The sequence below is a fragment of the Chelmon rostratus genome, chromosome 4 (genome assembly GCF_017976325.1).
Source record: "Chelmon rostratus isolate fCheRos1 chromosome 4, fCheRos1.pri, whole genome shotgun sequence".
Taxonomy (NCBI): Eukaryota; Metazoa; Chordata; class Actinopteri; order Chaetodontiformes; family Chaetodontidae; genus Chelmon; species Chelmon rostratus.
Genome location: NC_055661.1, coordinates 24,791,361 through 24,931,984, shown reverse-complemented (window position 1 = coordinate 24,931,984; position 140,624 = coordinate 24,791,361). Strand labels below are relative to the sequence as shown.

Here is a 140,624-nt window from a genome sequence, read left to right as displayed (position 1 = left end):
TGCTTCCATCCCCTGCCTGGCAACCGATCCAAGTCTGGACCACCTGCGCCTGGAAACGTGTTCCAGTGGAGCTCTGGCCTCTGGTCTCCAGTTTTCTGCAAGCCTGGAGCAAGGCATCATCATCCACAACACACAAAAGGCCTACGAAGGCTGCTATGTGTGCACAGGAAGACTCAGGGAAGAGTACGTCAGATCGCATGACTACTACCTGACGGTCAAACCAGGTAAAGTGGTGAAAATGCATTTGTGTGCATGCATGGTAAAGCTCCCTGGAAATCCAGTCACGTTTGTTTTGATTTCCTTTCAGTGCCCGTTGCTCCTCCTGTGATTGAGATGCAGGCACCCAAAAGAGTGATTCTTATCCGGGGTGAAAGTCTCTCCCTCACCTGCAACACCAGCAACGTCAACGGGGAAATCAAGCTAAAGTGGGTCACCCCGCCTGGCTCGGTGAGACCCTTCTGCTTTTTATTTTTTTTTGCTGTGTGCTGCTCTGTTGGTGGCAGATTCAGTTGGAAAACACTGCACATGGAGTATCTGTTGTTGTCTTGGAGGATTAAACAGGGCTTTGGTCTGTTTAAACACATATTTGACCTAAAGGTTAGGAAGAGTCAACCACTAACTCTCAGTTATCCTCAAGGTTAATACCCACCACCAGTGTTTTCTTCTGAATCCATTGTAAAACATAAATCAGCTTTAATGTGCATTTAGGAAATGCTGTGAGTCTTAATGATAACTAACGGCGAGCTGCATTGATTATTGTCTGAAAATTGATCAAAATTAAATTACCACAGCTGAGGGTCTTAAAGTGTCCTCAACGAGAAAACACAAGTGACAATCATGAGAAAAGTGTCGTTCTAATCCTCAAGTTTATTTTATTGTTTCAAATTCAACTTTTCACTGAGTGGTTTTCTTCCTGCGCACCTGGTGTCAGTGGTTGTCTGTTCTTATGAAAGAGAGCGAAAGGGGTCAAAGTTCATGCTGTCTAAGCCTTAGCATCTTGGCTGCGTGTGTACAACGTGCACTAGCGTGTGCATACGTGCGTGTGTGGGCAGCGGTGTGTGCGCGTGCAGGCAGTTGTGCGTCTGTGTCAGTATTTGTGTGCTTGGTGAGGATAGACACGCAGACGGGGTTAATCTCTAGAGATCTCTGGGCGTTGACAGGGTGCCGTCTGGTATCCACAGCAACCAGCAAAGGTTGACGGTGCTTCACGTATCCTGACGGAGCACTTCACCCACGTGCGCAGCGCCACGTTGCACATCGCAGCGGTCCGACCTGAAGACGCCGGGAGGTACCGATGTGAAGCTGAGAATGAAAAAGGGGTCAGCTCGCAGTCTGTGTGGCTCGATGTTTATGGTGAGTACATGAAGAGAAACTGCAGTTTGTAAACTAAAAAAGTGAAATATGTTAAAAATGAACCGGCCAATCTGGAGTCGGTCATTTTCAATAAAAGTGATTATCAAAGCAATAGGAAATAGGAAATATGCTTTTTCACTTTCTTGCAGAGAGTTAGATTTGAAGATATATATCACTCTCATGTTTGTATGGTAAATATGAGGCTATACCCAGCAGTCTGTTAGTTTAGCTTAGCATAATGTTACTAAACAGGCAAACAGCTAGCTTGGCTCTGCACAAACATAACAAAATCGAGCTACGAGCACCTCGACAGCTCACTAATTAGCATGTTCTATCTTGTTTGTTTAATAAAGTCACCCAGTTAGCTGTTCCCTGCATTTTCAGTCTTTATGCTAAGCTAAGCTAACCAACTGCGTCCTTATATTTAACCGCCAAGATGCCGAGAGGTATCGATCTTCTCGTCTTACTCTCTGCCAGAATGTGAATAAGTGTGTTTCACAAACTGTTAAACTCTTCCTCTACATGCTGTATGTGGGGTGATTAAGCATGTGTGCCTGTAAGTCTCTGGACGTACACCACTTAAATCATTTTGACTCCAACAACTATAATCTTCATTTTGCTTCTGCAAATCCTCTGACAATATCTCACTTCCTGATTTTTTCAGAGAAAGGATTCATCAACTTAACACCGGCAAGCAATAGAACCATCCAGGTGCGTTCAGGCGAGAGCTTCCCCTTAAATGTCGACATGGAGGCTTATCCAAAGCCGCACACCTTCTCCTGGAGCTTCATGGGCCACGAGCTGAGAAACACAACCGACCATGTCATCACCACACAAAACCATGAATACAGGTGGGAAAACACACTTGCTTCAAGTGCCCCAGTTTTCCCACATAGGTGAAAATGTTTGTCACATCGTTTGGTGGAATTTAACACCTTTTGGTTTGGCTGCAGGTCGGTGGAGGTGCTGATGCAACAGCTGCACTTGTCACAGCTCCCTGAGAAATACAGCTGAAATTCTAAAAATGCTCAGGGGCTCATATTGAAACGGGAACTGTCAGAATATAAATGGCTCTCACAGGAAAAGAAAGCGTGAAATATCAGCAGTGTTACCTCTGTGCCGCAGATTGATCCAATCCAAGGCTGCATGTTCATCTTAATTCCTTTTAGCTCACGGTTCATGGTGTTTGTTTTTAATATCGCCATAATGACCTTTAAACCTGTGTTGGACTCCCTTAAGCAAACTGTACATGAGGGAGCACAATCTCTTTATACTATACTCAAAATCAATAAATCCATATAAACGTTTGGAAAAACACTTTATGTCTCATGTAGCCTGGAGTATAACTGGAAATGCTTTGCATTTTCATGAACAGATGTGCATAAAAGCGCACAAGACGAACAAAAGACTGGTTGTGGTCTAAAATGCAAATATCTGAGCGTTTCAAGTTCTTTCTCAGGCAGCAAAGGAAAATTTGCTCTTTCCCGTCTATGCACAGCTAAAGCATTAAAAGAAAACATGTCTCTTAATAAAATGCTAATTGCATCCATGCTAAAGGAGAACTTGCTTTGCGTTTAGGTACAGCAGCGAGCTGAGGCTGGTGCGACTGAAAATGTCAGAGGGTGGAGTTTACACCTTTCAAGCCTCCAACGGTGACGCATCAGTAAACCACACATTCACCATCTTTGTGATCAGTAAGTGGGGTCATAGATTTCTTTAAAAGGTTTTTCATTCCCTTAAGCTGCACAATGAATTGCATTAATCCATCTTGCATTAACCGTTGGTAGTGGACATATGGGAATAGGTCTCACTGACCTTTTTCTTTGTGTCATGAGGTCTTGCTCTCTATCACACCTCACCCTGTTTCACTGAAAAGCTCTCATTCTTCTCTCTCCTGACATATTCTGACATTAACATGTGTTTGTTAGGTAAACCAGAGATTGTATCCCATGAGGGCCCAGTTGATGGACAGGTACGCTGTGTGGCGGAGGGGTTCCCTGCCCCTCGGATCACCTGGTACTACTGTGAACAGCCCTATGCCAGGTGAGGTTTTTTCTCTGTCGGCTTCTTACGATAAGTTATTCGGTGCTACACAACTGCCCTCCAAAGGCAGTTTCGGCTGTTTTGTTGTATTTGTTTGTGCTATACTCACTGGCTGGGAAATGTGATGTAATATGGCCCTGCACCAATCAAAATGTAGTAATACCAGTTGACTGAAATCTGGCCAATCAAACCACTCCCTCACACTCCTGATGAGTTTTTGATTAAAAAAATGTTTGGTAATAAATTTTATTAAAGTTAAATTTTTAATTTAACATTATTATGATAGGAAATATGGAAGATTTGTTCAGTTTTCTCGGGGCTTAAGAAAAATAGAGTATATATGGTTTTGTATCCCAATCAGAAAAAGTATCTGCTTTTCTGCATACTCATTGGCAAAATCTTCTCTTAACATAAAAAGCAAAGACAGAATATGCTGGCATGGTGTAATAACTGAACTTTGGAACTGCAGCCCAAAGCAGTCACATGGATTGGAAACTGATATTAGGCAGACTTGTCATCAGTCAAGATGAAAGAAAAGCAAAACTGCCAAACCAAAATAAAAAGCAGCTCTGTCATCTGTTATCTCATAAACAAAATGCTGTGAAGCAAGCCAGTTCCTCTTTTGACGTTTGCTAACAAATATCATGACTTTTGCAATGGCAGTGAGGCGTGTTTGTCAGGGTGCTCACCTGTAGCCGCAAGGTCGTGTTTCAGTTGTGGAAATGGTGTTAATATGGGGAACTTTCACACAGTTCTGCAATTTTCTTGGTGCTTTGTCAGATATTTTCCTCCATGCACAGACATAGCACCACCCTTTCATTGCAAGTCATCCACCCACCATTGAAGATCTGTACTTTATTTGTAGCTTCACATTCAGACTCTTACAGAATTCATATGTAGCGCGTCTCGAGGGTCCTAAAGGTCACACTAAAGACACATTGGATAGAGTCAGGAACAGTGATGACGGTGGAATGACGGATTGTGGGATTTGAAGGGCCTGACTTGTGATTGGTTGACAGTGATAAGATGACCCCCATGTGACAGGGGATTGTAACGAGTTGACTTGTGATTGGTAGGGGCCCAGGACATCTGCCTGGATACAACTGGATGCGGCTCATGTCGTGTCAAACATAAAGTGTGTCGAAGGAGGAGCACCTGGTTGCTATAGCGACACCAATCCCAAGCAGCACAGGCAATGAATCATAAGTGATTATCCAAACTTTAATTATAATTAAATCCACTTAATACTCATTACATGCAGGCACGCAAATGTATGTACAGAAACAGAAAGTAATGTGACCCGAGTGAGCCTATAACAAGAGAGCATCTAGGTAATAACAGCTGCTTTTAATGGTCTGTACAGTGAAATAGGGGGGCCAGGGCTGTTGTTAAACATTTCACCTTTATGTCATGGGAACAGCAGGAATTTGCTTTTGTTCTTATGACATCGGGTGAAACTTACTGCTGGCTGTGTAGTGACATATAAGGACATGCGTCTGTGGTCCTGCATATTTTGTAAAGCTACCTTGTTCGCACTCACACAAGTGTTTTCAAGACACAGGAAAGGAATGTGTGTCTTGCAGCGTGCTCCTGACAATTGATGAAAACCTCCGTGATCCCGTCAGCCCTTTGTCAACAGTGTGTAATCATCTGCCTCCAGGTGCTCCCAACAGGTGAATGCCACCCAGGAGGAGCAAAATGTCATCACAGTCACCCTGTTCAGCCCCATGTTTGGGAAGACGGAGGTGGAGAGTCGGGTGAACATCAGCAGGGGACGGTTCAGTACCCTGGAATGTGTGGCTACGGTGGAGGGCGAGCAGGCCTACACACTCTTTTCCATCAGCGGTGAGTTGATGTGCACGCTCATGTAAGTAAAGCAGGACACAGTTTGTGAGTAAGTCTGCACACAGCTAAAAAGGGGCCACGTGATGTTGAAGGGGGCGCCTGCCGGTCCCGTGTTTTGTTGCTGAATTGATGTAATCCTCTGCTTGTCCTCACCTTCAGATTAGAATTAATCGCAACAGTCAACTGGTACAAGAGAGGAAGAACAGACATGAAAATCTCCCTTTTTCTGATTGCAAACCTTCATCCAGCTGATGCTAATTTCATTAAAACTTAATAGAGCAATCTCAGTGATGTTTAAAATTCTGTGACTCCCTGCTCCTTGCAGTGAAAAACAAAGTTATGCTAGCAGCTGTGCCCCTCCATAAACCCCACATGCAATATAATCCTCAACTCCAAATATTTACTACAAGCATGATTCTGGCACGGATTAACCCATAAATGTGGTCTTACTACAAGTTTGGTCGTCTGTAATCTGTTAGGTAAACATTAGCAAGAAGAGATACCTCAGACACGATTGGCCACGATAAGATGTTGTCACTTACAGATAGGAATTAGCTTTAGTCCATTGTTTACTTTATGACTCCAAATCCGCCCAGTTATAACGGCCTGCCCATCTGCTCTACAATGTCCCCAAAGTGGTGTGAGTGCAGGATCTGAACGCGCAGCAAAGCCGTCCCCGTCGAGACCCGAGTTTATGCAGGAGACGGGGGGCTACAGCGGGTATGTGGGCGAGCTTTATGAGGGAGGAGAGTGTATGAGGCCTGGCAGGACAGGCCTTTGGGAGCGTGTGCCCAGGATTTATGCGCTTCACAGAGTAACAGCAGACCAGGCGGAGGCGCTGAGAGTGTGGAGCGCAGTAGGAGTCCTGGCGGTGCTGGGCGTTCTGGGGCTGTGGGAGGCTTGGAGGTGTCAGTGAGCTGCAGCAGAGAATACACAGAGCTTTAGAAACCACTGACAGGTTTACAGGGGATTAGTTCCTGCAGACTCTGCATTCTCAGATTTGAAGTGGAGAGAAAGCTTCTTATCTCTAAAGAGCTTATTACACCCCACTGTACAGAGGAGCAAAACAATAAGGCATCACAAACAGACAGACACAAAGGAACACGTAATTACTCACCACCACAGCTGTAAAAGCAACAGCAGTGCGGTCGAACACGACACAATCAGAACTGATTTTAAGCAGTTTAAGCAATAAACTGCAGCATTTGCAAACAAAATAAAAAGCAGAACAGTGTGTAGATATATATAATTGGATTAGTTTGCTGTGATTTCACCAAAGTGGGCTTCACTGTGACTTAGCCCTCTCTGGGCTTTACCTTAATGCCCCTTTGCAATGTCATTTAGAGTGTAAACATGACAAACCATTGAAAGAGTCACAGACTGACTCTGTTGTCGCTGCTCTTGTATCTAACATGATTGTATCTGTCTCCCTGCAGAGAGAACTGTTCCCCATGATCTATTCACCCCCCTGCTAATTGGCTCCGTATCAGCAGCAGGCATCCTCTGTCTCGTCCTTATCATGCTGTTCTACAAGTACATGCAGGTAAGGCAGCAGTGCTCCTTTCGTGCAAGGCGCACCCTCTTTTACCAAAAGTCAAGAAAAAGAGTGGAGCATGTTGAAACTCCATGAGGTTACTTGTAATTTATGTTTCATTGTTTTTCCACCTGCATTCCTGCCAGAAACCCAAATACCAGATTCAGTGGAAAGTTATTGAGGGCATCCATGGAAACAACTATGTGTACATTGACCCCACCCAGCTGCCGTACGATCACCAGTGGGAGTTTCCTCGAAACAACTTGCGTTTTGGTGAGCGCCCTGCACTCCCTTTTCAAAATTACCTGCCGTGTGTGCTGCATAGAGGCCTCTATGATTCCATTGTGCTAGTTATTGTTCTTCTGATATGCTCAAATTTACATCCTGCTTTTCAGGTTTTATCTGTAAATCATCACAGGAACAGAGTGATGTGGAGATAAATGTTTTTTTTTTGTCAGTAATAAGGCCAAACAGTGCAGTCGGCATGACATCACCGCTGCCTCCCTCGGGCTACTTCATGCTGATTGACAGACGCTCTGTTTTCTGTGTATATGGACACAGCATTAAGGTTTCAGCCATGAGTGTGGTCATGACCGACCAACCAGTTCCACAGCTCATTAATGATGAAACCCCACTCCCTCACTGCAAACATAATATTGTTGACATATTCTGGGTGTTGTTTTTGACAAACCTCCTTAAACAGGATCCTGCGTGTCCTGGTGACTGCGTACACAGCCCGGGGGCTAAGACTGCTGTTGTCCAAGAAACGCTGGCAGCGGGCCAGTTTGTGGGAGGGAAACATGATGGGGAATAACAGTTTTGTGTCTGTCCTCTTGTCTTCAGGGAAGACGCTGGGATCTGGTGCATTCGGAAAAGTGGTGGAAGCCACCGCATACGGACTCTCCAAAGCTGATTCAGTCATGACGGTGGCTGTGAAAATGCTGAAATGTAAGCGTGTCGACACACATGCAAATGAAGTGGGACTGGCACAGCGTAGCTAATTTGACGATGTGACAAATGTGCATAGTAGCGGTGCACCTTTCAAGTCGGGAGTAATAAATAAATAATTTGCCCGCAGGTGCTCAGGCAGCTATTATGTGGATATTTTCATTTGGTGACTTGCACACTGCTGCCAAATCAGTGTATTTGATAGGCACTTTTTTATTTTGATTAGAGTCCTGCACCCTCATCATAATATGTAGTCATAGTTCAACCTGAGGTAATCGTTATGTTATGTTGATTATGTTCTAATTTGTTTTCCCCCACAGCAAGCGCTCACTCCACAGAGAAAGAAGCACTGATGTCAGAGCTGAAAGTCCTCAGTTACTTGGGAAACCACATGAATATTGTCAACCTGCTGGGAGCCTGCACTGTTGGAGGTGTGTGTCCTGCATTATCGTTTCAAGCCTGCGGAAGGGAAACTAAAAACATCAGAGATTCATGTTGCTGCTGTCACTGTTGTGCTTTATTTTACCAAATTACTCAGCTTTTTACAAAAGCCACGAGTCACACATTTGGAAAGATCATTGTCATGAGCGACGTGTCCTTGTCTTCAGGCCCCACGCTGGTGATCACAGAGTACTGCTGCTTCGGAGACCTCCTTAACTTTCTACGCAGAAAGAGGGAATCCTTCATCTGCTACAAGCTCGAGGAAGACTGCTACTACCGCAACGTCATGCCGCAAAGAGACGCAGCTGGGTCAGGTTCTTTTTTGTGTTAAGAGCAGTTTATTGTGTTTGAAAGAGAAAAGAGAGTACTAGTATTTACTATCCAGAACGTGCGTAGGAGGAGGGTATTTGGACAGCAGCGTGCCTATGTGTGGCTGTGCTCAGCTGAGACCAGACTGCTCCTTTCCTCTTCACAGCGACAGCTTGAACGGCTACATGACCATGAGGCCTTCTGCTGCTGGCAACCCGCCGCTCGGCTCATCCTCCGAGAAGAGGCGCTCACTACGCAAAGGCAAGCGAGCCAGCCATTCATCAAATTTCACTCCTAAAATATTCAGAAAAGCAGCAAGACTTAGAAGCAGAATAATTGTCAGCCCGTTTGTCCTCTCAGGTGGCTCCTACGTCGAAGCGGATGCAGAGAGTGAGATGTTTGACGAGGACGGCCTGTCTCTAGACACCGAGGACCTTCTCAGCTTCTCGTACCAAGTGGCCAAAGGCATGGAGTTCTTAGTCTCCAAAAATGTGAGTGCGAACTCCAGACATCATACTTGATTTTTGGGTTAAACTGATGCGAACTTCTGCAAACGACAAATGCAGGACACGGATCGTGTTGTCACAGCTAGTAAACGGATCTAAAAAGCGTGTTGGAGCATGCTCTTGAAACATTTAGATGTTGTGGAGGCAAGATACTGTAGCCAGTGAGCTCATGTGTCAGTGTCAGTGGTTGAGTGTTACAGATTCAAATGTGGACATTCAGTACCAAACTGCATTAGAAAAAGCACTTAGTCAGAACATATGATTGATTGGTCATGTACTGGATAGTGTAACGTGTGTCATTAGATACTAAAGGTAGTGGTGCATTTGTTTTTCAGTGCATCCACAGAGACCTGGCTGCCAGAAACATCCTCCTGACTCAAGGAAGAGTGGCAAAGATCTGCGATTTTGGCCTGGCCCGAGACATCACCACAGACTCCAACTACGTAGTCAAAGGCAATGTAAGTCTGCGCTAAAGGTGTGACACTTGGGAGTTTGAGACGGATACATCCAGTGGTGGCATCCTGGTCTTAAATCAAACCATGTTTCATGGTTTGGAACTGTCTCAATAAATTTGCAAAATAATGAATTACTTTGTTGGTGTGGCCGTGTTTAGTCCATCACATCTTTGCATGCTGGAGCTAAGATGTATGCTAACTGCATTCTTAGAGACTGTTCTAACTCACTAAAATGTAAATTTACAAGATAAAGATAAGGCCTAATTTCCAGACGTCAAAGGCACACAGTTTAATCTTGATTGTGATTTGCAACATATATATTCACCTTTGTTCCACAAGCTATCAGTAAGTTCAAACTTAGCCTACTTTCAACGCAGGTGTCGATTCAGTGTCACTCAGTTAAAGCAGGTTGCAGCACACGTCCTTATGTTGATTAAGTTGCCACTAAATTTTCAGACAGTGCAAAGTCACAGGTTGAACTGTTGCATTTGTAATTGATCCAACTGACTAAGCTAGCGTTATCTTGCTAAGTAAAGTGAAGCGTGGATAAACATGGAACACCCTGTGGTTCATGCACTGACTTGACACTCGTTTAATAACAATGTAAACTGTTAAAAACGAAACAATATACCTCACATTATGAAGACATTATTCCAAATGAATGTCTGAATGGTGCTAGCTAGCTTAGCATTATCAGATATTTTCCCCTCACTCTAAATTTATGGAGACATTTCTTCATATATTAATAAATAATAAAGACGACATAAAAAAAAAGGTCATATCAATGTTGGAACGCCAGTGTTGCACGTCTTACTTTTGTGTACTTACCTTCAACTTTATTTGTGTCGTACTTTTCCAAAAATCAAGGTGCAACTTACCTTTTAGCTTATTTAGTTTTTTCTCCACTTCTGCAGTGACCTCAGTTGTACTGTGCTGCCTTGTTATTCTAATACTTTATTCAAATCATCTGCCTCGGGACACAACGTACTACACAGTATTTACCAAATGTCACCAGCTGGGGATTAATAAGGTTGATCTTATTTTATCTAATCTTAAATCGCTTGTCAGTGTGGCTTGTGGCCAGAAAATATTTAGTAAATTACTATATGCAAATCGTTTGATGTGTGTGTCTTTGCATTTTTTTCCGTAAGTGTTGGGTATGGGGGTCACAGATGGAATGAGTTCTGCGTGTTCTTAGATCCTCAGGTGAACAGTGTGCAGGTCCGACACTGGCTGGTTTGATCCCAACCACAGTAAATAATAATAATAAAAACATCCCTGGGGAAAGGTGTTGGACAAGGGGTTCACCTTGCCATCTGCTCACTAAGTGCTCTCCTTTTAGGCTCGTCTACCCGTAAAATGGATGTCTCCAGAAAGCATCTTTGAGTGCGTGTACACGTTTGAGAGTGACGTGTGGTCCTATGGCATCTTGCTTTGGGAGATCTTCTCACTGGGTATGTCTATCCGTCCCTGTGCGTGTGTGTGTGTGTTTGTCTGGCTGTCTGTGTGTTTTCGGAGGTGCATAATGTAACTGAACCTCTCTCTGAATGTAGGGAACAGTCCTTACCCTGGTATGCCTGTGGATGCCAAGTTCTACAAGCTGATAAAAGAGGGATACAGAATGGATGCTCCAGAATTTGCACCCAGTGAAATGTGAGTTTTTGCTGAAATGATATACGAGTGTGTTGAAGTCAAATGCGAGTGTGCGTCACAGGATCACAGGAGAAATGGTGGAATCGGATAGAGGGAGGTGATGAGGCTGCAGTGAATGCTATGTGGGGAATTTGAAAAGCAGCCCGCTCTCATCCTGTTGCATTTGGCTTTCCACATGCTTTGCAAAAACTGATATGTTAAAACTTTTAGGTGGAGCATAAAACAGAACATACACACAGAAGAAAGAGGATGAAGACAAATAAAAGTGTTTGTGTGTGCGTATGCTGCTGTGCAGGTATCAGATAATGAGGTCCTGTTGGGATCCTGACCCCTTCAACAGACCCCCCTTCAGAAAGGTCGTGGAAAGGATTGAACAACAGCTTTCAGATGCCACCAAGCACGTAAGTCGCACCGCTTTGATGTTGTTTTTGTTCGCTAAACAAGCTTAAAAATGTAATTCCTGAAAAACAATGAACTGGGAGCCGCTCAGCAGGATTTTTGAGTTAGCAAAACAGAAGCAACTCCGGGGTGGTAAAAGGATAAAAGCTCATTTGATGGGGTCATGTGACAGGAAAATATGCTAACGCTAACCACTAAACCAAGATTAATGGCCACCAGGCCCATTTCACGCCAAAATCTTCTTCTTCTGTTTTCTTCTGGGCTTCTTTTTTATGCTAACACATAGCGTAGAAATAGGCCGGGGGCCTCTCGCGGCACGAGCAGGTGTGTTTGAACTCTTAGCTCTCACCCCCATTGCTTCATGACTTCCCTCTTAGACTCCAACAGCTCTGGAAGTTCGGCATTAGCTTCAAAGGGACAGGCGGACATTTTCAGAAATGCACTGATGTGCCTTCTTGGCGAGAGTTGGGTGAAAAAAATCAATACTGCTCTCAAGTTCAATTAGAATTTGCCAGGAGACTAAAGAAACATCTTCCTTCGCTCTCCTCTAAAGCTCGTAAATTAACACGTTCCGTCTTGTTCGTTTAATCCGCGCAAACTTGAACTTGAATAGATGACAAGCTGTGGTTTTGCAGGGGATTGTGTGCTGGACTTTTCTACGCCGCCGCTTGTGGGTTTTTTTTTTTTACTTTTTGTAGGCGATAGATTAAATAGACAAGATGAAACGTGTTCGAGTGAACTTTATACGAGCTGGTTGATGAATTATTTTTCTTGCGCGGCTGTCAGACTGGTCCAGAATGAAATATGTCAACTGCTATAAATGGATTGCCATGAATTTGTGCTGCGAGTTCAAAATAGCTACATTTATTTAAACTCACAATGGTGAACAGGGTTTTGCTTTGGACAGACAGGTTAGTTGTTGCCATCTGATTCCAGTCTTTATGCTAAGCTAAGCTAACTGTGCTCCCTCTCCCCTCTTTCTCTCCACCACTGCTTCCTTCACATTCAGATTTACCTGAACTTTAGCTCCAGGCTTCCTGTGGCATCCAGAGCCAGGGAGGAGCCCAGTTCTCAGAGCACGGCTTGTCACCATCTCGACTCAGCCGGCAGTAACAGCCCTGCGACCCAGCCCTTACTGGTCCAGCATGAGGTCTTCCTGGAGGGGACAACCCTCAGAGCCCAACGGGTGTAAGGACCCACCCAACCTGTCTGGCTGCCTCATCAAGTGCCTTTAATGTTCCGCCACCAACCACCCAACCACTACACCCGCCCACTGTCCCTGTACCAGCAACATTTGTTGTAACGTGTTGCAGAAGAATGGTAATTGCCATCTTTTACCAGAAAGAACAACAAAAGACAAATGGCTTTTATCATTGGTATCGCTATTATTGCCTGCTGATTACAGGGAAGACAGTCGGACTAATGCTCCCCTGCCCATCGCAAAGAACTGTTCAGGCACCGGGGAGGATGGAGGGACACCAACTGTTACTCTAAAACTGTCATTAAGTACATTATTACGCTGTTATTTTTTTTCTTTCTTTTATTTTTTTTTGAGTCAAATTTTTCCTACACATTTCATAAAAGGTTGTTTGGTTTGTTTTTTTTTAGCACTCCATTTTGCATTTTGTGTTTTGTTATTCTTTGTTGCTCTTCTGTCCTGGATATTTATGTAGCGTTCTTGTTTTGGTTGGCTGTTGCAATTTGGAGGCAAAAAAAAAAAGCACTTGAGGCACTTGAACTTCACACCATTACACACACCACACAATGCAGCTTATGTTACTTTTTACTCTTGTTTTGTCAGTATTATTTCCAACTGTTCAGACCTGTTAATGAAGGAGATATTTTTCGGGGGCCAATTTAAATTGAAATAGCAAGACACTGGTATATAAGCTATTAGACAGCATGGTCGGTCATGCCTCCAGTCCATAAGTGCTTCAAGGCGATTAGGAGGTACATTTCTGCTTTTTTTAACGTTGGAGCTGTTAGCACATGACATGGATCGGCCCATGATTACTTTACACGCACAGTTGTCTTCAGAGATGTGGTGTAGACACGGTACGCTAGCTTTTCATTTATGCGCTTGTTGACTGTATATGTGTACATATCTGTAGGTAATATTAGTCATTGATAAACAGTGAGATGGGAAGCGTCAGAGTTAAACATTAGACAAAGGAGACACTCTGAGAAGCCTGTGACTCCTGCTGTTCATCCGGGCTTTGTTACGTAAGCATGTAATGATGGTGTATAGTTTCACTTTTTGACAGCTGGACTGCTGGAGAGCCTTCTTGTAAAGGTGTAAATAACTGTTCAGGTTGATCGCATTGCTCTCCTACCACATCCAGTGTAGGATCTTTGTTTACAAGCATGAGACAGGTACTGCCATTTCTGAGGTGCGTTTTCTCGACTTTTGGCCTTCTTCCTCTTCGTGAAGGACCAGGAAACAGGAACCTTTCTGTTTTGGCTGACAGGCAGTTGCTCATGTGGAATGCCATTACTTGGACAGCGATGTTCCCTGAGGTGATGAAAAGAAAAGAAAAGCGGAGGGTCTTCAAGGAGCGAATGACGAGCCGACACCGGGGTACAGAGCTCAGTCTCAGCGTGTCGGTCATCTCATTGTTCTCCGACCAGTAGCTGGCTTCCTAGCAGTCCTTCTCTTCTTTGTATCCAGCTGTTTCCTCCATCACAAGTGGGACTTTCAGCACCTCTCCACCAGTATCACTCCAGATCATTACGACTCCCCTCAACCCACAGGTGGATGTTGCTGTGAAAAGCACCAGGAAAGTGTCCTGTTTGTGTGTATGAACGTGTGTGTGTGTGTGTGTGTGTGTGTGCAAGCACGCGAGCATGCACATCTCCTCCTCTTTGTGTGCATGTCTGTGTGACTGCAGAATTAAAAGAATCACTGTCCAGAGGTGCCACTACTAAAGATTCATTAGTCATTTAGGCTACTAAAACCCCACAGTCTTACTGCTCCGTCTTTTTTTGTAAATATAAATGTGCGCATATTTTAAAGTAAGGTTGATGCTTTTGAAGATGTTTATCTAAATGAAGATGTGGTACATTGACGCAGAATTTGTATTTTCTTACATGTGCACAGATTTCCGAGTGCAGATTCAACTGGAAAAGCTGCTTGTGTCTCGGTCACCACAGTAACTTAAATGGATGCGATTCACTTGGGCTAATGTTTTGATTCTGGCTAATTTGTCATTTCAGTCATGCCGATTCACTTGGGAACTGCCTCAGCTTAACTGCTCCTAATGGTCATATCTGATCCACAATCTGGACAAGGAGATGTTTCAGAGATTATTTTTCATTTCATCGCTCCCCTTATATCCAAGACATTTCCCTGCATTTTGCTACATATTTATTAAATCTGAGGCTTTAGTGTTACTGTGTAAATTTGATGTGTTGCTAATACATGTGTCAATGTAAATAAAATTGTGTATGTTGAATTCCCAGAGAAACCTTTTTGGTCCCTTTTTACATCCTTGACACACACCAAACGTCTCACACCAAACATGTCATGGCCGACATGTGACAGTCAATGTATTTTCCCAGTTGCAGGGTTGTGTGTGTGTGCTGTGAAGTGGAGCTTCACTTGACCTCACTTTGGCCAAACTCAACTGCAAAGCGCAGTGATGGTCGACACGCTAGCTGATTTTTTTTTTTTTTTAAATTTAGCCATCCTTCCCGCTCTGCTCTAAATCACTTGGCGCCAGCCCAGAAAGGGACATCTGGTCGTGAGGGGAAAGCCGCGAGGAGGACAGCGGCGCTCGGACCAGACGAACCCGGCGCTCGAATGCGTGGGCAGAGTCCATTGTTTCAGGATCTGACCGATACGAGACAAGCAGGAAATCCCACCATTGAGTAGAAAGGCTGCAACCAAATGTTTGTTCATCAGACTTGAGGAAGTTTTATACGAATGAAAAAACCAAAAGAGAGGGAAAGGCTGTGATGGAGCTTTGCACTGATGAGGCCATATAACTGCTCTCACAATATGAAATGCTACTTGTTGCTACACTCATAATTACATTTACGTATTGATCAGGTCTGTTTCTCATCTTGCGTTCAGGATCAGCTGGCCTAAGGAGCAGCTGTTTTCACTTACAGCTGCTCCTTTCATCCCAATGCAACAGTTGCATGTGTTTAAAATAAGATGCCTTTGACCCCTGATTAGACTGTTTCGACATAAGACGTATCACCTGTCAGGGCTTTTCTTCATCCCAGCTACTGTTTTCTAAAACAACAGTGGCTGATCGCGTTCGGCTTTCGTGCTTCAGGTTTCCTCGAGGGTTTCTAGGTGTGCGCCGGGCTGTCCTCTCAAGAACAAAAATGTTCTTGTCGTCGCAGGCTTACCGGAGCATTATGATGCCATAGTTTGTTTGCTTTCTCAATTATACGGCACAGCCATCAGTCATCTCTTCACAGAGTCTCTTTTCTGTCGTTCCCTCAGAAAGATGCAAAGCTGGGACATGCTCCAGCACCGAGAGTTGACTAATTTCTCTTCTGTTAAATAAGACACTTAAAAAAAAAAAAAAAAGAAATTTAAGCAAGATGTGTATGTAACCCTGTTTTCTGTGCAGTTGCTCAACTAGCTGCGGTTCCTTGCTGTGGTTGTAAATTTGATAAGCATGTCACTCTCCTTCCACGCTGTTTGCCGTAAATCTCTCAGTTTAACATGAAACACCTCCTGTATGTTTTCAAGGTTAAGGTAAGAAGGAAGCAGAGAGGCTGCTGCACTGTGTGCAGAGATTAGAGGCCGTTTCCCAGGACACGAACACAACTGTCTCTGCTTTATGGTTGTCTGTCATTTCTAAATTCCCAGATATAAAAGAAAATTGCAGCAAACACACAAGAGAAGAACAAAACTGCCTTCAGTTTCTGTGCGGTTTCCTAGTCATGCGTGTTTCTCTGGTGAAAAGAATCATTTAGCAGTTTACCTCCAGGGCCTCTATTAGTTAAGTGTTTTTCTCCAGCATCATGTGATGCTTCATGCCTCACCATGTGACGCTTGAGGTCCGTGTTATTACTACATAAAGAAGATAACATCAAGTCTTCAGTTAGAGAAAAAGGGGTTTTCTTGGTGTACCAGCACACTCTCCCGTTCCCACTGGCCTCCCACGGCTTTGCTCAGCTGAATACCACCATTGTCACAGACTCTGTCCTACACTGACCAGCAAACTGTAACTTCAGGTTTACTCCTTGAAGCGAGAAGAATTGAAGGAACACATGTCAAGACAACAAACCAACACAAAGTCTTTCAGTTATTTTTATTGTGAACTTTTAGCAGTTAACCGATGTGCTGGGGTGAGACAGAAAGGCAAGATGGGTGCCACATATGGCTTACTTTTCGGGTCACCGCCACTTCCCATATTTGCTCAAGCTGCTCAGGAAACATGCCCCCCCTGTGTGCACCCTGACAGAGCCGAGGTGGGGTGCTGCTGTTGCCTGCCAGCCTTTGGCAGCGAGATACTCAGACCGCAGAGGGAACAGACAGAGATGGTTAGGTTAGGAGTAGTGTGTGTGTGTGTGTGTGTGTGTGTGTGTGTGTGTGTGTGTGTGTGCAGAAGGTGGGTAAAGGATGTGCGTGTATGTGGAGGGGGTTGTTGAGGGGCAACATTTTATCTAAGGTACACTGCACTTCCTCGTGTGTTCAGAGTGAACCTTCTGTTCCCAGCGCTGGTTTCAGGTCAGTCTCAGGCTCCATTCAGTCCCAGGACGGCAGCTCTCAGGACTCCAGCAGATGGCCGCCATGACTCTGCTGCAAACATAAAAACACTGAGCAAACTTCATGTACAAACAACTCTTTCATACTTTGTTTGACTTCCAACGGTTTACAGTGGTTTCTCATAGCATATAAAGACAACATAGATGTTGTCTTGTTTGGTTGAACGGGTTGGATTTACAAGAGTCTTGGAAATAGTTCAACATTTTGGGAAACAGAACAAACTTAGTTGTTGTTGTCTTGCCAAGAGTTTGGTGTGAAGATCAATATCAGTCCCATATCTGTAGGTTCCTGTTCTTACCTGTCCAGGACTGGTTCTCATTCAGCACATACATTTACCACATTACTTACACAACTGGTTTATCCATCCATATACATACATACATACATACATACATACATACATACATATACATATATGTATGTACAGTTCTGATCAAATGGACAAACCAGTTGTGTAAGTAATGTGGTAAATTTATGTGCTAAATGAGAATGTATGTATGTACATACATACTGTACATATGTGTATGTATGTGTGTGTGCATACATACATACATACATATATGTATGTATGTATATGTATAAACACACGCATATATTTGTGTGTGTATAGATAGATAGAATGCATAGAATGCACTCTGTTTGCATTGTTGGAGGGAGCCTGAAAGAAATTATTACTTCACTGTAGTTGTTGTGTATATGACAGAGAAAGGAGCTGAGGGTCAGCTGGCTTCCTCCTCTGAGCGCCATGACTCCCTGTACAAAATTTCATGGCAATTGATCTCAACGGCTATTTGGAAAAGTTCGACCAGTCTTACGAGGACTTAAAGATGCACGAACATGCACACTTAAGTGGGAGAGTCATGTGTGTTTACCTCTTTTAAAGGTGACTATACATGTCAACATCCTCACACAGTCGAGGTAATCATTAATCTGACCCGGCAGGCTTGATGCCACGTTATTTGTGTCAGCACACAACAAGGCACCATGGCAACCTCGAAGCACTTTTTTAATTGGCCCATATTTCTGGAGGTGAGCCAATCATCTGAGATAAAGGATTAAAGGATAACTTGTAACAGCTGTCATTTAACTCTATAATTCAATGTTGTGATGCTTGTTTCTGACAGTTCTCACGCTCAAGCTGTGTCATAGAATGAGTCGACTCCCATATTCAATCTTTACGGTGTCAACAGACCTCACGCTGCCATTTCATTTGATTAATTTGCTTCTATTGTGTAGCTTTAATAATATTATCATTGTGTGAAACTCCTCTTCACATACTGATTTTTCACTTAGCTTAAAATGACACAATATAAAAGATCCTCTCTGGTTTTGTTATTTTATGACCCCCCTCGCCTACACAAGACTTTTAGCTGTTCTCACAGGGCCGGTTCCTCTCGTCAAACATTCTTCTGAGCCTCTTTGTGTGCTGGAACATTCCACTGGGCAAGAGGATATCTCCTGTCCAATCATCAAATATTTAACTGCTGCTGCAAGGCTGACAAAAGCAAGGTATTGAGTTCATTTTAATCTCCAGTTTCCTTGGATCTGGTGCATAGATCATGGCGTTTTCCCAGAGTTAACCCTGCCAAAACATGCCATTCATTCCATTTCAAACTATTGTTCACTCCGCAGTTATGTCTGATCTTGACTAGGGAGACATTGTGCATCCTCGTGATGCAATTAAACCCAGCTGATCACAGCACATTGTGATTCATCACTAATTGCTCTGTGTATTGGAAAACTGGCCCTGCTTATTACAAGAGGGAATATACTTTTCACGCTGTTCATCTGTAAAGCTCGGCTGTCACATCTTCACATCTCCTCTCTCATTCTAGATTTACAATTATGATACACGATCCAGTGATTACTGAACCTTGGATATCTTTTATTTAGCCCTTGTAGGGCCGGATTTCTACTGTGCACCTTCAAAATGCAGTGAAGTGCAATGTATGTCTATAAGCATTTTTCTTTGTTCTAAGACCTCTCTTGAAATAAATCTTGATCTCTGGTTAAATAGTGGATCTGTACAAAATAGTTGGGTCGCTGTGTAAAACAAAACAGAATGCGATAATTTCCTTATCCTTTTTGACATAAACTCAACTGAAAACAGTACAAAGACAATATATTTAATGTTTTCATCATTTTCTTCATTGATTTTTGTTAATATCTGCTTATTCTGAATTTGATGCAGCAACATATGTCAATCAGGTCAGGACAGGAGCAACAAAAGACTGGGAAAGTTGTGGAACGTTGTTTGGAACATTCCACAGGTAAACAGGTTGATTGGTAACAGGTGATAGTATCATGATTGGGTATGAATCATCCGGGAAAGGCTCAGTGGTTCACAGCGAGGATGGAGCGAGGTTCACCACTTTGTGAACACATGATTGGATAAATGAGATTAATACATGGACTCAGGAAAACCACTGATGGTAAAATACAGTTTGCTTGTAAATCACTGCATTCTGGTCTTATTTATGTTTTATACAGAGTCCCAGCTGCTCTGGAATCAGGGTTGTAAATCGTATGTACACTATGTACATACATACATACAGTATATTGCCATATGTTTTAGCAGCTCAGGTGATGAGCGCATTGGATTGTGGGATTTCAGACAAGCTGTTTACTCCCTCAACCCCCTCACATATGGTCTTAATGAGAGATGAAATCTGGGAGAACATGCATGACTAGAGGCAGGAAATTAGGCTGTAAAGGCCTTCAGTTAGATTATAGACATGAGCAGTTATCTGCTTCAAACCACATTCCATAGAAAACTCACGCGATTATTTTGTGAAATGATTGTTTCTTATGTCACTCATTTTCCTCTTTTCTACACACTGTTTATGTCTTCTCAGGAAGGCTCAAGCAAAGAACTTCAGCAGTGTAATATCAGTTTGCAGGGCTGGACTCGTTTTGAGAGTTTCATCAAAAGAAGCTATGATTATAACAACACAGAGAGAAACAAGATGAGCATCTACAGCCATGCTGGAGACTCTGTGAGGCAGCACTTAGGCACAATGGTGCTTTGACTCAGCCAAGACTCTTTTTCCTGATCTGAAACCCAGGTGGTTGCCCTCGTTCCAGGGAAAGAATGTCCCATCCATGACCTCTGCATTACCACTGAGAGCTCGGTGGTGTCCCTGGCTTCGATGTGGATGTCACACTGGAAGACAAGCTGTCCTTTGCCGCCAGCATTGCTGTGATAACCCAGTCCTGCTCCACACCATCAGGAGGATACATCTGCTCCTCGCCCAGAAGGCGGCACAGGTTCTGGTCCAGGCTCTTTCCGTCTCGCGCTCAGACTACCGCAGCTAGCTCATGGTCGGCGTGCCTGCGTGTGCATCCGACCCCTGCAGCTCATCCAGAATGCAGCAGCCTGGCTGATCCTCAACCTGCCCAGGTTCCCCCATGCTACGCCGCTCCTTCACACCTTGCACTGGTTGCCAGTGGCTGCTCAAATCCATTTCAAGGCACAGGTACTTGCTTTCAGTGCCACGAATGGCTCAGGCCTATCCTGCAGCTGTAATATGTGCCAAATTGCACTGTGGGACTAGTAGCAGACAGAAACTACTTTTTTTTTACCACTGTGGGAATTTTTGAGAGAGAAGCCTGTTTCACAACTGTTGTGCATGTGCCGCTTCCAACTTGATGTTATAGAGCACTAAGAAGCTGTGGATTTTCTCCCCCTTACATTGTAAATACGTAGTTGAAAAATCAGTGATTCAGCTCTGCTCTTCAAGCACGAGGAATATTTTATTATGATTTGTGTTCTGTGCTTCTAACCGGATTTGGACATAGATTCTGGGTTGACTGACAACCAGGCAGGTCTATTACTGCCTTTTCTTAACAAAGGTCCTTTAATCATACGACTCATAGGAATCATAGTGCGACGACTCCTGCATGTATTGCAAAGTAAGTACGTTTTTTCAGGTTAAAAAAAAAGGTTTATTAAAATGTATGTAAAAAACAAAATAGAAACTCAATAGAAAGTCAATGGTAAGATAGTGTAAAAGAAAAAACAGCTATATATTTTTAAAGTCAGTTTTAAGTCAGTTAAATGTAAAATACTAAATGAAGTCAGCAAAAAGTGTTTCATTGACAGAACGAAACCGTAAATTTTATTGACAGTAAAAAAACAAAAAAGGTAATTACACACTACCTTAAGGGCAACCCTGTTGCCAACTGTTTACAAGTTGTTGACAACATTTTCTCATTATAGCATGACGCTTCATCCCATTAAAGAGGTACCCTGTTGTGCAGCACCTCTCAGGTCTGCTGCTGGAGAACATAGAGGGGCCACATTTCAAAATAAGAGTTTTCTCACATCTGCTCAACAAAACAAGAGGAGGCCCCTTTTATGTTTCTCTGTAATATTCCACACAAAAATGGTTGATTGATGTCTGCGCAGCTGGCTCGTATCACGGTACCGAGTGAACAACTTGGTGCAGCTGCACAGATGAAATGGCGATCCTCCATCTGCAAAGTTTGTGACAACTGCAATTACCTGTCTGGAATAGGCGTCACATACCAGACATATATGCATAAATCTGTGAGGAGATTCTGCATGTTTTGGTTGAGACGGGGTCAGGGTATCTGTCTGCGCTGAGGCTCTCGCGCTGAAGCACATGCAGTCATTTGCAGAGGCTTGGAACAAGGCCCGAGGCGGTGTCGTCTTTTGTTCCGGTGTTGTTCGTGAAGTGGATGTTAACAGGCACTGACAGATTTTTGTTATCACAAGTTCTATATCTAACCCCTGTGTGCTCAACCACAAACAATTCGGATGATGCAAACAATGAGGTTAGCCCTTTCGACATGATGTGATAACTATCAACTTCAGCAACATTTTTTTTTTTGGCGATTGTGGTTTTGATTGCTTCATTGTGAGGTGAGATGTGCTGAAATGCAGAACTGAACAATCATTTTGAGGATCTCTCTCTTTTTTTTTTACACAACAAGCAAGTGCACACATGCATGGTTGAAATATTGAGCCCTGAAGCTAGTCTAGAGGAAAATGTGTAGAGAAGAAAGTATTCAGCATGGAGTTACACAGGTTTTTTCATAACTACACTCTGCCCCGAATAAACTTCTTGAACATGAAAGGAACCAGATTTCAGGATATTTCTTCTCTATTAAATAAACCTCATTATTTTACCTTTTAAAATCCCGCTTAAGCAGGTTATATCCGACTATTCATTATTTTCAACGGGACATTATACCGTCAGTCAAGCTGGATTTCTGTGTGTTTGAGGGTCAGAGCTCCAGTCATTAAAGTGGGATTTAAGGTCAGCTTCATATCAAAGTCGATGCCCAGTTTAGGAAATGATGAACAGAGATGTGACAGAGGAATGTGCTCTTTATCTGCTTTATGTCCTATTTCCTGGATCTGCAGTTGGATTGTTTAGTTTCCTGGAAATTCTGTCAACTGCTCATAATTTAGAGGCAGTAACGGAATATTTTCTGTTTATCTGGGGTGTTATTATAAGTGGACTGCAGGTATAATGATCACATCCCTGAAGGCAGACTGGCCTGAGGACAGTCTTTGTTATTTTAGGGATCCATGGTTAAAGCTGGCTGAAACTCCACGGGATGTTTGCAGGTCACTGACCAGAAAAGGCATCTCTCTGCTCGAAGTTTGAAAACAGATGTCTATTGGTTTTGTTTTCATTTAATAAAGTTGGATTTTGGAAAACACAAAATAACTAATAATTAGTCATTTTCACTTTCACACATACTTTTCTGAAAAGGAGCTTTGGCCCAATCAGTAATTTTATCTTTGATGATGACAAATCAGCCTCAGTTTTTTGTTGTTTTTTTTTTTGTTTGTTTTGTTTTTTTTTTGCTTGTTTGATGGATTTGAAGTTTTTTGGAGAAAAGTTGAATTGTTTTAATCCACTTTTTCACATTTTCAACATTTTTAGTAGAACATTTCGAGCCTGGAATTGAGGCCAGACAACTTGAGAGGATGGGAGTCTCGTGCAGGCCTCCCACTGACCACAACCTACACAATGCTGTTATCTCTTCACCTTGTACTGTCCGCACCAAACATCCTGTTTCTGCATTCATTATTTTGAGAGTAAGGATATCAGTCTTCCTTCCCTTTCTATCCGAGCTGTTTACAGCTAAACAAACATCCATCCACATATTCCCTCTCGCTCTCTCAGTTTAAGGCATATGATCACTCAGATCGCTGTGCTCCCTCCGCTGTTCAGTAAACCGTCGTCCTTTCACATTTAAGTTCAATCAGAGCAATCTCATGTATATTTCCAAATATGGCAAACTGAGATTCTCCACTTTAATGCCAATAGAAAGCCCTGTTGGTGTGAGGCATTCTTTATGCATCTGCCTATTACAGCATACAACAGGCCTTCTGGACCTGCCTCTTACAGCCTGAAAGCAAAGGTGTAGCTAACAGCATGGCTCTACTCCATTAGGTGCACTAATAAGCTGTGCCATTAGCTAATAAGCACATTACAATATATTACTACTCATTAAGTCAAGTCAAATTCACAAAGCATGCCTCAAAGGGCTGTACATAAAATGAAAACAGCAATGAGCAACATTAGCAAAACACACAAAAGAGCTCAGATAAACTACACACAAAGCATGACACATACAAAAAAAAAGTCATGAGCAGCAGTAAAAAACAGAAATAAGCAGACGACTTATCAATTGAACCTGTTTTTCCTGATGTGATGTCTGCCACGTAAACTACACAAATGAAGCCATTACTCATCAGGCTTCCTTTGAGCTGATGGGAGATTTTTGCCTCTGGGGCTTTCTGGGAGAAAAATGCAGGAAGGAGGTTGTGCTCATTTTTGACTTGCTGGTGTCAGACCTAGTTTACTTACTATTTGCAGTATTTGTAGATTATTGGGTGGTCTACGACTTTAATATTAGTCAAGCACAAGCCTCGATGCTAAATGGTAGTAGCACTCGTGCCTGCCTCTTTGGTGTGTTGATAGTGTGGTGCAGCTGGGCTCTGGCGGGTCTGTGTTGGAGCAGAAATGATGGCCTGCTGTGTGTGGGTCTGACTTACTGGCAAGTTTGCTCAAGAATACTTTGTTCGTGACCCCCGTCTGAGTTGTTGTGCTGTGCATGTCCGATGAGCTGGTGTGATGGCGCTGATTTATCATCATCTACAGACAGCAGACAGCCCATTAAACAGACAAGATACTGTACAGATTGCAAGACTTCAGTTCACTGACACACACGGCTGCGCTGCACTGGACTGCCTTTACGCCCTGCAGGAAAAGTTGACCCCTCCAGTAGTCTTGTATAATTTGCACTGTGACAAATTACTTGCAGCACCATACTCACACATTCCCCCATTTACTGTTGCAACGACAGCACATGTCAAAAAAGGGGAAATAAGTATAATGAACAGAAATATGAGAGCTGAACGAGAATCCTTTAGAAAGCATCCAAATTCGAAATGAAAGAAAAAGAGACCGGAACAAAGAGCTGCATTATGCAAAAGCATGTGTGCTACAAATAAACAGATGCCTACCAGTCAGTGTGGCCGCTGGCCGCTCTGTTGCTAAGCTTTAATATCAGGGGGGTCGTACTCAGTCGCTTGAGGTAGCACACAAGCTTCGGACCAGTCAGTTGTCAGCTGACGCTGGGAAGGACTGAGCAGACTACTAATGTACGAGAATATCATCTTTTCCAGTGCTCATTCTTGCATTTTCTGCCATTTCTTGGATGCATCGTTCAATACTTCAGGCTGACGCGGTCTTTTATTCTTTGACTTTATTGTCTCTGTTTGGAAAGTCAAACGTTTGGAAAGATTTCTAGCATTTGCAAAGACTTTGGGGGTGTTTTTTAGATAGCTCACCGTGCACCGAGCTTGCACCGGCAGTGTTACGTTTTTTTCCCCACCCGCATTCTGCAAAGAAGGCGGCAAGTACTAGTCAATCAGAGGCAGAGTAGGGCGGGTCTTAAGAGGCTGCGCAACTGCCTGTGGCTGTGAACGAGGTCATTTGGTGTGCAGATGAGAGGGCACTTCAGCGTTTTCAAATAACTCTTTTACACAGACAAGTGTGCAATTGACAAGTGACCATGCAAAAGGTTGCCGACCCCTGGCCAACAGTCTGGCCTCCAGTCTAATGTGCACCTTCTTCTCAAAAGTGTAGCATCAAGTGCCACTTAGTTCTGTTAATAGCAGTAACAATTACAGTAGCTAACACAATGTTTTCATCATGACAATCTTGAATACAATATGCATTTCATTCATCAAGATCATATTAAAAGCGTAAGCAGAAAACTACACAGGACTCGACTTAAATCGTCTGCAGGAGAAAGTGAATAACGAGCTACTGACAACTGCATGAGGCTCCTGCTGTTTCCAGTTGCAAAGACACAGCTGCAGTACATCTGTTAAAGCAGTGATTTCACACTAACAAATGTCTAAAAGTCTTGGTGGTAAGACTTAGCAACTTAAATAAAGGCAAAGAGGCAAGAGCAACAACTCTAATAGCAACAGCAATCATTGCAATTTAGCACACTTCTTTTAACGTGACTTCCTGGAGGAATATCTCTGTTTGACCTGTTTGATGTTGTCAGGAACATGTTCCAAGCTGAAGAGAACAGCTCTCATCATGTCCTTTGTTGGTGCCAGCTGATTAGCCTATACCCATGACAAAAACCGGTACATACTGGTTTTTCACAGAAGAAGTGTGGTCCATTATTCCATGACAGTTTGAATGAGTAACAAAAGACTCACCTGTAGCCTCCTGTGCTGCAAGCTTGCACATGTTAACTTGTTACTGTCTTCCTAATGATTTCTTAGCTACAGTAACAATGGCATTAGCTTGCTGTATTTAGCCAGGCATTTAGCTTTTGGGAATGGAGCTCAGCTGGTTTCTGGTAACATTACATAAAGCTCCTTTAACATTAAAGCTCAGGCTTGATGACACACATACAAAGTTGTTTTCAATCATCCCGAGTAAACGGAGAGAGCAGACGCTGAAGATGGTAGAGCTGGGCCTGATTTTTAATGGAGACAGTTTCAGGCTGATATGTAAAGCAGGGGGAACCAGCCGATTCTTCCAAATACCAGTTGGCACCTAATAAAGCGATGACAGGTACAGTGAAATGATCGAATCGGTCACATTTTAGTGAAACCACACCTGGCAGACGGAGCGAGGGAGGTGTTCGTCAAAGAGGAGTCTGCGTCAAAGACGAGAGTCAGGTACGACGAGTGAGAACACCTGGGTGGGTATGTGTGGGAGCTGAATGAAAATGAGCAATATCACAAGTCAGCATTCTGGTAGAGAAGCCACACATCATCACAGTTCCACAATATAACGGTGCAGAGAAACAAGAAGCATGCACAATACAACACAACACTGTAATTTCAGCAACATGAGAATAAAAGGGAAATAAATCTGATAATAATAATAATAATAATAGTATAGTCTCATCTCGCTCTCCTGACATTAGGCTTTCTATTACAAAAGCAGCTCGTACTGTGTTTACCTAAAAAACAACTTTGAGCCTGGGGTACCTGCTAATTCGTTTTTTTTTTTGTTGTTGTTGTTTTTTGTTTCCTTCTAAACCCCTAGAAAGGATAATCACTGAACAACAAATTAATATATATTCCAGTAACAGGCTATTAAACCCATTTGACGCTGGCTTCAGGTAATTCAGAGAACTGCAGTCTAAAAGGTTGCAATTAACATATTAAGACTCATCTTCCCCACACAGCTGTAGTTCCTCTTGATTCACTTCCTCCAGCAGAGCTGATCGAAATGTCCATTGGAATTGCCACACATGTGACAGCTGCACCTGCGGGAACGCAGAGGTTTCTATCACGAAGTCAACTCCAGATGCTCTGGAGTTAGCACAGTTATATGTGACTGCGATGCTATTTTCCAGCACTAAAGGAATGATTATGTACAGTCCAAAAATATGTTAAAAGCACTAAATCCTAGAAGTATTAGCCCAAAGAAAGATTTGTATGCTGCTGTCATGTTAAAGAGATTTCGACATAAACATGCCATAGGCTTGATATGCAGCAATATCAGTTCATAAATCATTTGATTCAATGACTTTCTCTTGATTTCAGGTCCAGCTTGCTTTGAGGCCTTTCCCTCTGTGTGTTGTCCCTGTCGCTGCTGCTGCAGCTTCCCTGCCATGTTTCCCCTCTGAGGGCAGAGAAAACACACATCTGCAGTGTAGCTGGGGTATGACGTGAGTGTCCGGTGAGAGCGGCGATAACCTGAGAGGGTCTCCTTCCTGTACAGCTGCGCTCGACCGGCACAACAACACTTGTGAATGAATTATTCACTGACGACACGTGCACATACGCTCACACACACATCAGAGTACCGGCGACACAGATTCTTCTTTTCCTTGATATGTAGTGTAGTCACTGTAGTTGGACGTTTACCATTTTTCAAAGGAAGGAACCAGCAGTGTTATCATGACAGAGAGAAAAACATCCTGAAGGTTAATACTTACTTTCCCCCCACCAGCACTACCTCAGGCTTTTAATATCCAACAGCTGAGTGACCTCATGAGAAATTTGTGAATGGACGGTCCGGCCGGTGCTCTTATCTGGCTCTGCAGCTTTCAGCCCCTTGTAGGACTTTTAAGACACAATAACAGTGAGGCAGCACATCCTGTTTCGCTCAGTACATAATGGATAATTGTGCAATCAGTTGTTGTGAATACACGCTGAAGTTGCGTAGGAATCATTTCAGTTCGTGCCCTGATACCAGCTGCAGATAGCTGCACTTACACCAGCAGTGTTTGGCCGGAGCTGGGCCGTTTGACTCATGTCCTCATACAACACGCTAATTCAACTAGCCTTTGCAAACAAAGTGATGTAGATAAAAAGCAGCAGGGGAAATCTGAGGCTCCGTCGTGTTAAAATAAACTTGTGTTAAAATAACCTCCTGACAGCTTGCTCATGGTTGATCCAACACACCTGTGAACGTTTCAGCATTTTTATCTCTCAGATGTCATAATGGTGAAGCATTTGAATGGACAGAACTTTTCCATTATATCCATGTTTTCCATTCCAAAAAAAAGAAGCCCTTTTTATAAACTATTGAGCAATACATCTCTATATCTCTGTAATGCAGTTCATTACTTCAGTTTTCACGTTGCACTCTATGCTGTTCATGTGATACCGTCTACGGTGTGTTACTATCAGGTGTTTGTGTGTGTCTTTACACACCTGCAGTTAGAGCTAATCTATAATCTGAAGAATCTTTGGTTAGGAAAGGTCAGATGGCCTGAGGTGTTCTCACCTCCTTTCACCCTATGATTGACTGCAGACACTGACAGTGTCTGTCATCAACCTCATACACACAAGACACTGATTGATGGATGGGCGTAGCTGCACACATCCTGCCACAGGCACCAAGACGGATCACTAATTTGTTTATCCGATGTCACCGATGATATGATGACTGCAGAGATGTCTCTGCGTTGTTAGGAGATAAGATGTTTCATAGCATCTCAGAGCTTCTGTGTGAACTTTGGATGCTTCAGATGGAGACGTTGATGTTGCTTCTTCTTGTGAATCTAACGGTCATTAGTTAAGGTGTGCAAATGGGTGGATCTGAGATCTGATAGTAATTACATAATCATCGTTAAAATAAGATAGAACAAGGATGAAAATAAAAATAAAGAAAATGCATAAGATGAGATAGAAAATAAAACCGCAGACTAAACGTAGAGCACATAGAATGCATAAAATCAAGTAAAACACAACAATTTAAAAGAAGTGCAGCAGTGCATCATCAAAGCTATTTAGAGGCAGAAGAGATACGTTTTTTACTTTTTCGATCTGATAAGGTGGAGGCACGTAAGGCAATCAGCCTTAAGCCAGAGCTCATCAGCATATTAAGTGTTAACTGTTGAAACAGCACAATGCAAACGCCTCCCAAGCAGGAACATTTGTACCCCAGGAGGCATCTCTGCAGTTGTTTGGAGGTAAGTGTTAGCTGTAACACCTGAATTTATGCAAAAAAAAAAAAAAAAAAAAGTAAGCAAGCCAACAGAGAAGCTGAAATAGCTTTGAGCTATTGATTAGAATAAATACTTAGGTGATTAGGTGAAGCTAAAAGTGAGTAGCGTTTGTGAATGTTTACAAAAGGGCAGCTAACAGGACTTGATAAACAGTTCAAAAAGTTCTGTGTAAATAGTTTGAAGGGTTCATTAAAGTGGTGGATAAACGTTGAAATAAAGGGTCAAAGTGCCAGTGAAGGGGTGTTTGAGTTCATCTGACTGGACTGCAGGCCTACACGTATATTTGGGATCATAATGCTTACCAGGCCAGAACTACCACAGAGCACACATGGATTGTGACGTTTGATGTGCGTGTTTTCTTCTCTTTTCTTCTTTCCTGGGAAATATTGATATTTACATTCACACGAAATACAATGCTGCGTGAACCGAGTGACCTAATGTGCTGCTTTTTATAATGTATGAGGATTGATGTGAAAACCACTTGCAATCAAATAAATAACAATCAGCGGCTGTTGCACTGTCAAATTCACAAACCACAGGTATGACTAAAGATGAAATGAACCCAGATCATGTATGAGCAGCAATCGAGCACGCATGCTGTGTCGGAGGAAGAACTCTCCCTGCGACCCAGCAGCGGAGTCTGAAGGCAACTGGCAGGTCAGACTGACGGGCTGACAGTAGCAGCGGTGCCCAGAGGCTCCGGCAGACCCCCATATCACCTCCTCCTGCCAGACCTCCGCAGTGCCCCAGGCATCGGGTAAATCATCCAATTTGTACGTCCCTTACCGTATCATTACCACTGTCTGTTTATTGTGCTTCAGTGGGTGCTTTAATCATCATGTTCTAATGGCATAAAATCATCTCAGCTGTCTCTTTTCACTGCCTCGACTGCGTTGACGAGCACGCCGGCTCTGAGGCGAGCTCTCCCCTCCCCTCCTCTGAACACCAAATGCCACAGGAGCTGATTTTCCGCTAAATTGTTGTTGTGTATCGCAGGAGTCAATCTTAACTGCCAGGAAGTGAGTGACAGCTTCGTATAAGCGGCCTTCCGAAGCTTAGGGCATACGACAAGAATATGAGATAAGACTGCGACGGGCCTGTCAGCGAAAAAGGCATATCAATTAAATCGATAGGTTTGTGTGTGTGTGTGTGTAAGTGTGGTGGTGTGTTAAAAAAGCAGCTAAGCCCCTGTGTTGATTGGTAGTTGTTATTTTTCTCAGTTTTTGAAGCCAGCTTCGGCAGTTATTTGTGAACTGACAGAAGAAATCGCAAGTTGTTATCTCCGTGTGACGCACTGATTGAAATCTGACAGCTTAACAAGCCAGTCTACCTGCTCCGTGCTGATGTTTGTATGTCATGAATGTCTCTTGGATTTCAGCTGATCTTTTCTGACGTGATTACACAGATGAGTGGAAAGAGCAAAGCAGAGTTAGCCTACACAACGCACTATTACCCCGTCTCGTTTCTGCTCACATACCAAATGTCACATACCATCGGTGTTAAATTTAGGGCGTGCCATCAATTGCCAAGAGATCCTGCTTGCTGCTCTGCCTCTTCGAGATCTCAGGCTTCAGCAGAGTTCAGGGAACTGATGTTAGAGCGTTACTACCCCTTAGTGGTGGGAGCTGCGGCTTGAAATGAAGTCAGATGATCTCTGCGTCTCATCCCCGCAGTAGATCATGTGGAGATATTTAGGTTGGAGCTGGGCTGTGTGAGAACTTTGTGTAAGTTTGTTCAGCGATCACATTTGTATACACTGCTGTGTGTGCTGTGGTGGTTCCCGGCCTCCGCAGCCACTTCAGAGCTGCAGCAGGCTTTCACTGACACCAAACCTCATCATCCAAAGACGTGTTCATTTGAATAAATGTCAGACTGGATAATATTTAACACTACTAATCATATAAAAGTGGCTATTCTTATTTCTAACTGCCGCTAAGGTTGGTTTGCATTCACTCTGGGAGTGGAAGAAACTGGAAATTTCAACTATTTATACACTAATTTTTTTTAGCTATTTATCCTTTTTTAACTATTTCAACCATCTGCCTATTAACCTATGTGCTATTTCAGTCCATTACTAACTGTTTAAACTTCTTGCTAACGTTCTCCTGCACTCATAATGTCGTGTTCATGCATTGCAGCAGACTCAATGTGTGCATATTTCTATAATTATTATTTTATTGATATCTTTAATAATATAATACAACATAATGTAATTTCTAAATATATGTATAATTAATAGTGTTAGCTACTGAGCTAATCCACAATGTCATCATGTGCCCTGGCACCTGGATCATGACGATGTGTTCAGGAGCTGAGCACCTATAACCTCTCCCTAGTTTGTTGCCCTTTAAAATCACTACTTAGACCACAGCAGCTGTTAACAATCATGCAGCAGCTACCGGGTACTTGGGTGGGGACGGTCTGTCTGTCTTGTCTGGCTCCGTTTGGTGTGCTGGCAGCCTGGTTGGCTGAGTTTGTATTATTATCCTGAGATGGTTTGTGAATGCCAAAGTATTTCCTGCCAGTTGAGAGCTCTGCCTTTCAGCATGTCTGTCCATTCCTGAGGAAATTAGACTGAGTTCCTGCAGTTGAAGATATGTCATCCCTTTGTGCCAGACACAGATCCCCAGACTGGGTCTGTTTTCTCAACACATCAGCAGAAATCAGTGACATGAAGCATTAGTCTTATAAATGGTGCTTTTAGATGTTATGTGGCAGCTTCACATTTGGCAGATACCCACTATTTAATTGTTTGACAAGGTGACTTGAGGGAAAACAGGTGTGGGAAAACATAGCATATAGTTACACCTTGGGTACAGCAGAGGGCACTGTTGCTCAGTTATCACAAAACAAAATCAATACTGACATCTTTATATTAGTGAGGGTGATCTTTTAAAATTTTAAAGCTTCACAGACCATCTCTATTTATTTTCAGTAAGGGTTTCTCAAGCAGCTGTCTTAGATTTGCCATTTATAGTTTTACTGAAGCTGCAATGCATTAGAAGCATTAAAAAAATCCTCTGTCCCTGTCTTGAACACACCTACACACACATTAAGCAGACTTCCTGGACTCCCCCAGCACTCATGGGGAGGCTCTGCTAAATTTACCCCCCAGTATTACGTGTGGAAGTGTGGAAACAACTCTTGAGAGGCTGTGAGTCGTTTCCGCTCCTACGCTATAATTAGCTGAGTATGTTGCCCTTAATTGCAGACACAATAGGTTGTGTTGTCATGCACCCACTCACACTGAACAGCACCTTTAAGTTGTAGGCAGGGCAGCCAGTCGCAGGAGTGAACCACGGTGTGACATAATCCTCAAACAAAAGGCATCAACATTAACGTGGACAAGATAAACTCCAAAGTTTTACAGTTTTCATAGAACATTCACAATCAAGCTGTGGAAGATTGAGGTTACACGGCATCTCTCAAGTGGAAGTGTGACCATCATGCATGAAAAAAACATCCATAATCACATGTGGAGGGTTTTTTTTCCTCCTAAGCTTTCAAACCAGTTTTTAAAATGTGCACTTTACTTTGTTTGTTGTCATAATGGCTCACGCTGGCCTTGGCAGGGCTATTATGGGCAGCTGAATATAGCTAAGAAAATACCCAAGGTTGGACATTGTTCCTATAGGATACACACACACACACACACACACACACACAGAGAAAATGACCAAGGCTGAGAAAGTATTGTTTTCTTTGCATAAGACCCAGAGAAAGGAAATGAGAGGTGCATGATACAAAGAAACAGACAAACACTCCCATGGATTATCATGTTTAGGATAAAGAAATAGTGACGAATACAGCAGACTTTCCATGTCAGACAAAAGTTAAAAGTAAAAAAAAGCAACACAAATCTTAATCTGTGAGTATTTTTATTTTATAAAACTAGTTACATTTATTGCAGGTTTAGTAATACACTTTCAATAAAATACTGTAAGTTATATGCATAAAGTAACTGTACAAATGTGACTCGAGAGAGAAACATTGTTCTGACTGATCTGTGAGAACTGCCTCCTTACCGGGCATTTAGCATGCCAGCAACATTTAAAAAAGAGAGAGAATGAAAAGGAAAAGAAAGAAAACATTTGCTGATTCAATTATCTAAAAGTTCCAGAAGCCATTTCCTGCAATAGAGGAAGTGGGTGGATTGCGCCTCAGGAAGTAGGCGTGTCCTCGTGTCTCGGCTCCCCAGACCTTTCGCTCGCTGTGTAAACATGATAGCATTCCTCCGGCTGTCCAAAGAGAGCTGCGCTTACAAACTTATCATACAACCTTCATTTTTCCCCGATGACTTGTTAAGTTATCTCTTGTGAAAATATCTCCGTGCCACAGCGGTGACCCAAGCTGCTCTACTGTATGTGTTGTCATTGTTCCTAAAGTGTGAAACCTGTGGAAGGTAAACGAATGCTGCACAGTGAAAAGACTCAGGGTTAAGCAGTTGGGGGGGGGTCAGACAGGTGGCGTGCTGTAGCGGATCTCCACGTTGAATTTGTCAGGGGTCTTTTGCAGCGGAGGCTTCTTCAGCATGTTGTGCTTCATGATCACCTCCTCATTAGCGTAGATCGGGGTGTCTGTGTCGTCAGAGTGGTACCCTGACTGGTATCCGCTCGTCTGATTGGACGACTCCGAGGCCAGAGACTCTTTGCTCTTACAGCGCAGCAGCTGGCTGCAGAGAGGAAACAGGAAGGGGCATGTTTAGATTTAAAAGAAATCAAGAAATGGAGTTTTTATATGAGTAATAGTAGGCAAAATGTAATGCGGGTTGTGTGCTGATGCGCAGTCCTCACCTGAAGTTGGGCGTAGTTGACAGCTGTCGATTCAAACCCTTTACCTCCTCTGATGAGAAGCCCATACCGCTGTCTGTGTGACCCTCCTGTAGAAGTGGCAAAAACTGAAGTGAACACTGGTGATAGGGCTGAAATTATGTGTTCTTACATGATTCGATCAATCGTTTCCTGCCCCTCGCAACTTCTCAAAGCCCAAGATTTTATTTGTCAGACTAACAGTCCAAAACCCAAAGACAAGTCAGAAAATCCTCACAATTGTTGCCTGAAATGTGACTGAAGCAATGAAATAAATCTCCAAAAATCAACTAATCGTTTCAACTCAATTGCATAGATGATGAATATTTGGTGATTCATTTTTCTGACAGATTAATCAGCAGATCATTTCAGCTCTGTCTGCAATGACTGACTTATTTCATGTCATCCAATGTCAAGCAAATCATCTTTAGTTTTTTATTTCAATGAGGCATTAATTGTAACGAAGCTACAGAGTCATGAAAAACATGAAAAGCAGTGATTCTATAATGTTCTGTGACAGCTGTAGTTTATGTCTTGGGTTTAAATAAAATGTGAAAAAGAAAAGAAAAAACGTTTGTGTATCAGTGAATGGATGAGAAAATGACTGTACATTCAGCTGCTAGTTTATAAGGTACACCTGTACAATATAATCTGCAATCCAGGCAAACACCGTTATTATATTCTTTTTTACATTAAATGCATTTATATATATTTATATATATATTTCCTAATATTTCATGCAAATGTAGAGAGATGTTTCAGTAGAAAGAAGTTCACATCTGGGCACATGTGTTTTGTGAACGTGAGCTGCTGTGCAGACTCTCACCATGACACTGCTGTGCGCCACAGGGATGTCCTCAAACGTCTTCACACTGAGGGGACGGCTGCACCGCTCACCCTGCTGGGACGGTCTGCACAGAGGAGACAAGTGATTGAGCCAGATTCACCACTGAGGATTTCAACTTTTAGAAGTGACAGCGGAGAGTGAGATCGTCATGCTGACCCCAGAGACGGCGGGTTGTCATAGTGGAGCTGAGCTTCCAGGATTTCCCCGCTTTGGGGTCTGCTGTAGGGGTTCCTGGGGTCAGGGGTCACTGGGGAGCCGTCTGCCTCGCTGCCTGCCGTCAGAGGGATGTAGTCCTTCCCATCCTGGAGACAGAGAGAACTCCAATGATATCACCTCAAATCCACACTGCGTCAATTAATTCAACACAACTGAGAACAGATATGAACTTACAATAAAGCAAGAAAAAAAAACAATCTGCAGAATGATCAATTAGTGATACTGAGTAAAAGTAAAAAATAATAATTCAATGATAATGAAAGTAGCAATAGCACAGTGCAGAAATAGTCCCAAATTTTACTTCGTTAAAAGTACAAAAGTAATAGCGTATAATAGCAAAATATACAAAATGATGTACATATTTTTCATAATAATGTTTTTAAACTTCATTTTATTGGATTATGATTGTTGATGCATTAATGTGTACATCTCTTCAATTAATATTGCAGTTGGTAAATGTAGTTATTTTGATATATACTGATGTGCATACTGCTGGGTAGCTTGTGAGTTTCCTCCTGGGGCTCAATAAAGTCTAATAATAGTAACTAATAATAATTGTGGTGGAGTAGAAGTATAAAGTAGCAGAAATCGGAAAAACAGCAGAAGTATCTAAAAAATTGGACTTGAGTGAATGTACCTGTCACTTTAATATTTACTGTGATATTAAATGTATTCCAGTCATTACTTGTCCTTGTGCTGTAATCAGCTTTTTCCTGATGTAATTCCGTTTTGTTTTTTTTTTAACGTTACCTTCAGGTAATGACTTCCTAAATTTCCCAGAATGACTTGGCAATCCTCAGCGAATGGGAGTTAGCTTGTTGCGATCAGCTGTGTGTTATTCGGGTGTGCAGAGAACACTGACAGCTATAACAATAGCAAAGTGAGGGCAGGGGCTGAGAAATGTTGCCAGGGAATTAGTTTATCTGCCTCCTGTGGGATTGAATTCTCTGTCGAATGTTGAAAGAACTTCTGCTTTTTTCTATGTGACTCACAGCTGGCAATATTCTGATGAGCTTAAATGTTTTCTGTTGTTGAACTACACTGTAGCTGCGATTAAAATAACTAAAGTCTGAAGTTGTTCATGGACACAGAAGACATTTGTGTTGACCCAGACCGACCTGTTGAGCGCTGGCCTGCAGCAGGTTGCCCAGATGTTCAACCAGCTCTGCAAATGTTGGCCTGTCTGTTGGACGATCCAGCCAGCAGTCCAACATGGTCTGATATCTGTGAAAAAAAAAGTAAATTCACCGTAAGACACTGGAGCCAGTTACATTTCTATGATATGCTTAACTTTCCCCTCACATCTCAGTGGTGGCGTATTCTGGGGGTCTCATCCTGGTGCCCTCCTTAAGCCTCCTGCAGAAAGACTCATCGATGCAAACGCCTGGATAGGGAGAAGCTCCTGCAGGAGATACGAAAGAAGTGACATTGGAGGTATACAGGGGTGATTATGTGTCTGGTTTAAGGTGTGCTAGTGATTAGCAGGCTTACCCAGTGAAAAGATCTCCCAGAGAAGGACCCCAAAGGACCAAACATCACTTTGTGTGGTGTACACCCGATCGAAGATGGTCTCAGGAGCCATCCACTTCAGAGGGAGACGTGCCTGTAGCAGGATGATGTAAATTTCATTCCCTTACAGAGCTTTCAAGTGCGTGGTTGATCATCTGTGTGTCAGTTTGGCGGACTCACATCTCCCTTGCGGACGTAGTCAGGGTCTTTGTAGACATCTCTAGCGAGGCCAAAGTCGCAGATCTTCACCACATTGTTCTCTGAGAGCAGGATGTTTCTGGCTGCCAGATCTCTGTGGATACACTGCGGAGCAAACAGAAAGACATTCACATTCACATGCAAAGAGCGATTATTATTCCCAAAGTTGGATGTCTACATGCATACACACAGATTTCTAAATAATTGTAGTTTCACCTTGCGGGAGGACAGGAACTCCATGCCTTTGGCCACCTGGAAGCTGTAGCTAATCAGGTCCTCCATGGTCAGATGGTCATCGTCTGAGCTCTCTGTGGTCACATGGAGCATTTTACAATCATAAATGTGAGCTCTGAACAACATTAGAGGAAGCTGTTGCATGAGTGAAAACTGTCATTCTGAGTCGTCTATACCACCTTCCTGGGTGTCCACGCTGCTGCCTGAAACCTTGTCTCCAGTGCTGGAGCAGACAGCCGTTCCTGTGCAGATGTCCAATTGGGCAATCTTCCCCAGACCCAGATCCCCTTCGGTCACGTCCTCCTCTGCAGACACCCACCTCTGGCTATCCACCCGCTTCCTCTGATGACCAGAACACAGACATCAGCGAAGGAATAAAGTTAGGATGATGAGAATATTTCAGTCAGGTAGCAGGCTTTGTTTGTATGGACCACAACGTCTTCCATGTTAGAGGAAATCTGTGCGACAGAACTGGAGTGCATTGCTGTGTAATGGTCTGTGGTCAATGATATGACTGTGTGCAGCGGTCTAACCACATCAGAGGGTTGGCTGCAGTTTATTGGCTGCATGAAGGTTACACATCATTTACCTTGTATGGGCTGTACTCTCCGCGCTTGCTCTTCAGGTAGCTGGAGAGGTTTCCATGCTTACAGTACTCCACAATCACCATCAGTGGCCCTGCAGAGAGTAGAAGAGCAAAGAGGATCAAAGTGAGAAGGATCAAAGTACTCATAACTCTACACTACAGGACCACAGAGGACATCTAGAGGCCGATTTAATGAGAACTGTGAGGCATATTAGAGAGAAAGGAAAAAAAAATACCAGCCACCTCAAATAAACACAGATAAGCTAGTGTTTTAAGTGTAATTAGGTCACAGAACGCTTGTTAAGTTCCATCACAAGCTCTCATAAAGAAGAAAATTACTCAGGAACACAAAAGGGGACTAAGTAGATGACAACTCGCCTCCAGGCTTCGTACAGGCTCCCAGCAGGTTGACGACATTCAGATGATGACCAATGTGAATGAGGATTTTCAGCTCTGACATCAAGGCTCGGTACTCACTGGATGTAGCTCCCTCTGGAACACAGACAGATCAATTTAACTGTGTGTGTTTGAAGGTTATATGTACAGCCTGTGCGCATGTAAGGGGTCGGACAAAAAGGGAGGACGAAATACAAACCTTTCAGCATCTTGACTGCAACAGTGGTGCATGTGGTTGCTTTCTCAATGCCAAAGGCGGCTGCTTCGACCACCTGACCAAACGCTCCTCGTCCCAGTGGGTCACCTTCAAAGCACAATGTCTGTCATGAAGACACCTTTGCCAATGCCATCATCAGTGGATCAGACGTCATAGGATGTGTTCATTATTTAGCCATGTTAGTGATATGGCTCTTGTGATGGCAGCATCAGTCTGTCAATCACTTTTGTCCTGACTGAAATATCCAGACAACTGTTGGATGGATTGTCAAGAAATTTACATACATACATTCATGACGCCCAGAGGATGAAACCCACTGACTCTGGTGATCCCCTTCCTCTTGTGCCACCATAATGTTGATATTTGCGGTTTTGAGTGAAATATCTCAACAGCAATTGGATAGATTGCACGAAATTTGATGCACGTGTTGATTTTCCCATCACCAGGTCAAAATTTGTCTGATATTTTTTGGTTTGGTTTATGAGTTAAATGCCAAATATTAGCATTCTAACACACTATATAGTGAACATGTTAAACATTATACCTGATAAACATGTTAGAATCGTCATTGTAACCATGTTAGCTAACATTAGCATTTAGCTCAAAGCACCGCTATGTTTAACTGCAGAAGAATTCGACTTTCTCTGTGTAGACTCTACTGGATTTCTTCTCCATGAACACGACTTAGTTGCAGCTAGAAGTGTCGTTCTTGGATGAGTGTTGAAATGTAGCTGGACTCTAGACATTAGTTTGGGGTATTCAAAACTTTCATCTTATTAGCATTGTTCGCGCTCGCTATATCTGCTAGGGTATGCACAGTAAATTAAAAAAAATGTTATGTTCCTGCCATTTTGATCCTTCTCAAACATCAAAAAACAATATAGCAAGATAGCTAGCTAAGAGTTAGCCATACTTACAGGGGCAATGGTGACTGTGCTAAATGCTAACATCAGTATGCTAAGATGCTCACATTGACAGTGCTAACATGCTGATGTTTAGCATGTCATGTTTACCGTGTTCACCGTCTTAGTTTAGCATGTTGTTGAGATATTTCAGGCTGGACCAAAGTGGACCGACAGGGACACTGTGTTTTTTAACTGTGAGCTGGGACCCCGACCCTCCTCGGGGCCTCTTCAGCGATGCAGATGCTTCTTGCCATCTGCAGGTTTCTCTGGATTGAAGCATAGCTGTGTCTCACCTAGCTTCAGTCTGTCCCGAGGGAACTCCCATTTGTTAGCATCGTACGTGAGCCTTTCACACTGCTCGTCCATGGGCATGTCCTCTGAGTCCAGGATCATGGACAGGTAGCCCGTCTTCAGATCCCCGCCATTTGGCTGAAACAGTGTGAGAGAGAGAATATGTGTGAATTACAGATCGCTGTGCGTCTCAGTTCTTCTCTTTCATTGCAAGTAAACTGTGCAGCAGTTTTACAGTGACTCTGGTGCCCCTCCAGTAAAAGGGGCCCAATCTGTGCCACGGGTCTACGTGACTTATGGGAGCAGAGAGTGGCCTTGTTGTTCCTGGATACAAAGGACAGCGGCCACCAAGAGCCAGACCAGTCGCTTCTAATCAGTCATACACCCCCACAGTGTGTGTGCTTGTGCGTTAGTGTGTTTTAGCTGTAAACCTGTTGTTTTTTTTTTTTTTAATTCATTGTCGGCTCCCCTGTGGGTAACCGGAGGGAAAATCCGAGGAAGGAAAAGTATGGCAAAGAGAGGATGAGGATGAGGAAGTTCTTACTCTCTTTCTTCCACGGATGACGAAGACGATCAGTAACCAGAAAAACATGGCGATGACCACCGACCCAATAGGAACAATCAGTTCCACATTAGTCTTTTCCTCTGCGCCTGGAATAAACACGACAATGTGAGTTGCAGGAGTATTCACAAACAACCTCAGAATAAAATGTATCAAATAACAGATCACGCAACTAATTTGGACCCCAAAACGTGGGACAGTCGCAGTGGAATGTCGTTTGTAAGTTCGGTGGCGTGCCTTGGCAGCATTGCATGAAGTTCAGACAGGTTTGTTATTGTCTTTGGCATGTCCACATGTGTATATGTGTGTCTGTGTTTGGTTTGGAGGAAGGAGACTGTTGGAATCTGGGCTGTAAGCAAACTGATATTTTATCTAGTCATAACAAATGGTCAAGACTCAGCACGAACAACTAGTGCCAAAGACAACTTGGAAAAGGCCCATCAGAGCCGTAGTGTGTGTAACTACAAGCTGTAATGAACCGTCTCTCTCCGCTACGTTTCAGCTGAGGGGCCGTCTGAAAATTAACAGGGGATAAGAGGGGATCAGAAAAGGAGAGAGTTATGTATGTTTTCTTTTCACTGAAGGGAGTATAGTCTAAAATTTTGGGTCATTTTAGAGGTTATTTCAACTTTTTCTCATCCCACGTTTATTCCTCCCTTATGAAATATATCATAATTTCAAAAGATATGACATATTTCCATCAAAAATATCCTAATTACTTTGAAGAAACATGCCCATCTATGCGACTCAGGCATGATGTAATTGATCTGGCATCTGATCTCTCATCAGCTTATTGTATATAATGTAAGATTCAAGCACCCCAGTAAATTTCACAAACTCTCTAACTTTTGAACGACGTGCTCTCCCTGTATGTTGCTCTATAAACTCCCTCGTATACAGAGATTTTCTTGTTAGCGGCTCTGTCCTCTACCCTCCCTCGTTAGCAGGGCTGGCGCCTCAGCTGAGAGCTACCGTAACTGGGTCTGCATTCTGCTGGCGAGGACCAGGTCACGTAGACCCTGGTTCTAGTTAGCGCATTTGTTTGTTTGTCGCTGTGTCTGTGATCAGGACAGAAAAAGGGCGAACAGCCGAGCAGAGGCTGGAGCTGGGGCAGGGCTGGCCTCTCCCTTTGTCCTGCAGTCTCCTCATTGTTTTGGATTTAGAAACTCCCAGGAGGATGTGTGCTAACTGGGCCAACTTCCTGTCATGAGGAAGTTATTCTTACTCTGCGCCTTTGATATCAAAAATGTCGTATGTGTGATGCGAATTGGTGAAACCTTGAGGATAGATATAACCACAGGGTCTTTGTGAGCATTGTGGGCCTTGCCAAGAGGTCAAGGCTAAACTCTTGTGCATGAACTGTGAACAATATATGATTTACTATCAGTCATGGATGGATAACTGAACCGGGCCATGGTCCTACAGGGTGAGTGCCAGAGCCTCTTTTTTGAGTAAATCTACACTAAATTGATGGCTACAGAGATATAAAAACCACTACACAGAGACACAAAATGACAGCAAAGAGTGGCAATATCACTACAAAGGACACAGAACAACTAAAAGACACTCAAAAGAACTACAAAGAGAAGCAAAATGTCTAGGAGACACAGTATGACAAAAATGGACACAATCAGCTACACAGTTAACTTAAAATGTACAAAAACATAAAACAAAACAAAGAGAAACAAAAAGACCAAAAATAGAAACAAAACAAGCACAAAGACATGCAAAACAACTACAGAGACACAAAACACATACAATAAAGCTCAAAGTACAAAGAGAGGAAAAATGACCACCAAGAGACACAAAAATGACTCCAACTGATTAAAAAGACTAAATGATTAAAATAACCAAAAAGAGATGCAAACACATGTGTAAAACAAAAAAGGTACAAAATGACTACAGAGAGACACAGAAAAACTACAACAAGACACAAAACAGACACGTAAAGACTACAGTGAGACACAAAACAACAGCAGCTTTAAGTCTGGAGGGGGGGTTACCCCTTTGCAGAAGGGGCGGGGGGCCTCAAGACGCTGAAATACAACGTCATTCTTCACTGTAGTATTTTAGTATAGCAGTTACTGACCTTCAGTCATCAGAAAGGCCTGCGAGGTGTCGCAGCCACGGCTGTTACAGGCGGTGCAGGTGTACCGACCGCTGTCCTCCTTCTTCACACGCTGGATCGTCAGAATGTGATTGTGCTGGCTCAGAATCACACCTGTAAACACGCCGTGTTGTTTTTTTGTTTTCTTTATTGCCGTGACTTATGAAGTGAGAGTTTTCGTTGAAAAAGCCATGCACGTCTCACCTGAACCCTCCACCACGGTGTGGTTGTTCTTGGTCCACACCACCGTTGGTTTTGGCATCCCAGCAGCATCACAGCGCAGAGTGATCGTTGCACTCACGTTAACTTTCTGATCTGTTAAGTTATTGAGTATCCTTGCAGCCTCAAGACCTACAATCAGAATTGAACAATATTCATTTCAAAAACACTAAAATATATACATAAATCTCAGTCTTAAAACATCTGGAAGAATCAGTTCAAGTCTTGAGGCAGAAGGAAATTAGCATGTTTCAAGAATTTTCCTCAATCAAATGCTCTGCTCTTAATAATAATACATTCTGCATGGTCTAAAGATAGTGACACTTGTATTGAGACCAAGCCCTTAAATGTGAATAGTGCAACTGTGCTGAAAACAATTAAAATAATCTCCCTCTACAGGCATTAAACACCACTTAAAGATTAAAAATATGGTCAGAAAGTGCCTCTTAATCTATGCAAAGCACAAACCTGTGAGATTTATGTCAAACATCAATAAAAAAAACTGGGAGTTGTACATTTTTGCTCACTTTTGAGAGAAAGGCGGCGTAGCAGGCAGGTTCTCTCCTGCGTCTTGATGTTTTCCACCTGACAGGCATACAGACCCTCATCCTGACGGGATGCATTGGGCAGCGGCAGCTCCAGGGTCACGTTGGTGCCCTGCAGGCTGGGCCGCAATCCATGCGACAGGGGCCTGCCCTGCAGCGTCAGGGAGCGACAGGGCTGCACCGACACAATCTGCTCGGACTCCGAGACGTTGGCCACGCGGAACCAGGCAAGGTTGCCATAGAGCAGCCGGTCCGCCTTACACCGCAGGACCACATGGTCCTCCTCCATGGGCTCATTGGATGGAGACACGCTCACCTCAAGGCCACCTACAACATACAGTCGGACACATGCGCAGGAATGAGATCTGAATGCTGTCGTGATTACAGAAAGAGCCCACATGAAGCAGAAATGAGGACGTACGTGTCACATGGAAGAAGATGATGCGTGAGTCCTCTCCTACTTTATTGGCAGCCATGCATCTGTAGAGTGCATGGGCCTCAGCTTTCTGAATCTTCAAAGAGCTCATGATTTTCTGGGGAGATTAATGGAATTTGTTAATAATTTCACAATAAATGCAGTCAAAATGCCACATCCACCGTTTGACTGGTGGACTGCAATTATTTACCGTTTGGGCATGATCGGTGTCAATCAAGCTTCGTTCTACAGGGTGGTGACCGGTGCTGTTGCTGATATCTCTCCAGCCTGTACACTCTGCCAGCTGGGTTTCAGACTCTATCAGCCCTGACCTGTTGGGCAAAAAGAAGCAGAGATGCACTTGCTTTAAAACTTTCCTCACAGAGACACTGAAGCTCCGTTTGCTCGTGTCAGTGTTGCAGAAGCTGCTCTTTCACTCTGATGCACCAAACACGCACTAAATCACATGTATTTGTTTTTCATGTGTTCCTTTTTCTTTTCCTGTATTTGCTGTGTCACGCAATTCTCTTTTTTTAAAGCCGTCAATCCAAATTAAGAAACGCGGGAAATGCTTGTTGAGTATTTTCTGAAATAAATTTGGTTTTGCGATAACGAGCGAAGGAAGGCACGCAAGATGAGGCGCAGCCTCAGCAGGAAGAAGCTCTCTTTCTGACAGAGAGCGGGACAGGAACAACAGGAAACGCAGCTCGGGCCTGAGGAAGAGCTCTGATGTGTCGGCAGAAGATAAGGAACCTGCTGACGGTCTGCACACACCCCTCCTCCTCTCGATCAACACTCGCCAAATCGCTGCATACCTGACGCTGACGTGTCGCAGCCGAGACCTCCTCTCTGCATACACCTTAAACAGCTGATCCAGAGAGGCGCACAGCTTGCAGAGCAAATCTCTGATTGCACAAAAATTAGTAAACACATTCTGCAGGAATAACTGACGCCCTTCTAAAAATGGACATTGTGAAGCGCATGAATCACATCCGGCGATCTGCATCAGGTCAGAGTGCTTTCTCATTGTCTCTTCTCTTGTTTTTGTCAACATCACGAAAGCAGCTATTCCTCTCCTGAATCAACAGCCTGTTGACAATGAGTGACTGGGAACAGTGCGTGCATGCACAAAAGGAAGTTTGCGCTCTCTCTCCCCTTCGCTCACACACACACTGAAGAAAGGGGACGTACTGGAAGGCCTCTGGACAGTCCTCTTTGGACATCCACTGCCACTCGATCCGTGCAGGGGTGGGAAATCCACGAGCAGTGCACCTCAGGGTGGGGCTGCTGCCGTACGGGTAGACATCAGTGTCCACCGCCACCTCCTTCTCAATTATGTGAGGAGGCACTGCAGAGGAAGACATCGAGAGTAATCTTGAGCAACAGGCAGCACGAGAAGGAATACAGAAGAGGAAGAACAGAAGATACGTGCCATTGACGAGCAGCTGGAAAGAGCGCCTCCGTTCCTCTTTAGTAATCTTATTGGTCAAGACAATTGTGTAATTCCCTGCATCCATTTCTGTGACTCCACGGATGATGAGAGCATCACTTTTCTGTTTAATTCTGTAATCATCCTTCAGTGGTAGGCCGTTTTTCAACCTGGGCACACAGAGGAAAGTAAAGTTACAAAAGTCATCTGGAACAGTAAGTGTCCAGATGCAAAAAGGTGATAATGAAAAGTTACGTGAACTTTAAGCAGCATTCTGTTCAATGCTTTTAGCTGATCAACTGGACAACAAACGCACCATTTAAAGCCGGGCTCCGGGTAGGCTGAGTACTTGACAGGGATCGGTATGGGCGACTGACCTCCCACATTTACCTCCCAAACCTTCGTCCACGGCTCTTTCATGTCAATGAAAGGCTTCTCTGGAAACATAAGAAAAAACATCCAGATTTCAAGATACAAACTTTATTGTCATTTCATCATGATGAGGGGAATTTGCTTTGGTGAGCTGACATGAAACAAAAACAGAAAACATGACTGCACGGAGACTTAAAACACACAATAAAAGTGCTGAAAGGAGCTGAAATCTCGCTAATCAACTTCAGTCATTGTGCAATTCTTACTAAGACGGAATATGACTGTTCAACCAAGTTCACATGAGCGAACATGTACCCCAGCATGAGCTTAATGAGCCACTGGGCGCTACGGAGCCCATCGCTAGCTAATGTTGCTCATTATATAATTACAATTAGCTTTTAATCAGTTGGTGAAATAAATTTATTTCTAGTCTTCAATTTATCTTCCACTGTGTCCACATATTTTTTTCAGCTAGGTAGCTAGCTACCCATGTGTTTAGCCACGAGCGTTTTCAGTTATGCTAGCTAACTGCACAGTCTCCTACACTGCTCCGCTGACATTAGATACACCGGACCAATCACTGCTCTGGACATTCGTGAATACGCCCACCTCATTATCATATAAGCATTATGTGGGCAAAAAAGGGAACAGATAAATGATGTAAACTGTGCTACTAAACCAAGTGGTTAGTGGGAAAGGAAGCACACGAAAAGCATTTTGTTTTTTTTATCAACTGATTGGAGGTCAAAGGAAAGGTTTAAAGTTTTTTTTCTTTTTATAATCCATTTAATTATTTAACTAATAATATCATTCATTGGTTTATTCAGTTATATTTTTGACTTGTCTGTTTTATTTCATTTGGTCGCATTCGGCGCTCCATAAGACACAATCAGGGAAAAAAAAACTACCTGGAAACAGCAAGAGAAAAAAGTATTAGTAAAAACCTGAATTAAGGGTCTTTACATTCACAGTAAAAAACATGGAAAAACATATTTAATTTGGCCTATTAAAATGCATTAAATGCCACCCAGCACCAAACTTGATATTATTAAAGGATTTCTGAATGAGATGAAAAAATTTATAAGAATGTCTTTGGACAGTTTTTAGCCAACATATCTTCACTCAGACGACCAGAATGACAGGTTTTCGGTGTACCTACCGTACACTTTAAGAAATGCTGAGGCACTTTTCTCCATCAGCCCACTGGATGCAGTGCAGGTGTACTCTCCGGTGTGATCAACCGTCACGTTCTCCACTATGAGCGTGTTGGACAGCTCCAGAGAGTTCCACAGCTTCTTCTTGTGCGGTGTTGCGTGGGTCGGCCTCGAACCGTTCACTGAGGTCTGACGTAACAGGCCAAAACAGACACATGAGAACACAATGTCTTTTTCTATCTAATGTGAGCAGGCAGCATCAAAAACACATCTGGCGACCTTTGCACTTTGACCTGGTATAGAGATAAACTGAAGGATTCCTGAAAGCAGGAAGTAAGGAATATAAGTGAGGATGAACAGGAAGTGAGATGCAGCACTTCTGATATCTCAGTCTGCCCTCGGAAGGGTGTAAAACAGGCTGATTGAAGGCCATTTAAAGTATGCACGCTCATTAGCTATCACAGAGGAGGAGCAGAAAAGCCTCGGGCACTGACCAGGGCCTGGCCAGAGTGCGTCCAGTTGAATTCGATGCCCACGTTGAGCTCGGTGGTGGCAGTGCAGCTGAGCACCAGCCGCTCCCCCACACACAGCCTGGCTTGCGTGGGGGTCAGGCTGAGCTCATGGATCTTGTATCCTGCGGAAAAGGGAGGGAGGACATGGGAGTCAGCCAACGGCCTATTGTTCTCCTGAGACTACAGACTCTCCCTGCACCTACTATCCCTACTATCCCCCACTTTCACTCACTACCAGTCCCTCTGTCTGTACAGCTGTTGATTTGTAGCGTGAATCTTCATCTTACCCACAACAGCAACAATGTAGAGCGGAGACTTAAATGTCTCATTTCCAATACGAGTCTGGCAGGACACGACACCAGCATAGCTGATCAGGTAGCTGGGAACAGTGAAACCCGTCCTGGCGTCCCACAGAGAATCCTTCCCGTCAGGGTGAAGCTCCTTATTTGGATACTTCTGACAAACAGACAAATTTACTTATTTTGATCACAGAATTAAAAAAAAAAAACATCAGTGCCAGGACATTGCACACATGAGCACCCTTATCTGGCTGTGTAAATAAGATAGCATTACTTTTTAAAACACCACATTAGGTAAAAGAGCTCAGTAAACTGATACAGAACCGTCAGTAACAGGAGTTGCTGATAATAGAGGAACTGATATCACCCCTGAGAAACCACTGAAATATGTTTTCCTACTAATTTAAAGGGGCTTTTTACACATGAATCTTAGTTTGCTCTGGAGGAGCTTCCCAGCTTAAACTATAATAAGTCCACTTTGTGCTATTTTTGTCACCTTCAAGTATACTTAAGTGTACTCAAGTAGTCCTTGAGTACCACTTGAGTGATACTTGAGTGTACTTGAAGTGTAACTAGTTGCTAAATTGGCACAACTCTTTACAAACTTTAAGTGTACTGAAGTGCACCAGTGAAAATCAGGATTTATGAGCATTGAAAACACACTTGCACCACTGTGTTGGAAATATACTTAAATATACTTCAAATGAAGTGAAATAAAAGTAAACTACTATTAAAAGCATTTGTAATGTAGTACAATTTTTAAGTTCAATTACACTTTCTACAAGTACTTTGAAATACCACTGTAAGTACTGCAGAATTATCATATTCATTTTTAATACATTCAAGTAGAACTTAATGACATCTATTTAGAAGTACACTTTTTAAAAGTACTTTAAATTAAGCACAAAAAGTAAACATGAACTTGTATTGACTTTTCTATTCTTAAATTATGTGTCTAATACACTAAAGTGAACCACTTTTTGACCCAGGACCTTAAATTGAAATTTGTTTTAGATTAGATCAGACTTTATTGATCTCTCAATGGAGAAATTCACTTTAGTTCCACGGATTTAAATTGACTTTTTACTCATGAAGCTTTGTTTGCTCATCATGAGGAGTAAAACTTGAAAACAGCTGTGTGTCTGTATGATCTGTGGCTTCCTAAAGTCTGAGAGGTGTAGGTTATCTGGTTTATGGAGCTTGACCTGCAGGAGGGAGAAAAATCTGAATATATTATAATATATATATATATATATATTCTTTGATTTTGACCGTGCTTCTTTAAATCTGACTCCTGCGTATCCCCCAACCTTATGGAAATGAAAATACACAGCAACCCTTTAAAATTAGATGTGATATTAGTTTATATTATTGTGCACTCGTCCTCTAGAAGTTATCACTTTAGATTTCCCTAACAAACGACACACACAGAACAGAGACAACTCTTCCTTACAGTGTGGAGCGTGACGTTGAGATCCTCCACCGAGCCTCGGCATGGTATCACCACCCGCTCTCCTTCACGGATGAACACCACCTCGTACTCCTTCTCAGACGGCACAAATGGCACCTTGTAATCTAAAACCAAATCAAATGCGCAAACATCAGATCAAATGTGTTTGAAGAGAGTTAATCAACACGGCACGGACAAGGCTGCAGCAGGGTGGAACTGGATCAGATTCTTTTGCGCATAACTGGGTGCTTGAACAAAGGCATCAGGTTAAATGCTAAATTGTGCAGAAGTGTGTGTTTTGTGTGGCTGTGGCTGCAACAGTAGTAGACCTTGAGTGGCCCCAGCAGCATGAGTTATGCTGTACTTTATAATTCCCTCTGATTGATCCTGATTAATGTAATATAGCTAGCTGCAGTGTGCTGTACTTTTTACACTATTTACTATGCAAATGTAACTTTTTACAGAGTGACACTGTTCGCAGTTATATGATTCCTAACAATAAAAGCCTTTAACAAAAATGACTGTTACAAGACACCAGTGAGTGAACTGTCCAGCGTCTATTTCCTGAAACACATTTTAAAATTCTTCTTTATATCACGATAAAGAGAGAGAGAGTTATCCTGAGATTTACCGTGGACGAACACATAAGCGGCTGCTGCAGTCTTGCCATCTTCGACGTTAAGGTCTCTGTAGGAGCACTGGTACTGTCCAGTTTCATTGACAGTGGCGTTGGAGATCTGCAGCGTCGTGCAGAAGAGTCCTGATCCACTGCAGTCGCTGGTGGAGAAGCGGGTGCTCGTCGGAGGGGTCGTCCACCTCAGGTACTGCCGACCTCTGCCGGATCCAGAAGCAGAGAATTGTAAAGGTTGCATAAGAACACTGCTGTGCGCAGGGGTGAACTGATGGGTCGAATTCAGTGAGGTATATTTATACACACCTGCATGTTAGCTCCAGGTTGTCAGATTTGTTCATCCTGTGGACGCCATAGATGTTCAGCGTTGGTGGATCAGGCATAAACCGCAGTTCAATGGCTGCAGGAATCAACACACGTCAGTCAGATTGACAGATTAAGAGCAAACACAATCGCAAGTGATGACATCAATCTTTATGGCCCTGACAAATAATAGCTACATGGAGGGGTCAGAGGGCACTTCACTATTGTTTCCAAAAGCACACACAGGGTGGTACTAAAAAATGTTTCAGTGGAAATCAAATCAGGTCAAAAGCACTAGGTAGAAACTGAAAGTGCAATAAAAAAGAGGTGTTTTTTAACTGGCTCTCTGGCTACTCTGGGCCATTTTTTCCACTGCTGCAGCAAATGGCGGAGCTGTGTCAAAACAGGAAGCAGGGGAAGATGGGCCGGGTCAGGCTCAATAGCCCAGCACAGTGTGGCCTAGGTGGGGTTCCTGTTTCTGAGGACACACGCAGCCCACAACCTCCCTGTGAGGCCCTAAAGCACAAACTGAATTGTGTGGAAAAAACCACCTCAGGCTGACCAAGTAGCCATTATACAAATCTGACCTCTGCATTAACATGACAGTACTGATTCTTTAACACATTCTTAATACAAACTGGGTTTCAGACTGGTTGAAACTTTGAAACAAACTGGAACACATTTCCCTTCTTTCTCAACACATCGCTTTAAGTTTGTATGAGAGATCAGAAATTAGCTGCCACACTCAAAAATAATATAAATACTCTTTTCAAATTAAGCCACAGAAGTATTCAGTAGGATCATGACTGGCATGTCTGCCCACATGCATCATATTGACTGAGAAATAAAAACTGTCCGGTAGCAATTATCATATAAACCTCCTCCAAAAGTCAAAAGTTAAGGAAAGAGATGACTTCTTTATTAATTCTCTTACCAGCAACACAAGTGATTTCCAGAATAATCCCAAATAGCAGAATGACGGAAACTGCCGGAGCCATCATCCAACAGAAGACATGGAGGGAACCTCATGAACATCCAAAAAAGAAAACAGAAGAAAAATTACTCCAGCACAGCAACAGTTATCCTACTGGCTTGGCACTAATCCATCGGCTTCTGATGCTTTATATTCCACTCCGGAGGAAAGTCTGTGAACGTCATGAAAACCAGCAGCAGTGGACGGCGATCAGCAGTGTAAAGTGCGGCTGTGTGTGTCCCCATTGAGCTGAAGCTGAGGATGGAGAGGCGCTTCAGCTGAGCAGCCTGCAGGGGAGGAGCGTCTCTCTGCTGCTGGAACTAAAAGCTACCACATGAGAGAGGCTGCGGGACTTGTTGCCGGTTGTAGGACGTACAAACACTGAACTTTGATCAGAGTTTTTGGGGGAAACTTCTTTAGTAACGTTCAATTGAGAGACACTGAGCTGTAAAGATGCTTGCTTATGCATTAGCCTTAAAACCACCTTTAAGTAAGTCATTAATACACCTATAGAGACCTAAAAACCTATTATCAGTCATTTAAGAAGTACTCTGATTTTTAATTTCAGTAAAAACTAGCAATAGCACAGTATAGAAATACTCTGTTTCACAGTTTTACTACAGTAAAAGTACAAAAGCATCAAGTTATAGCAAACCTTAAGTACCAAAAGTAAGAATATACATTATGCAGAATGGCCCACTTCATAATAATTTATATTAGGCCTATATTATTGGGTTATAATTATTGATTAATTATCACTTTCATGTTGCAGCTGGTGAAGGTTGGGCTCCTGGCTAGTTTACTCAATAACAACATATTATAAATCATTTTTAAAAAATCTGAATTTATTTGTTTATGTATTTATTAAAGCTTGTAAGTAAATGCACTTGGCTACTTTCCCCCATGGTACATTTTTAATGCTATTAATGTAATTAAAGTATTCACTGTATGTTTATTCAAATCACGATTTTCAAGTGAAATTCAGGATCCTGTTTCCCCCAAAAAAAGACTAATTGCTGCATGACTGTGATGTTTAAAATGTATTTTAAAATGTGTTTTCTGTGTCTGAGAAAGTGAAACACTTGATTAGATTTAAATAAAACAAGTAAAACTTGTTGGTTCATTTAGTTTATTTTAATTCTATTTTTATTTAAACCTGTAACTTATTATTCATCTATTTATATATATGCCACTTGGTGATCTCGAAACCTGAATACAATCTGAATACAATGACACAACTTATCTTTAAAACTAATATACAAACTTGTTGGCAAACAGTTGCTTATTCACACCTCAGCAGATATGATAGCTCTGTTTTTGGTCTCCACCGTCTCCTGAGGGAAATATCTGGCTCAGTAGCTGCTAAATGCCGCACTATGTCCACCAGCTCGTCGTGTTTGGTACTGCGAGAGCTTTTTTTTTTTTTGCTGCCCACCGCAGCCAAAAACAACACTGATAACAGTGGTAATAGTGAAGCTGGACAGTAAAGCTCGAGGCTGGAAAAGCAAAACAAGGAGTTTTATATAAAATATCTGAGAAGACCTGCAGGATCAGGTGATAATTATCTGCAGGCTCATTACTATGACCAACAAACAAGTAGTCATATGATCCACTTCTAGTATAAATATACTCATTATAGCAGCTTTACAGGATAATTACATAAAAAAATCATTTGTTTTGGGGATTTTTTTTAAAGTTTTATTTCAAATGATGCATTTTAGGGACATTTCCATAAAAAATAAAAAAGCTAATTAATTTCAACATTTAAATTCTATTTGTTGTGGTTTCTGACTATAAAGAAATGAATATATTGCACGAACCTTAAGGTTGGTTCATTTTAAAGTCATTTTTATTTAAAGCAGCACCAGCTCAGAAATAGAAAACTGATCATTTCTGAGGATGTTTGTTAGACAAATTCAAACCTGCCCTAAACTTGACGAATGTGTTTCACCTGATAAGGAGGCGCAGGTTTGTGTTTTGATGCTGGCGTGGATTCAGGAGGGTTAAGGGGGATGATGGGGTATTATGTTACACGCTACATCCACATGTTTCCTGGCCTGGTCACTTCTACAGGGACTCCCTGCCCACTAAACCGCCTACCCTCCTCCTAACCAGCACTTCCTGGAGGGCGCTCCACACCAAATGCACCTCTGGAAGAGCTGGAAACAGAAAACATTTTCCATTTTTCTATCTGCTTTTGTTTTCCACATTCAGCATGAGGGAATTGCTTTGAACTCTGGCCCATTCAAAGACAAACAAAAAGAAGGTTTATGAAGGAAAACTGTGCAAGAAATGTTTGAAGTTGTGTGCAACATGATACTTTACATTCAGGATATTTGTATAATTTTGTCCTAATATGAGTTATATCTACAATTTCAATGCAGCATTTTGTCCAAGTTTACTGATTAAATTAAGGATAGTTACAAATTAAAGCGAAGGAAAGTTGGTCCCTGCTTGCTGAATTCAAAAAACATTAAAATCACATTTAAAAACTACTCCTATTTAACAGTCTTCACGTGCAAAAAGCTGCGAATTGTCTTGGCACCGTTTTTGTTTATGCTCTGAGATCACAAGAGGGATTTCAAAGGTCACTGTCCCACAATTCAACACAGAAAGAATGGGCATGGCGAGAGAGAGGCGGGAGGAGGGTGTTTGCATGTTCACCCCGCATTGTTGTGACTGAGACAAAAACAGAGAGCACAGCACAGATGCATTCTGGGCAGAGGAGAGCTGTACACGACTCAGCTGAAACCAGGAACTTATACATGACCGATGTATAAATCAAGGTTAAAACAAATACATTAACTTGTGATTTGTCTATGATTTGTGATATATTTATGAATACCCGGATGGGAAACTGGCCAGGCACAGGGACAAAGAACAAAACCCACACAAGTCAGAGCAGACATCACTGTTTGCCTAGCCAGTCAATTATTGTCTAATACAGTCAATACAATACTTAGTAAATAAAAAGCAGACAATAAGTATTGGATCTAAAAAAATAAATAAAACATGCTACGTGAAGAAATACATGTTAAATGTCAAAAACACAACCCGTATGTCAGGAAACAGTAAAGGACGAGTTAATTTGTTGATTAGTCAATAAATCTATTCAGATTTTGATCGTTCAGTTGCTGGTTCGTCAAACAGTCTGAGTTTTCAGGCTGCAACCTGCAACATTAAACCCAACACGCTGATCCAAAGTGCTTTACAAAGAAGAGAAAGACAGAAGCAAAGAAAAGAGAGGACAAGCAAACAATGCTAATAAAAATCATGTTAATGACAGCAAACACCTGCAAACAGGAAATACAGGAGCTGGTTGGTTTAGGCGCAGTTAAAGAATTCGATACCACAAAAATCAACAAGCTGTGATTTAAGAAAAAGAATCAACAAACAGAGGCACATAAACAACAGTAAAAGTGCAACTTGTTGTTTTTAAGCTTTGGTTTTTGTACAAATCACACAAGTGTGAGCCTGAAAGACGCAAATGGGCAAATTTAGTTAACTTCAGCCATGCTAGCTGTTTCCCCCACAGCTTCAAGTCTATATGCTAAGCTAAGCTAACAGGTTGCTGGCTCCATCTTGGTGGTATCAACCTTCTCATGTGATTACAGTGAGTAAAAGTGTGTTTCATTTAGTAAAGCATCAACTGAGTGAGGAAGTCTACAGAAGGAGGAAGACCTGGATTTGGGGCAGCTTCTGGTCTCAGGTCTCGGCTGTGTGGTGTGAGGACAGGAGCTGTGAAATGTGCTCAGGGAAAAGCCATTTAATGCTTTATAGATAAACAGCAGGATATGTGCGCTCACAATGACACTTTTTACTCTGTCTGTTGGTTTTGTGACAGGAACAATAAAACATTGGAGGTTTGCCAGATTACCCAGAAGCTTCTGGACATATCAGACGCTCCCGTCTCTGGTCTCTCTGTCTCATTTGTGCTCCTTTTTGATATTTGGGATTCTTTTCCCTCGGACTGTGTCTGAATCCGTACACGCTGGTTTGAATTCTCTGCAAAACAAATCTCATTTTTTGGTGTTTCATGGTGCCCACTGAGCACCAGCTTGAAGGCAATCTTCAGGGGCCCCGGTGAGGGTCCAGCTCTTGGCAGACTAAAAAAGAGGAGGACATTAAGGACAGGGGAGGGAGGCGAGCAGGAAACAGTCCACACTTCCTCAGACAGGATACAGTGCTCCTCTAAGAGGCATCCTGGACTCTAATGCCTCAAAGGCCTTTCACAAAAACACACTTCTTTTCCTCTGACACTTTGCTGCATTGTGAGAGGAGGAACACGCAGGCCACTCGTGAGCCCATGAGACAAAAACTCAGCAAAAAGTGAGCCTGAATAAAGCACCAGGGCCTCGAGGTCAGACGCGATGTTTGCTAACACTGTCCAGCAGATCAAAGTGTGATGAACTGATGCAGAGTTTGAATCCAGCCAACTGCTTTGAACAGTCACTTTCATATAAAACACAAACACCTGCTTCATCTCAGAGGGACATACTGCTCTTTTCACAGTTAACAGGATACTGTGCAGATAAACACAGACACACTGATCTATATCTAACTACCAGATACCATTAACATGCAGCTTCAAGATCAATTTAATAGATCAATAATAATAAGCAAACAACAGAATATCAATAGTAATCTTAAAGAGGTAATTCTGTATAATAAGTGCTTTTCTTTGTGAGACTGTGCTGATAAAACACATCTACTCTTGTTTAAGTAAAAATATTTAAACTAAGCACCTTCACTGTTGAGGTATTGTTGTTGAGGTACTTGTAGTTGAATATTTCCAGTTTATGCAACTTTACTTTTACACAACTACATGTACGTATTTGCTTAATTTAGCCCTGGTTTCCATATTCAGACTGTTTTTTGCACTGACGTGTGACTTATCATACACCTATTACCTTGCAATATTGCTTTTTTCCACTCTAAATGAGTACTGTACATATCAATACATTATAGTATTCTACTATGACATATACATATTTATTTATTATTATTTATATTTTGTGCAATAGCTTTAATGCTGTAGTCACTTTATCCACCATGTGCAATTTGTGTAAAGTCTGTGAAATTATACAGAATGTTTGGCACTATATTTTTATGGTATTTTTTCTGATAGTTCTTTGCAGCAATATATATGTCTCTATTTTTGTTTTTTTTATGTATTTCTTATTTAATATAACCATTTGTATAAAATGTATATATATATATATATAGTCATCTTTTGTTTTGTATTTTGTAGTTTTCTATTTCTGTTGCTATTTTTTCCAACTGCCATTACCTGCTGCCTGTAATACCCGAATTTCCCCAGCTGGGGATTAATAAAGTCTATCTTATCTTATCTTATCTTATCTTATCTTATCTTATCTTACATATTGTACTTTTTACTCCACTACATTTGTCAGACAGCTTTAGTTACTTGTTACTTGTAGCTTTCCATTTTTTTCGTATCCATCCTGCCCGGTGAAAACCATGCCGCTACGACACACGCGTTCTCTCTGTGGGATCCGACTCTGTCCTGCACACTTGAACTTCTCATTTATTATCTGTAGCACCACACCCCAAAACTGGCTACTCTGCCGCCTAGTGGTGAGTGTGGTACATGAGGCTTAATTGCAATTCGGCACCATATGCAAATTGTTCTAAAACGTCAAATCATATTGTTTCTAATATTTTTTTAAGATGCTCTCTCTACTTCTTTCCTCTTAGATCATCACAAATATCTCACTTGTTTCATTTCCTGCCTTGTATTGTGCTACTTTTGCAATGAAAAGTGCTGCATGATGAAATAATTAACAGAGGATCAGGGCGGGAAACATGGGGTGAAAGTGAGCATCCGAAAATCTAACCTTCTCCTCCTTCCCCAGAGGATCATTTCATTGCATTGTGCTGTGTTTTTACACTGTTTTATCCAAAATGAATACTTGAATAATGATGGTTCTGGTTGTTTGTTGGACACTCACATGGGAAGGCACCCACATGGAAGGGCTGTGTATGAACCTGTATTTTATAAGTGGATCCACTGTGAAGTGCAGCTTGGAGCAGGCATCAGTTAGCCAACATCGCACAAACAGGCAAAACCTTTTATAATCTGCCCTCTGATAAAACACACTCATACAATTAAATACAAAGCAGCTTCAGACAAATATGTGAAATCCAAGATTATTCTGAGGTATGTGGCTAGGTTTAAAGATGTCATTATAGCTACTGGGTACATTTTTATGAATTTATATTCCATAGATGTCCATAATTAAGTTGAATCACAAAACAATAATGCTTTAAAGTTTTAAGTTGCAGCATGCATTTTATTATAAGACCTCATGCAACTGTTAATGAAATGAGGGGAATGGTTGGGTGCTTTGCATAAAGTTGGTCTTTGATGTAAATTTTCAGCTTTATTTATATAACTGATATTTACACATTCGTAGAAAATGGTCACAGTGAATCACATTATTACCCATTCATAGGCGTAATTTCCCCTTTGCGTATGTTACACCACTTAAGCAAAGAGCAGTATTAATGGTGTAGAAAAAGTGCTCATTTATTGCTTCAACGGCAAGACTCTGCAAAGTTTTCATGCGTTAGCAGCAGACTGTCCAATCACTGAACTGCCCTGTGCCTACGTCATCATAATAGTAATTTCCGCCCTGAGCTGCATCTGTCGGTCTGATCGTGACGTGTATTACCGAGGGGTTCCTCAAATTGGTGTTGGTTGCTAATATGAAGTTAGCCAGCTGTGTTGCCGATGATATTAAGTGATTAGCGGGAGACAAATTTAAGTTTTTGGTCAGTGTTATTTACACATTCGTAGAAAATGGTCACAGTGAATCACATTATTACCCATTCATAGGCGTAATTTCCCCTTTGCGTATGTTACACCACTTAAGCAAAGAGCAGTATTAATGGTGTAGAAAAAGTGCTCATTTATTGCTTCAACGGCAAGACTCTGCAAAGTTTTCATGCGTTAGCAGCAACGAGATACACACGCTCACATCCTTTCCTGCCCTCTCGTTTCATCCGGAACTGCTGCGACCGGTTTCCGACGGTCCCTTTTCTGTGTCGCACAAAACAATGTCCACAACCGGCGGAGCGGAAGACAATGTGGAGCACAGTCAACTTGGGCGTTGCTGATGTTTTGTGGGCTCTTCTGGCTTTAAGTTTCCTTGTAGCCTTCTGCGCGCACAAAATCTCAACATACCTGCCGAGAAAATACGAAACATGCCGCTTTTACGTGTTATTTCAGGATCTTATTCGGTACGGAAAAACTAAACAAAACCTCAAACGGGACGAGTGGCTGCGTGTGTTTGACGTCCCAAAAAGGTAAATGTTGTGTAGGAAACAACTTAGCAAACGTGATAAGATATCATATAATGCATTTATAACGTGTGTGTATAGTTTCTAGATTTGTAATATATTTAACTGAAGTTATTTGGGTTCGTATCTTTGTTAGCATCTTGAGAACTTAAGTGAGTACATGCTAATTTAGTTGAAGACCATAACCTCAGCTACTTTATCGTCTTTTAGGTGGTTCTGGCACTTCTATGCCGTCTCTGTTGGCTGGAACGGTCTTCTTCTTGGCCTGTACGTGAACGTCACGTTTCGGAATCAGTCATACCCATCATGGCTGACTGGAATATTAGACATTTTGACAGATGTACCTAACCCTGACAGTCAAGGTAGGCTGACAGTCGAGCACTGTGTTGAACTTGTGTCCTCCTGTTTGATTCATCCTGGTGCTGTGTTCATACTGTCTGTAGTCCCACAGCTGTCGACTCTGCTGGTGCAGCTGCTGCTCTGCCTCCACTCCCTCAGGAGGCTGCTGGAGTGCCTGCTTGTCAGCGTTTTCTCTGATGGAGCTATACATTTGGTGCAGTATGTGTTCGGTCTGGGGTACTATGTCGTACTGGGGTTGACGGTGCTCTGCGCAGATCGTCTGGGAAAAGGTTAAACTGAAATCACTCCTCTCTCCATCTGCTATTCACTGGTTGTATGAAGTGGGATTGATATGTGTGTTGTTCTTTTTAAGGGACTGGAACCCTCTTCTCTCAGCTGGACTGGTTTCATGTGTCAGGAACCGCACTTTTCATTGGGGCCTCACTCTTGCAGCATCAATCCATGGTCCTGCTGGCCAGGCTTCGCACTGGGAAGTCAGGTTAGCTTGTGCAGTTGTCTTTGCTTAAAGATGTGTTTGTTTTACCTTTCCTGTGAATGATGTATACTACTGCTGACCATTTCCCAAAGTACCACAATTATTTGATTTGACTGTATATGATTCTCTAAATCAGTGTGCTTATGATAGGAAATCCAACACATTACATATTGAAAGTGAATTGTTGTTGCAGGATAATTCCTGTAAAATGGCACATTGATTTGAAAAACTGCTATGTCAAAGTAACTTTGACAAAAGTAGTGGCAAACATAATGTACAGAGTGACATACAAAACATATGCATGGTCCATCATAGCTGCTTCGATTATTTTTTTTTTTTTGGACTTTTTTTTTCTCTGGACAGCAGAACAAGCTGAAAACACAATGCTGACAGAGGATCACCTTATAATGTTGCTATTGGGAACTTGTAGCAAATATTTGCAATTTACACAGACAAGGACAACACAACATTAGCATTCATTTGGTGATTGTTGTGGGCGAGACAACCAAAACAATCACCTAAACAAGTCTAAAAAGCTCTGTAGATCTTGGGGGAACTGCAGAGTTGGTGATGATTCTCTGTGGGATCATCAAAATAACTGTCTGAATGTTGGACTGATGTTTTTTTTCTGTTGTCTTCTGTGGCGTCTTTCAGGAGCAGTGGAGACGCTGGCTCACAGAGTTCCAAAGGGAGGCTGGTTCGAGCTGGTGTCGTGCCCGCATTACTTTGCTGAACTGCTGATCTACATCTCACTGAGCTTACTGTTTGGTGGCCTGTCTCTCACCTGGTGGCTTGTTGTCTTTTATGTGCTCTTCAACCAGGCACTGGCAGCACAGCTTTGCCACGACCTTTATATTATCAAATATGAGTCATACCCGAGGCATAGAAAAGCATTTATACCATTTGTGCTGTGAATAGTTTGTGTTTCCGTTCCTTATTGGGATCTGAAGGTGTAGGACTAAAAGTCACCTCTCTCAGAGCATTGATTGACAAGGTGCTCCTGACGAAGGAAAGCTGCTCAGCCAACCGTTGAATCTAGCTGACAGCTCCCAGGTATGAATGTGAGGCATGACAGTGTTGCAGAAACATTCTTCCAAAGCAAAAGTCTCTCCAGGTGAGAGGTGAGCTGTTTCTTAGAAATTGATGTGAAGAGGAATGTCACACCACAAATCCCTTCTTCATTACAAGATCTTATTTTTGTTATAATAAGGTACATTCATTTAATCATGACACATTTTTCTTATTACAATACACAAATGTATCTCATTATAAGTCCTAAGAGAAGTTATGTTAAATAAGGATGTTTCAAATGTTATTTAAGAAACAAAAAGATCCCTTCCAAATTTTGGAGGGTTTTTTTTGTTTGTTGGAGGAGTCAGGCAAATTGAGGCTTTGACTGATTTTTTTTTTTTATTGCATCATATAAAATAAACTCTTACAGCACACCAGGGTATCTTGTACAACAAGAGTTTTTTGTTAAAATGAATGGGTATGTTGTAATAACAAATGCCGAAAGTATATTATGAGACACAAGTCACTTAATTTCAGCAAAAAAAGTCTCAAAATGAGAAACTTTTTTCTCATGGTGTCAAGAGCCTGCTGTTGTACAAACATGAAGATGTTTTTTAATGCTACATATTAGTTTGAGCTACAAAATAAAATCAAGTTTTATGTTTAAGCCAATAAAAAGAAAATTGAGCACAGGAGTGGAATCCGTTTCATGTTTAATTACTTGCTATGTACTTCAATTATTCTGCCTACATTTTGTTTGTATTTGGAGTGGACGCTGGGATATTAGGAGTCCACTAGATGGCAATGTCACTGATTGTCAAGCTTTGGCTGAAAAACTGATTTAGAGGACTGATAAGATAAACAGAGTGTTCAGAGCGTATGTATTTTTATATAATTATTTACTGTAAAATAATCACTACAACGTATTCTGATTTTTTATAGTGATCAGGGGTTCTTGCAACAAATGAATTTAGCAGTTAGTACATTTGCATTTTAATGGTTATCACTACACTTAACGGTTAAGTCTGTTTAATGGTGTATTTAATGACTAGTTGTGCCAAACAAAGTTTTTTTATGCTTGCATTGTAAGTCTTTCAGAAATTGAACTCATTTTCAACTATCTTTATTTGATGTTGTAACTGACTGGAAGACTGTCCAATCACTGAACTGCCCTGTGCCTACGTCATCATAATAGTAATTTCCGCCCTGAGCTGCATCTGTCGGTCTGATCGTGACGTGTATTACCGAGGGGTTCCTCAAATTGGTGTTGGTTGCTAATATGAAGTTAGCCAGCTGTGTTGCCGATGATATTAAGTGATTCGCGGGAGACAAATTTAAGTTTTTGGTCAGTGTTTTCGAAGCAACAATGCCTCTCACGGTCGGCGGAGGAGGCGGACGGGCCGATAGAAGTGTGCTGTGCGTCTTGTTTCCGCTCGCCGCCGTGTTTTTGTTGTCGGTCGGAGTTGCTGCTGTTCCAGAAGAGCACAAAGCTGCAGTCCAGGAGCAACCCCCACAAGAGGTAAGAGCCTGGACTTCATTAATACCAATGAAAAACTTCTGTCGTCGTCGGCAGCCCACAGTTTTTGACGCCGGTGTTGCCGGTGCTTCGTAGCGCCTCCGAGCTAGCTAGCACATGCTAACTGAGACACATATCACATTGTGTTCCGGTTGTAGCTCAGGTGGGTGAAGTTGGCTAGCAGCGCAAATATTTGACGAAGATGAAGGTGATAGCCGTATGGGTGTTAGCGTGCCTGGGCCACTCTGACATTATGTGGCCGCCAGTTTTGTTTATATTGCCAATAATGTTCTTAAATCATGCGGCCCGAATATTAAGCTAGCCGGGTCAGACGTGCAAGTTTGACTTCAATTATAAACTGTGTGTTACTGTGTTGTTTGTCTTTGCAGAAAGCCACAAGCCCCCATCCGTTAGGCCCAGTAGTTTCTGAGGATGACTCCAGCAAAGGAAACCTGGGTTTCATCCACGCCTTTGTGGCCTCCATCTCTGTCATCATTGTCTCTGAGTTGGGAGACAAGACATTTTTCATTGCAGCCATCATGGCTATGCGTTACAACCGCCTCACCGTGCTGGCAGGTGCTATGCTGGCTCTGGGACTCATGACTTGCCTCTCTGGTCAGTAGAGGTTTATGTTTTGCTTGTGCACTTACAGGTTATTCCTCCATCTCTTTCTGAATGATAATGGAAAAAAAATGTGTTGTATCCATCCCTCAGTGCTGTTTGGCTATGCCACCACCATCATCCCAAGAATCTACACATACTATGTGTCCACCGCTCTGTTTGCTATCTTTGGCGTACGCATGCTGAGAGAGGGGCTGAGGATGAGTCCAGATGAAGGGCAGGAAGAGCTGGAGGAGGTGCAGGCAGAGATCAAGAAGAAGGATGAAGAGGTAAGCCAACTTTTTACCTGACAGCTTGTGTTGCTGCTGTAAAGTAAGTGAATTGTGACATTTTTCTGTGCGGCAAGGGCAGGTACTGTATGTAGATGAGTGAAGCATAATCCCCTTGTGAAAACACTCCTATATTCCGATGTGTAAATAGAGCGTTATCTCCAGTTTCTAGTTAAACCAGTTTATGCATTGTTGTCTGTGCAGCTCCAGCGGTCCAAGCTAGCTAATGGGACCCCAGATGTGGAGGCTGGATCAGGGACCACTGTTCCTCAGGGCAGGTGGCACAGCTTAATCTCACCCATCTTCATCCAAGCCCTCACCCTCACCTTCCTGGCGGAGTGGGGGGACCGCTCGCAGCTGACCACTATTATTCTAGCTGCCCGGGAGGTTTGTTACATTTACTTTTAGAACTGTTTGAATGCCTAACAGTACATCAAGTGTTTTCACTTCCATGCAAAACAAACCTTTTGTTAATCTTTTTTAAGACCACAAACAACAAATGCTCCTCACTGTTGTGTTGATAACATTGTTTATTAAATATTCAGCAAAGGTAATGTATAATTTTCTACAGAATCAACATGAAACACTTTTTTTTTTTTTAAATTCCCAGGATCCATTTGGGGTGGCAGTGGGTGGTACACTTGGACACTGTCTGTGCACAGGACTGGCTGTGATAGGAGGGAGAATGATCGCCCAGAAAATATCTGTCAGAACAGGTGAGGGCGTGTTTGTTGTTGTTGTTGTCGTCGTCGTTGTCGTCTTTTTCAAAGCAGATATATATATGTATATATATATATATATATATATATATATATATATATATATATATATATATATATATTCTAATTACACCTGTTGAAGGAGAAAGTGACTGTAGAACACAGCGGATCGTAGTAAGTAGATTGATAGTAGGCTTGGTTTTTAGCACAATTGAGGAACATGATTTCCAGCACTGATTTCTTCATATCTGATCTTGGCACCTGGGATCTGGAATGTTCTCCAGTGCTGGCAGGTTTCTGTCTAATTTCAGTTTGAGGGATGTTCCAGTGTTCTGCTCAGGCGGCTCAAATACTGCACCTGGCAGTTTCTGTGTTTTTGCATTAACGACAGTAATCGTACACCAGTGTCATGCTTCCAGGCTCTGTGTCTGTTGGCATCCAGTGTCACTTCACTGCCTCCACTTTAGATTATTATCCATTCAGTAGTTCTCACATAGCTTGTCACAGTGTTCTGTGCACATTTTGTGAGTCAAAGGCAGACGATTTTTAGTTTTCTCTTTAGTTTTTTAGGAACAAATAAAAGAGAGGACTTAAAAATACTTTATTGACTGAGGCTCTTGTTTAATCTTCTCGTCTTCTGTAAAACAAAGTTCATACACATAGGTTGTTTGTTGTCTCCACCCCATAATTAAAATGCCTCTCTTTCCCTTGTTTTGCTTCCATAGTTACAATCATCGGCGGGATTGTTTTCCTGGCGTTTGCCTTCTCTGCCCTGTTCATCAAGCCAGAAGCTGGATTTTAATTGGACGAAAGACTTTCAGGTTAATTCTGTACATACGTGTAAGATTTGGTTGCAGTAGAGAGACTGTAGTTGTGACTCTGTGTGTGTCCAACAGGAAGCGTGACATGCTAAACAGAGAGCTAAACTCCCGCCCTCACCACGAGCTGGCCTCTGCTGGGTTTTCTCATTAAACACTTCAGCAGTATTTTGTTAGCATTAATACCATTTCCCAAGAGGGTCAACCTGTGGTACTCATCAGAGCCTCGTGGGAGGTGTAGTTGTTGAATGCTAACTAATCAGTGTTTTATCTTTATCAAGTACAGAAGTCAGATTCACATTCATTTTAGAACAGAAAACAGTGGAAATTTTTCATGAAGTTTGAAGAAGTAAAAGCCTCAATCAGAAGAACTTATTGAGTTACAGAGGCTAGCTGGGGGGGGGGACTGCAGCTCTCTGTATGAGCCCCTCACAAGAGGTGTGAGAGAAAAGAAGACTGGATTGTTACTGATTGCTGCCCTCCCACTCAGCCATCGAGTCCATTTCAAAATATTTGCCTTTTTGTTCTTTGTTTTTAAATGTTGAATTATTAATTTTTGACACGAGCCCATGTGCAGTCAGGTGACTGTTGTCAGAATAGCAACCAACAGACTGTTTATTCCACCCTGACACTTACTGCATCCTAAAATCATGACCCAATTACTCAAAATCTTCCACAGAGCTTCCATGCATTTACTCTCTTAACCCAGTGTGACATTGCTAGTTTGGAGATTAGTTTATAGCTAGCCGATACTGCTAGCTAACGTTACAGCTCAGCCGAGGAGAGCGGCATTAATGTTGACACCCCGCTCAGTCACGAACCTCTCGTCCATTAGGTGATGCACGCTCCCCTATGCGCAGTGATGCGGTTGGTGGGTGTAGTTCGGTAGAAAGAAAATAGTTCCTGCATGAAACTGCTCACCGCGAGCTCTGTGGATTATCTTGAGTTGTCGGGTCACGATTTCTGGAAAGAGACGTTGCTGCCGAGTTTTTCAGCACAAGCAGAGTGCCATCTAGTTACATTATGTTGATGAGATACTTCTACAGCAAGTCTCTCCAGAAAACTCCCACTAAAACAATTGAGATGGATAAATAGCATTACAGGGAAGAGGAAAAAAATGTTTTTGAGGTGAGCTGTCACATCAGAAGTGGGCCTACTTAAGATTTTAATTTCCCGCTGTGAGCAAAAACACTGAAAACTGAACCAACTGCACATAATTAAGAAACTGATTTAAGATGAGATTTTATTTGAAGCGGAGACGCCATTGAAATATTTCCCTTAGTTAATCCTGTTTCACACAGGAGCAGCCTGTTAGAGTGACCTGAACCACTACTTTACCTCTGTGTCCAGGTGTCGCCATACCTATGTTGGAATATCTGTGTCGGTACCAGAAAGCTACACCACGGCTTTAAAATAGCTTCTCTCCAGAATGCTAACCACATATTGGAGGTAATGATCGGAGTACTTCATGTTTCCTGCTTCCAGTTTTGGGCGGCGATAGCGATTGAAACATGGATCAGGTTGAAGAAAGGCCAGTAATCGCCTCCACAGATTCTCCCACACAGGTTAAGTCTTCCTCAGTGATTCAAGCCATTTCCAGTTTGAAGCTCGCTGCCTCCTCTCTTGCTGCCCAAATCACAAAATCAATGAATACAGCAGGTACAGAATAGATGAGTCACCACCGTGTAATTTATCCTACAACAAAACCGACAGTAGAAGTCACTCCTTTTGCCATGAGTAGCTGTGTTGTAGCTGCAGTGATACCTGAGCACAGCAGTGCAATTCAAGCCTACGGTTCACTTTTTATTTAAAACTATTTATTTAGCTTCATCTTCTTTTCTTTTGAAGCACGTGTACTGTTGAAACAGAAATTAGGGGGGTGGAAGAGGTCACTAAAAGCAAGGAATGGAAATATTTTTTTAAGTGAACAGGCTCAAGCTGCATTGTCAATATTTGACAGACTGTGCCCAGCTGTGAAATACTTCTGTTTGTGATACAGGTCGGTCGAAATGCCTATAAATCTAAAATGCTCAATAAAATGTTTCAGGTGTTGTCTGATTTCCAAACCAGTCATTTGTACTGCATTGAGCTGAGTGGCCACGATGGACATCATCTCAGAGCAACAGTCAGCAGAACAGCAGAGACGTTTCAGTACAGTTTTATTTTCAAATCGAAGGGGAGCAAACGATTGGTACATTTGCCTTCAAAGGTTATGTTTTAATTTATGAATGGTTTGGCTCAAGAAATAAATGCATGGCAGCAGGCACACACACCTGTGAAAAGTGCTTTCAGCGTGAATTATAATGCATGATGGGATTGTTTGAGTGCCGCCACGCATCATTTCAAATAATGATTGAAGTTTATTGTCAGAACTAAAACAGAACAGCAGGTGGCAGTAGTGGACGTGAGGAATGAATCCTCCATCCTGGTTCCTCAGAAGAGGAGAACATAAACTGACCATGTTAACATTAAATCTACTGTGAAGCATCAAGGGCACAATCAAACATTTGGTACCACTTTCTAACAAGGTGTCACTCAAAAAATAGAAGCTGTCACTAATGGCTTTCTTAGTTGTCAGTCAGATTCACTAATGCTTCATTTAAAAAACTATTTTGATCATTGAATTTATCATCAGAGTAGTTTTTCAAACATTTGCCAATTCCAGCATCTACATTATGAGACTTTGCTGCTTTTCTGTTTTATGTGATTTTAAATGAAATAGTTTGGATGACACAAAATGTTTAAAGATGTTTTTCTTGAGCTCCGGGAACCTGTGGTGGATATTTCTGAAAACTTCAGGCATTTAATAGACCAATTAATTAATAAATAGAGAAAATACTTGTCTGGCGAATGAACGGGGCAGCTCTATTACAAGATAAATCACAGGTGCCATGTTGTTCAAAACTCCTCTTTGTGTTTACGCTTTGGATTTGGTATCAATACAATAACACTAATAAGTCAATTAAATTAGCAGTTGGAAGCGTTAATCAGTTATTACAGTTTTTGGTGCCTGAAATCTTCAATTTTTCTCCCCTTTTGTTTTTCGAAATAAGCAGTCGAGTGGTCTAACCAGCCAGAGGGAGTTTTCACAGCCTGGAGAACCAGAAGTTGTTCTTATTAATGTATAAATATTTCTAAATGGTTTACTAAGCATTCATGAAGCCACTAGTTACAACTGATGTACTGGAAAGTGGTGCCAAACATTTGAAACGTACTATCCGAGCCACACCTGCATCAGTGACGTCACAGCGGGTGTTTGACCATCACCTGTAAGGGGCACACCTGCTCTGACGTCACTGATTCAGGTGCGGGTTAACCCTTTAACAACAACAGGCGTGTTTTGGTTTTTCTTGGTCGTTGAGTGTACTGCGGCAGTAAATTTCATGAGCCAAACACAAACGCCACACAAACATGAACTGAAAACTGAGAGAGAACACTGATAGACATTCAGAGTTTCTAGCGTGTACATCAGAACTACACAACATTTAACACAATACACTGTGTCCTTCCGTTTAGAGCCCGCCTCCCGGGGTTTCCCTCTCTTTGGATTACAGAACATTTTCCTCATGTTTTTGTGACTTGGCAATGACCGACTTAAGGAACCTTGTGTCAATTTCAGCAGTTTCCAGCATGAAGGAAAACAATTTGACTGGCGGGTAAAGATTCAAAACAACCCTTAAACAAAGTCTTTGCATAACCATAAACTCACAAGCATCCAGCTCTTTCTGGGGGAAACAAGTTCAACAGTCTGTGTGTGTGTCACAGTTCGCTTAGATCCTTCACGTTCCTTGATTTTCACATTTAAAAGCGGAGTCGTTACTGTGTTCGATGTCCTGTACGTATGCTAGCTTCATGAGGTCTATTCCGGCGATAGAAAAATAATCAAGTTCTCTTATTTACTGCATGTCTTATCATACATTGTGCAAAGTCTCCCACAGCCACACGTCTCCTCATGCAACTCACTCGCGTTAATGATATTTAATTACATTCTTGCAGGTGTATTGCACCGTTTGCATCACACTCCAGAGTGCTGTTTGCATGTTGCACAGGACCAGGTTTGCAAGAGAGCTGTTGTGCCTCATTTAAATGTTGATATGTGTTGCAGCACCACAACTGATGTAAAAGAAGGGAGGTGTAAAGGTCCAGCCTACATGAGGTCTACCTTCACTATATCTAGATGCCGTCTTTATGGAACTTTGTGCGGCACAGAAACATCAGTGGAGAAAGCAGGTGGGAGGTGGGGTCAGAAAAGGGTGGAGGGTTATGTATTTTTTCTTTTTCGCTGAGGGAAGGGTGGTCTTTAAATTTTTCATGGCCCAGATCTCTATTTTATTTCAACACATTTTTTTTTTTTACTAGCTCACAGTCGCCTTCACTTTATTCTGCTGATAACGTAAAGTCAAACGTTTCATACAGAGTTCACCTATAATTTAATGCATGTTTGCCATGACCCAACCTGTGCTGCCATTTGGTGAAGATAAAATATTACAGAACTAGTGTTTGTACCATATTCACTCTCTCAGTGTCAATGGTAGTAACTTTTCATAACTGTTGGTTCAAAAAATAGAAAGTATGTGGAAGGAGCCATAAACAGGAAATGGCTGATTTTGATTTGAAATTCAAAAATTATTATTATTTTATGTTGGGAGGAGAGTATTTCTGCTTTTTTGTAAGTCAAGAGGAGGGTCCAAACTGAATATTAATAAACCTGGAGGGGTGTCTTGCTTTTTAAAAAAAAGGCAAACATAAGGTTCATCCCACCTCCCCACCTCGATCATTTCCATACAGTCCCTTAGATGAAAATGAATGAGTGAATAGATTCATTCTGTGGCCGTACTCAAACGCTGATGCTGGATATACGAGCCTGATTCCAAACAAGTTGTGACTCTGTATAAAACGGAAATAAAACCAGAATGCAGTCATTTGCAGACAAACTGTGTTTGCCAAAGAAGTGTTTCTGAGCCCATGTATGCCGGAATCTCCTTTATCCAATCATGTGTTCACAAAGTGGTGAACCTCGCTCCATCCTCGCTGTGAACCACTGAGCCTTTCAATCATGATACTATCACCTGTTACCAATCAACCTGTTTACCTGTGGAATGATCCAAACAGGTGTTTTTGGATGATTCCACCACTTTCCCAGTCTTTTGTTGCTCCTGTCCCAACTTGATTGAAATGTGTTGCTGCATCAAATTCAGAATGAGCAGATATTTACAAAAATCAATGAAACTGATGAGGTCAAACATTAAATATCTAGTCTTTGTTCTGTTTTCAGTGGAGTTTATGTCTGTTTTACACAGAGTCTCAACTTCTTTGGAATAAGAGCTGTAGCATGTGACCAAAATATCATGAAACCAGCTGAAATGAATGAGCGGCAACTTTAGCCAGCAAAGACAACCTGACAGCCACTTAAAAAAGACCAATTACATAAATATGATGCACGCTAAACATGCTCTGAAATGACTGATTAGAAATTATAAATACACATTGGGAGCAATCCCATAACAAAGTGACAACCCCACGTACCAAACAAGGAGTCAAACTGACGCATCATAGTGCCAAAGAAGTAATTAAGGTCAGGAGATGTGATCAAAACCAGTTTTAAACATGTTCAAACACACAAACTAAGCTGGGCTTAAGGGCATGTGATGGTTTACTTCTCCCCTGACGAACCCAAACTGAGTCACTGTTACCTGTTAGAGAGGCTACGCGAGTGTGCCAACGCATGGGTCCAACATCCCAAAGCAGAGAATGAGTTATTATTAGCATTTGTCCATTGCTACTCAAGGCCAGGCTTAAACCGAGCACGACTTCTGTGGTGCATCACTCACATTTTGCGCAGTGGATTAATTGTTTAACTCTTTCAGTACTTCAAACTGAAAGTGTGAAACAAGATGTAAAATAATACGTTTCACTCTGCATGTGAAAGGTTAGGATCCCTCTGTAAAACATAAGAGTTCAATGCGACGTGGAGGAAAACCCAGACTTAAATAAACTCAAGTTGCAGGATTTCTGTTCTAAACTGGGGTTCTCTATTATGAAACCATATTCAAACATTACCAGGTGCACAATGTTACGTGCACATGGCGTCACCAGACACCTTGGGCCAAAGATCCAACACTGACTACGTATTTCAGAAGACACAGTGGCCATGTGCTGTGCTCAGCCAGTCACCTCACACAGATGAAGAATGGGCTGAGCTGTTGCCTGATACCATCTGACAGTGAACTGGATCAGATGGTGAGGAGGCTGCCAGGAATGCCTGCTAAACCAGATTGTGTCGGGGTCTGTATCTGCAGCGAGATCCTAATCGCCTCAATTTCACCGTGAGATTGACAGCAGCGTCCTTCATTCAGCAGACTCGAGGTTGTCTCCATTTTCAGGAGGTACCAAAACAAGGAAGGCGTGTTCCAACTATTAAAAGCAAAACATACACCAACAATTTAGCATGAATGGGCAATTGCAAAGCCCATCTGCCTGCACAATAATGTTCCCCACAGCATCCTGTAGGAATCCCGACTTTTAGTTAGATCACATGACAACAACCCTGATTCCAAAAAAAAGTTGGGATTCAGTTTAATCTCACCGCTCTCAAAGCGTTGGCTGCTGCAGCAGGCAGCTGGTTTTCAGGAAAAGCTCCTAAAACCCACTGTAAACTACCTGCTCAGCACCAATCAGGCAACTGCTTGCTAACAATATCACCACATCACCTTAAAAGGTGTTAAGATGTCAATGCCGGGTTCACGGTTCTCATGAGACAAACGTCATTCTAACGCTGGTTAGTGACTGCAGGAACGGGGCTGCAGATCGGAGCCTGCATGAGGTCTCTGCTGGCCTCTCTTCCTCATAGTGCCAGTATTTGAGAGATATGAGAGGAACCCTGTGCTGAGCCATTGCTCCTCCAAGAGCTAGTTCAGGTGATTTGGGACTATCGCGGCTCCATGGGACCGACTGGAAGTCCCCTGGGAAGAACTGGAGGAGGACGCTTGAGAAAAGGAGGTCTGGGCTGCTCTCCTGACCCTGCTCGCCCAGATAATTGGCTAAAGACCGGATGGATGATGACACTGCTGACAAGGAAATCATTTGATTAGGCCCGATGCTAACACAAATCATTCCACTCAAGATTAGTCCGAGGATATTAGCCACAGCTTATCAGGAAAGACTGTACATTTTTCAATATATTTTAATAAGAGGACATAAATATTTGTAGACTGAATAAAGGTACCATACAGGTATTTATGGATGGCTCCGAAACAGAAGGATCTCAGCAGAAGTGCTATAAATGAACAAATAGGAATATGAAGGATTATGTTGGCAAATCTTATTGTTGCATACATTTAGCTTAACCTTGGTAGTCTTCATTCACAATGTTTGACTAAAGTTAAGCTTAGTCTTTAGTGTGTGGATTTCAACACATCTTAAAAATACTTCAAAACATTTCTCTATCATTTTGACAATTTTAGGAAATTCTGTGAAAATGTGGGTCAAGGATTAAACAAACTGTGACACAGCAAGCGGCACTGTCTGCTATGCAGACACACAAACACATCCCATAGGAGAAAGGAAGTCTGTGAAAATATCAGCCACTGAGCACTTTAAGATCTTTTTTTCTTAGAGTACTAGAAAAAAAGCATATTCAAAGCTGCAAATAACAGACTACGCATTTCATTTCATGCATCATATAAAATATTAGTTCTTTCTTTTTCATTGTATTTACATTATATATTACACATGTTCTGTACAGTAAAAGTTCAATCTACACCACATTCTTAAAAATATTTTCTGACCCATAATTATTTTTACATGAAAAACAAGAATAGGAGAAAACATCCAAAACAAACAAGCCTCTGGCTGTTCTGCAGGACGTCCTTGAAGCTTGATGGAAGCTTCGCTGCATTAACCGGAGAGCTCTGCATAAAATAATCCTGCGAGGGTGACTAGAGCGCACACACACACTCACGCATGCGCACAAACACACACACGCGCACACACACACACACACTCAGGGAAAGGGCCAGGGGAGGGGTGAGGGTGGGAGTTCATTACAGGGATTGTGGCTCCCTGTTTTCTTGGAGAAAAGGCTTGACCCTGAGCCAAAGCCTACTGCCAGAGCCACAGCGGGCCCGGTCCTCTGTTCTCTGCAGCACTCCGTGCTCAGGAGTTAAGTGCAAACAGCAAAAGATTCTAGTGAGGGGAGGGAAGCCACAGCCTGCCCATCCAATCACCTCTCAGCCTCTGAGGCATGGCCTCAGTGCAGCATTTTCAGCAGAACTCCTCTTTAGACCCCCGTCACCAATACACCCATGCCTGGGTCTGGCTCAGTCCGCTTCTGATTGGCTATAGCCAGCTGCTATGGCTGCGTAGCAGAGCGGTCAGACAAACTATCCGCCCTGTGAGGGGCCAGTTGCTGTTTCTGCTGTTGTAACTGCTTCTGCGGCTGTTGTTGGTGTTGATGTTGTAACTGCTGTTGCTGCTGTTGTTGTTGTTGTAACTGCTTCTGCTGCTGCTGTTGTTGTAACTGCTTCTGCTGTTGTTGATGTTGTTGTAATTGCTTCTGCTGTTGTTGATGTTGTAACTGCTTCTGCTGCTGCTGTTGTTGTTGTTGTTGATGTTGTTGTTGTTGTAACTGCTGTTGCTGCTGCTGTTGGGTTGTGGCAGTGAAGGTACCCTGCTGCTGCAGAGGGAACGCTGCCTGCAGGATCAACTGGGTGGACTGGTTTCCATGAAGAAGTCGAGGAGCCTTCAGTGAAAAAAATAGATTTGCTAGATCTTAGGAAGGAAATTAACTTAACTTTATTAATATTAAACAGCACTAGACAACACTTTTGTTTAGACATTTGAAATTCTTGGAATTCACAGACCCTGGGAGGCAAAACAAACTCACTGTGGCTACAACTCTGATACTAAGGCAAATAAAAATAAAGTGAGGCCACTTGAATTGACACCCATCAGTGTTACCTGTAGGAACTGTGTTTGCTGCTGGGCCAGTGGAGCCTGCCCTGGCTGCATGGCCGTGACCTGTGACTGCTGCTGTACCTGCTGCTGCTCCTGCTGCTGCTGTTGCTGCGGTGGCTGCTGGGAAATGCTGATGGTTTGGGTCTGGCCCTGCTGAGGAGCAAAGGCCGTCACCACTTGGCCCATAAACATGGTTGTGGGGACCATGACTGCCCCACATGCCATCTGTCCTGTTACGAGCTTGGTGAGCAGCTGAGGACCTGCAGGAAACCTGCCAGAGATGGGAAGCGGGCAAAAGAAACACGGAAATAAAGTCCAGAGATTTCTCTTTGTTTTCAACATTGCACGCATAGATCTAAACTGAATGAAAATGCAAACCTAATCTGAGCTGCACGGTCCTGTGCAAATGTAGCCACAGCAGGAGAGTTGGCTCCAGTATTCTGAGCCAGGGTAGTGGCAATCTGGACCACGTTTGTAGAGCTTTGCTGGGGGATCATCATTGTGTTGTAGAGAGATGCAGGCAGTGGATTTTGTTGAGGCTGCAGAGTGAGAGACGACCGCTGAGGCTGAAATACACAGAACCAGAGTAAGTGATCTATAGCATACTGGAATCTATAAGAACTACAATTAAGACAGGAATAAATAGTGTGAAAGGCTGCGTCGGATGTTTTTAATGAAAAGGAGAATTATTTAGTTTGCCTGACCTGTGAGAGTGCTGTGCTCTGTTCCCGGAGGAGTGTTTGTTGCTGGGACTGGGGCTGGACAGCATGTTGTTGCTGTATGTTGTTCTGTAGAGGCCCAGCAGACACCACCTGGCCCTGCATGCTGAGTGTTCCCCCCTGCTGCACAGCATTCCCTTGGGCCATCTGAACAGAGCTGAGATTTAGTCCTCCAGCTCCTTTCTGTAAGAACATCTGACACACAGAGCACAGATTCTGACTCCCTCTGAAACTGTGACAACAAGACATCCATTCAAACAGTAAATAAAGAAAGCAATAAAAAGCAAAGCAATGCTATAAATATATTGGGCTGTATGTTCACCATTTGCCACACAACCCTGAGCAACTCTTCAGTCTCACCTGCAGGCTCTGTCCCTGCACTCTCTGCAGCTCCTCCTGGATCTGACGGAGCTCATCCTGCTGCCGCTGAATGTTAGCCTCAATCACCCTGGTCCTCTGCTCCAGCTGCTCTTTCAGGTTTTGCATGGCTTCTAGCTGGTTGCAGAACTGCACCATTGACTGTCAAAGAACAAAGACATGAGGACAGGAAAAGAAATGCCATCTGCTCACGTGTTTCATATGAGAATATTTGTATTTGGTGTAGAATGAGACAAGCGATTCAAATGGAGTAGCCTGCCTGTAATTAAATCTTTCAGTGTATGAAAGTTGTCATAATCGGCCCATAGCAGTGAGTGGCATATGTGTGACCCTATCAGGCAAAGGATGGAAATCTTGACTGACTTAAGAGTCAAATGCCTGAAAAAATGTAATTATACAATTTATTTTAGATTATTTTAATCACACTTGTTTCAACTATGAGCTAATTCCAGAGCACTAGAAGGATGTGCAAATTAGATGAATTTCAACACCGGTTCTTGTGTTGTTAATGATGTTTTTTGCGTCTGATGTGTGTCCTTTTCACAGATGGAATACAACAGTTTGGTTTGTGCTCAACAGAGGATGGGCAACATAAACAATATAAATTCTGTGTGATATTTTTTCCATTTGGCAATAAATAAAATACTGAACTGATAAGTAAAACTGGTAAATGAATGTTCAAGGCCTTTCCTTATTATCTTGGAGCTCAAAACTCAATTTTACTTTTGAAAATTATACTAAAATGCTCTCTGTCTGGCTCTTGAGATGAGGCATGAGTTAGGCTTTAAAACACATAAGAGAAACACTAAGGAAAAGTTATAAAAACATAATCGCTTTTACGACATTGCTTGCACGTAGAAGAATACTATTGCACTGGAAATCAAAATATCCACCCAAAGTGTCTTATTGGTTTAGCGATGTAACACAATTCATACAATTAGCGAAAATAAAATATACTATCAGGGGATCAAGGGACTAATTCTTCTCTGTCTGGGATCCAGTACTGAAGCATTTAGATAAACTTTTTGTGGCCATCTCCCCATATGCTTTGGTGATGGTGATTGTATTTATGTGAATTACTTCTTGCTTAGTGCATAGCTTGTATGTTTGTTTTTGTGTGTGTATATATATATATATATATATATATATATGTGTGTGTGTGTGTATGTGTACGCATGTGTGTATATGGGTATCTGTGCGTGTGTGTGTATGCATGTGTATGTATTTGTGTATTGCATATGTATCTATTCTTCTATTTTTATTGTAATCAGTTTTAATGGTTTGGTGTCCACCATGTTCTTTAGGGTGGGGGGTGGGGTTAAAATATAAATTTGAGCACGATGATTCCTTTTTATGTATTTTTATGTTCTATGTTGCTAATGCTCAATAAAAAGACATTTCAAAAAAAAAAAAACATATAAGAGAAATATCGTACTTGGCCGCTTGTCTGAACCTGCTGTTGAGGCTGTTGCTGCTGTTGTTGTTGTTGCTGTTGCTGTTGCTGTTGCTGTTGTTGCTGCTGCTGTTGCTGTTGTTGTTGTTGTTGTTGTTGTTGTTGTTGTGGTTGTTGTGGTGGTTGCTGCTGCTGCGGTTGTGAAACCATGGACGGTGCCATGTTCTGTCCTGTATTTTGGGAGCTCATCGATTGCTGATAGAATTAATACAGACAACAAGTAAAAAATCAGAGTAAAGTCATTTGAATGTCTTTCACAGACTCTGTTCTTGTCCTTCGCTGACCTGACTGCTGATGGATGATCTTCGCTGTGATGTCATCTCCACAGCAGAGACAGACTGGCGGCCCGGTGTGCTCCTGTCACCCTGAAGCTTCATCTGTGATGCTGGGATGTTAATACAAACAGGATGCTCAGATTTAAAAACAAAGAAGACCACATCATATAAACTCGCCATAAAGGGTAATGGGGTAATGATAATGAGCAGCTGTTGGTTGTTGGTGCTTACAGGTTGGGTCGGACACAGCGGTGTGCGAGGATTTGCGCGAGCTGCGAGACGAGGCCGAGGGTGTCCGGCTGTGGTTGAAGCGCTCTAGAGCCTCCTTCAGGCTGGATGTGTTCAGCTGGGACTCGGAGCCTGAATCCTGGGACTGCTGTGGGGTGAGGGGGAGAGGCACTGCAGTCAGCGTTAGCTCTGGGTCTCCAAACAAAGAATCGTCACACATCACTGGTCCATCAACGTACAATTAATATTAGACAAAAGTCTCACCTTGTCTGCTGTGATCTCAGGTTGTGATTCTTCAATTCCAAGCTCTCTGCGCTGTTCTGCTCTTACTTCAGCATAACTGAAAAGCAAAGACAGCGAATAAAACACACTTATATATGTAGAGAAAATTGACAGATGTGAGACAGATGTGTTTTTCTATTCTTGTATCCAAGAATGTAAATATCGTCGGGTAAGTCTTCCATGTACCTTACAACAGTGTGTGTGCAGACAATAAACTCTGGTCTGGAGTTCCACTGGTGGTAGGTGATGTAGTAATGGGTCTGAAGCCAAATCCACTGCTGGCCTTTGGTGAGGAATCTGTAGTAGCAGGACTTTCCTTTGCCATATTGCATTACTACGGACATACAAGGAGGCCAAGCTGAATGACATTGGCTTTTTGGAAGCTCAAAAGGAGGCTGACAATCTTAAATCGGCTCACATTAGTCAATCTGAGAGAGATGTACTCACAGTGTTCGTGGCACTTGGCCAGAGTCTCCAGGTCATCTACATGGTAGTAGTCATATCCTGATGTACCCAGGACCTCAAACGGGAGGTAACCTATAATGGGTGGAGCTCTAAAAAACAGAAAATGTTACTGAGCTGAGTCATTGGTAGATCTCTGCAAACCTTCTTCTCCTGTTAAACCTGCAGTCTGGGAGATTTACATATAAAAGAACGTCCGTTACATTCTTGCCAAACAAGTTTACACAATGCTGATTAAGCCTATCATGCCAGGTATATCTCTCTGTATTTTGCAATTTCTGTGGTGACATTTGTGTGCTGGTGCACCAATAATGATGCATTTTACATCAAAAAGCAATGATTGGTTTGCCAAAGCTGAGGAGGGGAGCAACCATAGCGACTGAGTAAGCTACAGCAGCTAGAAGGATGGTGTCATGGTATCAAAAGTCCGTACACAGTGTTTGTGTAATTACTCTCCGAGCCAGAAGGGGGAGACAAAAGAGCCATACGTCATCACACACCATCTTTTATTTATCAGAAAGTTCCCAGATGAACCTTCAACTAGTCTCAATGGCCTTTCATCACTGCTGCAGAGGCAAAATCATGTTAACTAGTCAAACTACACAATCAGACTCAGAGATGTCGGCTGGTTGGGCTGCTTTCACACCTGTGGATCAGTTAATTTGGTCCAGACCAAGGGAAAAAAAAAAAAAGACACTGTTGTCGTTTAGTTCTGGTCCAGTTCAGGAGGACATGCAGTCATACAGACACTAATTGGGCCATTTTGGTGATGTCATTCTCATTATCAGGATCCATGTGGGGAAAATCTAATTCCGGTGACAGACGGCAGGTTATGCAGCACTCTGGAGGCACAAAGTGCCCACAAAGACATTGCTAATTATGATCATTATTAGTCAAGACTGAACCTGGACCTTGTACGTCATAAACAGTGACAAATAGATAGAAAGGGACTAAAAAAGAGGCATTTTGTATCATAATACAATGGGAATAGCTGCTGTCTGGTCACTACATTTCACTCGTCTCAGCCCAGTTGTTTAGTCTGCACCAGAGTGTGACCAAACAGGTGTGAGAGTACCCTTAATAAATGACACATCGGTAAAACCAAAAATATACTTTGTATTTAAATTGTAATGAAGAGCATACCTGTGGTCCAAGAAGAGAAACTTCCACTCTAAACTATGTCTGGAGGTGAATTCCTCATTAGGTTCTTCTACAGTGCACATCTCCTGTGAAGGATAGAGGTGGAAGTACATAAGGTATTCTGGCATTATCTTCATTTATGTGAAAAATTCATTTATTAATTACTAAATATTCTGAGCCAATGTTGAGCTCAACATGCAGGAAACAAGGTGAGTCTGAAGAGCCACATTTTTTGTTCATTGTGCACATGCTGCCGTGTTGTGCCAGAAGCTTTTGATAACTGCCAACTCCTTTTTGTCCTGCACTGCTTTGCCTCACAAGTTTTGGTGAAGATTTCTGTTTGTCTTTCACTCAGGTTCAGCTGTCTCAGTTTTAGGACCACCATCTTGTGCAGCATTCCATGAGGCTGATGGGTCAGTGTTTGATTTTATTCCACACGCCCAATATCCAACGGTCTAAATAAAATCAACAGCAGCTCTTCAACTCAGCGGGGGGAAAGATTTTACACAGTGGAAAGGAGACAAAGAGATAAAGTGTTTTTATACAAAGGAAAAGTGGTTGCCAACAGAGGCAACAACCCAAACGTGTTCGCCTGGGGTGACTGGGCAGCCGTTACTGTCGAGTTCTGTCCTAATTAAAACTACCTTTTTCAAACACTGAGGCGTGAAACTGAATGTGTGTCAACCAGATAAAAGGAGAGGTGAGAAAAGGAAGAATGGCTGATGATTCTTACCTTGATAAACTGTGGTTTGGCAAGCCTCACAGTTGCTATGAGACACACTCTGTCTTCAAAGGCAGAGTGAAGTGATCGCTGGATCACTCCTTCAAAACCGTTCCGGGTACAGTTAGGCACTGATGACAAACAAAACAATGGAAAAGTTTATAGCCAGGAAGCTTTAACTTGAATTTCAGACAGTTTGTTCACAGTGGTGTGTCTCACCATTATTCAGGGACTTGAAGTTTCCAATGAACTTGACATATTCATACACAGGGGGCTCTTTGGGGTCGATCGTCCCTCGGAGCATGTGGCAACAGAACTCTAGCTGATCTTTTGCTTGAAAAGAAAAATCACAGCATTAAAAAATAAGAATTTAGGAAGTGAACTGGCACTTGGAATTTGTAAATATACTGCAAAAATCTCATCATGAGATAAATGGAAATGCAAAGATACAAATAAAATACTTCACCTACTTTTCAGATATTCAGGCGTCAGTGTCTCTCCTTCCATGATATGAGAGGACAGAGCCTTGTACACATCTGAATGCTCCCCCGCGGGCAGGAAGTTCAACAGGTTCTGATCCACAAGATCAGACTGAAACACATAAAATATGGTTAACGCTGATGAATCTTTGAGCATGTGTAAACAGGTGGCACAGTTGATGAGGGCATTGCTATTGACCTAATACACTTTTATCATTAAATCAAATTATACTCACAGGTAAGTGCTCTAGTAGAGACGTCACACTCTCAGAGACATAGATTATATTCCCATCGGTCATAATTGCAAGGAAAAATCCATCTAATGCCTGACAGAAAGAAAATATACTCTTTTAATTCACTTATTTTCTCGCATGTAAAGACTATTGTGCTGCATGTTTAGCAGTGCTCTTAGCTCACCTCCAACATCAGCTGAGTGAACTCTTCATTACTAAGAAAAGGAGGCTTCCAGTCTTGTCTGATCTCAGTTGACTCTGACTGAGCAGCGATTTCTGATAAAGGAGACATGACACGTGAACACTGTGACCCACAACTCCCTCAATCTTCATGACAAACAGAGGATCCGGCGGCCACGACAGCGCCTCACCTTTGTGTTTGTGCAGAAAGTCGATGCTCTTCTGCAAAATAGTGGACTTGTCCATCTTGCGGGTGTTGCCCGGCAACATGGTGCCCAGCTCCTTGATGAGTACATTGAACTGGTCTCTGCGTTTCTTCTCGGACTTGTTGCGGGACACACTGTGGGTTTAGATACAGTACGATAAACAACACTTTTTCTCTTGATAACATCCAGTAGCCGGGGTTTTGGCTAAAGCTACATTAGCTATGCTGTTTTATTGTGATGAGAATGGGACAACGTCGAACAGTCTGATGTAGCCCTATGTCATGATTTACAGCAGGTAAGGTGGTGTATCTTCATATGAAGTCTCATAAAACCTGAATTCATAATATCATGGATGTTTTTAATCACACTATGATTGTCTTGGCTCTGAACACAAGCCGCTGGGATCTTACCGTTTTGCTTTGTCCTTTTCATCTTCTTCCATTAACCCATCAAAGATACTGCCGTCATCCCTGCAAAGCAAATGAACCAACGGCTGAAGGAGATCCTCTAATATTCATTCTTTAATTATCTTTTATGAACACTATGATAAGAGAATCCCTCTTAAAACTAGTTTTTATGTTGATATAAAAGCAGGAAAGAATAAAAGTGAACACACAGAACTTTCACACTGCATCAACTGATCAACTGAAAATCAATCCATGGCAATTTTTTGGACTTTTGATCAAAGAGAAAAATGTTGTGGTTTTTTTTGACATTTTGTAGACTACGTGATTAATAAAAAGGAATAATGGAAACTGCAGGTAACTCACCGGTCAATGCTCGAGGTCATTTTGTATCCTGTTCAGGGTCGCAGTGTTGGAGAGGGGCCTTTTAATCGTGAGGTAGACATTTGTGAATGAACCTTTGAAGAAAAAAAGACGACACAAAATGACAGCTTGCAACAGCTTCTTCTCCTCCCACTGATTCCAAACTGGATCAAATCAAATGGTAAAACTGAAACTTACCTTACTGACAGTACAGCCAGTCCTTTGAGAGGATGAGGAGGGTGCTGCTGGAGGAAGGCGGGGTCTGGGTGGACACACTGTGGCGATGCAGGAGCTCTGTGAGTCGCGGAGGAGTGTCACTGAAAGTTTCCTCAATCACAGGGCAAAAAGTTGACAAGAGGTCGTTCAGAGTGTTTCGTCTGCTTCGGGTGTGAGTGTGGCACATGGCAGCAACATCTGGGTCTATAAGAGGTTTGAAAAAAAACATGTTGTCATTAGTAAAGTTTAATATCGCATTTTGTAATTTTAGCAATTTGTCCACATGGCAAGATCAAAGAAAAATATTATTTCACCAAAAACATTCATTCATTGTGCGCATGTTAGCATTTAGCAAAGTACAGCTTCACAGAGCTGCTAGCGTGGCAACAAGAGTCTACTTGTTGTCATTAGTTTTCAACATGGTTTCCATGCTCTTTTTCCATAAATATTATATTTCTGGCACATATTGAAGGCACAATAAAATTCCCAATCAGTATATCTGTCAGCTATGCATATGAACGGTAGAATGCAGCTTATTAAAGTGCGGTTGGTGAAAGAGAAAACATGTACACATAACATGTGATTAATTATACTCATTGCCACACATATAAAGCTTTCTGGCCAGCCTAATATGGGAGACAGCATGGGATGTATTTCTATGTCTCAAGATGGACAGCTATCCTCTGATGCACTGTGACAGACCTTTGCTTCAACAGCTGAGCTAAACTCAAAGTGATGCCACAGTGAGGCTGAGGGTTTGCAGCTACATCCCAAAATGGCACAAGTCACAGTCTGTCAAATTATCCAACTTCAGCTGATGACTGCACCAAAAAAGAAAAACAGAGGGCCTGGGTTGGCTACGGAGTTCAGCATGGGGGGCTAGTGTTATGTGAGCACAGTGGAGCTCGAAGACGAAAGGTAGTGAATAATGGCTTTCAATTTTCTATGAACTATTAGGGAATGGTAATAATATTTGCCACAGAGATAGTTTGATTTGATGTGAACAATTGAATGGGACAGCATGAAACAAGAGTGAGCAATTTTCTGATGGCCTCCCTAAAGTGACCTGCACCAAAGGTCTACAAGCTTTTAGGGGGGAAAGAGGTTAGGCATTTAAAGGTTAATTACTTCCTCAGTGTTTGATACCCTAAGTCCTAATGTGGCAGATAAAAGCACCTATGTTGATTCAAGTCAGCCAAAAAAAAACGTCAGTCACTGACAGCCGATATATTCTTCATATCGTCTGACTCTACTATTCTCCTTACGCAGGTAGGCCTACAATAGATCATCAAATTAAAATGAGAAGGTCCGCTGGGTCTCTAGCCTAAATATTTGACCCATTTGTTTCAGGAACCAATTAGCATCAGTACCTGTGTGGGAGGTTTTCTCACCATAATGGCCTATTTGTGTTAGTGAGAAAATCCCTTCAATGCTACTCTCCACGTATCAGGGCAGACATGACATTTCCATTCATACCATACAAATATTCCAGCTTCTCATAATTGAGGGATTTATATAAAAAGCCATATTGGCTCACATATGCACACAGAAAGAGTTTACTTGAGCTCTGTTATTGTGAGCAGCATTCGGTTAAGCCAAACAGCATAAAACCCACCTGCACCCACTGGTATAATCACACATTCGTTTTCAAGTCAATCCCCAAAATACCAAACCGCGCCACTACAAACATCACAAATACCAGCTCTGTGGCTTGACCTGATTTTATTTATTTCTGCTTTGTTTTGTTTTTTTTTATTTCAATAGCACCTTGAACACCACTGATCCAATTTTAGAAGCAATAAGATGTTTTCGAAAAACAGTATCATTGCCTACATAAAGGTAATAAAAATTTGAGGATTTAATGTGAATTCATAACAACTGTCCAAGGCTTAGTCAACTGTTAATACACAGTATCTGTGTGAGGGAAACCCCACTCAGTTGCGTTGAGGCTTAAATTAACTTGCATCAAAACAAGAACAGGAAGTCAGCACTATGAGTATCTACCCATTCATGTCAAGACACGCAAGGGAAAAACGACAGTAAGAGGAGGAGTAGGTTTTATCATGGCCTGTTGACTTTCAGCAATGCATTGTTATTTTACTGCTACATGCATGTGACTCTTATGACGCAAAAAAGCTCCAGAATGGGTGCCAAAAAACACCAAAGATTACTGTTTTGTCAATACACGCAGCCAAATACATTTCAAAGGGAGTGGAAAGTTGTAATAAAGACACCTTAAGTATCTACTGAATAACATTTCTGCTCTACGGCATCTTGAAAGCAGTCAGGCTAACTATAATGCAGACCAAGACTGGAAAATAAAGGCAAAAAGAAACACTGGATGCCAGAAGATTAAAAAAAATAGTGATATGAGAGCAAAATCAGAGGAGGAAGGAAAATGTTAACAAGTGACTCTAGTGTATCAGCAGCAGTTGCAGCAGTAGCTGCAGCACACAGCGAGCGTTGTGTAACCGGGAGAGCAGAGGTTGTATAACTGTGATGTCATCCGTGCTTCACTGACCTGCTGGCCCAATGACCTACTTTCCTCCTCCTCCGATCTAACTTAATCACAGCTCCACAGGCAACACCTTCCTGTTCTTACCAATAACACTACACTCCCTGTCAGCCCAAATCCTATAAAAGCCGACCATTTTACACAGCAAGTACCTTCACAAAAGGTGTGAGCCGGGAATCACGCCGTCTGCATATCGCATTTCTTCATTAAATCACATGATATGCCTAAGCATCCCGGTGTTCTCTAAGCCTCCACGGGAACAGACGTCAAGGGAAAAAAGCGTTGCAGACGTGTAAAGGTGTTGAATTTTCAACAGCCAATTATCAGTTTTTAGTCATGTCAACCTTTCAGACCAGCAGATGCATTCAAATTAACACGCCTCGCACGAGCAGAAGTATTTTTCACCCTGAAACACATCAAGTCACAGACTGAAAACACTCCTTTATCATAATTTTTCTATTGCTCACACTGCACTGTTGAATGTCTGCTGAGAGAGAGTGTATGTGTGTGTGTGGGTGTGTGCATACACACTCAGATGTAGGGCAGCAGAGCTCTGAGGATATGAGTCACTCTGAAGTGGATCTATGGCGCCGCTCGTCACGCACCCCACCACACCCCGCACTCAGATGCCAGCACAGCAACGGTGCCAATGGGCAACACCATAGCAACGGGCCTCACCGTGCGGAGTGAAAATAGCCTGGCTGAATTCCTCCGCGACTGATACTCCCTCCATCATACGCTGAGAATTATTAGACTATCGAGCGTGTTAAGTCTGTGGATGTAAAACACTGTGACAGGCCGACCTGCGCAGCACCGCAGGAACACACGTGTCACATAAACATTACTGCGATGTTCTTTCATGCAGTTTCCAGCGTTCTGCATGATTCAGAGGAAACCAATCACAAGTGTTCCCTCCCATCCTTATTGTATTATAAAGCAGATTCTCTCCATCAGGGAGAGTGCTCTACTATTAAATTAGGGGACACAGCAAACTGAAGAGAATCAGTAAGCTCAGAAATTCAAATAATAGGTGACATATTAAATGCACCCAGTGATGAAAATCCAAATGTAAACTGAGACTGTAATCAATAGCCACCGGGGATTTTGTACTTTAATGCTCCACCAGACAGGGTAATATCACTGCATATTAGACAACTGCTCTAATGAGGGCAGAAACTACTTGTTGATATGCAAAGGCTGGAGCAGCAGATCTAAACACAGCGGCAGGTCATGGCTCTATAAAATATTAGGATAGGATACCAAGTCAAGCTCTTCTACTACGCTGAAGGCACCTGATGAAAGGTCAGGGGATTGAGGTTTTTACAATTCATCCTCTGGAGATCATGACTGTCTGTACGACAGTTCATGGAAATCCATCCAATAATTGCCAAGGTATTTTAGTTTGCACCAAAGTGGTGGCCCATCAATAGGCTGAGATTCCTGGAGCCATGCTGCCATTATAGCTAAAAATAAGATACATGAATATATATACACACATCATAGATGACAGGTAGATGAAGATAAGTTGAGCATAGTAATAGTGACACTTTGATATAATATACTTAACTAGTTAGTTGCCCAAAAAAGTAGCAGAGCATCAGATTTGGTGACCTAATGGTCTTGCTGACAGACCGTGCAAGTGCAGACAGAGCTCACGAATCAAGTAGCCATTCAGTCAACCTGAACCGCTTCCAGGCATCACAAACTGAAAGTGAAGACTTCCAAGAGTCTTTCATGCTAGTGGGAAGAAAATGATGCCATTTTCCTGGTACAAAGCCCTGTATCATTTGCCAGGCCTCAAAAAAAAAAACTCTCTCTCAATGGAGCTTAATGAAAACAGTCATCGACTACCTGGACTGATCATTTTAGTGCTGCCTCTAAAATACCTCAAATTATCCAATATTACTGCTACATTTTTCAGAAAGGGACATTTTTTAAACCCTGTCTGCAGACAGCACTGTCTGGTAGGTCTTGCATCACATCGCTAGGTAAACTCTATTGTCATAGCAACCCTTGTGTTTTCTTCATCATCTGAATAACATCCTGTCACCCGAGAGCAGGGGATTTGTGAACTCTAAAAGGTCCCAGGTGTAACCACACAGACCACAGCTTTAACAAGAGTTCTGGGAAGACTGTTGAATTCAGTGAGCAGTTTAAAAGTTAAAACTCACTGGTGCTGGTAGACATCACTCTGTATGCTGTGCAGTGTACAACAAAACAGACTTGGTATTTAGGTTAGGAGGATAGACTGTATTATAAATAATGGACACAGCCACTGCGACGTCAGCCATTTGTTTGTGGACTGCTGTTCTGAAGCCCCAAATTTGGCATTTGGCAGTATAGCTGTCGCCATGTTGGTTTTTTTTGGAGCCAGAAGTGACCATAATTAGACATTATTACACCTCTATCCCAATTGGATCTGATCTGTCAGTCACATGGTAGCCACACCTTAAAGCAAATCCTGCTTTATCGTCTACTTAATGCTAAGTCGAACATGATTTAAAAAATGAACATCATGCTATATTAAAGACTTATTAAACACTTAAAACTAGCAATTGAGACCATTAGGAAACTGTTTTCTCATAAGCTTACATACAATTGGACTTCTTTGTCCAAACAGTGGAGTTGCCCCCTGCTGCGATAAGAAAAACGGATGCAGGTTTAAGGCACTGGACTGCACTTTTCAGACCCGGGAGCTCCATCCAGTATTTATACTGTCACATAGAGGTTATGAGCAGCTAAGGAGCAGGGGGTTGTTCTTTCTCATTCTGTTCCAAGTGTTAAGACATATCTAGGATAATGTTATGCAGTTCTTAACAGCCGGCAAGCAACAGACTCACTGCCAAGGAGGTCACACAAATCAACAGAAACACATCAACGCATAATTTACTCAGTCACACATCCTGTCTAAAGCAGCATCAAGGCCTGAACATCCTGGTGGCATCCACATAGCAGGAGATTGACTCAGTTTACAGGCATACATGTTTCCTCATGACCGGGATGTGAGATGCAGCTGAGGATGTGGTTTTAAAAATGTCATTGTCATTTGGCCTGTGCGCGCTAAAATTCACAACACAAGCTCGTCAACACTGCCCACCGTACTCCTGCACGGTCGTACGAACCAAGCCCTCGACGCTGGGCAGCCAGCTGTGTTTCCACTCAAAGCACACGCATCCACAGGCCCAGCAGCACAAAAAGAGTCTTTGTTTTACGTTTTCTCTCCACAGCCCACAGACAGGAATGTTTGAGAGGCAAGCAGCAGTGGTTGGCAGGGGCCCCTCGACTGCTGCTGGCCTCCTGTCCCAGCGGAGCAAGAACTCAGCCAGGGGCCTCATACCGATGCCAAGTGGGTCACCGGAGTTCAGAAGGACGACTGGCAGCACGAGAGAAGCAATCAAGAATGACGATAGACCAGCAGCCCTGTAAGATCGCAATCTCTGAGCAAAAAATATGACCGACATCTGACCACTCGCACTTAATCTGTCACATAAGTGCTAATTATGCTAACCAGCCAACCACTCACTGAACAGGCACCGTTTTAGTTCCCACAGTATAAGTGCAAACAGTAGTGCTCTAAGCAAGTTGAACTGTTATAAAGCCTTTACTTGACTTTTCTCTATGTGAGCATATGGCCTTGTCCTTTCCAAGAAGACTTTGCACCTCATTATATTATACTCTACAGATTAATGTGTCAAGGCACACCCAGCCTACTTTGTCTGGGCCAAAATCACACTTTATTGACTGCACTTAATCTCAGATAAAGACAGCTCTTCCACAGTCTGCCTGCCACGGCGCCACCTTAAATTAAACACGATTCATCATGCAAGATACGCAAACAAATGATACGGGATCTGATAACCTCACACGGCTTACTTACTTTCATGCACTGTAGTAGAAGCTTTTACTTGTTGTTGGTGGTATTACTGCTGAAACAATTAGTCAACGAATCAATTAGCCGATTGACAGAAAATCATTTTATTAACTGATTAATGAATGATTAATGATTTATCCATACATCATTTAGCCTCTCATACGTGAGGATGTGCCGCTTTTGTCTGCACTGTAATTTGAATATCTTATCTATCATAAACGGTGTTTGACGGTCGGGGCTTTTCCGTCGTGGCTCTGAGAAATTGTGATTTGATCGTTTACTAGCTCTTGACTTTTTGCAGACTACACGTCTGTTGTTTTTGATGTCAACCAGTAATGAAAATGAGTGTTACTTAGATCCATATTAAGCATCATGTTCAAAAAAAATATCTCAATCATGATATATTTTAACACTACCTACTTAGGGATTTCTGGAATATTTTCTACATTGCTCTATATTTACAAAAAGAGGCATAGTGCTCAAAAAGAGGCATCCTGCCAATAAAGGCACTCAAAAGGTTACTGCGTTCTTACATACGATATGAGAGACTAGAAAGTGAAGCTTTGAATGTTACATTGAGATAATTTTCAAGATGAAAATATGACTTGTTCTAACAGACAGCTTTGGAGCTTTGGACATTAGTGCCATACATACCATAATCAAAGGACTGCTGTCCCTTAAAGCCAAAGGCAAAATTGTGTGTGAGCTCGTCTGTGTCTGCTTGTCTCCCTCTGTTCAGACACAACTGACAAATATGTAGAATAAGTACGTCATTTTAAAAACGCACTCATACAGAGCGATGATATTTTTTTTAATAATGGACAGATTTTCATATTTCATCATGATGAGAATTGAGGAGATGAAAAGACAAGAGATTATGAACTAATTTCCCAAATTTGGCTAATTATACTTGCGATAAAAGAATAAATATGTTGTACAAATTTTGTTTAACAATATGTTACGCAATTGTTACGAAACAATTACGTAACACATTGACATGACCTATTGAAAATAATTACACCTAACATCACGTTCTACATGATCTTCTCCCCTTTCCTAAAACCCAACTATATTATCTTTAATCTCTGTCATTACCCTACATCATTATTAATCATCCTATCATGTATGTATATATTGTTACACAAAAATTATATCATGTATTGCTCCAATAAAAAAAAAAAAAGAAAAATAAAATTACTTTCAACTTGACATACTGTATGGCACGATAAAACTTTCCACCTTGTACTAACCGTATGCTACTTTGACTAATAAATACACTAAACATTTACTGTTACTGAGTGTCATTTGCGTCATCATAAGTGTTTTGGGTTTTTTTTTTTTTCAAGTCAAACATTTTAAGATATGAATACAAAATATTGTTCTTGCAACTGCATTTAAAACGGTTGTTGACACAAATGTAGCTTAACCACGTCTTTTGATATGCTCCTTCTGTACACTTCAAGATCAACTGTTGCTGGGAGCACACCAGGAGGCTGCAGATGAACACTTCCCATCCAGGAATCCACATTATAGACACTACCGCTGTCTGGTGTAACAATTTGCCCACAGTTTAGTACATTGATCATACAGATTCCAGCCGTATTCAAGGTTTTGACCAAGTCTCGTTTAAAACTGCCCATTGTGAGTCCCACAGTGTTATAGCAGTGCAAATCTGAAGTAAAAGAGTTCATCATCCTTGAAAAATCAATAACTTATAAAAGTTATTGGAAACTAAGCTCTTAGGCTGACTAGTTTTGAACTTGAATAACTCTCTCTGAAAGCCAAAAAGGGCTAAATGTTGCAGATATAATTATATGATAAAACTAACTTTGTGCTTTTGAATACTTGTCTCTTACTGCAACATACTTGGATGAAACGTCACTCTGCGGATTAATATACTAACACAAGGTAGCTCTTATCATTAACGTCATATTAAAGATTTTAATGCATAGTTGAAGCCTTTTTGTTAACAGGTTAATACAAGGCAGGTTTAACACCCAGGCCAAGACTATAAAAAATAGATGTTTGGTTTACGTTTAAATAATGAGTAGAAAAAGATACACACACACACAAACAGCATAGAGACACAGCATTAAGATAATCAAGAGTATCAGCAGGTGCAGTCAAAGAATTCTATCTTTTTTTATAGCTGCATCTTTATCGTGAGAAAATGATCTGAAATGCTTTGGTGACTCAGCCAACACCATTTCAATTTCATATGCATTATATTCCGGAGAAACAACGACAGACTGCAGATCAGATACAGAAACATGGATGAATAATATCTATGTGATAGATTTAATTAGCCAAAACTGTCTGTCTCCCAGTCTGACTGTCCGACCACAGTCCACTGCCACAAGCAAGTCCAACATTCAGAAAGTGAAGGACAAGATGTCTTACCTTTTGTCTTCGAGTAACCGTTTCACCTCATGACGGATGACGCTGTAGTCAACTCTCATCTGAATTCTTCACCTGTTGATCAGAGAGAGAAGCTACATTTACAAACGAGTGGCTTAGAGCTAAGAAACTCACATTACTGAATCAGAACTAAAACATCTGGGTCATCGTGAGCCTCCCACAGCACTGCAGTAATAAGAGAGCAGCTCTGAACACACACACACACACACACACACACACACACACACACACACACACACACACACACACACACACACACACACACACACGTGTCTCTTCATTCACAACCCAAGCCCCTGCTCATCAGCTGAAAGGGGGGTCTACTTCCAGACACTTTAATTTAAAGGTCCAGTGAGTAGCATTTAGTGGGATTTATTGGCAGAAATTAAAGATAATATTCTTCATTATGTTTTCATCAGCCTATAATCACCTGGAAATAGGAATCGTTGTGTGTTCCTTAGAATGAAATCTTTATATCTACAGAGAGAGCGGGTCCTCTTCCACAGAGTCCACCATGTTTCTACAGTAGCCCAGAACAGACAAACCAAAAACTGGCTCTGACGACGTCCTTTCGTGTTTTTTGTGTTTATTGCAGCCACTATAGGTGAGGGTGAGGCGAGGGGTATTCAGATGGTTGCAGTTAGGATTGGCCGATATGACAGTATATACAGTAGACATGTGTCCAGCGGTAGAGATTTGGCAATACCATTTCCACCGCAGGAGCTATCCCTTAATGCGACACTGTCATTCTCAGTGTATGCACTGCTACCCTGCTGCACAGCAAGCGAGTGGGTGTGTTGCTGCTTCATACTCTTTTCAGCTTGCCTGCATATTGCTTTCCACTCTTTCACTGATATTGCAGATATGTCCAAATACATGTAGTATTGATATCAATGCAACAACAGTCATCATTACAAATGAGTCCTCCTCCTCCTTCACGCCCTACCCCAGCGCCACCCTTCACCTAAACAAAATATGTTTCCAGTGAGTGAGAAGGCATCTCACAAGGACAATGTCCAGACCTGATTCTGCAAAGACGGAAAACACGAAAACGGCTTTAGTGTCTCAGCTATATTTTCAGGGCGGGAAGCACGATGTAGCAATCCAGCTGGCTCACAAGATCACACATTTTTGGCAGCGCGACTGATTACCACGTTACCTGAGAGCGACAGTTGGTGACGATAATGCACATTTATTGCATCTGTTGTTCTTGTTTGGAGCCCTAAAGCTTCTATTTAGAAAGACCCCGTTTTGTTTGTATGGAAGTTCCAAATAAAAGAAGAAAAGGATCAAATGTGATGAAGCATGGTCCGGTCATCATGGTATGGTTATTTTAAACCATTCCTTAACTGCATTTACATAACAATGACTATACTGTGATATAGACCACGACGGTGATATAAAATTGCATATACAGTGATTTGAGTTTGGCTATATCGCACACCCCTCCTTGCAATCTGCAACCTCATGGCTAGATCGCACTAAATCCTTCACACTACACCTTTAAACTACACCTTTAAACCCTCTTCATTTTAATATAACGCTACTTTGTCTTTAATTAGGAAGTGTGAACTGGCTTGTTGAATCTTTTGTATCAATCAAAAAACAGTCAGATTAATCTGCTAATGCCTACAGTAAGTACTGAGGAGTAATCAACAATGAAACAGAGGCAACAGATAACGCTGATGCATCTCTTCCCCCCCATCACTTTTTAGGGAAAACCCAATAGACTTGACCCATTTCTACTTGATCACGGCAAAATCAGATAGTCATTCTAAGGCGGTTTTCAATTGCCCCTGATCTACATGTAGGTCAAATTTTTTCCATTTTTACAAGAAACAACCACTCTCGGAAAGACACTGAGCAAGTCTCACTTTTGTTATCTCATGCATATTTAAAAGTGACACATATCCTGTGCACTAAAACAAGGATAATAACGTAATAAAAACGAGAAACTACACACGAGGTAGACTAGAGTCTTACTGACACACAGGTCTTGGGTGTTGTGTCTGGTTTTGAGTCAAAAGCCAGTGATCATGTGTGTCTTATTATCAGTTGGAGAGATATTAAGCCATTAGACCAGCAACCTATTTTAACTTCTTTAAAAGTTCAGCATCAAATATCTCCCACCTCACCTCAGCAGCTAGCATTAGTGTATCATCACTGCACATACTGAGACAAACTCCAAAGACGTGTCATTTGTCAAGTAATGGAACATTATTTTGACGATTTGGTTGGTGACAAAGTGAAAAGAGATAATTGCTGACAAAGTCTGTGAATCCGATTTGCGTCTTGGAGAGGAAAAATCCTCTCAGTTCTCAGAGAAAGCTCAATCTGACGGAAACAGCCCTGTGAGGCAAAAGGATTTCTCTGCAGCTAATGTTGCTGTCAGTGGATGTCCTCTTTTTAGAGCTCAAAGGAGCCAAACAGTATGGGGAAACCAGTAGAATTGAGCATTAATCTCTTGTCTTTGTATTTATTGACAAAATCAGCCCATAAAAAAAAAGCACTTTCTGTTGTTGTGTCTTCAACAGAACTTTTAATGTTGATTAACTTGTTTAGAAATGTACATTTCTATTATGTGTCTAGTCAATATCACTTGCGGATAGATTTCGAGGATAATGCTTGTATTATTACACTGCAACATATGCCATAAAACCCTATTGTTGTCTTAAAACACACAAAAAGGATCATAAAGGTGCACTTAATGACATATTTCCTCATTATATTGAACATGGTCAGTGCAGTTCCTGGTGTCAGTCGATCTGAAGGGGTATTACAGGTCAAGTCTGTAACAAACCGTATCTGAAATGGTTGGCTATCGGAGGCCTTTTGGGTAAATACAATTTTACGGTACTTAATTAGATCATTTTAAATTCTGCAACAGCAATAAAAGTCAAGCAGGAAAGCATAACACAGATGTGCAATACAGCTTGCTTCATCAGACTGATGACAAAAATAATAATTTCCAACAGGAAATATATCTCAACAAACAGCATTAATTACTGTGAGTTACACAGATTTCAGACCAAATACCTGTGGAAGCAAATATCTGCTGCAGGGCTGTCAGCTGGAAACATCAGTATGTAGCCATAACAAGGCTCTACCCGTGAAGTCAGCATATTGCATGGCTGTCATGGCAAAGTCACATGCTGTCTCCTAAATCTGCAGGCAATAACATTAAGATGAATGGAAAGGCTAAATGTAGTTAATCTGATAGTCAACACAAAGAAACATCAAACACTGAAGTACAGGGACTCTTTGACCTGATTTATTTAAGTGTTTATTTCGCCTTACAAGATGAAGGCAAAAGTAAAAATTGTCACTGTTGTGAGAGGACTAACTTATTAAACCCAGTCAGGTCAAGTTAGAAACCCTCAGCTTTCACCTTTTCAAGTGATAAGTAACAGGCTTTAAACTGCAGAAGATGCTAGATGACGTCAAAGTCATGGTCAGCTCAGGCAAAGACCTTGTCGAAATACATTCAAGTGTTTAACCTCATATCAGGTCCAACACACGATTGCAAACACATGGTCGAGCCTGACAAATCAAATTAATTATATATATGTTAGAGAACACTACTTCAAGGGTTGTGCTCTGGTGCTTGAATCGTGTCCCACTTTGGTCGCTGTAGCATGTAAAATTTCTCACCGATATCAGCACGAAGATAACCCAGAGTTATAGACGCTACAGAAGTCATCCTTGAGGCAGTGAATGTACAGTTCTCATATAAAACCACTGCACTCAGCCCAAGGTCTGGTTGATTACACTTACTCCACCACAGCTGCAGAAGCAAAACACAGAATCTACTGTACGGACTACTGCAATTTCCAAACTTCAGCATTCATTAACAGGGCTCTAATCAGGAAGGACTGCTCCAATCTGCTGACAGTATCAACTAGGGATATAGTGCACCAGTAGTGCCACCACTTTCTATCAGTCCACTGAATGATTCAAGCTGCCTGCATTAGTCCAAAGCCGGAGAACATCACATCACAGGCACACAAAGCCTTACATGACAGGCGTATAGTAATTACATTATTAGGCATAGCACATAATAATGTAATCTGTGTGCGTGCTCCCCCTTCTTCTGACGGTGTTGTCAGTACCACCCCCTCCTCTGATTAAAGAAAAACAAACTTGCCAGTGCTGTGCTGCCAATCTTCCAGAAGTGCAGTATACAATGCACAAAACACATATAAAGTGTAAATGTATGGGCACTTAAGGTTTTACAGCAAACTTGGAGTAACTTGTAAAACTTGATGAACATGTTGCAATGTGTGAAAGATGCCAAGCAACAATGAAACACAATAGAGATTGGACAGCAGTAATCTGCCAAAGGTGAGGACGCATGGCCTCGCCTCTCCTCACCCTCACTTCAGCCAGCAACAAAAAACACTCACAGCTCCAATAATTCTGTGTAGTTACACCTGATTACTAAAGCTGTTGTGTGCAAACACGCATGTGAGATATTACTAATTAATCTCTCTTGAAAGTATCACCCTGATTATAATTGTTTTTCATTTATAATCACCTAGAAATTGGCAATATGTTTTAAAAATCATTCAACACTGTAAAATAATTTCTTGTAGTCTTTTAGCTCATAGAAAAAAATGACATTAGAGAGTGTCCAATTATTCTTCATCAAATCAGGATTAGGACTGCAGTATAATGGGTATTAAAACAAGAATTGTACATTTCAGCTGGCGTTCTGGAGTATTTAGACATTTGACTTAATGAACACTACTAAACCAGCTCTACTATCATCAAATGACACTGAAGAATTATGTTATCTTAGTCTTTGAAGTGAAAGAAACCATTCCATCTCAAACAACATACATCAAGGTACAGTAGATGATAAATAGGTTTAACATAACAACATCATTTTATAAATGTGAATCAGCTGTACAGAAGCATAGGCTGCTTCAAGTGCACTTTGAGGGCATTTTGAACTACATTAAAATGTGTATCATTAAGTCAGAATGGGAGACATTCTTCCCTGGTCTTAATTTACTGGTAAAAAGAACGAAGTTCATGACGGCAGTTGCGCTCAATTAGAAAAACACCAAATCTAAGTTGTGGTCCAGGCACTGAAACCACATAAACATGATTCAGACATTCAATATGGACATTTATGTCTCAATTAATTGTTGTGAAAAACACTCCATAATTTAATATAGGAAGGATCTTTCCTCTGCACTCTATTCTGATGACATTTTTAAAAACCAAAGTGAAACTTTCTTAATAACATGACACAGCCATTACTCTTAACCATTTATTGCATGTGCATGCTGCAGATTCTGTGAACTGTGAATTACCAGACTGCATAACAAATAATCGCCTTCCTGTCATCTGAACACATTACGATCCAGGTCCAGATCACCTCTCAGACAAGACAGGTGTGCACGAGCCTGACAGGCACAACAGCAAATGAACAGATGAAGCGACGATGTGATCAGTTTCCTATCTGTTGAATGGGCAGCAGCAGAACAGATACGTGCGAAAACAAGACTGGAGAGAAACGCAGCTGCTACAGATCCATGAACTAACACCGGGGACAACAGACATACAAAAAAAAAAGCGGCAGTAAATAAGGAAAAGACTATGCCGGTGAGATGTGTGCGGTTGCCTGTTATGTTAAGTCACCTAAGCTAAAGTCTGCTTTGAAGTGACAAACGTAGGTACAGCACATCTACCCGTCTATCTCCCTGCTGCCGGTGAAGCCGGCCGGCAAACCGGGCACTGATTGCTAGAAGGCTAACGCCACCTAGCTTAGTTGCTAACGTCAATTACAGCAACAAAACAACAGCTTTATAGTTCACCACACTTACTGCGACATATGACACACACTTCCAAGGCGCCTTTATCCGTGACAAATTAGATAGCCGGTGTTACCTGTCGGCTAGCGACTTTATAATATAGTGTAGCGAGCGTTCAACTCGTCCGCAACAATGTACTGTATGTATGTCAACCCACTTTTAGCTGGAGCTAGCTAGCTAACATGCAGCATTAGATAAGAATGTGGGTCACCGGGCCTTTGGCCAGTCCCTGTCACCAAACAAGCCCAAGCAGAACTGTTCCGGTTGCAGTTTAACGTGCACTAACAGTACAGAAAGAGGCTGCGGAAATACGCGACATTAACATGGAGCGGAGCTCACCAGCAGAGATGTCACACTTACCCCGAGCAGTCTCCCCTTTCATCGGGATATCCCTGCACCCAGTGGCGCTGCTGACGGTTGACTGCGCAGGGCTGAGGCAGGCTGACTGGAGTTGGAACTGGAGCCAAAAGGGCCTGCCACTACAGTCCAGATAGCACACATGTCTGGTTAGAGGGAGGTGATCGACATCCAGGACTTGTTAGATCACCTGGATTGGACGGTCACACGCAGGTACCTCTGTTATATACTGTTATTGGATAGTTTTTTGTTGATGTTATTGCAGTTTAGGTAAAACCAGTCAAATTAAACTCGACCACTTGTGGAAAGGCAAAATTGAAAAGTAGTCCATTGTAGCTTTTTTGCCTAAATTGGACAAATATTATATATGCAAAATACTCTGCACACTATGGTCGTGATGACAGATTGGCCACATTACTGTAAAAGTTCTGTTTAAAAGACATTTTACAGAGGAAATCTTCATCCTTTTCTTTCCAAATGCCATTTGGAAGACATTTTTAGCACTTTAGGTTCATAATGCCATTTTTTATTAGGATTATATATTAGGATATCCTATTATTTACACCGGGCAGATTCTGCATGAACCCTTGTGTTATTTTTGTGTGTTGTTGTTGTTTTTGTTTGTTTGTTTGTTTTATTGATTGATTTATTTTCAATGGCAACACAAATGAATTATGAATATCCAGATGCAGTATTCTTCAGTCTGCTCTTTGCACGAGGGTTCCTAGATTAATTAGCGAGTAGATTATTTTACCATTTCCCCATCTCCGGCGTGGTACACATCACCATGGCAACAGCCAAAGTAGCAAGAGCTGCAATACCGTTTTTGACCACACAGGCGCGAGTAGTGGCGCTGTTTCCACTCAGAGACTGAGTGTAGTGCTCTGTCACACATTCGCTAACCACCTCTGTATTTACTGATGATGTTAAATCATTTGCATACATCCAGTGCTTTTCCTGCAAGCCTCTCATGCAAACTGGTCATTTATTTTTTGTCATGGATGTAAATGGCAGCAAATAGATACTGACTAAATAACCTACTTATTTTTTTCTGGTGTACTATAAAAAATGTCCAAAAATATGAACCCTGCCAATAACTATTATATGATTTTATATTCATGTGATCTCCCTAGAAGGATGTCAAATGGGCAAATTGGTCCTAAATATCTTTCTATTACTCTGACTGTGACACTATATTCTTCAGCAATCTTGTTCTCAGTCTTTTTTTGTCTCATTTTATGAGTCACATTGAGTGCTTACATACAGTTTGAAAGTTAGTCTTACAGTATTGATTCAAGTCCGACCTGACTTGAATGCAGTGTTGTTTTGTTTTATTGCGTTGGCCAGAGGTCCTGAGGTGTTTTACACAGTAGCTCATTCTGTTCTAAAATCTAAAGGCTTTCAAGCTAATTAAAATTTTATTGTGAAAACACTTATATTTATTGTTGTTCGTGGTGAAGTCACCACTTGTGGCTGGAAAAGCAAGCACTCAATCTTGGATCCGTCTTGAGGACACCGAGACACAGCCAGAAGTGCTCTGTTCTGTAAAATGTTCCCATTCAGTATGGTATGTGGTTAACTGTGGTGCCACTGAACCACTACGAACTCCTGCCATGTTGCACTGATCCTGAGAGGAACACAGAATGCTAACTGTTGAACTGTTTGAAACTCTGTATCTGTCGTTTTCACATGTCAGAATTTTAGGTTGATGTCAGAATGATCATATAATCAGCTGAGCAATGTCACTGCCTCATCATGAACTGAACAAATCTACATCTTTTGGGATTCATCTTTTTATCATGTAAAGGTAAACCATATTAAAAGGTTAATGAGATCATACATAGGCCTACATACATACATTCAGTGCATACATACCAACTGTAATACACATCTTGTTTTATATATCCCTAGATGTTCAGTGGTACAAACAAATCTCAGCTTTATCTGACTGATAATGGTGACATCTACTGTTGATAAGAGTAATTACATATTCAGGGTAGAAAATAACACATTTTAAGGAAGGAGGCAGAAAGAAAATGAATTTATAAATGTAAAAGAACTGGAAAAGGAAATGAAAGAATTAAATAGTTCTCTGTGTTGTAGGGATTGTGGTTTTATTATGAATCTATGAGAAACTGCATTTGAGTTTTATAAATAAAAGTTGTGAAATATTTTTATCCCTTTGTTGAAATAAAAAGGTGTGAATCGATAGTTTGGTTTCTTCTTCTCAGGTCATCATTATTCTCATGCAAAACCAACTAAAAAATAATAATAAATGATCAATCCAAATATTCCTAATATTCTTACATGAGTTTATGGCTCTCTCTTTAAGCAGCTTTGCTTGTTCGTTGCTCGTCATGAGTTCTTTACTTTAATTATTTTAAGGGACAGGACACGAAAATGTAAAGGTGCAGTATTCTGTCTTATTTATGAACATTTGAAATTCTACTTAGAAAATATCCAATGTGTTTTTATTTAACAGTATGTATGAGCTTTTTCTCTTGTCAAATAAATGCCTTTATTTATCATTTTGGTTAAAATATTCCTGACGTGTGTTTAACTTCAATGTACAATATACAAGAGTTTTTAAGGTTGTATGTAGCCTTCATTCATGCACACAGTTCATGTTTTACAGGCTTTGCAGTGAATGATTCTTATTCATAATATGTCGCAAACTGAACTTAGACAACTACACCCAGCCACATTATAGCAGTTTTAATGCAAATGACACACATGTAACAGAAAATAAAATCTGAACAAATGAACAGTAATTTAATCATATTCTTTGTGTACATTCAGACATCACTATACAGCAGTGGCAGAGGGCTGTGGTTGAAGTTTAGGTCACTCAGTCGTGGTGCAGCGGCTCGGGTCTCAGGGTCTGTGTTGTCTCTGTGCACTAAGCGTCAGAGGCGGAGACTCTGACACACAACAATACACACAATTAGATGATGATTACAAAATCACTTCTCTGATATTGTTACACCATATAAACATGGCATTAGCAGCCCATGGTTCATTCTAAATCACTACTGCCATTAGGATAATGACAGGATTTCAATGGCAATTAGGGACTGCCTGAAAATTAAGGGGAGGTGAATCTTGGACCCTCTCCCCTTTACATCTCAATTAACAGTGTTGCAAAAAAGCTGGATGCTGTGTGAAACATAAATAAAACAGAATATGATAATTAGTTGATCATTTTTATCATAAACTCAACTGAAAACAGTACAAAGACAATATATTTAATGTCATCATCAATGTATTTAATCTCATCAGCATCATTGATTTTTGTAAATATCTGCTGATTCTGAATTTGATGCAGCAACATGTTTCAAACAGGTTGAGACAGGAGCAACTAAAGACTGGGAAAGTTGTGGAACGCTCCAAAAGCACCTGTTTTGATCATTCCACAGGTAAACAGGTTGATTGGTAACAGGTGATAGTATCATGATTGGGAATGAAAGGAGCATCCTGGAAAGGCTCAGTGGTTCACAAGAGAGGATGGAGCGAGATTCAACACTTTGTGAACACATGATTGGATAAAGGATGTTACTACATGAGCTTAGGAACAGAGTTTGAGTCCCTTTTTCCCACAAAAATCAAACTAGGCTTCCTTTAGCCAAAAAAAAAACCCTAAAAAAACTAAACATATTTCTAACTCTTCTCTCCTCCTAACAAATAATTGCGACATCATTGTAACATCCATGCATGTTGAGTTTGAGAATTACCTTTGATTTACTCATATTCTAAGGATCGTCTTCCATTTCGTGGCTGTAAGTGCAAACAGAAATGTTACTGATTGTTCATCAGTTGTCTAGGGGAATATATTTTCTTTTATTTCCTGACATAAACACATTCATACCCGATAGAGGAAGTAACCTCTGCTCTGGATTCCCCCAGGTCCCTGGAGTTCGGCCTGTATGGACACAAAAACCACAGAATTTAACGTGAATAAAAGAATGTCCTCTTCTTATTTGCCATTTTCTCAGTGTTGCTGCTGTGCAACCAGCATAAAGCCGACAGCACTCACTCAAACATTCGCATCAGTATTTTCCAAAACAAACACTCTCCACGTTTCTCACTCGCAATTCCTCCGCGTCCACTCTGTGAATGTCAGCGCTTGATAGCAATGAGGGATACGTTCACCTGTCAGCTGCACTAATTTTAGACCATAATTACTGGCAGCTTGGGAAAGAACAACTAATGTAGACTGAGTTCGTACACAGAGCGAGGAGAGCTGCCCGATTTGAAACAGCACTATTTACATGTAAGCTCAGGAGGAGGAAAACATACGATGAGATCGGCTACAGAAGGCAGCACACACACTTCAATATCAACATTTGCTACAAAGCTACAACACACTACTTCTATTGTGTGCACACTGTACATTGTATCATTTCCTATTCATGAGCTCTATATTTTAAATAAAAGATCCTGCTGCAGTTGAGACATCTGATCACATTGTGCAAAGATAGGATTTCATGTCAGTTTGCACCACTGATTGCATCCAGTTTTTGCATGCCACAAAACAAAGCATCTGTTTAAAATATCTTTGTTTCATCAATCAGCGGCTGCGAGGTAGGCAAAACAAAAAAAAAAGGAGAATGAAAGGAGAACTGATGTGGGTGGTACATACGCGCACTGAGAGTCCTTTCTCTCTTCTGGTATGGAGTTGAGTAACTAGATTCAGGAGAGGATGCAACACAGGGGTCTGACAAACACACAGATAGAGCCGGACACACAAGCGTGAATAACAGCTCCAGCATACAGGAGAAAGTGCAGAATATGGAGTCTTCAGAAGCAGAGATGGTCTCTGTTTCTCTCCAGTAAACATGCAACACAGAAATGCAAACATCATACAAATGCTTCCTCGGTGCAGCAGTTCCTTCGCTGCAGCCTCAGCATCCATCAGTGTTTTGATTAACACATCCAATCCTGCATTATTCACATACTGGTGAAGTGGGGGGGAGTAACTTCATATTTCATATGAGAAATATGTTTTTGTTGTGGCAAGTGAACGTGCATCCAGGGCGTTTGATAATGTGATGGGTTTCAACGAGCGTAAATGCACATAAAGAAAAACAAATGCAATGTGTTCAAATAATCAAATAATCGTAAGTTATTTCACACTGATCCTGCTGATAGACAACGTAAACATTGCCAGTTTTTTATCACAGCTGCAGTGAGTCAGCGCTCTACATGAGTAGAAATCGTTTGTTTTTTCAACTCACACGTGAAAATATGAGGACGGATCATATTTAATTATCGAAATTAACTTCAACCTCTAATCTCCATCACCATCAAGTAGCGATATTAAGAACTGCAGTCACATTTTGGAGTATTAACATTATGTTTCTGCAACTTTTCCCTTGTTTCTTGATTGACATTCGCGCTCTCCAGTGTGAAGAACAGACAGAAAACAAAATCCAGGTTCTTATGCAACCAAGAAATAAAGCTGTCTGTGGGGCCATGCTGTCACCGTCCTGCACAAAATGCTGCCGACGAGAATAAGCATCTGACATGCAGAGCACAGAACAAGGGAGACGTGCGCTAGAAGAAGATGTTTATATGTGTGCACCTAGATGAGTACTGTATACATGTCACAATATTTGTCTGCATGCATGAATGTGCATTTACAAAGTGGATTTCACAGATCCAGTCCTTTGAAAAGTACCTTTCTTAGTTCAAGCAACATACTGTAACAGTGCAGCTTTATCTTTTAACTCACTCACCGTCTCCTGTGACAAGGCAGAACCTTGTGGTCTAGAGTAATGAAATAAAAACTGCACGAATAGAGCATGATATTAACAAATAAACAACCACACACACACACACACACACACACACACACACACACAATCCAACACAACACAGTTTGCCATTAGGTTTAATCGTACACATCTCTGTGCTCTAGTTTAACCATTTTAGGGAAAATGGTAAGAGAATAATAAGTTGTACTTACCCTTTTACTATTTTCTCGCACTTTCAGCTCCTGAGAAGACAAGAAGAGGAGCCTTTTAGTCGACATTGATGGATCTTTGTATCGTACAGCTCTACTCAGACACGATCGACAATCAGCGTTTCACCAAGCTGCTTCATATCAAATCTAGTGTGGAAAAAAACGCTCCCTCGCTATGATGCTTCTTCAAAGATGTTCATCAAGAGATTGAGGATGAGCTACCTTTGACTTCTGAACCAGCATCAAGAGACAGAGTTCTCCTAAGACATCAGACGTCTGGAAAAATCACCAAAAAGAGGAGTGGCCGTTAAGAATAATAATTAACACACTATAAACTAAAAAAAAAAAAAAAAAAAAAACTACAGACGGACTCACAGCTCACTCACCCAAAACTTCAGGTCTGCAGAGAGGTAGGATGAGCACACAGCGTCTATCTGTGGAGCATCACAGAGGGCGATGAAGAATTGCACAGACACAGAGGATGAAGAGGAAAGAAAGAATGAAAGGGTGCTGTGTACCTGGCTGAGTAGCTGCCTCTGGTCTGTTGTTGCTTGCTGAAGTTCTGCTGGAGCACCTTTCATTCCGTACCACAACACAGAAATACACTGTTAATATCATGTTTGCTGTCACAACGTTCACATGTGACAGCAACCACGGCTTTTGTCTGCGGATCAGTGATGGAGCATGATGAGATGTGCTGCAGAAGCTGCAGGTCAGCAGTGTCTCTGCTGACGAGCAGCATCTCCAGTCTATAAGCAGCGGTAAGAGCTTTACTGGAGAACATGGAGGCAGTTATATTCTGGCTGTCGCTGCCAGTCAGACATCAGTTCAGCAGCAGGAAGGACAGTGATGGATGGATGATGGCGGGGTGGATGTAAAACAAATCCTTTTGAACACAAATCATGATCATGACATTCAGAATATAGACTTGAGCGAGCAGCAAATGGTGTTAAAATACAGAATTCTCAAGGAAAATAAGACAATATTCAAAAAACTGCATCCCTGAACTCTATCTGTCTAGAAAGACATCATTATAATTACATTGTTAAATAAAATTAACCATATTATTTGAATTATTTAACTGCTAAAATGTTATTACTCTTTTTTATTTTATATATTCTTTTATTAATTGATATTTTCCTTCCTTAATTGGTGGTAAATTTGACTGCAAATAAATGATCATCTTTGTTTGGTTTATCTTATACTTTAGTAGAATAATGTGCAAGAGTAGATAGATAGATAGATAGATAGATAGATAGATAGATAGATAGACAGATAGATAGATAGATAGATAGATAGATAGATAGATAGATAGATAGATAGATAGATAGATAGATAGATAGATCAGCTTTCTATATAGTAACCTTAGAATGGAACAACAAAAACAACAAAAAGTTAAGATGCTGCTACACGTGCCAAACAACTGATGATAGGATAAACACAGAGGAAAAAACTGCGTGTGACTTACTGTTGCACACTGGGACGGTGAGGATGAGTAGGGCTGCGAGGGTGATGCCGGCCGTGCTGAGTGGACTCACGGCGCCGCTGCCGAGGCTCTGCAGGCTGCTGGCGGCTCCGCGCTGAGCGGGCTGGCTTTGGCTCTGGAAAGTCCTCATCTCCCGCTCTCGCTGGCCTTTGTCGTCTTCTTTGGTTCTGCCCGCTTGACTTCTTGCTCTTCTGAGAGTGCCCGTCTCACGTCAGAGACATATGAAGCCTCGTGTCTCACACACACACACACACACACTACACTACACACACACACACACACACACACACACACGCCTGTCACACGCAGCTGCGTCATTAAAGCGCGTGAAAAGTGCGCGTGGAAAGTTGTTTGACCGACAGGTTGAACGTGACGCTTCACGGAGGAACGAGGTGATGAAGTGATATAATTTCAAAACAAAGGTAAGTAAAGAGTGAAGAACACCTCTTGGCGATGAATGATCAAACAATGTTAGACGTGGTTTTCTTCCAGTTACTCCTTTGTCACCTCTCACCTGAGCAGAACACGTAACGCCACTGTGCGTCATTGAAGGTTACATTGTGCAGTTTTTTTGTGAGAGTGAGGAAGCTGTGCTTTGTTTTGTTGGGTTGCATTATATTGCAGTGCATGGATGTAATTTGAGGCCATTTCTCTGGGAAAAATTCCACCAGACTGTGTTCAGTCGGCCAGTTTTTAACAACTTAATGTCAGGAAGGCAGCTATACTTACATATACTATACTTACCTTGTAAGACCGTGTTGGCACAGCCACGTGCACACTCGTAAAATCATTTTTATCACTCTGCAATGTACTATAGCTCTGTTTTTCTGTTGGTGCTGTGATGGTAAGTGGATACGAGGACAGCAACCTTACACAAAATCTAACTTCCTGCAAATAAACTTTCTTAGGATCAACATTTCTTTGCATTACGATGTCCTCCTGTGTCCATCACTGCTTTTAGATGGATGCAAAACTGTGCAAACGCACCAATTAACGCCACACTTTTACATTATATCTTTGTGTCCATTAGTGCCTACTTTAAGGCATGCAGGTTTATTCTTATGGTACAGTACGGTGATTCAAAGTGCTTTACACAAGACATAAAAAGACTTTAAGACCAGAAGTAAAAACACAATGAGACAAAATAAAAAGATGCATAGAAATAGATTAAAAATAAAATAAGAAAATAAAACTGATTGAAGAGAAGAAGATGAACTTCATTGCAAGATGTGAATACATAATCCCAAACTGAATTAAATAAAGGCTGTTTTGAGCCTTGAGTTGGTGCATAAAGACTAAATGGTGCTTCTCCGTGTTGAGGTCCGACTGAGACAGTGAGGAGACCTGTCCTAGATGACTTTAAAGGTTGGATACTTCATAACATAACTGCAGATCCGAAACCATTTAGTGCTTTATAAAGCAATAAAATCCATTATTTTACACGCACGAGGTCAGTGCAGAGATCTGAGAGCTGGACTGATGTAGTCCACTGTCTTTGTCTTCATGAGGACGATCTATTTCATTTTCCTGTTTTCATTACGAAAACATTTCTGCAAAATATCTTCTTGTCACGTCTCACCAGCGTTATTGGAAAATGTTATTTCACGCTTGAGCCACATTGTAATGATCAGCGGCGAGTCATAATGCAATGTGGTATTTAACATATGTTTCAAGTTGATTCTTGCATTATCAGGTTTATATAGAATTAATGCTCAAAATCATTACAAACTTCACTGTCATCCACTACAGTGGCATGTTCGTTTTATGTATAAGAAGCTTTTCCTGCAGGATGAGTATCTGATAATGGCCTTAATGACGTTACTGTGATGCACCTAACAGCAGAGGTAGCAACTCAACTTCAACATCAACGGCCCTGATGTAGTTAACATGACCGAATCAGTGAAGCATTGTATTTGTTTTAAAGCAGGAATCGTGCTCTTACTTCAGATAAAAGAATCTGCATAATTTTTGCGGTAATGTGTTCAACTCAAGGGTCTGGACACAAGCAGCCATAATAATGCTTCTTAATACTAATCCAACAAATCAGCTGAAGTCCAGCCCACAACATCAGTACATGAAAAGAAAGGTATTAGTGTATGAAAAATGTCTTAATTTTCAACTTTTGTTCAATTTCTCATGCATTCGCACTGTTACATGAATGTAAATCGTCTTCATTATTTGAGAGACTCATTATGGATCATTACTAAATTACCTTTTTCATGAGCCTCAGGTAATGTGTTGGTCTTTGTGTGAAGCCGCACCTGTGACGGCACAACTGTTCCTCATTCTGAGCCGTTAGAATAAACCAGACGACATATTGAAAAAACAACCATGTCCTGCTTTCTTCAGCAGAGCCCACGACGAATTTAAGATGAATTAATATAACCAACGAAGGTGGATTTACTTTGGTTATAATTGGCTTTATTGAGGAGGATTTTGAGGATTTAGTGGATTCGTGTACATGTTCCATGAGGATTTTGAACTTCATTTGCATTGCAGCCCTGGATTAGCACTTTTGGAAAACAGAACACCTTGATTCATCTTCTTCAAAGCAAGTCTGGCAAAGCATTTTTATTTTAGTTCTGCACTTATAGATATAATTTATAAGGCTGAAAGCAAGAGACAAACTTGACAGATGACCAAAACAACAGTCATGTCCTCATCGCAGCCATTTCTTTTGAAATCTGATGTGACGTTAAATTCGAGAGCATGAGAGGCAACAAATGGAGTGCCCTGCTAATTGAGCAATTCCAGGGAGTCATCACATTCGTCCCCACCCATGACATCCTCCTACACTGATCTCTCCGGCCTCTTTAATCATTGGAGGTCAATGGGTGATTTTTGCATTAATTCTTAAGGCCTGCTTGAGCTGAAATGTTAACTCCACTGTTGCTTCAGAAACTACACCTGGCGTGTTTCTTGTCTCCTGGAAGCTCTGGAGAAGTCCTGAAATGTTGTGATCTTTAACGAGTTTTCTTTCATTACGGAGCTGACTGGCATTTGCAGCTCTAATTGGTTTGTTTGAGGGGAAAGCCCAAAGGTATCGAGGGAAGGTTACTGACTGTGATTCACACCCTGTCACACCTTGAGGCACAAACACAGATTACAGTCTTTATTGTGCTCTAATTCTAACCCCCCGTCAAGGACTTGGAGGCTCAATTTGCTCCAGTATTTCTAAGATTTACACATAGACTAGCTTGTTGCTTCTTCACAATTTTCAGGAATTTTACACCATTCTTTACATACATCTTTAAATCCATATAGTATAATAACATAGGTATACTTTTGTATTTTACTTCTGTCATCCGGCATTTTTGGAAATACACTTATTAGCTGTCTACCAGAGTGTTCGATTAGAAGTTAATACCACTCCTACACTGGCTAAATATGAAGCTAATGTGAGCAGCCAGCTAGCTTGGTTTAGCATAAAGACTGGAAACAGGAGAAAGCAGCAAGCCTGGCTTGGTCCGAAGGTAATAAAATCTACGAGCATCCCTGATGGCGCTAATTGTTGTTGTTTTATCACACTTTTAAGTGTAAAAATGATATTTGAGCATTTTACAGGGGAGGTTTACTGCCAGGCTAGCTGTTTCCCCCTGCTTCCAGTCACTATGCTAAGCTAAGCTAACTTAATCTTATATCTAACTGACAGATGTGTATCAAAATTCTCATTGAAGTCTCCATCAGAAGGGAAATAAGTGTATACCTCAAAATGTCAAACTTTTGCTTTAAGCACTGGGCCCAGAGTCATGAATTGAAGCACAGAATCAGACCCATCAAAACACACCATCGCTTACACAGAAGACTTTTATCTGCCTCCTTTGACTGATGTTCATGATTGGAAACAAGAGGAAAATGAGCAGGCAGAGTAACTTATTAACAAGTCACATCCTCCTACAAGACCATTAGTTAACCTTATAAACTATGACAAGCCTCTGAGCTTATTGTATTTCCAAATTGTAGGAATCATAAAAAAAAACAATAGTTGTAAGCAGCTGCCATAAACAGTTTATTTTATAATGTTGTTTCCATCTTGTGCATGAAATGCAAGTTGCTGTCTTGGCCAAAGACTAATGTGATTCTGTGACTCTGAGTTTATGAAAATTCGCTCAACACAACAACACTCAAACTCAAATATTTCAAATAACTCCAAAACATTTAATGCAAATATGGTTTAATAAATCTAAAAATGCATTTGAAAATGTTTTCTTGAGGTTATTTCAGAATATTCTGTGTTAATACCATCCCACATTTGGTTGCAAACTGAACCAGAATTGTGGGGTTTAATATTCCATCTCAGTAATGAGGGATTATTAACTTTGCTGAATTATTGAGGAACCTAAATGTAAAGGAGATCCTTGTCATAAATCTGATCATTTTCACTTTAGAATCTGCTCATAACATACTATTTATGCAGATTGCATCAAGTAACAAAAATCCAATTTGGCTTAAGTTGTTTTGCAATTTTGACATATTATGTTTCAATTTAAGTATCATATTTTATCATATCACTGCGTGTCACATTCTGTCCCAGCACATTCACAATTTCCCGTTCAGGCGGCGCCTGTAAGCATGAATGTAAGCATGCAATAAGCAATTCTGTTACCCTCAATTCGATGAATGTGGAATGTACAGTGTTTCACAAAGATCCTTTCATCTAATTCTTGTTTTCCCTGTTTATACTTCAGTCACATTTCTTACTCTTCCTCTGGGATTGTCCACAAATGAAGTACTTTCTAGAACAGTATTAACAGCATTAGAAAACAGTTAAAACCCTTTATAATAGGATTACAAAACATAGACTTAAGTAATGTATAACCAGTGCAGAGCTCATGATTATATAATGCATGAATTCATGGAATTTGTACCATGATCCATCATCAATGATATACACTGAGTCACAGTCACGTCACACAGACACCCTCAAATTAGCTGGACTCCAGTTATATAGAAGAGCATGTTTCAGACCCATGGACTACATGATACATCCTGCATTAATGAAAATCTTCATCATCTCGGGAAATACGCTCAGTGAGAGGATTGATATCACTCTGGCATCTGCCCATTAAATATGAAGCCAGCAGGCCAGCTGCTGATTAGTTTAGCTACGCATAAAGAGTGGAAACACTCTGTGTTAATCTGCCCCAGAATGGTAAATTGTCATTTTTTACACTTCAGTTTTTACGGAAGCTGACAACAGATGTGCCAAAGACAATTGTTTTGGTTGCAGCCTAATGGACAGGAAAACATCTGCTCTAAGTTGACCCAGGTATGTAAACTTATCATTTAAAATAACTAGCTATATTGTAAATACCCTGCAACAATAGTGTGATTAAACTATAAAGGGAGCATTGGTGCAGCAATGATATCCCCAACTGACTAGTTTGTGGTAGCTTCATCAAATTCGTAAAATGTTCTATAGTATGAGAACACCACAATATTTACAAAGATATACATGGCTGAAGACCAGATGTTTTTCACAAGGTCTCTGTACAAGACAGAAGCTCCAGCAATCCTGGTGTTACCATCGAAGTTCATAATGTGCAGTAGTGGTGCATGGAGTATTATAAACATTTTCAGTTCATTAATTGCCACAAACTAATTGCCACACTGTGAACCAGGAGTTTTCAGGCTCCCTTGAGGGTCTGGGTCTATTTTGCCCAGTTCTTAATCCAGCCATGGCTCTCCAAGGAGGGTTGAATGAAGGGCGTCAGGATTTGGTAGCAGAAGCTTGAAAACGTTTCGCTTCTCCTCCAGAAGGCTTCTGTACTTAATATTATTACTAACTATGACAGAGCTTTCAGGTAGAACAGCTTCTGTCTTACTAGGGGACTGTTCCACACAGAAGATCGCTCACCCAAACACAACAGAGTCAGTCTAGTGTATGCAGTGAAATGCAGTGAGGAATGCTCAGACTTGGAAACTTAACAACCATGAAACAAACATATGGCTCAGGACAAGAGGGCCAACTCCTCAAGTCAAGACTCAGCAGTTTACCTGCACCAGAAGGATAAGGGACATTCTTTTGAGGAGAACAATATACATATTTTGGACAGGGAGGACTGACGGTTTGAAGGAAGAATAATGGAAGCCATCACTCAACAGAAGAGGAGGTCTACGGCACTGCTTATCCCCCACATACAGTGCTGCCGTTTCATCCCCTCCCAGGAGATTTAACAACCATTCACACTTGGCCTCAGGTGACTCCAGCGTCTCCAACGACTGCTCGTGGATCGCCAAGTGAAGCCATGTTTTCATGAAGAGAATATGAACATTTATACTCTGTGTAACATCAAAGAAGCAGAGGAAAGCAGTATCCATGGCAGGTCTGCCAGGGTCAGTTGACACAGATGTCTGTCAGTAACTACAATGCAGTTTTCAATGAGGAATTGAAGAAGTGTGGTGGTGAAGGAGAGATTCAGTTGTACCAGTAACTGGTACAGAAAGTATGAAATTAAGCAGCCAGCTGATCACAGCTGATGAGTTCCTCCCTATGGTGACCACTCCTACTCGGGCTCTGGCCAAAGTAGTGAAAACTACCGTTCACCCTACGGCGAGAACAGGGAGAATTCCTGCTCTGCCTATAACAAACATAATTCAAAAACCTACGGCGACAACAGCCCAAATTCCTTCTAGCACAATGACAAAAACAGGGCAATGCTCCTCATGTACCACAGCAGAAACAGTGCTAATGCCAAAAACAATGCTAATGACTTTGAATCTCTCAAATTTAAACTCAAACCATAGACTCACATTTTAACCTCCAAATCTCTTGAAACAGTCATTTCCATGGTGAAAAGTCAATTGACGCTAATGCTGCGTTACTGAAGATGATAAGGCTTTTGAAAATTTGAAATTGTATCGTTTTAAATCACATACTTTATCAATAAATTTATTGGTTTACTTAACAGGTACAGTGCAGATTAATAATTGTGCGCTATAATAAAGGTCATAAAGATGTGAGCTGTACAGAATTAACAAAACAGGAGTCAGAAGTTCAGAGAAAAAAAAAACCTGTGGGGGTGAACAATTCACTTCACATAAAAGCTACTGCGAGTCTGTTTGCACTCACAACCACAACCTTCCAGTGGTGCATCTATCCACTAAACCTAACAAAACAACAAAAAAGTTTTTATAGTGACATTTTAATGCGATTGTGAACATGTGACTCCCTTATGTTTCCTCCAATCACCACCTGAATCCATGAGCAGTGACACAAATGTTGCCTTCTTTGAGTTATTCTTTTTCACATCTGATTTTATTCATTAATTTACTTCATCGATCATCTTTCTTTTTTACTTTGCCTTCAGCATTTTGAAATCATTTTCGCCTTCACGTTCATTCATAATAATCTTCTCTGTTTATTTCATCGCTCTTACGCATGCTCTCTCTCAAACCCTCACCTAACCCTAAACCCACACAAACAAACAGGAGAGCGCTCCTGCGCACACTTTTAAATTACATGATTACTTTAAAACAAAATCGCACGTATGACCGACCCTCCTAACGAGCAAAGAGCTTTGCACGGAGCGTTGCTCATGTAATAGCAGCTCTCATGCTTACTTCAGTTTGGAAGGCCGCCGTGTTCTTCTCTATGTGTAATTTAGCAGCGATGAGCGAAGACCTCACCTCGGGATGGGGTCACCAAAGTGAGGCCACAGTTTTCATATAGATGCCCAACACTGTGCTGCTCCTGCACGGTGTTCGTACTGATGCAGTCGGGTGTCACGCTATGTGCTTCTTCCAGGATTAAACTGTGAAAACCACATTCTTCACGATGGGAGTGAAGAGAAAGTGCCATAACAGTGGCAGAAGGGCACTTGAGCCAAAATGTGTTTATTTCAGTTTAAAGTCAAAAAGGCTCCAGATTGAAAAAGATATGACCTCAGCAGCAAGTCATTCTAAGTTACGGTTGTATCTCATAATGTGCACATGCAGATGTGTTCTGTGTTTATTTTTGTCGTGATGACAATTCAACAAATATGGATCTAAAACAACACAGGTGATGCCGTCTTCAAGTGATTAAAGGCCTGCGCTAAATGCCATCCAGATAGCAACTCAAACGTTACTGATTCCAAACAGACGTAGAAAATGCTATCAGCCTTTAATCAGCAGTGTGAATGTCAAATGTAGATTACACAGATGTAATCACCTTCCCCCTGACGCAGCGTGAAAAGCCCCTTTGTTCTTTAGTCACATCTGCGTGTCATCCGCCGTGCATGTCACTGGGGCTCCCTCGTCGGCGCCATGCCCTACTGACACCAGAAGTTCATTTAGTGGGGACACCTCCCACCTGCAGCGTCCACCTGTCTGAACTGTCTTAACGGTTCATCCACACTTTGCCCAAAAGAGGTTTTCTGCAGTTATTCCAGTCTAGCACACTGGAAGTCTTTGTTTTTGCGTCTGTTGTAGGAACATCAGCCCTGCCTACAGACCTTTGACATTCACAAAATATATAGACAGTAAGTGCCAGAATAGCAGAAACAGTGGGTGAATCATGACTACAGGAAAGCATAATATGTGGCAAAACAGAAATGTTGAGGAAAGATAATGGGTGTGTGTGCGTGTGTGTCTGTTTTGTAATACGTGTGCATGGGATTTAGATGTATATTACACATGTTGGGATGAAAAACTGTTATTTTTGCAGACATAATGGCCCAAACGCAAGAAATATTGAATCATTTTTCAATTAAATAACATGAAGAAAAAAGTGTTTCATAAAGGTGCCTTCACAAAGTGTAGGCTCATATGATTATTTAACGGTAACATTTCACACAAGTGCGTGTAACGGAATAAACGTCAGTCCCATTTTGTGCCTCTTGGTGATAAAATTAGATTTTTCTGTACCTTGTCTGCAGCATGTTATGGGAGTTTTTAAAGTTTTCAAACTGATCCTGCAGTAAATATCCATCCATATGCATTTTAAAGGCCCATAAACATCTATTTTAATCTATTTAAATGGCCATTCAAAAAGACCTGGACGGACTGGACTGACTGTAAACTCCAATATTGTTGTTCCTTCCATATTAAAGCGATTGTCATATTAGATTGTAGGAGGACAAGGCTCAATACATATGAGCTATAATCATAAAATGTACATTTTTTGTCACTACTGGAGGAACTACAGTAATGTAGAGGGACGCTCATGTCGACACAAGCATGAACATGACAGCAGCGTGCTCTAAAACACCACAGAGACCTGCAATATGAGTGTACACACCCCACAGTGATGCTATGTTCTTTATATGAATAATACCTGTGATTTTAATTCTCCAAAGATGATTTCATGATATTATTGCTGCTGTAACCTGGACGCATGAGACACTGTTTATGTTGAAAATGGAGATCATATATTTTGAACGTGTTTTGAAATATTTCCAATGTAGTGCCATGTTTGGAGGCTTTACGTCACGGGCAGCAATAAACCATGAATTTAACTGTGGCTGACAGCACATGTCACATTCACCAGCTGGGAAATCCAGTGTTGTCTCTGCACAATAACTTCAACACGGACAGTGCACCTCAAGGCATTGTCTGCAGATCCCTTGTTAATATGTGACTTTCTTTTCCATCAAGTCTGACTCACTGTGTTGACATTCAGCCTCACCGGCCTCTGTGGAGTCTTGCTATATGGTGTGCCACTTTTATTGTTTCAAAATACACAAATCAACCACAGCACTGCGAAAATACTGACAAACATGAATTAAGTGTAAGAACACAACACACGTGCACGTAATATGCGGATTAACAACGCCACCTGGTGTCTCAAGGAGAACACGCTATATGCAACATGGCATGAGCAGACAAATTTCAAATGGCTCCTTAGAGGCTGAAAATTTAAAAAGCTGTCAAGAGACAACTCCATTTCAAATAATGAGAAATTCTATTTTTTTTTATCAATATTTAATTCATCCAAAAGTCCATGTCCAATATCCATTTATTTATTTTTATATGTTATTTAATCATGTAAATGAATGCTTATATTAAATCAATATCTTATCAGTAAAATTTGAAAATGTTATCATCTTGTAAGAATCTTATGGCCTTGGCACCTGCAACATTTGCACAATATACCTACAACTTATGACATATATAATAACACTGTAAACTCTGCTGGTGATTCTTTGAGAAATTAGTTTTTGTATTGATTGCATATTGCTTGCTGGTTTGTGTATCATATTAACCTTCTTTGTCACACCCAGCTTGTCCTGTATTATGGTCCATTTCTAATTCTGCTGGTTATGAATTGATTGTTTGGGTGGGGGTCAGCTCATTCTGATAAATGTGTGAAAATTTTCAAGTCATAATTTGAGGCCTAAAGCTAACCTGTATTTCTTTTTCTACTTGTGCTTTTGACTCAGAAGAAATTCCTCAAATTGTCCCTCAGTAAAACACATGAGCAAGACAATCAATGACACCACATCCTTTATTTTACACTTCTGTTTTAGCTTTATTTTAATATTGCTTTTCAGTGGGCTTTATTTCCACTTTGTATTGTGCATTCTCGCTTTTCCTCTTTTCCTCTGTTCTATTCTCATTCTTATTTTTTCTTATTTTTACTATTATTATCAAGAGAATTTTATTCTCCATCTTGTTTTACATTCTCATAGTGCATGAAATTTCTTTGTTGTAAAGCATTTTGTGCTGCAATTGTATGTATGAAAGGTGCTATGTAAATAAATAATAATGACCATCATAATTGTTATTATATTTTAGATATAATATTTCATTTAGATCTTTTTGAATAAATATAATATGAGGAATATTGATGCTAGAATACTACGTGGCCACAGATTGGCTGTTAAAAACAAATAATGTGTACAAAGTAAATACTTTTTTCTGTGACAATAATAATAAAAATAAATAAACTATTCTGACACAAGGACACTCCTCAAGGTACAGCCTCAAGATCAGATAAAAAGCCATGTATTTTATTTAATGTGAATAATTATATATATTTTTTTCCACGATGAAGAGATGTGAGGAAACTGGATGCAGCAGCACTGAGCTGCCTCTGCAGGTGGATCAGGGTGGATGTGGATGTTGACACTGTCGCTGTCACATGACAGCTGCGTCTATGAACCAGGAAGTGAGAGGGCGGTGCTTTGTGAAGGACTGGTGGGCTGACAAAACAAGGTAGTAGCTACTTATGTTATATACCTCTGTTAAAACACGGTTAGGGTGCCTTTTGAATTAAAAAACAACCATAGTGATTTAGCTGATTATGTTTCTGATGTAGTCAAAATCTTTGCGTGTTCCGTGCAAATAGCGGATGCTAACAGTAGCGGGCTCGCTCAAGCTAGCAGGAACGTTACACAGAGGGCAGCAGCTCCATTTATTTTAGGAAGGGCCTCTGAGTGCTTCATTACTGTTAGTCCGGTGCAGCAGAAGCCAACACCGGCATCTGTCTTTAAAAATGCGCTTTAACACATTCTTGTGTGGCGTTAACGTCAACTGCCTCTGATGCTGTTAGCTAGCTAGTAAACTGTTTGAATTGCTAAAAGACATAAAACGCTAAATATGTCCTAACTTGAAATGAACAGAATCACAAACCAGAGATCAATGGTTGTAGCGTATGTGCTTGTAATTAAGTCAATTTTCGGTTGATATGAGCTTAACTTACTGAAATGACTTTAAATGGCTTTGGTGCCTGAGAAAGAAAATGCTTTTGAGGCTAGTTGCTGTGTAAATCAAACCTGGTGCCTTGTATTTATGCATGTGTAATGGATGTGTGTCCCTTGTGGTCATAATAATAAGTATCTTGCTATGTTCTGTGTGACAGCATCCACCATGACAGCCATCAAGCATGCTCTCCAGAGGGACATCTTCACACCCAACGATGAGCGCCTCCTTGGCATCGTGAATGTCTGCAAGGCAGGAAAGAAAAAGAAGAACTGCTTCTTGTGCGCCACAGGTAAGTGCATAATGGCCACAGACACAGCTGTAGATAAATGTTAATGATAAAGTAAACGTTTGTCTGGAATAATGTGTTTTTCAGTTACTACGGAGAGGCCTGTGCAGGTTAAAGTGGTGAAAGTGAAGAAATCTGACAAGGGGGACTTTTACAAGCGGCAACAGACCTGGGAGCTCCGAGATCTGACAGAAGTAGATGCCAAAGATGCAAGCAAGGTCAGATAACTAATGTGTCTTTTATTTTTTCATCCATAAGCTACCAGAGTTGTAATAAATGTCCGCCCTCTCCCTCATTCAGGGCTCATATTCTCTCTTTTACTCTTATCATTTAGGAGAATCCTGAATTTGACCTTCACTTTGAGAAGGTGTACCGATGGCTGGCCAGCAGCACAGCTGAAAAAAACTCCTTCATCTCCTGCATTTGGAAGCTGAACCAGCGATACCTGAGGAAGAAGGTGGAGTTTGTGAATGTCAGTTCTCAGCTGCTGGAAGGTGTGGAAACGCTCTATTCTCACTGTAGCCACCTCTGTGAGCGCATGCCTCTTTTCATGATTTGATTATATTGATTTAAAGGCCTGTCTCTTTCTCTTAAACCAATATGTGTTGACCGTAGTGTGTATTGGTTATATTTGAGGTAATCCAATTTAGTCCAGAAGTGAGAACCTCTGCTGGAATTTTGGTTTATTTTGTTTATCAGTAGCACATTTAAAAAAGTATTCAGCCTCCTCTTTGTATCTTGGTTTGTGGTATGGCTTTCTGTGTTAAATTCTTCTTTATTCTCACTTTTCTCTCTTAAACTTTCTCTGGCCAGAACTTCCTAAAGCGGAAGGTTGGTAGGACTTAACTTCCCCCCCTCCTCACTCCTCTCCATTGTTATCTCATGACCTCAAACTACCATTCTCATTAGAGACTCTCACCTCCTTTAAGCCCCTGCTGTTTGAATTATGTGACACTAAATTCGGATGGGCATGATTCATTTTTTTCATCATAACACACATTTAGGTCATGTTTTTACCCCACGTTTAGCTTTTTTTTACTTGTCCATTCCACCTTAATTCATAGGACTATTTACTTACGTGTTCATTAAAGTACTCTGCATCTATTTTTGCAGTAAGTTGTAGCCTATGTTGTTTGTTATTGTACCAAAGCAGAGTAAAGTGCAGTCGTTGTACTTTAATTTGATTTACAGATCAACCAGAACAAATATAGAGAAGTACAAGTAGCTGATAATAGCTATTTCAGATTGTAGGTATACTTTTTACATCACTGGTAGAGAATGAGTAACTGGTGGTAAATGAGTACAATTTATAATCTGTTTCAGATGTGTTTTAACTGCTGTTCTCTATTACCGAATGTATTTTTGTCTGTAGTTGTTCTTACAAGAGATGTATAAAACCTGATGTGGTGGAAGATACCAGAATGTGTCTTAAACTTTGTGCTCATGTCTTCAACGCGCATGTCCATCTCTTGTTTTTGGGACTAGAGTCGGTGCCGAGTGGTGAGAGTCAGAGTGTTGCCGGGGGCGACGAGGACGCCCTGGACGACTACCAGGAGCTGAGCACCCGTGAAGAACAGGACATCGAGAGCATGATGGAGATGTGTGAGTACGCCATCTCCAATGCTGAGGCTTTCGCAGAGCAGCTCTCCCGAGAGCTGCAGGTTCTAGATGGGGTGAGTGGAGCAAACATGTTTTTGCCTGTGAGTTTGGACAAAAATATTAACACAAAAAAACATTGCAGTATATTAATACCCTCTGCATTTCCTAATTTAAGGCCAATATCCAGTCCATCATGGCTTCAGAGAAGCAGGTCAACATCCTGATGCAGCTGCTGGATGAGGCGCTGGGTGAGGTGGACACCATCGAGGGAAAGCTGAGCAGCTATGAGGAGATGCTCCAGAGTGTCAAGGAGCAGATGGACCAGATCTCACAGAGCAACCGCCTCATCCAGATCAGCAACACCAACAACGGCAAACTGCTGGATGAGATCCAGTTCTTAGTGGTGAGGACAACATTTGAATTCTGTGATGAATTAATTAAGTAGCACACTGAAGGTCTGAGCTGATTTTAAGGTGGTTAGCAGGGGTCTTTTTGTTCCAAAAGTATTTGCTTAAAAATATTCTGTTGTGCATAAATGTAGGACTGGGGGATATGGCAAAAAATTGATTACAATATTTTTTTCCATGTTGATCTGTATCGATATTTGTCACAATATACAATTTGCTAATGCTGCCAGTAAGAGTATCCTGATAATAACTAAAGCCTGAAGAAACCAGAGGCTTCATTAGTTGAACCTAACAGTATAGTTTATTGGCATAAAAAAATTGAAAAACATAAAGTTAACATTTGAATGTGCAACCATGGCCATATGTATTTTGTGATGAAGGAATATATTGAATAACTTCTAAATGTTAACATTTAACTTTGTAAACGCCTGTCTGTCATCATGTAGAACTACATGGACTTGTCAAAGGGACACATCAGAGCCTTGCAGGAAGGCGACCTGAGCTCCCCTAAAGGTATTGAGGCCTGCATCAATGCCTCTGAGGCGCTTCTGCAGTGCATGAACGTGGCTCTTCGACCAGGTTAGTTTACACATGTACTTGCTGATCAACTAAATCAGTTGTTTCTCACTGTGGTTTGGATTGACGCTCAGAAGAAAGTAAAGAAATGTTGGAAACAAAGTTGCAAGTTATCCTTGATGTAGATTTAAACAATTGATGTGTATTCTGATTGCTTTTAAATGCTGATGCACTTTTCCATCCTGTAAATGCCTTTTTGAAATTAGTAATCAAATCAAAGTGTCGCCGTCTTCCTCCCGTAGGCCACGACAAGCTGATGGCTGTGACACAGCAACAGCTGCTGTTTGCTGAGCTGAGAGACACCTTCGCTCGCCGCCTCACCAATCACCTCAACAATGTGTTTGTTCACCAGGTAACAGGCACAACATTATTACAAGGAGTATAACAAGTTTGAAAGCATTTGGTACAGCATTACTCAGTTTTCTAAGTCCTAGTCCACACGTACACGGGTATTTCTGAAAAGGGGGTTTTCCTCCTTGGTTCTCGAAAAGAATCTTGCTACACGAACAGGTGGAGATATAACCCGAGCCCTGAAGCCATGATGGCCAATGAGAAGCCTGAATAAAATCTATTTACTGTAGGCTACTAGAGGTCTAACCTATATTACAAATCCTACTATGGCGAAGGTGGGTCATGCATTTGCCATAGTAGGATTCGTAATTTCAAAACCAGGTCTCGTCCAAAGCTTTCGACATCGGTGGCGGGGTCTGTGTCGCGGGAGTATTTGATTATGTAACAGTGACCACTGTTGTGCATTCTGACACCTCTGTTCCTCAATAAAAGCGAAAGAGTGACTCTACATTTATGTAAAATTTGTAAAAAGTGCTGTTAGCAAGGTTAGAACTAGCACTTTGTGCAAAATCACCTCATGTAAACCGTTTTCAGTGACCTAAAACTGCGTCTGTGTGGGGACAAAAGGCCAAAACGCACAGAAAAATCAACGTTTTGACAAATATGTGTGTACATGTGGACTAAGCATAAGTTGTTGTTATATTGTAGGTTGCATAAGAACATCCTGCAAGGCTGTATCTTACTGATTTACAGACAAATGGTCACATTGGTCCTTAGTGCATTAAAATATCTACTAAAACATCTATAAACTGTGGTGGGAACTAAGTAAGAAAGTTTTACCTGGTGACCCGTTGGAGGGGATTCGGCCCCTATGTTGGGAACTGCAGGACTAAACTACAAACTGTATATAACATAGATAAAACTAACTCATCCAGGGACAACAGTGAAATGCTGCTGACACGTTGTTGCGTTAGTTTATAATAATGGTGTATGTAATAATATGTCGGACATTGTACTGCAGATGAGAACTATCACTTTTGATACTATAAGTACATTTAGTTAACTTACGTATGTGAGGTCTTATCCTCACACCTTGCCATTATGGGTCTACTGCCGGGGAGGGTTGCACTCTCTCCTCCTCTTTTTCAGGCTCTTACCCCCTCCCCCCTCATGGACTTCCTGTGTAGCCTGGACTCTCTTCCTGAGCTTCGTAGTGTTGTTTCCTTCTAGTTGTTTCCCTCCTTTTCCTGACTCTCTGTGTCGCTCACTTTGAATCATCCCACTTTGCTCTGTGTCTCTGTGTCAGTTCAACCACTTCAGTCACTTCAAAATGACCATCCCTCAGTTCTATAGGTCCTCCTGTCTGTCGCTTCCAGTGAGTACCCTCACAGCAATCCCCACTTGCTCCCTTTGCTAACGTTTGACCTCTCACTCCAACTTACATGTCATTACATCAGAGACCTTAGGCCTACCATCGCCTGTTATTTATTGCATGGGATATGTTTCTAACTCCTCACATCTCTCATTCGATCTCAAAAGCTGAAGCGGCACCGCTCAGCTTTCTCCTCCTTCACCAACTGTCTGCTCTGAGCTAAGGGCTCTTTTGGGTTTGGGTGCTAACTTTGCTTTATTGCAAAAGGCGTCATCACAAAATCCTGTGCCTGTCTGCTCTGCGTGCATGTCTTGTATCTACAAGCAATAGGTTCTAAACAAGGTAACAATGAGGGGAAGTGAGGAGAACAACAGTATGGCAGTAAGAGTTGTGCTTTTCAATTAGTTTGTCAATAAGTCGAGCTGAAGAAGTGGTGGAATTTTGAGCAATGTGTTATTTACCATGAAAACGTCTGGTATCGTGGTGATTTGAGGAAACTTATTGTGTGTTTGTGTGCGTACAGAAAGATGGAATGGGACTTAGTATTAGGTGTGTCTGTACTAACTCTTTTATTGAATAGATAACTAATTTTCACCCCTCACTCTGTCATTCAGGGCCACGACCAGAGCTCCACCCTGTCGCAGCACACAGCTGAGCTGACCCTGCCCAAACACAACCCCCTCCACAGGGACCTGCTGCGCTACGCCAAGCTCATGGAGTGGCTGAAGAACACCCACAGGGAGAAGTACGAGGGCCTGTCCAGGGTTAGTGCTATTACGAAATACTTGCAGGAATATTGAAAATTACATTTATTCACGTTCTTGCCCTGAGTGTCATGAGAAGACTAGTACCACTCATATCTGTCCGTTAAAGGTCAGCACTTAGCTCAGGTGGACAGAAGCAAGGCGAGCCATTTCACTGTATCCAATCTTTATGCTAAGCTATACAAACTTCTTAGTGACTGTAGCTTCATATTCAGCGGACACATGCAAACGGTATCGATCTTCTCATTTAACTCTTATCAAGAATGCAAACAGGTGTAGTTTTTTTTTTTCAAAATGTTGAATTATTCACAAGTTATGTGTTGTTTTGAACCTAAACATCTACGTCATCTCCCTTTTCCAGACATATGTTGATTATATGAGCAGATTATATGAACGAGAAATTAAAGACTTCTTTGAGGTAGCCAAGATAAAGATGGCGGGTACCACCAAGGAGGCCAAGGGCAAGTTTGGTAAGAGCTCTGATTCACAAACCTGTTAAAACATAGACAAGAAGCCGGTTTGTCTTCTGCAGTTCATGTTATTATGTGTGATTAGGTTTTTTTTTTAGTAGCATCTCTTTGTGTCTCTCTCTCCCTTTTTTGACACATGCAGTTCACTCAAAGGCAGTGAGAGTTTCACTGCATCTCTAGTTGATTTTGTTGAGTATTTGTTTTGTACCATCACACAGAAATTAGTGGAATATTCATGTATAAATAAGGAAAGAAGGCCTTGTTCTTTTACAGCCTTTTCCGCATCACATCTGTTACCAACTAATATGTGCTTCCAAAGTGCTGCCTCTTGTTCTACCTTCTGACGATATCTGTTTTTCTCTTACAAGGACCTTACATGTTCAACTCTTTACTCTTTAAATATTTAAAATCTTAATAGGAGTCTTGGTTGAGCTTTGGTTTTGGCAGAATTATAGAACTCTGCTTTCTGCATTCTGTATTAGCTTTTCCTGCTGAAAACAAACAAAATAAGAAAGCAATTTGTTTTCCGGAAGTTTGTCCGAGCTACAAGCATACCCACCGCAGTGCACGTCAGCATATATGTAACTTCGTACGTCTAACATCTAGCCTCACCCCTCTCATGCTGCATGTTTAAAGCCTAACCTGTCTCTGTCTCTGATGCCTGCCTTTTTAACTGGCTGCAGCCACGCTTCCGCGGAAAGAGAGTGCACTCAAACAGGAAACAGAAAGTAAGTATGACATTTGGATAGAGCCATTGCACTATCAATTACCCACTCTGCTTCTTACTGTGCCTTACATAGCTGCACTAAAAGGAATCCTTTGCTCAAAGCCCTTCGCTACCCTGATACATACACCCTTAAGCTCTGCCAACCGTTTCCTCGCCATGTTCCTGGTTGGTTTGTCTTCACAATACAGCTGAATGCATCATGACATATTCTATGATGAATGCCTAAAAAAAGCTAACCATTGATATCTGTGCTATTTTTCCTGATTTTACTGCAATTTTTTTGAATAGTGTCATAGTTGACTCACATACGTCTGTAGTGTGACTTGGATTCATTCTCACTTAGCACATGACCTTGAATCCTGTTGTATTTGTCATGCTGTGTTAGGCCTTCATGGCAGCTCTGGGAAGCTTACAGGCTCCACTTCAAGCCTGAACAAGCTGACAGTGCAGGGCTCCAACAGCCGGCGTTCCCAGTCTTCCTCCCTGCTGGACATGGGCAACATGTCCGCCTCCGACCTGGACGTGGCCGACAGGACCAAGTTTGACAAGGTGACACTGCCGGAGATGCAAAGATTTAACCAGAGCAATAAATGAGAAATGGAAATAAAGCTGTGTGTGCACATGTTGCTCTGTACTGAGAGACTAAATAGAGGGCATCTCTTTTTGCAGATATTTGAGCAGGTCCTCAGTGAGCTGGAGCCTCTGTGTCTTGCCGAACAAGACTTCATCAGCAAGTTCTTCAAGCTGCAGCAGCACCCGACAGTTACACCCCCTCTTGCTCAGGTAAGTCTGTGATCAGATGTTGGAAATGGCTACGATCCAAAGAAGGGTCGTTCCAATACCAATACCAGTATCAGAAATGCCATTCAAATTCTCGATCTGTATTGGTGAGGATGTGAGTCTATGCATTGATCCGATTTCACAGAATTTATTAGCAGCAAAACGGGACCCTGCTGCTTCCCAGAAGCATCCCATACACACACCAAGCCAGGTGTCAAAAAATTTTTAAAGTAGCTTCACCCAGATAAATCCACGATTTATTTCCCTGGAAATTAGTCCTTAGCTATCAGTTAAAACAATAAACCTGCACAGGATGCTGTGCTGTGCCACTGGCAACCACTGTTAGAGTATGTAGTGTAATGTTAGCCAGAGGTAGCTTAATGTCAGCAATTTGTCAGTATTTTACACACAAACATCCCACCAATAAAACAGCAATGTGCACAGTATGCAAGACTTTAGTAGTATACTGTTACTGTACTATGAAAAAGTTTTATTGTCTTGCATTTTACAATTTTGTGACTGCACTGTAACAGTTTTTAAGAGAATTGTTATTTATTCTGACATTTATTTATTTGTTTTCTTTTGCATATTTGACTGTTAAACTAAACAGTAAAAGAAAGTTGTGTGGCATTTATTCTCTGTATGCATTTGTCCATGTTTAACCTGAGCCATACAACAGTGATAGCAATCATGTCGCATCCATACAGGGTTAGTAGTATACAGCAGTATATTACTTTTTATTTTTTAACACACTGCTCAATATTGGGCCAAGGTATCAGAACGTCTCTGATCGGAAAGAATAGCGTTACTTCACTTTCCGTTAGTCACTGCACTCGTGTGGTTTCATCTGAGATTGGAGCATTTTCTTGCCTGAAAGCATGTTTTCAGTCACAGCATCAGTCTCGTATGTGTCAGCAGATTTGCTTGGATTTGTCATGTTTATGTCTCTTCTCTTGTCAGCCCGAAATGGAGGAATCAGATGGAGGCACGTTGTCAAGAAGTCCTCCCCAGGCTGAACACAGACACTCCTTGTCATCAGAGTCAGTAGTCGCACGTCAATACTGCAAATATAACCCATCTCCACTGCCAGAGACATTCATGTTTCTATGAATCACTCCCGTTTCCTTGTTTCACTTGTCACTGCGTTACTTTTCCTTTTCAGTTTTCTCTCTCATTCTCTCTCTTCATGACTCTAGGAAAGACATGGTGCGGCTGATGATGAATAAAATCTTCCAGAGCATCGAGACTGAGCTCAACAGTCTCATCGCTCTGGGCGACAAGATCGACAGCTTCAACTCTCTCTACATGCTGGTGAAGATGAGTCACCATGTGTGGACAGCTGAGAACGTCGACCCGGCCTCTTACCTCAGCACGACTTTGGGAAACGTGCTGGTCACTGTCAAGAGGAACTTTGACAAATGCATTGTGAGTAGAGTCAAAATGATGAGGAGAACTCTTTAAAAGGGAAATTTTCGTTGGTGCTTTTCATTGTTTTGTGATGAAGCTCCTATATTAAAGTACAGTGAAGGCCTTGAATTTAATACAATCTTTTTTTCACAGTCTGGTCAGATCAGACAAATGGAGGAAGTGAAGATTTCTAAGAAGAGCAAAGTCGGTATTCTGCTTTTTGTGACTGGGTTTGAGGAGTTTGCTGAGCTTGCTGAAACAATCTTCCGTAATGCAGAGCGCAGAGGGGACCTGGATAAAGCTTATGTCAAACTCATTAGAGCTGTCTTCATGAACGGTGAGTCCAGTGGCCAACCTAAAGCACCTACGCGTTGACATTTGATTATGTGGTATTTGTGTGATGCCCAGATTTCTAAATATTTTGTTTTTTAGTGGAGAAGGTAGCCAATGAAAGCCAGAAGACGCCACGGGACGTTGTCATGATGGAGAATTTCCACCACATCTTTTCCACACTGTCACGTCTAAAGATCTCCTGCCTGGACGCAGAGAGGCGAGAGGCCAAGCACAAATACACAGACCATCTTCAGTCCTATGTAATCAACTCTCTGGGCCAGCCTCTAGAAAAACTCAATGTAAGATGAAGTATCTTTTAGAGTTACCTCTACATGTGCAGCGATGTACGGGATGTGCAGGATATGTGTCATAGGTAAACTGTTATCTCTCTCCTGCAGCATTTCTTTGAAGGAGTTGAGGCACGTGTAGCCCAGGGTGTACGTGAGGAGGAGGTGAGCTACCAGCTGGCCTTTAACAAACAAGAGCTGCGTAAAGTTATCAAAGAGTATCCTGGCAAAGAGGTGAAAAAGGGACTGGACAACCTTTACAAGAAGGTGGACAAACATCTGTGTGAAGAAGAAAGTCTGCTACAGGTGAGAGATTCAAAGTGTTTAGGGGTGAAACTGCTCAGCTGGTCGTCAGTGGTACATTTCCTCATCTCCTTACTGAACTGTTGCACTTCCTGTTTCTCTCCACTAGGTGGTGTGGCACTCCATGCAAGATGAGTTCATCCGTCAGTACAAGCACTTTGAAGACCTGATCGGCAGATGCTACCCCGGATCTGGAATCACCATGGAGTTTACCATCGGGGACATGTTGGAATACTTCTCCAGCATTGCTCAGTCTCATTAGTAGCTGCTATGCACCGTTTCAATAGTAATTCACTACTGCCTCACACTGGCTGATGATACACTAGCTACTCACAAACTACCCTGTTGTATGGACAATGAACATTTCCTCTGTTGTGTATCTGTGTATTTTAATGAAAGGGATTTGTACATTGGACTGTGGTGCAGATATGTCTGTATTGTATGCGTGCCTGTTCCTTTGAGATTCAACAACTCTGCCCTAAATACTATTGTTTGTTATATTTTTGTTATTTCTTTATGCCATATGTACATAATAAATTAGCAGTTGCCGATCCATTCAGGGCCGTATCGAATATGTGTGCTTATTTTATTGTTACGCACATGACATCGGCTATTTGTTTCCATGCAAATTTCTGTGCCTGCACCGCCCTCCGTCGTATGTACGGACTACGCCGGCTCACAAAACACGCCGCCCGCCCCAGATGTTCCACAGAGTCTCACTTCCATGGTGACGAATCCAAACCGGAGCTCATCGGCGCTCTTTTCAAACCCCTTTACCGCGGAAACATGTTAACGCAACAGTAATTGATTACCCAGCTTAAACGGAATGCAAAATATAATGCCTCAAGGAATCTAGTGCAAGTCATCCAAACGAGACATTGATGTCGGTCATGTAAAACCAAGTTGACGTTAGTCGGGCTAACGTTAGCTGTCAGGAAAGCAGTGTCTCTCCAGACAAGGTAAGTTATGGCAAACTCCATGAGATTTAAACGCTAGCTAGCTAACTGGTTAGTGGTTGCCAAACGGTGCTGACTAACTAGCTTTGTCTGTCAAAAGCAGGTAAGTTGACGGTTAATGCTAGCTCATGAGTTAGCCATACATCATGCTAATATTGGCTTATTAGCGTGTAAGCTAGCTACGTAACGTTAGCCAATATTAAGTACCTAGCTAACTGTAGGTTAGCAAGCCTAACAGATAGTTAGCAATTGCTCGATGCCCTCTTAATCAAGCACAGGTCTTAACAATATTTCACACTGTTAGTATCTAATGTAACCGTTGCTTTGTTGTGTTATGGCAGCTTCACAGCCACATCACAGCCATGAACAACACCGCAGAGAGGAAATTCTTGAATCTGAGGAAGCGTCTGGATCAGCTGGGCTACCGACAACCACTGGGAATAGAGTCTCTGCCATTAGTGGAGAGATTATTCAGGTGAAACCTTTATCTCCTCTGCACCTGCTCTCCTACATCCTTCCCTGTCAGCCAGTCAATTACAGGTGATGTGATGTAGTTCAGTCACATCTTCCCCTGTGTTACAGTGACCTGGTCCACACAACTGAAAGCCTGCGCAATGCCAAACTGTCGGCAGGGAAAACTGAGAAAGAAAGTCGGAACTTTGATGCTCTTCTGGAGCCCTACAGGGCAGAGAATGCTCGAACTGTCAGGGAGAACAATGAGCTGCACCAAGAACTTCTCAAACTGAAGGAAGAGAAGGACCGTGTCACCAGAGGTAAACTGTGATTATCAGGCAGAGCTCCTCCTCGGTGCGATGTGAAACCGTTTCACACATTCTTGACCCCCATTCGCCAAAAACTGGTTTGATAACCCAATCGTCTTGTTTCAGAGCTCAAGACCCGCATCAGAAAACTGGACCACGAGACAACTGACTTGAAAATTTTAAATAATCAGTATGTGCACAAAGTTCGCTGCCTGGAGAAGGATAGCAAGGCTAAAGCTGAGCACATCCAACAGCTGCAGGAGAAGAACATGCAAGCTGTGGTGCAAACTCCAGGTAACGCCATGGCTCTGACTTAAGCTCTGTGACAACATGTTGAAAGTGATTTTAGTAGGCTTTGGTACAATTTTCAACTGAACCATATACAAATGCTAATTATAACTGAAGAGTCCTCCTGTCTTCTCTCCCACACTCTGGCAGGTGGAAAGAAGCGCAGCATCCCTTTCAGACGTCAGAGAATGCAGATTGATGAGCTCATACCTCCCTCCTCTACATCAGCTTATCCTGTGTCCCAACCCGATGATCCGTATGTAGCAGACCTACTCCAGCTGACAGATGGAAGGTTTGTTTTCCTTTGCGACAGCTGAACTGTATTATTGAGAGAGACTGTAATATCTTGATTGATGTGTTGATCGTAGATGCTTGCAGTTGCGTTCTTGCTTCAGCAACTGTTTGACTCACTGTGATTTTTATTTTTAGAATTCAGGACCTACAGGAAGACGTCATAAAGGTCAATTTAGACCTTGAGAATGCTCAAGAATGTATAAAACACTTAAACACGCAGGTAAGAAATAAATTAACTAGATGCATCTCACATTATGACACGTGAAATGTTGTATAATTGACAAGATGTTGTTTCTTTTAGGTGCTGGAGAGAGACAAAGAGATTGAGCGTCTGAATCATGCTCTGCAGGGAGGACGGCCTCATGATGTAATTTCCCTCGAGGCTCAGAACATCAGCAATGAGAAACTGATTGCCCATCTTAACCTTCAGGCAAGCATATGATGTATGAATACATATAGAATATTTCTGCAACATGGGGTGCTTAGAGATCCTTCAACAGAGCTAGCTGCTGCTTTTTGTTACACAGATTGAGTACCTGCAGGAGACTAACAGGATGCTGGAGCAGAAGGTAGAGGGACTGCAGCAGAAGAAGAAGGACGCCTCCACTGAAGTGGCCAATCTTTCTTTAAAGAACCTGGAACTGTGTGAAGAGCTGACGCACATAGACGATCTCGCCAAGCGGCTTGAGATGGACAAGGATCGCGTATTGGAAACTGCTGACATGGAACTGCAAGAAACTAAAGTGAGACTATAAGAAAACAGGAAGAAATGCATGCAGTGAAAATGTTTCACATTTACAGATGGTGTACTGGATAACAAAGTGTGCTTTAGTGCAGTGAAAACAAACCTGGAATCTTTTTCTCTCTCAACAGAAAGAAATTCAAAGGCAACAGAAAATCATCGAAGACTTGGAGGATATTATCAGCAAACTAAGAAGGGTATGCACAGTGAACACTCTGTTCTTATATTTCTTTGGAATACAAGTGCATTTTTGTATATAATTGACATTCTCCAGTGGACACTAACTGCTGTACCTCGCCAAAAATAAATCTGATGTTGTATCACTACATAATCTGTTGGATATGATTGAATTCAGGAGCAGTCTGAAGGTGACTTTGAAAAAGACCGTCTTAGAGACCAGCTGGTGGAGCTCAAAGAGCAAAATGAGAAAATGGAGGGACTGGTGAATTTCCTGGAGGATGAGAAAATCAGGCTGCAGGACAAAATGGAGAAAACGGTGGCAGCTGGTAAGCAGCAGTTTGGTTGAGACCTGCTCTAACAACAGCTTTACATTGTAGACATTAATGTATTACTGACTTGTTTCTGTTTCCTAGACAGAGACCTGGTACTGGAGTTGGAGACCATGCGGGCTAAATATGGTGTTTGTAGAAGGGAGCCCTCCCCATCGCGGCTGGATGCATTTGTCAAGAGTCTAGAGGAGGAGAGGGATTACTATCGCCAGCAGGCTGAGCAATACAAAAGAGGCAAAGGGGCTGGTGGTCTGGATTTAAGCCCCAGTCATAGTCCAGGCCGGGGCAGGAGCCCTTTGTCCAAATCAATGAGGGTAAGAGACCGCCATTAAAAACAAAAAAGATGGTTACTACCTTAGTAACATTTCAAAGTCATCCTCATAAAAGTGATGCGAAAATGATGCAATGGCCTCAAATTTTCAGGGGGGTGTTAAAGAGACAGAGCGGCTCCGTTTAATAAAAGAAAGAGATGAGCTGAAGGCTGCCCTGCTGGACATTGAGAAGCACATGGAGGACATCCAGGAGAATGTGAAAACCCTCAGCGCTGAGAGAGACCATTTCAGAACGCTGTTTAAACAAGTGGGTTTTCAAAGCATAGGTGGAAAGATGTATGTGAGGATTTATTTATTTAATCGTGTTTCCTCCACTTAGGCTCAAGAGGACCTGAAGTTGGCCCGTAGCTCAGATTTGTCAGCTGACCTCTTGAAACTGAAGGAGGCAGAAATCAAAATCCAGCAGATCAGCACTGAAAGAGACACACTGATGGAGAGATTAAAGGTTAGTCCCACAGTAATGCCTGTCCTCCTTGTTTACAGTACATGACCAGAAACAGACAAGTCTTTTTCATTTTCAGAATATCAGACACCGCACATACAGCCACAAAGTATATAACATGCACAAATATTCAAACTTTTTTTAGGTTGCCCAGACTTCTGCTCTCACAGACAGACAGGGAGAGGAGAGGAGGACTCTTGACCTGGAGAATGCTGTTAAGAGTGTAAGCCTGCTGGATATGTAAATAAATCTATTCAAACATTTTACACATAACAAATGTTCATAACGTCTGAAGGATTATGTAGTGATCATTGATGTAGCTTTACCTGCCATGTTGTGTAGTTGGAGCGGGAGAGACTGGACCTGCGGTCGCAGGTGTGTCTGCTGAAGGAGAGCAGGGAGGCTGTGGAGGAGGAGCTGAAGGTTCGGTCTGCTGCTCTGATCCAGAACGCAGAGGAGGTCGCCCAGCAGAGGGCCGAGTCTAATGCTCTGAGGTTTGTTTTGAAAAAATGTCAAATAGAAATTTGGAAAATGAATATCATGACTGCCAACAATGGTGTAATGTGTGTATCTACAGTATCCACTTAAACTGCTGAACTTTTTTAAAAGAACAGCCGCATTATTCTGCTGCCAAAAGCTGTTTTAAACACATGTTCTGAGCTGAAAAGGATTGGTTTGTTGCTAGTGTTGTAGAGGGCTGATGGATTTTCCGTGTGTGTCTACAGGCTGCTACAGGAGCAAATGGAGCAGTCGCTGTCTGATACCCAACACAGGCTGTCTGTGAAGATGAATGAGCTGCACGCTGCTCATGAGCAGATTGAGAAACTGGAGGAGAGAATAGGTGAATCTGGGTAGATTTTGTGGACGGCTGCAGTTGGTGTATCAGTGTTTTTTTTGTTTTTTTTTTCCTGTGGCTGCTCGGCTGTTTGCTAGATTTTTGTTTCTCTGACAGTGGCGCTGAGTCAGCAGGACTCCAAACACAAGGAGGAAGTGGCTGTTATTCACAAGTCTATCTCTGCCCTGGATAGAGAGAAAGATGCTCTGCAGGATGAGGTGGATCAAAAGACTGAACAGCTGGTTGTTCTCCAGGAGGAGAACTCTAAAAAGGTAATCATGACCAGCAAACCTCATCAAGACCATCAAGCTTTTATTAAAGGATAGGTTCATATTGTTTCCAAGTCTGTCTTAAAACAATGCTCACATGCCCTTATATACATTACTGTATAACAAAAGTCATTAGTCCCTGTAATCATTCCTTCTTTTCATACTGGCTCTGAAATGGTCTGCAATTCCATTATACATTCAAGTCACGAAGGACAAAATTCAGTCTTTTTCTGTACAAAAATGCATTGTTACTTTTAATACCACATGTGCATGTGGACGGTTGAGTATTACGATACACTTGAAAAAACCTGTGCCCTGAAACATAACAGAAAGATGAGTTGTGCTTAAAGATTAGTAATGAGGCATAATTCTTTGGCATTGACACAGGAAAAAACCCTTGAAGACGTGAGAGTCACAGTCACAAACATGGACAACTCAATAGCGTGAGTAGTTCAAAACTAATATGAAAAAACCATGAATCCCGCTCAATAAGCTGACACGAGCGTTTTCTTATGGTGATGTCAATGTGCAATCCTCACAGTCAGCTGCAGGGGGCGCTAAACAGTCGCGAGAGAGAAATAACCAGCCTGAGGAGGCAGCTGGATGCCTGTCAGGATGAGCTGGCTGCACTCAAGAGAGACAAAGAAATCACAATCCGAGAGAACAGGAGGCTGCAAGATGACTTGGCTACAATGACCAGAGAGAACCAAGTATGTAACCAACCGTCACGGGTCAGTCGTCGTTTCTTCTGTGGAGTATAAATAAAGGAAATGACGAAGAAGTAACACCTGTTTCAACTGTCTGTGCAGGCTGTACATGTGGAGATGGAGGAGGCTTTGCATGAGAAGGATGAGCTGAAGTTGAGGGTCCACTCTTACATTTCTGAAGTGTCCAGAATAGAGAAGCTGATGGCCACAAAGGCAAGAGAAAGCTAAGCTCCTGCAGCAGTTTTAGGCTCTCTATGGTAGATACTGATGCTTTGGACATCCTGCACACCAGCTCCCGTCTGCCAGCTGACGCCTATGTGTTGACCCACAGGAGCAGGAGAACAGGGACTTGCTGGATCGTTTCAGGATGGCCCACTCTGAGGTGGAGGAGCGGGAGCAGAAGTTGCAGCAGGCCGAAGGCCTCACTAACTCAATCCGCCTGGAGCTGCTCTCTTCAGACTCAGAGCGCCGACACCTCCGCGACACTGTCAGCCACCAGGAGAGAGAAATCCAACAGGTGAGACGTGGGACGGAGTAAGCAGCTCTACATTATACAGAAAAACATACTGTGTTTGGTGATAATGTTAGATTATACATGACACTGAAACATTCAGAGATGTAAGTCTTTACACCAGCGTGTGATTAATGTACCTTTCACCCTGTTGTTTACCAAGCATATGCAGGCCGTGCAGGCCTACGAGGCCCAAGTATCCTCGCTGGCTCGTGGGATGTCCCGACTAGAGGAGGAGCTACACAAAGCACAGGAGGAGAAGGCTGCTCTCCTTTCAGATCTGGCATCTGTCAGGGAGCTCTGCGTCAAACTGGACTCTGGCAAGGAGCTCGCTGCACGTCAGCTGACCTCCAGGAGCATGGATCTAGAGAGGGTGAGGCCTAAACATACTTAACATTGTTCAACTTTGCCAAAGTGTGAGCAGCAGCAGCAGCAGGAGTTATTTAGGTATCCATTAAATACATCTGCACGTTTTCTAGGTCACAGGAGAACTGGAGGATGTTCGGTCAGAGGCAGAACTACTTAAGAAACAGCTGGCCAGTGAGAGGCTGACTGTCCGCAACCTTGAGACGCTGCTCTCCACCAACCGGCAGAAGGAGTTTCAAACCCACCTGACAGCCAGCGAGAGAGAGTCTGAGCTGAAGGTCCTTCGTGATAGGCTGACCCTGGCTGACAGCAAAACGTAAACAGATCCAATTCAATATGTCGGCTTGAACTGTACGACTAAAGTGGTTTTCCTGTCAGACGGCTGATTCTGATGTGTTTGCGTGTGTACATACAGTGCGGAGCACACCAGGGAGGTGTCCCAGCTCCGCGGCAAAGTCTCTCAGCTGCAGACGGAGATGGACGTCCTGAAAAGACAGCTGACCACGGAACGCTTTGAACGGTGAGCTAAAGGACTGTTGATCTTTACGCTGAACCTGACATTTTAGCTCATCATTTAAAATCATGTGATGGAGAGGAACCAAAGCTGCAAGTTCACCACAAAGATCTCTCAGTATTAATAGGTATCAGAACTGTATATACTGTGTTCTGTAGCACTGTAATAGCAACTGTTCTCAAACTAGAGTATTTCCCCATATTAAGCTATTACAGGGCTGCAACTAATGATTATTTTTATGTACTCACCTATCCGAGCTTAGTGTCTTCAAATTGTTTTGTGTGTCAGTCCAAAATTCAATGACATTGAATTTACTATCATGTTAAAAAAAAAAAAGAACCTGCAAATGTTCATGTTAGAAGCTGGAACCAGTGATGTCTTCGATCAGTGCTTTTAAAAAATCACTTCAGCATCTTAATTGTCAAACGTAATCACCAAAGTATTTTCAGTTTTAACACATGGTGAAGGTACAAGGTTGTAACAACAGGATGAAGGCACAAGCAGCAGATTTTGACCTCGTCTCATTTCGTGTCCTCAGTGAAAGGGCAGTTCAGGAGATGCGCAGACAGGGTGTGTCCTTCTCGTCCCTGCAGAGTTCGTTGCCCCTCAGCGTCTCCACCAGTTCTCAGCACATCTCCCCAGAACGCTCCATCCTCCGATCTCTTAACCGCTCCACTGACAAGTCTGCAGACAGGTAAGGCTTTGAGCACGAAGCCTCATCATTTTTGGTTTCGATTTTAAATCCAGGAATTAATCTTTGTATTCCTAATCTTAGAGAATCACATCTTTTGGCACTATGGCTGGTTTTAAAAATGAATTGTTGTGATTTCACCCAAAACTTACAATACTTTTCTTTCTCTTTTCAGAAGCGTGAGCTTCAAGGACTGACGACTAGATCCACACAAATGAAGGCAATGATGAGTGAGTCAGAAACCACTAGAAGCTCTTGCTTAAAGTCTTGAGTCTGGACATGAAATGTGAAAGGCCTCCATAAGCCTTGGCATTAGTGCCACAGTAGTCACCATTCCAGACTGAGGCACTCAGGATGAAATCATGTTTTGATCTTAACTAAAGCGAATGACAGTGCTAACATTTAAACTCATTATCCAACTTCTCATTGACTCCACTAACAAAGCTGGATATAAAGTGTCCTCTCTGTCAGTACGTTACAAAGGATTCAGCTTTGAGAATGAGTTTCTCAGCCACTAAAACCTCACAAATGTAGCAAGACAAGTGTTCGTTTAGCCCTGTGGTTGTGTCTGTTATGCTTATTATTCATGTTTTTAATGATGTTTAAATTATTAAATTATTCACAGAATAAAGCGATGCAAAAATACAGACCTTGCAGTGATGTACATCACAAAAATTGAACTTGTGTTTTATTACAAGGTAAATAGTCCAAAGTTATAGGAAAGATGGAGGGAGAGCCTGTAACATACGACAACACCAATAAAAAACAACAACACAAGCTTGATTTAAACCCCACAACCCAGCGAGTACATGGTATGTGTTTTAGCCTGCTAAAGCACTGAATGCCCACTGAAGCCATTAACTCTTTACCTTCTCCAATGTGTAGGTGAAGAAACAAGCAAAATACAATGTTTGGTATTTCCATCTTTGCGTTTCCATCAGTGTATACTGAATTGGTTCATTTACTGTAACAGTGCATGATAGGAACATGTTGTGATAAGTGATTTACATGATTTTTTTTGTCTGCAGCTGATTTCAAGCTTTAGTGGTTTTGAAGTCAAGTCTCCATCTCTTCCCAATAATCAGCATTTTGCGATTATATTTGAACATCTCAAGTAAAAATGTGTAACAGCTAACAAAATACTGTTTTTTCCCTAGAAATAAAAAATAATACACACGATTCTCTATAAAAAATAATCTCCGTACTATAAAACATTGCACTTTTAATGCCGGCAGTGTTCAGTGGTTGTGTTGGGGAGAGGATAAGTGAAGAGGGAAAAGTCTAAAATGTACTTGGGCAGGAGTTCCCTCAGCAGCTTCTGCGGTAAGCTGCACAGGTAATAGTGTAACGTCTCTGTGGTGACCGGCTTATACCATGTTTGCCTCTCTGGGAAGTGAACATCAGGAGGCGCGCCAATACGCTGCAGCACAAACTCTGCATCGCTTTCAAGGTGCTCATAGGAGCCGATGAAGTCATAGTTCACAGCACAGGGTTGGCATAAGTTGTACACCGGCATCCAATGCTCATTCATGCGCTCCACATCCTCATCCAGCAAGTAACGGACAAACTCTGCAAAGGTCACATCATCCCCTGTCACAGACGCGTCCTTAGCGTGACCTTTTCTGTAGCGCTTCACGATCTCCACACCGTACTTCCTCTGGTAGGACTGAATCTCTCCGAACTTGTTCCTGTATGCAGACAGCAGGCGCTCCATGGGCTCCCGCACAAACATGAACTTGAAGTAGTGCTTGAGGCGGTAGCGGATCTCCTCAGGCTTAAGAGAGGACAGAAACAGCAGGTCGCTTTGGTGGTTCATCTTGATGTTGACGTCCACGCTCTCCAGAGCCCCGCTCAGAACCTTCAGAACCCTCTTCCAGTTGGAGCAGGCCACTTTGGGGACGTAGCAGTAGAGGAAGCGGTACTGGTCATTCACCAGGATGTGCTGCAGCAGCGTCTTCCTCTGCAGCGGGCTCAGGGACCAGATGCTGTGGGGCATGTTCTTCTGGCTGCACATGGTCCTGATGGTCCGGTTACGGATCTCCTGGAGGATCTAAACGTGAATGCAAACCAGTGATTTAAATGTGCATTCCACCATTTTTATACATGAACATCACTTTACTAGTCATGGTTTGGATTATTCAGCATGTCTTTGTGATGTCATCAGGGTTATTTTAGATTGAGTTTGGAGATTTATAAGAGAAACCCTTCAGACTAGCTGGAGGTGTGAAGAATGAAAGGTGTACGTATTTACCAGGCAGAGATGGACTAGTCCAAACACTAAATTGGGGCATTTTGGAGAAACTTTCTCTTTCTTGGTACTGAAAGTCAACAGCTGCTGCTTCACTTTTGACCACTGTGTTACTAAATCTGTATTTTTAAAGTCCCTCAACTTTACAGTGAGCAGATGTTTGGAAAAAGGCCAGAGTTAGAAATAAACAATACACACACTTTGCAACTGGGGATTGCACCTAAACTGCCATTCAATCCAATTTTTAGCCTTGCAAAATTAAGATCACAAATTAAGAGGACAAAATGCATGTAGGTTATATGTGTAAACCACAAGTTTTTATAGTAAAGTATGTATTTTGGTTGGAGGTGTGTCTTTTCACTGTTACCCGCTACATGCTCCACATCAGTAACGACATGGCTGTACAGCCTGTAATCCCGCTGTTAATGACACAGATTTTGTAATATTGTGAAATACACAGCTCCAAACCGCCGCATACACTGGACCCAGTCGCTTTGTGAAAACCACCCATAAAGCTCCAGCAGGACTTAAAGGAGCCGGACATTACTTCACCTGGGACTCCACGTCCACGGCGGCCGGATTGTGTTTGCCAACCTGCCGCATGAAGTCCAGCCGCTTGCCGCTACCCCGGGGTGGAGGCGTCTCCATGCTGTTCAGCATTCCTTTCTCTATCATGAGCAACAGGCCTCCGGATGCTACGATCACCAGAAACGTTAGCACCGACGGCAGCACCGCGGAGCTGCGGCGGCCGGAGCCAGAGTTCAGCGCTGACCTAAAGTTTATCACCGAGCCGCTGCGCACCGCTCCGGTCCTTTTCATCCCGTAGTCCTGCCTGCGAGGAAGCATACTGTGTGTCTGGTCTACAAACGGTGGCTTTTTAAAGTTCACAGCTAACTAACGTTACTACGTAAGAAAAGACAAATCCGCTGCTCACCTACCACGTACCCATAGTTAACTTCAAAAGTGCGTGAAGGGCGCGAGCGTCAGTACCGCTCCTTCCGTGTGAACTGTCAAAATAAAAGCGTTCGACGAACACGTTGCAAGATCTTTGGTTAAAACAAACGGCCAAAGAAAAATATTTACATTCAATAATTAAAGAGTGTTTCTCAAATTGTTATAGGACATCAGCGGATGAAAGAATGTAAACCAGTCTCCATAGAATATGAGAAGAAAACACGTCCAGGTTAACATTTTCAAAATAAAATACTCCTCAATGCATTCTAAGCGCTAAATACAGCAAACAACACTTGTGAGGAAAGTCAATTAATTAAACATTTTGTCAAAACACATTAATGTAAGCATATATGCAGTAAGAAACGTTTCGGCCTGTGTGTGTGATCATTGTGCTTGTAGGAGGAGGTGCTGTGAACAGGCTTGTCCTCAGCACCTCCTCCTTAGAGATCCTGAAGTGCCCCCATGCCAGCTGGGAGGTGTAGTGCAGCTAGTGCATGCTGGGCTTGCCTCAGCGTTTAGCCATGAAGATTCCTCTGTCCTTACATACTTTTTTAATTGCTTTTTTTTGGACTTTACTTCACTTTAGCTTTATAAGCTTTCAGATCACAGTGCTGTCCTCAGTACTTACTGAAGGGCAAAGAAAGTCTTTCAGCCCACACTTTCAGCACTCATACTGCATCTTGAGCTGCAACTGAATAATAATCACAATGCTCAACTTGCATATAGCATATAATAGTCCGTCCATCCATCCATCCATCCATCCATCCATTATCTATACACCGCTTAATCCTCTGCAGGGTCACGGGGGGGCTGGAGCCTATCCCAGCCGTCTCGGGCGAAGGCAGGGGACACCCTGGACAGCCCTATCACAGGGCTACACATAGAGACAGACAACCAAGCACACTTATAATAGTCCATTTAATTCCAATTTTTAGCACTGGTCACACCCTTCTTTGCTTAATGGTGCAGAGGAAGTGGAAGAATGGTGCTTCAGAATGTACTATTGACATATTTTATGTTATATTTTTGTAGATACATTTACATTCAAAGTCAAGCAGATATAAATTCTATCAGTTGTCGTAGCAGTTTGTTGAAAAGACATGTTTAAGTCAGTCTGGTATTCAGATGTCAATGAAATTTCAGACACAATCTAGTTGTGCACAGTTTTTGCAGCATCCTTCACAACCACATCGCGTGTGGAGTCTGATTCAAATGCAAACTGCTGCAATCACTGCATGTGATCATCTTTTAATCGTATGTCTTCACACTCTGCCAAGATGTTAAGATACCTGAATCTCTGCAAAGTTTCCTGATAAGCCAACAAACAAAAAACAATGCTGAATGCAAATTTAAAACCATATTTTTGTTTACGGTCATTATTTATGAGTGGAAATATTAGAGCTGTAACTCTTTAAAGCTAAGTATCAATCTGTAGGTTGTGTCAGTTTTACAGCAAAGCTGGCGCGAGCTAATTATATGAGCTACATTTGTGGTTGCATTTAACCTTGAGTTTGTAAAGCCTATTACCATAAACCTGGAAAAAATGGCTGATTCTTCCATTAATCCCTTTGTACACTTCCTGGAACACTTGGTTCATCTACATTAGCAAGTAATCTGTCAGAAAAAATGTTCCAAATCTTGGCATGTGTGAAAATGGTCTGTTCAGAGTTAAAAAGGGTATTTTATGCTTTTATGTCGCGCCTGTAATACAAGATAATGAGTTAAAACATAATTCTTAGTTCATGCTTTGAGATTTAGCAGCTAAAACGAGCTTTTCAGGCTGAGAGATTATCCACAGTGTGCTTGTTAAAGGTTATAGTCTGAACTCACTGTGGCTGCCCTTTCATGCAGAGATCTTTAAATAATGACTTACAGTGTATGTCTTGTTTTGGATTACATTTTATTAGAGAACTTTATACCTATCTCTCAGGCTGCGAACAATCATGTTCTGTTTTGATGAACCTGCAGATTATTTTTTGATAGTTAAAGTGAAAATACTAGGGGAAAAATGTCTAGTTTTGTGCGACCAACACTCCAAAACCCAAAGAAATTCAGTTTACAGTGACTTAAAACAGAAAAGACTCAGAAGTGATAAACTGGAAGTAGATATTTGCTTGACTCAAAAGGTTCATTGATTATGAATGTAATATCTCATCTGTTGTGCTCTAAAAAATAGTTTATATAATAAAATATGCTGCTTTATCCTTTTATTGCTGCACAGTATTACAGCAGCTGAGAGACGGAGTAGCTACTGCAGCTCATAAACACACAGAATGACTTGATGGTTATAAACGGTTGGACATGAGGTAACTACAATAAAGCGCAGAAACCACACATCCCACCAACACCTGCGGGACCACACTTTGTTTTCTCTTCCTCGCGGCGGTTGCAGCGTCTCCATTCAGCTCCTCGTCTCCTTAATGACTTCCGAAAGGCACGCGCTTACGTCCCCAGCAACGTGCCCGCATCGCGCTCATATGCCGGCGCCGCACCGTGAGCCGCTGCTTCGCCTGCCTCTCGCGGCCACACCCTCCCATCTCCATCTCTCGCTCGCGTGCAGCTGTGCAGGACTGACTGTGCGTGCGTCTCCCCGTCGGGCACCCGCAGCATCAGCAACACAAAAGGGGTCGGAGCAGCCGGAGCCGGGCTCACCTCGGCGCTGATCACGAGGAGGAACCGCGTGAAGAAGGAAAAAAAAAAAGGTGGTGGGATTTTTTTCTCTCTCCTCCTCGTTTCTTCCATTCTGCTGATTCGTTTTCCATTTCCACGACGGTGATGACCTTGTCACCGCATCCCACCTCTCATTTCTCATTGACCTGCTCAGATCTTCTGCTCCATCCTTCGCAGATGTGTGTTCAGTGTGTGTGTGTGTGTGTGTGTGCGCGCGCGCGCGCGCGCGCTGTAAATGGGCTGGGACTTGCAATTTGATCCGTCTTGAAATACGCAAACGCCGATGTCAACAGGCCGAATTGTAATTTAATTGTCTGTTGTTGTTGTTTTTTTTGCCAAATCCAAAACGGTGCTAATCAAATCAGCGATGTTTGGATTTCATCTGTGACAGAACGCGAGGAAAGCAAAGGCCAGATTCTTTGTTCTCCGTGCGCCTCTTTAGTCTACAATTAATAGACTGTAATCCCACTGCTGCAGCATCCGCTAATCTGCCATTAACGGTCACGTATTGATCCGTGCCCGTAGGTCTATGTTGATGTTTCACTACAGCGATCCGCGTCTCACACAATGAAATGTCAGGATGCTTGAGTCAGCTGGGGAAAACATGTACAGGCCATATGGTGGGGGCCTACATGTGCGAGAAAAAAAACATGGAAATGATGGATTTATTCCTAGAGCGTCGTTTAAAGGCTTTTTAAATCAATGCTGTCATCATCAGAGGGCTGTGTGTGCGGAGAATAGATGGCAGCTTGCTGGAAATGAATTCACAGGCTGCTGGTGCTGGTTTGAGTGAACTGGTCTGGTTTTTGGTTGGCTGCCTCAGCGCCTGATTGGCAGACGAGTAGACCCGGTTCTGATCTGTAAACAGCAGGTGTGTGGACTGATGGTTGAGTGGTGACACACTGAGGCACAGAGCTGTGCTGTGCGTCAGCAGGCGTTGCATAGGGAAGAGCTCTCATAGTAAAGGCTACGTCACTGATGCAAGAGTAGTGTTTTATGAAGAACTGCAGTGCTTCACATCCTGGTTTGGGTTCTCACATGCACCGGGCTGCACGGTAAACAATCATCTGGCTGAGTTACAGTGTCATCGCCACCCAAACGGTGACTAGTGAGCATCTTTGCAGGGACATCTGTGGAGTGTCCTAGCAGTGCCAGACAGCAGCCTTTTTATTTGACTCATTTATCAGCCTGTTGACCTCAGATAAAACTGCAACTATTGATTTGATTTTAATCCCCGTACGGCAGACAAAGACGGTGACTCACTGTTTTTTCTGCATGTTTAAATGTCAGCTGGTTTGCAGACACATTTAACAAACAAGCCCCCAGCTTATTAAAAATGAGAGACTGGCATTTAAAATGAGGAGCCTCTCACAAAAATGTGCTTTTGTGCAAAAAGTGCTCACTCTGAGATGTATTAACCTGACTTTCCTGCATGTTTTGCGTGTAAAACTGTATTTTTTTTTTTGCAAAGGAACGACAGCTGTTAAAGAACTATAGCTCAGATCGAAGATGTAATAATCACTCATCAATAGTTGCAGTTGTGCAGTATTGGACTGTATATACTGTTATGCAGATATTGGTGTTAAAGAATCAGCACTGCCCTTATCTAAAGCACAAAACTATAATTACAGTCCACCACTTCATTTCTTATGAGGTCTGCCCTAGTTATTCAGCGTGGAGCCAGTTATCATCGACTCATCTGACATGCGGTCCCTCGATAAGCGTATACACGTTTATCTAGCACATCTCTGCTCTTAATAATGCACAAGGAAGCATGTATTCTTTCCAAATCACTACTCGTGTCAAGGTTTGTTTTAATGGCACGTTTGAGGCATTTAGGTCACGTCAGAGGGTTCAGCGTAGAATCAAACCCAACCAGGACGTGCAGCAGGCTGTATATTAAGATAGCTGAGTGATGATGCATAGATTGGCACTAAGACTTTGTCAATTTTCTGTCCCTGCAGATTTATATTAATTCACCTTTGACCATGAAGTTGATTTTAAATGAGTCTTTTTGTTTCCTTTTCCGCCCTGGGGCACCCTAATCATCCAAGACATCAACATATTTTCATCTGAACACGCAATTTAGATTTTTATGGTATGAAAACAGTCAGCGTACTCAGGAATTTATTCTCATTTCCATGAAAACTCTGAATGACTGTTATACCGCATGTCAAGTGCAGTGGCTGCCACAGTATCATTGTGAGTAGCAGGGGGTGCTTGATCCCGGCCTCTTTACACATGAAGTGGATTCCTGTGAATGCATGTGGATGGGAATATCAGTGTGAGAGCATGTTGGCGCTGCCTTACTGGGGGGGGGGGTTCTATTTTTGCACAGAGTCACTCAGAGAGCAGCCTGTCTTTGAAGTGTTATGCTGCTGTAATATAGGCGGCATCCAGGTTGGTAAAGCCCTCATCATTACCATATCCCTGCGAGACTGCAGTGTGATGCTGCCAAAACTGGGGAGAGGGAGGGAGCTGGCCTTATTACACACTAACACTACACAATGATGCATGCAGCGTTTATGATTCCAGATCAGACTAATATCACCGTGAAATGAGCATCTGATTGAGTTATTTGGCATTGAGGCTACCAGTCAGGGAGCTAAGCTGCTGTTTTTGCTTTATAAACGAATGGAAATGGTGTTAGCAGTCCACCTGTGTGTGTTCAGATCAGCTTTGAAGGCTACAAGCTCCACAGAT

At 41.9% G+C, this 140,624-nt stretch overlaps 9 protein-coding genes across 14 annotated transcripts in view; 5 read left to right on the top strand and 4 right to left on the bottom strand.

Moving 5' to 3' along the window:
- Positions 1-13,293, top strand: part of kita (KIT proto-oncogene, receptor tyrosine kinase a) — an 18,749-nt gene extending 5,456 nt beyond the window's left edge. Inside the window, exons 3-21 of one of the 2 annotated variants that reach the window (XM_041935194.1) lie at positions 1-224; positions 308-447; positions 1,182-1,353; positions 2,018-2,204; positions 2,932-3,047; positions 3,282-3,396; positions 5,057-5,241; positions 6,678-6,784; positions 6,922-7,048; positions 7,619-7,723; positions 8,044-8,154; positions 8,332-8,473; positions 8,640-8,734; positions 8,834-8,964; positions 9,315-9,437; positions 10,777-10,888; positions 10,988-11,087; positions 11,383-11,488; positions 12,496-13,293. The exon at positions 1-224 is cut by the window's left edge and continues 61 nt beyond it. In XM_041935194.1, the coding sequence (XP_041791128.1) occupies positions 1-224; positions 308-447; positions 1,182-1,353; positions 2,018-2,204; positions 2,932-3,047; positions 3,282-3,396; positions 5,057-5,241; positions 6,678-6,784; positions 6,922-7,048; positions 7,619-7,723; positions 8,044-8,154; positions 8,332-8,473; positions 8,640-8,734; positions 8,834-8,964; positions 9,315-9,437; positions 10,777-10,888; positions 10,988-11,087; positions 11,383-11,488; positions 12,496-12,678 (2,581 nt within the window). In that variant the 3' untranslated portion in view covers positions 12,679-13,293. Of the gene's footprint in view, positions 225-307; positions 448-1,160; positions 1,354-2,017; positions 2,205-2,931; positions 3,048-3,281; positions 3,397-5,056; positions 5,242-6,677; positions 6,785-6,921; positions 7,049-7,618; positions 7,724-8,043; positions 8,155-8,331; positions 8,474-8,639; positions 8,735-8,833; positions 8,965-9,314; positions 9,438-10,776; positions 10,889-10,987; positions 11,088-11,382; positions 11,489-12,495 lie in introns of both variants that reach the window. The other variant, XM_041935193.1, reaches the window with a different exon arrangement.
- Positions 13,294-33,069: 19,776 nt separating this feature from the next.
- Positions 33,070-50,609, bottom strand: kdr (kinase insert domain receptor (a type III receptor tyrosine kinase)). 2 transcript variants are annotated; one of them, XM_041934747.1, is made up of 30 exons: positions 50,333-50,609; positions 49,402-49,495; positions 49,096-49,298; positions 48,468-48,589; positions 47,003-47,171; positions 46,698-46,837; positions 46,209-46,392; positions 44,994-45,114; positions 44,681-44,847; positions 44,440-44,596; positions 43,460-43,580; positions 43,255-43,366; positions 42,816-43,160; positions 42,274-42,420; positions 42,052-42,183; positions 39,945-40,051; positions 39,403-39,538; positions 38,187-38,291; positions 37,970-38,083; positions 37,595-37,683; positions 37,185-37,347; positions 36,988-37,079; positions 36,754-36,876; positions 36,556-36,667; positions 36,367-36,466; positions 36,183-36,288; positions 35,005-35,150; positions 34,828-34,912; positions 33,987-34,072; positions 33,070-33,865 (listed from the first exon to the last, which is right to left on the bottom strand). In XM_041934747.1, exons 1-30 carry the CDS (start codon positions 50,397-50,399, stop codon positions 33,649-33,651), a joined length of 4,062 nt encoding a protein of 1,353 aa, XP_041790681.1. In that variant the 5' UTR covers positions 50,400-50,609; the 3' UTR covers positions 33,070-33,648. The 2 variants fall into 2 exon arrangements, with proteins under 2 accessions (XP_041790681.1, XP_041790682.1); XM_041934748.1 differs by having other exon boundaries at positions 47,003-47,168.
- Positions 50,610-57,453: 6,844 nt separating this feature from the next.
- Positions 57,454-60,235, top strand: srd5a3 (steroid 5 alpha-reductase 3). 2 transcript variants are annotated; one of them, XM_041935907.1, is made up of 5 exons: positions 57,454-57,700; positions 57,905-58,056; positions 58,138-58,323; positions 58,407-58,532; positions 59,184-60,235. In XM_041935907.1, the coding sequence occupies exons 1-5, from the start codon at positions 57,480-57,482 to the stop codon at positions 59,441-59,443; spliced, it is 945 nt and encodes a 314-aa protein (XP_041791841.1). In that variant the 5' UTR covers positions 57,454-57,479; the 3' UTR covers positions 59,444-60,235. The 2 variants fall into 2 exon arrangements, with proteins under 2 accessions (XP_041791841.1, XP_041791840.1); XM_041935906.1 differs by having other exon boundaries at positions 57,905-58,323.
- Positions 60,236-60,756: 521 nt separating this feature from the next.
- Positions 60,757-65,541, top strand: tmem165 (transmembrane protein 165). The gene is made up of 6 exons (XM_041936154.1): positions 60,757-61,059; positions 61,446-61,671; positions 61,771-61,946; positions 62,151-62,333; positions 62,557-62,662; positions 63,391-65,541. Exons 1-6 carry the CDS (start codon positions 60,907-60,909, stop codon positions 63,465-63,467), a joined length of 921 nt encoding a protein of 306 aa, XP_041792088.1. The 5' UTR covers positions 60,757-60,906; the 3' UTR covers positions 63,468-65,541.
- A 4,990-nt stretch (positions 65,542-70,531) lies between these two features.
- clocka (clock circadian regulator a) lies at positions 70,532-95,210 on the bottom strand. The gene is made up of 23 exons (XM_041934602.1): positions 95,161-95,210; positions 88,964-89,035; positions 80,160-80,381; positions 79,965-80,056; positions 79,605-79,664; positions 79,180-79,328; positions 78,993-79,084; positions 78,812-78,901; positions 78,567-78,687; positions 78,316-78,429; positions 78,109-78,227; positions 77,379-77,461; positions 76,221-76,327; positions 75,960-76,107; positions 75,756-75,831; positions 75,495-75,639; positions 75,273-75,373; positions 74,971-75,183; positions 73,518-73,676; positions 73,143-73,352; positions 72,817-73,004; positions 72,442-72,709; positions 70,532-72,223 (listed from the first exon to the last, which is right to left on the bottom strand). Exons 4-23 carry the CDS (start codon positions 79,982-79,984, stop codon positions 71,834-71,836), a joined length of 2,853 nt encoding a protein of 950 aa, XP_041790536.1. The 5' UTR covers positions 79,985-80,056; positions 80,160-80,381; positions 88,964-89,035; positions 95,161-95,210; the 3' UTR covers positions 70,532-71,833.
- A 2,774-nt stretch (positions 95,211-97,984) lies between these two features.
- On the bottom strand, positions 97,985-102,735 carry nmu (neuromedin U). The gene is made up of 9 exons (XM_041936124.1): positions 102,588-102,735; positions 101,638-101,693; positions 101,506-101,553; positions 101,342-101,395; positions 101,123-101,152; positions 99,797-99,871; positions 99,023-99,076; positions 98,889-98,931; positions 97,985-98,078 (listed from the first exon to the last, which is right to left on the bottom strand). The coding sequence occupies exons 1-8, from the start codon at positions 102,733-102,735 to the stop codon at positions 98,896-98,898; spliced, it is 501 nt and encodes a 166-aa protein (XP_041792058.1). The 3' UTR covers positions 97,985-98,078; positions 98,889-98,895.
- A 10,945-nt stretch (positions 102,736-113,680) lies between these two features.
- On the top strand, positions 113,681-124,391 carry exoc1 (exocyst complex component 1). 2 transcript variants are annotated; one of them, XM_041935232.1, is made up of 19 exons: positions 113,681-113,741; positions 114,388-114,519; positions 114,604-114,734; positions 114,851-115,010; positions 116,002-116,189; positions 116,291-116,518; positions 116,969-117,101; positions 117,341-117,450; positions 119,376-119,525; positions 119,887-119,995; positions 120,679-120,723; positions 121,108-121,271; positions 121,392-121,505; positions 122,463-122,542; positions 122,699-122,927; positions 123,063-123,246; positions 123,342-123,541; positions 123,641-123,835; positions 123,942-124,391. In XM_041935232.1, exons 2-19 carry the CDS (start codon positions 114,396-114,398, stop codon positions 124,092-124,094), a joined length of 2,697 nt encoding a protein of 898 aa, XP_041791166.1. In that variant the 5' UTR covers positions 113,681-113,741; positions 114,388-114,395; the 3' UTR covers positions 124,095-124,391. The 2 variants fall into 2 exon arrangements, with proteins under 2 accessions (XP_041791166.1, XP_041791167.1); XM_041935233.1 differs by lacking the exon at positions 120,679-120,723.
- A 176-nt stretch (positions 124,392-124,567) lies between these two features.
- On the top strand, positions 124,568-132,700 carry cep135 (centrosomal protein 135). 2 transcript variants are annotated; one of them, XM_041935044.1, is made up of 26 exons: positions 124,568-124,791; positions 125,130-125,263; positions 125,371-125,561; positions 125,676-125,843; positions 125,988-126,129; positions 126,267-126,351; positions 126,433-126,561; positions 126,659-126,874; positions 127,005-127,070; positions 127,229-127,379; positions 127,467-127,696; positions 127,806-127,961; positions 128,034-128,159; positions 128,302-128,379; positions 128,499-128,650; positions 128,882-128,997; positions 129,109-129,263; positions 129,648-129,703; positions 129,802-129,970; positions 130,070-130,180; positions 130,299-130,484; positions 130,642-130,851; positions 130,958-131,160; positions 131,260-131,364; positions 131,897-132,052; positions 132,225-132,700. In XM_041935044.1, the coding sequence occupies exons 2-26, from the start codon at positions 125,151-125,153 to the stop codon at positions 132,244-132,246; spliced, it is 3,492 nt and encodes a 1,163-aa protein (XP_041790978.1). In that variant the 5' UTR covers positions 124,568-124,791; positions 125,130-125,150; the 3' UTR covers positions 132,247-132,700. The 2 variants fall into 2 exon arrangements, with proteins under 2 accessions (XP_041790978.1, XP_041790980.1); XM_041935046.1 differs by lacking the exon at positions 132,225-132,700 and having other exon boundaries at positions 131,897-132,056.
- Positions 132,701-132,711: 11 nt separating this feature from the next.
- Positions 132,712-135,236, bottom strand: chst14 (carbohydrate (N-acetylgalactosamine 4-0) sulfotransferase 14). The gene is made up of 2 exons (XM_041935047.1): positions 134,850-135,236; positions 132,712-134,099 (listed from the first exon to the last, which is right to left on the bottom strand). Exons 1-2 carry the CDS (start codon positions 135,141-135,143, stop codon positions 133,272-133,274), a joined length of 1,122 nt encoding a protein of 373 aa, XP_041790981.1. The 5' UTR covers positions 135,144-135,236; the 3' UTR covers positions 132,712-133,271.
- Between the last annotated feature and the right edge of the window lie 5,388 nt (positions 135,237-140,624).

Excerpts from the sequence above, each read along its gene's own strand:
- kdr (XM_041934747.1), bottom strand. The coding sequence starts at position 50,399 with ATGATGGCTCCGGCAGTTTCCGTCATTCTGCTATTTGGGATTATTCTG. Across the intron at positions 47,172-48,467 it reads TCAACGTCACGCTCCACACT|AAGTATCCAAATAAGGAGCT; the intron begins GTAAGGAAGAGT and ends TCTGTTTGTCAG. Across the intron at positions 33,866-33,986 it reads TCAACTACGCCCAACTTCAG|CCAGCTGCTGCGCTGTAAGA; the intron begins GTGAGGACTGCG and ends TCCTCTCTGCAG.
- srd5a3 (XM_041935906.1), top strand. The coding sequence starts at position 57,480 with ATGTGGAGCACAGTCAACTTGGGCGTTGCTGATGTTTTGTGGGCTCTT. Across the intron at positions 57,701-57,904 it reads GTGTTTGACGTCCCAAAAAG|GTGGTTCTGGCACTTCTATG; the intron begins GTAAATGTTGTG and ends ATCGTCTTTTAG. Across the intron at positions 58,533-59,183 it reads GCTTCGCACTGGGAAGTCAG|GAGCAGTGGAGACGCTGGCT; the intron begins GTTAGCTTGTGC and ends GGCGTCTTTCAG.
- tmem165 (XM_041936154.1), top strand. The coding sequence starts at position 60,907 with ATGCCTCTCACGGTCGGCGGAGGAGGCGGACGGGCCGATAGAAGTGTG. Across the intron at positions 61,060-61,445 it reads AGGAGCAACCCCCACAAGAG|AAAGCCACAAGCCCCCATCC; the intron begins GTAAGAGCCTGG and ends TTGTCTTTGCAG. Across the intron at positions 62,663-63,390 it reads GAAAATATCTGTCAGAACAG|TTACAATCATCGGCGGGATT; the intron begins GTGAGGGCGTGT and ends TTGCTTCCATAG.
- clocka (XM_041934602.1), bottom strand. The coding sequence starts at position 79,984 with ATGACCTCGAGCATTGACCG. Across the intron at positions 79,329-79,604 it reads GAAAAGGACAAAGCAAAACG|TGTGTCCCGCAACAAGTCCG; the intron begins GTAAGATCCCAG and ends CTAAACCCACAG. Across the intron at positions 75,184-75,272 it reads GATCATCCATCAGCAGTCAG|CAATCGATGAGCTCCCAAAA; the intron begins GTCAGCGAAGGA and ends TAATTCTATCAG.
- nmu (XM_041936124.1), bottom strand. The coding sequence starts at position 102,735 with ATGAGGACTTTCCAGAGCCAAAGCCAGCCCGCTCAGCGCGGAGCCGCC. Across the intron at positions 101,554-101,637 it reads AGAGGCAGCTACTCAGCCAG|ATAGACGCTGTGTGCTCATC; the intron begins GTACACAGCACC and ends GATGCTCCACAG. Across the intron at positions 99,077-99,796 it reads AGAAAGGACTCTCAGTGCGC|GCCGAACTCCAGGGACCTGG; the intron begins GTATGTACCACC and ends GTGTCCATACAG.
- exoc1 (XM_041935232.1), top strand. The coding sequence starts at position 114,396 with ATGACAGCCATCAAGCATGCTCTCCAGAGGGACATCTTCACACCCAAC. Across the intron at positions 121,506-122,462 it reads TTACACCCCCTCTTGCTCAG|CCCGAAATGGAGGAATCAGA; the intron begins GTAAGTCTGTGA and ends TTCTCTTGTCAG. Across the intron at positions 123,247-123,341 it reads TAGAGCTGTCTTCATGAACG|TGGAGAAGGTAGCCAATGAA; the intron begins GTGAGTCCAGTG and ends TTTGTTTTTTAG.
- cep135 (XM_041935044.1), top strand. The coding sequence starts at position 125,151 with ATGAACAACACCGCAGAGAGGAAATTCTTGAATCTGAGGAAGCGTCTG. Across the intron at positions 128,998-129,108 it reads GAAACTGGAGGAGAGAATAG|TGGCGCTGAGTCAGCAGGAC; the intron begins GTGAATCTGGGT and ends TTTCTCTGACAG. Across the intron at positions 129,264-129,647 it reads AGGAGGAGAACTCTAAAAAG|GAAAAAACCCTTGAAGACGT; the intron begins GTAATCATGACC and ends GCATTGACACAG.
- chst14 (XM_041935047.1), bottom strand. The coding sequence starts at position 135,143 with ATGCTTCCTCGCAGGCAGGACTACGGGATGAAAAGGACCGGAGCGGTG. Across the intron at positions 134,100-134,849 it reads CCGTGGACGTGGAGTCCCAG|ATCCTCCAGGAGATCCGTAA; the intron begins GTGAAGTAATGT and ends ATTCACGTTTAG.